The sequence below is a fragment of the Porites lutea genome, chromosome 7 (genome assembly GCF_958299795.1).
Source record: "Porites lutea chromosome 7, jaPorLute2.1, whole genome shotgun sequence".
Taxonomy (NCBI): Eukaryota; Metazoa; Cnidaria; class Anthozoa; order Scleractinia; family Poritidae; genus Porites; species Porites lutea.
This window is the reverse complement of record NC_133207.1, coordinates 17,085,315-17,223,302: the sequence shown is the minus strand read 5'-3', so window position 1 is coordinate 17,223,302 and position 137,988 is coordinate 17,085,315. Positions and strand designations below refer to the sequence as shown.

The 137,988-nt window shown below is 39.5% G+C and overlaps 6 protein-coding genes and 1 non-coding gene across 8 annotated transcripts; 6 read left to right on the top strand and 1 right to left on the bottom strand.

The window, feature by feature from the left end:
- Window positions 1–17,010: 17,010 nt before the first annotated feature.
- On the bottom strand, window positions 17,011–56,458 carry LOC140944524 (uncharacterized). Its single transcript, XM_073393649.1, has 9 exons — window positions 55,906–56,458; window positions 55,563–55,589; window positions 54,066–54,092; window positions 24,492–24,554; window positions 21,504–23,746; window positions 20,594–20,639; window positions 20,081–20,323; window positions 18,900–18,977; window positions 17,011–17,204 (listed from the first exon to the last, which is right to left on the bottom strand). Exons 1-9 carry the CDS (start codon window positions 56,456–56,458, stop codon window positions 17,011–17,013), a joined length of 3,474 nt encoding a protein of 1,157 aa, XP_073249750.1.
- Window positions 56,459–62,613: 6,155 nt separating this feature from the next.
- Window positions 62,614–65,574, top strand: LOC140943726 (uncharacterized). Its single transcript, XM_073392837.1, has 3 exons — window positions 62,614–62,842; window positions 63,202–63,981; window positions 64,326–65,574. Exons 1-3 carry the CDS (start codon window positions 62,689–62,691, stop codon window positions 65,441–65,443), a joined length of 2,052 nt encoding a protein of 683 aa, XP_073248938.1. The 5' UTR covers window positions 62,614–62,688; the 3' UTR covers window positions 65,444–65,574.
- Window positions 65,575–67,862: 2,288 nt separating this feature from the next.
- On the top strand, window positions 67,863–73,922 carry LOC140942907 (uncharacterized). The gene is made up of 5 exons (XM_073391924.1): window positions 67,863–67,982; window positions 68,064–68,107; window positions 68,201–68,278; window positions 68,645–68,699; window positions 72,742–73,922. The coding sequence occupies exons 1-5, from the start codon at window positions 67,914–67,916 to the stop codon at window positions 73,450–73,452; spliced, it is 957 nt and encodes a 318-aa protein (XP_073248025.1). The 5' UTR covers window positions 67,863–67,913; the 3' UTR covers window positions 73,453–73,922.
- A 1,131-nt stretch (window positions 73,923–75,053) lies between these two features.
- Window positions 75,054–77,217, top strand: LOC140942906 (uncharacterized). Its single transcript, XM_073391923.1, has one exon. The coding sequence runs from the start codon at window positions 75,537–75,539 to the stop codon at window positions 76,698–76,700; it is 1,164 nt and encodes a 387-aa protein (XP_073248024.1). The 5' UTR covers window positions 75,054–75,536; the 3' UTR covers window positions 76,701–77,217.
- Window positions 77,218–82,242: 5,025 nt separating this feature from the next.
- On the top strand, window positions 82,243–82,314 carry Trnag-ccc (transfer RNA glycine (anticodon CCC)). The gene has a single exon. It is a non-coding gene; the product is annotated as a tRNA-Gly (tRNA).
- A 182-nt stretch (window positions 82,315–82,496) lies between these two features.
- On the top strand, window positions 82,497–124,000 carry LOC140943841 (alpha-ketoglutarate-dependent dioxygenase alkB homolog 6-like). 2 transcript variants are annotated; one of them, XM_073392954.1, is made up of 8 exons: window positions 82,497–82,557; window positions 82,660–82,728; window positions 86,555–86,615; window positions 87,273–87,292; window positions 87,519–87,545; window positions 88,121–88,225; window positions 89,117–89,227; window positions 122,753–124,000. In XM_073392954.1, the coding sequence occupies exons 1-8, from the start codon at window positions 82,516–82,518 to the stop codon at window positions 123,026–123,028; spliced, it is 711 nt and encodes a 236-aa protein (XP_073249055.1). In that variant the 5' UTR covers window positions 82,497–82,515; the 3' UTR covers window positions 123,029–124,000. The 2 variants fall into 2 exon arrangements, with proteins under 2 accessions (XP_073249055.1, XP_073249056.1); XM_073392955.1 differs by lacking the exon at window positions 87,273–87,292.
- Window positions 124,001–127,815: 3,815 nt separating this feature from the next.
- LOC140944302 (uncharacterized) lies at window positions 127,816–132,118 on the top strand. Its single transcript, XM_073393458.1, has one exon. It carries the CDS (start codon window positions 128,048–128,050, stop codon window positions 131,264–131,266), a length of 3,219 nt encoding a protein of 1,072 aa, XP_073249559.1. The 5' UTR covers window positions 127,816–128,047; the 3' UTR covers window positions 131,267–132,118.
- The last annotated feature ends 5,870 nt before the right edge of the window (window positions 132,119–137,988 follow it).

The window sequence follows — 137,988 nt, the reverse complement described above, 5'->3', positions numbered from 1 at the left end:
GCGGTTGAAAAGTTTACTTTATAAGGTAGATGCATAGCATATGTGATGTGATGATATGTGGATAAGATGGCTTCTATAGGGTCCGCAGTATAGACACTTATAATAATGGGTTAGGGGTTCTGAAAGGCCAGCGGCATATACCCAGCCAAAATTTCAGTTTGGTAGTCAGGATTCAGAGAATGACACTAGCCCAAAAAAGTAGAGACTTCCAAGTTATGATTGACAGGACATTCATCCACCTAGTTATTTACTTAAGAACATCAGTGGCATCGCAGTGCAAATTAAACCTTCTGTGATTTAAAACAGGGAGATTTGCCAATCCTCCTCATCTACACTCAATGAAAGTATTCCTCCCATGGTAAAACCGCCCTTTTCGGTTCCACCAACTGCACGGACCAATAAGAACTGCCCTTTTTTTAAAGATAAAGACATATTCATAAATAACATATGCGTTTCAAAAGAGAGCCCTTGTTGCAGAAGTCTTAGTTTGCGACATTTCAAACTATGGTAATGTTTCGATACCACCCTTTGCTCCTTTGCGTTATTGCAAAATACGGCGTTTAACTCTTCAGTTCTTAGCTCACAAATCGCGTCCACTCAATTTACCTGACCGGCGTCAGAGGTCATTTTTGGCAAAAAAAAAGTGCACTTTACTCGAACCAAGGTTTGCGCTAACGCATAATATGGTCTGAAAATTGTGACGTATTTTGCGTTAACTCAATCTGTGTTCTATGTTTTAAAACCAAGGTTTGAGCCAAAAAAATATCGCAAACCATGGCGAACTTAGAGAGTCACATTTTGAGATAAGTCATTCCATGTCCTTCCAATAACAAGAGGCACTCAACGACTGTGTCCTCATTGAAAACACCTTTTAGGCTACGCAGAAAACTTTTAGATCTACAAAGGCTTCAGTATTATTTTCTCGAAAATTTTAGATGTAGTTTAACGTATTACGAAGGTGAGAATTTTGCTGATTCCTCTCTACATCACATTTTCGAATCCGAAAACTTTCGGTTTCCTTGCTTTTAGCTTAACCTTGGCAGTAAAATGGGAAAAATTAAACGTGAGAAAATCCGGTAGGGAATTTGTTAGACAAGCGTCGAGAATTTTACATGAATGGAACGATCATCTAGAAATTTTTAGCCGTCCTCAAGTGGTATAAAGTTCTAGGCAATGCTTCTCCGAACAGATATTTTACAGAAAACGCTCGTTGGGTGTCCCTGAATAAATTCCGTATTTTGTGACAGCGCGAAATGTGGTTTCTTTATACAGGCTTCGCTCTTCAGGCCAGGATTTGAGTTATCGTAAACTGTGGACTTTAAGAAAGGAGTCACATTTTGCGATAACTCAACCTGTGTCCTACCAAGCAATCACCGAAAGTCACAGAAAAACTAGTTATTCAACAACCAGCTACAACCGTTTCACAGTCAGCCGTCATCGGTCATATTAAAAAAAACACCAACTTTTTCCTGTGCTAATCAAGAATACAACACAAACAGCGAACTCACGCGTTTTTATGCTTAAAAGATCGGTCTACGAACGCTAGATTTCCCACAGGTAGCCCAAGCTCGAAATATGAGCATCGGCGAGCATCGGCATTGTTGCGTAACATTCAAAATATAAGGATTTGTATGGGAAAAAAAACTTTCGTTTCTGTAACCTACGAAAATGAAAGGATTTCAAAAAAAAAACAGCTTACCTTACTTAAAATGTGTGTTCAATCTCTCCTGTGTGGTCCAAGGGCCGATTTATGGCCGTTTTATGGGTTTTTATGTTAACGGTTTTCTCTCTATATAAAGGTTTACCAAGGTTGGGCACTCCAGCGAAGCGGCTCGACTGATCCACCGAAGGAAAACGGCCGTAAATTCGCTCCAACTGTTCCAATCGCCTCCAAATTCCGCCTAGGTAACACACGATAGTTCTCCTTTCCATTCGTTACCTTGCTTCAAGACGCCTTTGCACCGAGAGCGAATCAAAGGTCGCCAATCTCTGCAAACCTTCCCGATTGAAGCCATCGACAGAGGCTCGGGATGAGCTCCGCGTTACCCAAACGGTTGAAAGATAGCTTAGCGACCCGGCCTGAGATTCAAATTACTCACACTCGGGGTGGGAGACAGTCTCTTGCTCCCGTTCACATCAATACCCTTGGGCCCGACCCTCGCAAAGGCTAACTTGCACGCATTGTTCTCATTGACCAATCGGAGCTCAAACTGGCGAAATTTGAATTTCAAAACAAAGTACGGAATCGGAATCGTACAGATTCTGTAGTTTGCGAAATGAAAATCTGTAGTTTGCGAAATGAAAATACTCTGGAGAATGCCGACTTCAAATTCAGCGTGAACAACGAAGGAGAAGACGTCAACAAGAAACCGCGGAGCAGAAGAAACATCGCTTAGCACTGTTAGCACAGCAAAGGCAACGCCGACAACAAGAGGCAGATGGAGGAATAGGAGATTGGAATCAGAGGCATTATGATCGTTTTCCACTGTCGAAAACCCAGTTTTCTTAGTTTGCCGGCTTCCCCGCCGATATATAGATCAAAGTCTGCAAAGTTCCAGCTCTGTATTACGGCCCGAAGAATAATAATTTTCGGGCGAACTCCGATCCACCGGGCCATATATATTTTTTCTTTGTTTTTTTGTTTTTCTAAATCCGGACGCTAAATGCTAAATCTGCTTTTCAATACGCTGTTAACAATAACACCACATAATACGCAAAAAAGAAGAAGAAGAAAAAAAAGAACAACGTATGGACCTTTAAGACAATCTTCGCGGTGGGTCACCCATCCAGTTCGTAACCCCGACTGACAGGGCTTAACTTGAGCGCCTGAGCTTAAGTTAAACTTTTCTGGGCGAAACAGCTTTTTGGGGGGAATTTTCTGTTTAGAATATCCGAGTAGACGCAACGAGAATAGACTACGAGTAGTCTCCCATTTTTCCTACAACTACAGATTTTCATTTCGCAAACTACAGAATCTGTACGATTCCGATTCCGTACTTTGTTTTGAAATTCAAGTTTCGCCAGTTTGAGCTCCGATTGGTCAATGAGAACAATGCGTGCAAGTTAGCCTTTGCGAGGGTCGGGCCCAAGGGTATTGATGTGAACGGGAGCAAGAGACTGTCTCCCACCCCGAGTGTGAGTAATTTGAATCTCAGGCCGGGTCGCTAAGCTATCTTTCAACCGTTTGGGTAACGCGGAGCTCATCCCGAGCCTCTGTCGATGGCTTCAATCGGGAAGGTTTGCAGAGATTGGCGACCTTTGATTCGCTCTCGGTGCAAAGGCGTCTTGAAGCAAGGTAACGAATGGAAAGGAGAACTATCGTGTGTTACCTAGGCGGAATTTGGAGGCGATTGGAACAGTTGGAGCGAATTTACGGCCGTTTTCCTTCGGTGGATCAGTCGAGCCGCTTCGCTGGAGTGCCCAACCTTGGTAAACCTTTATATAGAGAGAAAACCGTTAACATAAAAACCCATAAAACGGCCATAAATCGGCCCGTGGACCACACAGGAGAGATTGAACACACATTTTAAGTAAGGTAAGCTGTTTTTTTTTTTGAAATCCTTTCATTTTCGTAGGTTACAGAAACGAAAGTTTTTTTTCCCATACAAATCCTTATATTTTGAATGTTACGCAACAATGCCGATGCTCGCCGATGCTCATATTTCGAGCTTGGGCTACCTGTGGATTTCCATAATAAACGGCAACGATCAGTCATAGACATATTTTCGTAAGCGTTTGCGTTTTATTCGAGTTCACAATATTCACAGGATGCAGAGTTGATTATGATCTATATAGAGACGTAGATAGCGAAGAGAGTTTAAACAAAGCGATTTGCCTTGTCTTCTCCGACAAGTTTTCGCTATCTTAACTGAATATGAGCTAAAATTAAGCTGATCGATACGTAAATGAGAGCCGGAGAAAAACTGCTCAATGCGTTCTTCATATTTTTATAACATGTAAAAACATTAAATTTAACATTAACGACGCACAGCCGGTCTTGTTTTTTCGAAGTTCTTATTGTACAATGCCAAAAAAGCATAAAATATACGCTCCTTCGCAGCCTTTCGGCCGCCATGTTTACTAAACCTGACAAACAGTTTACTACTGTCTCCGACCCGCTGGAATTGCAAATTTTGCTCGAAGACCAAACTGTAACGGAGATTCTTTTCCGGTCCTATGCCGCGACTACCACGATAGATCGCATGACCTGATTGGCTTGCATATCACATTACGTCAGAGGACATGTTCACAAGATAGGACATAACTACAACGGTACAGAAGCCAACCCCTTACTTAGAACACGTGGACCCTATAGTTCTCTTGAAATCGTTTTCGCGACGTCTCCGCTATCTGAGAGCCTAGGACAGACTAATACTGTAATTCCAATTCACAGTGGAACCTTTAATAACACCCATCTCGGAACAACGGCCACTGTTTATTGTCCCTGTGGACATTCCCTATTAATCTCTCTATCACTCAACTGTCACCTCTTTACATCTCTCTACAAAGCCAGCAGCCACAAAATTGCGACATCCATTGCTTCCCAACAGCCAAAATAACTTTCTCGCATTGCAATCATTTTGGTAAATTGAACGACTAACGAACTAATGTACTCAAGGAACGCGGTACTTTACTCACTTTAACGTTAACTCGCGTTAACTTTTTCTAAACTTTTGACTTTTGTTTTATTGACATACTGATCGTGTTAGGAACTAAAGCAGGAGCGTTCATAATTTATGGGGTGGTGGGGGGCTACGAGGATTTTTCAGTTTAAAAGAATAATTTATGACTGGCCCCATAAAAACGCTTTTCAGTGACCCCCTCCCCCAAAAATGTACAGGGTTTCAAGGGATAAAATGTGATGTAGTTCAGTAGATTATTTTTGAGGCTCAACATCAAACTAATTGCAACAGAATTGTTTTCAACGCCATGTAAGTAAGGGTGGTCCATCTAGCAACATACTAAAAATCCGCCAAAATCCGTTCGGTGGAACATGTCAAAATTAAGCGTTAAGAGCTTTTAACAAAAGGGCACCTACGTTAGTTGAAATTATAAGTTCAAACAAAAAATGTACAAAATGTGTTTGTTACTTTTATGGAAAAGTGAAAGAAGAAAAAACAACTGCTACCTAGTTTTCGGTGATAAAAACGAAGTGTTTCTTTTTTTCAAAAAGGATAAATATTAAACACGGTTGGCGTTTGCACAGGAAGCCCATGCTCCACTCATGGAGCCCCAAACGAGAGAGAATGAATGATCATTCTCTCTTGTCCCAAAATAACACAAAGCTTACAGGGTAATAGAGTGAACTGTTGGCTGTAAATTACAGCGAATTTAGTCGCGAAGCTTTAAATCTGAAAAATGAAAGCCGTTAATTACTTAATCATTTGCTTTTAAAATGAATCCTTTCTTAATCAGATTTCTGTTAGGCGTAAGGGTAAGAAGAATATATATCAGAGCTGGATTTTTGAATAACGTTACAGCCAAAATAGAGCTCTCCCGTCAAACAGTTTTTTTCTTTCAAAAACTATCTTCAAAGAAGTCAACATAAAAACTAGGAGTGCAGCCATTGTTCTTCTTTCTTCTCCTCGCTTCTTTCTCCTCGCTCTTTCTACTTTCCCTTTCCTTGTTCTTTTCTAGCTAGGAGGATTTTTGGGCTCATTTTGCTTTCGGCGTTTGGTCTTTTTCTCAGTCAAAAGACTGCACTTTTCGTTCTGTGCGTTTTCAAAAATTCAGCAAGATAATGCTTTGGCTTTTACGGTTACCTTTACATTAATTTTCGTTAACGTACCGACATCCTCAAGTATATGTTTCACTTTTTTTGAAGCTTGTCTTTTCTTCTTGTTAGAAGTGAATTGGAGAGGAGAAGAGGATAGTTCACTAATTCTTTACGATGCACAACAATGCAGAGTTTTTGAGCAGGTTAAGCTCCACTGCCTATGAATTTGATAAGAGGGAAATATGTTTTCATTTAAGGAAAAGTGTTGTTACCTTCGCGAAAAAAATTATAAAGGTTAACGGAACATTCATCGCATAAGAACTTTGGTTCCAGCAAACGTTTGTTTCAAGAAAACGAAATAGCATAATAGGGAAGCTGTTTTTTGAGGGAACAATTAACTCTGGGCAGCCAAAACAATGCGTATGTAAAAATATCTTGTAAGAGGCTATGGAGTAATAGAAATTCCCCACGCAGAGCATAACTCACCCAACTCAGTCAGAAGGCTAACATGCAGTAAGTTGAAGTGTTACACAACGCTCATCCGAAGAGAAACATAGGTTCCGCAAAAAGAGGTGAGCCATCAGAAGCTAAGTCAGGCAATAATGTCGTACATATCTCCAGTACTTTCGCGCCTTTAATGACCACTGCAATTATTTTCAGACGTATACGATCCCACTGATCGTTATTAAAAGAGGTCTTCATTTGCCAATGGACGAACAAAAACTGGTCAAGGTTCAGGGTTGCTCTCTCAAAAGAAATGCAAGGAGGGAATAGAAACGCCTTCAGACCACAGAGCGATTAATATACTTATTCTTCTTACCAAGAAATGAAGGGCTGCCGCAGAAAATACAAACTGAACACACAGATACACTAAACTAAATCTGAGACTCGCTACAAGAAGAAGATAAAAAAAGAACAATATACTGCGCTTGGTTTTCTGGATTTCCCTTACAACAGATTCGGCCTGGTGTAATGAAAAGCGCAAAGCTTTACGATGTAGCAAAAACCAAATAGACGGAGTCCTTAGCAGAATATTTATTCACTCACATTATAAAGTACGGAGTCATAATCCTAAAGGAGATTGCGCATGTCGCGAGAAAAAAAAAGAATCCCTTCGATCACACATATTGTGTCCAAGGTTTGAACATAACTACCTCACAAAACTCGATTACAGAAAATGGAAATAGGTTAAACAGTTTGTACTGATACAAAGCTACCGTCCGTTTCACACATTTGGTCGCACGTATCTTGCAGCATGGATGCAAATTTAGTAGCTGACTGAAGGTGAATAAATTGAAATATCAGGTCAAACTGTTCACCATCAGTCAGCTACAAATTTGAATCCATGCTGCAGCAGGATATAAAAATTACCAGCCTGTAAAACTGCCAAAATACTTACTGCATTTCTGATATTGCGCAGAAAAAAAAACGCTAATATTTTTAACCATGTTAACACAGACTGACTAATAATTTCCCTTTTTAATACCGTCATAGAAAAAAATTAAAACTTGGAAAACAGAATGTGAAGACAGACGGGTGGCTGGGTAACCTGTGCAAAGCCCTTCAAGACGAAACACTGACCCAGGTGTTTCAACCACATTAAGTCCGCGGTTTTTAAAACAAAACTACCCAAAATACATTAGCGATGTTGCATCGAAAATTGATGAGGAAAAAAAACACAATTATCAGATGTTTTGTCTGAATTTGTGAGCTTACTGAAATTGGGTTTCCTGTGGTGCAAGTTGAAATCTTTATTGACCAATTTTTCTCATGTTTCACTGAGCCGATTTTGGCGGATTTTTAGTATGTTGTTAAACAGCCATCCAACAATTAAATGGCATTGAAAAACATTCTGTTGCAATTAGTTTGATGCTAAACCACAATTTGACTGGACTAGTGCCCTTCCCCTGCTATATGTTCGCATCTGTTTCATCCTGCATTCAACGATCATTACAAAATAATAGTAACAGTAATAATAATAAAAACAACGAAACAAGCAAAAAACATATCACCTTGTGTTTTTTGTTGTGTCTTCAGTTCTCTGTGTTCTCCTCTAAAGCTATTTCAAAGACGTTTTGGCGAGTTTTAGTTACAAGATACTTATCATTGTGAGTACAACTCGAAATCTAGAATTCGCGGCTCAAAACGGATCGCTGAGGCACAGCCACGCCATTGTCGTTGGAGTAGGAGCAGAGGAAGTAAGCCGTGTGTCGTCCCCTCTACTTTTTTGAAATATAATTTGGTAAGACTTCATTTTGCAGAGACAGCGAGTCTAGGGTATTTCACGAAGGACAAGAATAGGCAAAAGAACAAACAAAACGGTCACAACCAAGAACAAGCGGACATCCTCATGAATAGTCAATTCTACATGCTGGCAACGTGGCAAACCTACTCTTAAATCAAAGGTATCATCGCTCTTCGGGTGTCCCAGATGCTCCAAGACCGTTTATCTTGCTTTTTTATACAAGATTAACGGACCAAATGTTTCACTGATACTTTAATTTTACAATTTCACGCACGTTACACCGACATGCACCTGAGGTTGCCAGCCCCATTGGCTATGACATGTGTAAGGCCCCACCTGAAATGCATGCTTTCACTGGAATTGGCATCTGAGACCTTTCAAACTGCCTCGTCCAACCTAACAATTAGTATCAGTAAATCTTTTAGCAAGACTGGTTACACTATACACAGTCCCCTATTTGTCCTTACGATCGTCGAGATCGAAGACTTTGCGTTACGAGGGCCATCTTGGATGATCGTGAGTGTCAAATCTGCTTTGGGGGCCGCCCCCTCGGTTCATATATTAGGAAACGGCAAGATGGCCGCCCAAGCCGCCAAATCGCTCAATCATGTAGTCTCCTTCGCAGCCGTAATTAGGGTCGTTATTGGGGAGGAGCGTTGCGTGACGTCCCTAATAACGGCTGCGAAGGAGACTATTAATATGACGATCTTCCAAAAAATAGGGGACTGTGAACGGCCTAAAGACTGGTGTACATCACAGGATCTCCTCACGCAGTTGGAGTCCTTTTGCCGTGCTATTTATGGCAACAAAAGCGGAATCGCAGAATTAAATCAGCGTCGAAATTTACAAATGAATGGGTCTACATTATTGAGAAGAAACAATGTTTTATCTATTGTATTGAGATTAGTAAAGATCGGGTATTTAAAAGTGATATCATCAAAGAGTTTTCTCTTTCGTGGCTATGGAGTGCCTGTCAATGCTGCGCCAAAATTACATCCTAGTCGACTAGCCAATCAAAAACGCAGACATATGTTTTTGCGACTCTGAGGGATTCAAACACGATATTTTGCACCAGATCGCAGACGCTCTATATATCATTCCTCCTGGGTATTGCAGCCGTTTCAAAGGAAATTGAAAACAATGCTTACGCAAAATTTTGGGGGGCAAAAAGGTGCATTATGGGAAATGTGCGAGTGGCGTGTTCGACCTCGGTTTAGCTTTCGCGCAGCTGTAACTCATCTTACTTTTAGAACCACAAAAGAAAAAAGACACACCAAAAAACTGCAGCTTTCTCGTACTTTACTAACCGATGAACCAGAACGCAGGCTATGTAACGAGTTTTCAGCCAACAACGCAGCGTCAAAAAAAAAAATTTTAATGAGCGAAACAACAAAACGTTTGCACGTGCATCATTCTTTTTTTTGTACATTTCTTTGCCGCTTTTGCACGACTACAACGTGAAAATGCCTAATTCGCGTTTTCTGGAGAACATAAACAAGTACCGATGAAATTTTATTTCTCTTTCTGAACGCGGATATGGTCCCTTGGAATTCAACTTCAGGAGGGTTCGCCTACATTAATTTTGACAATGTAAGTGGGTACGAATATTAGCGACAATGACTGAAAGAACGCAAGTTCTTTAAGGTCTCGGCAAAGGAAACCGAGGTGCCCACATAAAATAATTCTAGTCGCGCGAGTATTTTCGCTACAAAGGCAAGTTACACCTAATTGCAATAAGGTTGTCATAGGAAAAAGCAAAAAGCAAAAAGCAAAAAGTTAAATAGGAATGAATTAGCATCTAATTATCATAGCTTGCAACATTCACAACACAAACGCTTATAGCTGAATCACGTAATATGAGAGAAATCATTTGCGTCTGTTTCTCGGTGTCATTCTAATGCAATTCGAGGCTGATTCTTCCGGCGAATTTCAAACGTGCTCGAATTACAAAGGTAAATCGGATAGCTACTAAAGAAATAATAGCTCCATTTTTTTGATAAATATAGCCTGGGGTAAATTCCAGGAACGCGACGCGTGTTTTAGATTAGTGCTAAATAGAAAAGCCAGTCTGCGTATGGTTTGCAGTGCACAACACCATCTGATCACAATTTTCAAGCCACAAATCAGGAGCATAGGCAGGACTTCTCATCGCGGAGAGGGTAAGGCGGTCCTCCGCCAGTTCCTCACCTGAGCCACAAACCAAGCTTCGTTTGTCAGGACATAATAGATTGGCGACTGAAAGTGTGACAACTGAGACATGACATTGCTCGCGTCAATTTACCTTTTTCTTTTTCGAATTGTGCGACTTCTGTTGATGGAGAATGTTGGCTCTGAATTAAAATGACTATGGCGCCTGTCTATCATACAGCGCGGAATTACAGAATTATCTCTTGTTATTGTGAATGAATTCTTAAATAATTGTTAAATAATTAAAATACGCAAATGTAAATCACATGGCTAATTTATTCCTATTTGGCTTTTTGCTTTTTGCTTTTTTCTATGACCACATTATTGCAATTAGGTATATATATCAAATTAAAGCTAAAAGACTAAATTACCTTATAAAAGATTTTATTTCATCGAATTTCAAAAGGCGCTTAAGTTTTTTGCTCTCGAACTCAGAGGTATCGAGTTTACTGCTGAAGCTCCAGCGCCTTCGCGTTGTTAAATGTTCACTTCCTTTTTATTGCATCTGATTGACAGATAAAAGACCTAATCAAAGAAAGACTATCGTCAACTCGTGGGTACGTTGTTTAGAAAATAATCAATTAGTTACCACCTCTGGTTTTCCCACAGTGAATTTTAGGAAATGATAGAAATTCATATTATGAATATACTATCCTTGTTCGGGAAACACAATACTTTTCTTGCTGCTTATTGCACTTTAGTAACAGTTATTTAAGTATATATTTAAAAACAAAAAAAAAAAACAGCAAAACAAATAAACAAACAAGACAAAACAAAAAATAAAAAAAAAGGAAGAAGGGAAAAGATGTTCTTAGCAGGATTAGAACCCGGTACCTTCGGTGAGACCCGACGTCACATAGCCACTACGCCATTGAGGATGGTCACATGATTTGGCGAAAAGTCTCAAATTTAATGCTTTTTCCATGGAACTTCCGCCGGCAAACGACCGGGGCAAACGATCGAGCCATAAAAACGACTCGAAGCAATGGGATGAAATTAAGGCTAATTGAAACCAGGCTACCAGGCTACTGACAGTAAAAAACAATGTAAACGCATTTCATGGCAATGAAAGAACATATGCGATACAAAGCCGACACAACTCCTCCGCGAGGTAGGACGCACAACATTAGCTTGTGTTTTCTTATCTCGATTTCCGCTGTTATTTTAAAAAGGTAATGCTCAAACTCACTTCCATTTTCCCCCGTGATCTTGGGGAGTCCTTAAGAAGAAGAAGAAGAAGAAGTGCCTTTATTTACCATACATTTCACCAGTCCATATTTTATAGTCCGTATTTTATACCCAGTCCGCAGTCCGTAGTCCGCAGTCCGTGTTTTATACTGACCGCCATAAATTCATTCATACACATAACCTACTACAGTACTACAAGGTAGGAGATCAAGCCAGCGTCGTTGAAGGAGTCGAAGAGCAAATGCTCATCTTCTTGTCAAGTTTAACGCCTGGACGGGTCAAAGGCTTTTGAATCGTACTAATTTGAAAGATTCCTTCCTGTCGTAAATTCGGGAAGACCTCTATGAGGGTCTCAATGGGGTTAACCGATAGGCGTAAAAGGGCCAAAAATTTAGCCGATAGCCGTAAAAATTGAAAAATTTTAACCGTTAGCCGTAAATAGGGTAAAAAAGAGTTAACCGTAAAAGAAAGTGTTCCCTGGATTTGCTACTTTTAAGGAAGGTACTAAACTCACTTATGGTTGCGTTTTTTATTTCCCGGCTAGTGTGACTCCGTACGCACGTTAGGCGAAGCGCCTTTTAGGAGTTAACCAAGACCTCGGCTCCATTTCCGGCGCTCTCTCGGGGAACTAATTTTTTCCATAGCGAAAGTGTGGCTTCTTGCTGGGGATTAATATTTGCAATTTTCCGGAGGTCGTGCCCTTGAAACACTAGTGAAACAACAAGCACAGATGTCACTGTTTGTAAAACACGTTGCCGACAAACAACATTTCCCTGTTTTTCTCTGACGCTACGGTAGACATTGTCAAGCCTAGTCCCTGTACAGCGTCTTCCCACGCAATCTCGGTCAAGGCATTTCGGTGGCGAACTCGCTCGGACCAAGTGACCCGAAATGCATTAGCCGCGCGGAATAATGCGGCCTAAGGACAAGGCAACAGCAGACAGTCCTTCCGTACAGTCCTTCGCTATTATTAAAAACACTGGACACGGGAATTTTGTTATTGGCCGTTCAGTTTCACACTAGAGCTAGAAATGGATCATCCGTCTGAGACTAGCCTGTGTACAGTTGCGTCCTCCCCACAGACACCTCTTCTCCGATTTTTTCTGAGGGGAGGGGGCGGCTGTACACAGGCTATCTGGAAAGGATAATCCCGTCGTCAAAAGTCAGGCGGACTTTTCATTCAAAATTACTGACTATTCCATTTTCAAATTAACACGTATTACCTATCTGACGCGAATCATCAAACGGATAACCCGTCTCACACGAATAATCCTTCTCTAGTGTGAAAACTGCATTCAGTTTCTGTTATAACGAATGTCGCGCCCCGGCCTTGAGTTGGGCGTTCGCGTGTCTGCTTTTGCAGATTATTTTTAAATTGATTTGCAGATTATTTTTAAATTGACTATTGACATTTCTATGTGTAAATAATATTAAAAGTGGAATACTTTATAAAAAGTACGATCTATCAAATGTTAAAATTTTCAAAAGAAGAGCTTATTTCATGATCCCGAGATGATCCGAAGACCTTTACTCAAAAAATACAGGTTAATTAATATTTAACTTTTTCGTTAACCGTAACTGAAAAAAATTAACCGATAGCCGTAAAAGAGCCAAAATTTTAGCCGATAACCGTAAAAGCCACCACCCCATTGAGACCCTCCTCTATCCTAACCGTGCTGTAGCGCACGATGCACGCTCGCACCGAGGAATTTGATGCTACCGAACTTCGGCGAGCGCGTGCTTCTTTGGAAAAGATAGATCTTCGCGCTCTCGAGTTCGGACCCGATTAATTACGAAGTGCGTCTACTACGAGTGAGTGAGTGACTCATTTGCATATCTCAGTCCCTGCAATAACTCGTGGTACGCTCGCGCGTACCCACGAGTTAAAAAAGGGTGTGAGGAAATTTGCATATGTCTTGTATTAGCGGAATTATTGCATTTCAAAGTAAAAAGTCGAATCTCGAGTGCGGTTTACGCAAAGAAACTGGCATAAAATGAGTTACAAAGGGAAATCGGAAAATTCCTCACACCCTTTTTAGGTATTTTATCTGTCAATCAGATGCAATAAAAAGGAAGTGAACATTTAACAACGCGAAGGCGCTGGAGCTTCAGCAGTAAACTCGATACCTCTGAGTTCGAGAGCAAAAAACTTAAGCGTCTTTTGAAATTCGATGAAATAAAATCTTTTATAAGGCAATTTAGTCTTTTATCTTTAATTTGATATATAACTTGCCTTTGTAGCGAAAATACTCGGGCGACTAGAATTTTTTTCCTTTACCGAGACCTTAAGTCCCTATTATTATTCCCCGGTTAATCAACGTCAATTCACAAAACTGAGAAAAATAACATATGATTTCACACACTTTTAATGCAGATTGTTACTTTTGGTCCTATAAAACAAAGAAATCTCTTTATATTCACATTTAACCAACTCAACAGGCCATAGTTGTACGAAAGGTGGACAGCGTTATCCACAGGATAAATCGCCATATATTGGATAGCGCAATTGGTTTCCCTTAATACTTGTCCACTGGATAATGATTTATCCGCTGGATAGCGCTATTAAACCTTTGAACAAATGCGTCCAGGCCATATCGTTATGTGCTGAGTGCCTTGGCTTTGAATGGAAGGGAGTTGTCATGTTTGATCAGTTGCATGTGAAAAACAGTTTATCAAGGTTTGTGACTCAAACAAGGAGCGCTTACCATTTGTATGGAAAACCCGGAAATTCCGGAGAGAATTCAAATAGAACGGTTCATCCCGGTGGAAATTTTCCGGAAAAAAAGTAATACCTTTCGAAGTATTACCTTTTTTCCGTTTTTACCGAAATAACCGAAATTTTCTGTACCATTTGTTTGGATTACTAGTGCCAGGCTTCATGTCGAGAGAAAGCGAAAAATTTACCGGTATTTTCTAACTGGTAAGACTCAATTCCGTTCCTCTTTTCGGTGCGAACAAAAATTCCAGTTGTAGCATTTGACAAAAATTTGTCATCGAAATTTCCGTACAAATAGTAAGCGCTCCTTAAGGTCATCTCCAGCCTCGCTTCTATATTCAAAGGCCAGGGGCCCGTTTCTCGAAAGGCCTGGTAACTTTTCGGGTCCGAAGGTAGATTTTGAAATCAAAACCTGGTGAATTGTAACAAAGTTCGTAGCTCACAAACCGGTCAATTTTGCTTCGTTAACTTTTACTTTCATTGTATCAATTTCTAAATTATTATAACTTTGATCTTAAATGCCAACTCGGCAAACATAGAACAGCTTTTCGACAAACGGACCCCTGGTCATTGAGAAATGAGAAGTCTAAACAGCACAGTTTGGTAAGTTTATACACAACATTCGAAAAGCTCCTTATAAGAAGAAAATGCCTTATGACTAAAAAGGAAAAGAGAAAAATGGAAAAATATAGATATAAACTATAGATATATGATATAAAAATAAAGATTTGAATCATATTGTTGTAAAACAGCATTTTTAAAACCTATATCAAGCACACTCATATAAACATTAGTAAATATTTTTTTATAACCTCTATCAAATAGTTCTATGAATTTATCCTTTATCTAGATACAAGAACCCTTAACTGTTTGAAACTCGTTTTAACGATTTCCAAATTTGGTTAACGCTAGCTGGTACAGGGGATATAACCTTAGGCGTAGCTAACTGTACTATGCTCTATTCAGTACGCATGTGCGTACCTAGAAAAAAATGTTGAAACTAAATAGATAATAAAGTGAAATAATAAATAAAATCAAAGAAAGTGAAGGAAAGATGAACAAGAGGTAGCTATAAAATGGTGGAATTCAGCCCCCATGTCTCAGCTACAGATAATTTCTAATGAAGTGTTATCCGCGATTTTCCCACACGCGAAAGCCGCAACTCTGTGCGTACCTCTTCAAAAGTCCTAGCTACACTCCTGATAAGTAATCAATTTTTTGGATTACTGACAGACAGTTCCATTAATCTACAGCGGTTGAAAAATGAAAATCAGTTTGAAACATTATTTTTGTACCCTGGCTGCAAGAGAGTTTCATGCGGGGTTTTCGCTTTCGGTCAAATCTTTGTAGTGACCTAGGCGAAACACTGGGTACCAGGAGTTTTTTCTCGCGACTTGGCCTCTCGTGGCTTCAACCTTCGCCCGACCCCGAAACATTCTGCCGCACGCGCGTGAAAACCGCTGTTACACCGGCCGGGGTATTAGTTTTGCAGCAACCTTTAAAATTCATGTTACTATCTTTCCCGCGCTGTTCCTATGTGATTTAAAACTGACGTTAAGACTGTTTGTCGAAATTTATTTGCCATTTAGGCATTTGAGGAAAGAACACAAATGTTGTAATCTGCACTCTCTTTGTTTCATGTCGCTCTGACTTTTCTGTTATACTTCAATTGAAGGTATAGTTAATTTTTGATACGATCGAAGATCTCCTTGCGACCACTTACTTCGAACTCACTTGTAAGCGACCAGTTATGACCAGCATCGTGAAAATTCGTTTCAAAGTCGTTTGAACTTAGAGTAAAACTCTAGTAAGCGACCACCACTACTTTTGTGAATTACCGGCTGGTCTTTTCCACTGTTTTTAAGTTCTCGTTAGCGGCCACTTAGACAACACTTACTCCTTGATCAAATTTACTACTATCATTAACTTCGTGAGTGATAGTTATAAAAAATATTTAAATAATACCATTATTACAAAGCCATTTGTAACTACTAATTAACATATCAACGAGTTTCTGCTAATAGCTCGCGTAAGCAAACGCCCTCAAAAGGTTTATGACATAATCGCTTGTGACATCCCATTCTAAAAAAACCAACAACTCTAGTTGAGCTAACAAGATTTATGAATTCCCGAGGTGTTCACTTACGGAAGCTTTTACAAAACTACATCCAAAAAAATCGCCATTTTAGTTCTCTGATCTACAAGAATATAGCTTCTTTACTCAGTTTCCCACTAGTTGTCCTTTGTACATGCATTTAGACACGATCCAACTGACCGCCGGGATCAGCGTCGTATTGTCTACCATAACTGTTACCTAAAAAGGTTTTCAAGATGATATAAAAATCTATCGGAAAGTTAAGTGCGAAATAAGAAAGAAAGCGCGAAAGGGGTAAGGAAAGGGACGTCTCCTTCCGTCCTTCCCTCTCACAACTCCCCTCTCCGTTAGTTTCCCTCCCTCCCCTCCCCTCCTCTTCGACGCCTGCAACACAAGCTCATCTCTATGTATCCCGCAGGTCACGAACCGATCTATAACATATAAATTACAGGTTAAAAATAAGTACTGGCAAGGCCTGTTAATACAGACACCAAGGGTGCCATAGAAAGTGTCCGGGCGTATGAACAGGGTTGAATTAAAAGAAAAGGTAGGGGCTTTCTTTCACTAGGGACATAGCCTGCGAGCAAGCTCTTTAATTTGGGAGAGTGAAGCGAGTCTCCAACCTCGTCCCCAGGGCTTTTTCCCTTAAAAAATGGGCGATTAAGGGAAAAGCCCTGGGGACGAGGTTGGCGAGTCTCGCGAGAACGCTCGCGCGTTCTCATGAGGCTCGCTTTGCTTGCCCAAATAGGAGAGCTTGCTCGCAGGCTACCAGGGACAAAGTAAACTGTCCGTATTAAGCAGGTGTCCGTAAAGCGGGGTTTGACTTTATTTGTAAGTTGTACTTTAACTGTGTCATGTCTACCTTACAGAATGTCTGCAAAAACAGGCAGCCCACACTCGCTTATCGTGTCATAAAGCTCTCCCACAGTGATGTATCGCTGTCTAGCAATAAACGCAATAGCAGCCTCACAAGGGTTTATTACCCGGTTATCAAGGAAACGAATCTCGTGTGGAGCCAAGCCCAGTTTTGCAACAAGCTGCTTCCACTCCTGTCCTCCTACAGAAAGGAATAACACAATTTTCTCTAAAGGAATATGATAATTACCATATTAAAAGCTAAAATCGTCAAAACTGCCTGCTTTCATTTAGATTCCATTTTTCCCGCCAAGCTAATAGGGAAGTGCAGCGCTTCTAATTAACAAACTGATGCCAATTTTTTTTTATCTGTCTGCCCTCATATTAAAGATACAATAACGTCATAACATTGTCAAAGTGCATTCTACCCTCGGCTTTACATGAGGCTAGTTAGGCCTGTAGCATATACTGTTAACTAGGAGTAATCGGAGCTTAGGAGAGTGCGTTCGATATGTTTGTTGAGGCGGAAGGGTGGTTGCGATGTAGACAAATATGATTATGGCATAGTTTGAACGTAAGGGTTGCGTACAGCGAAACCTCTATTTAAACTGTGTATCATGTTAAGAACGTTTTCAAAAGATATCGTATGGTTCGGTGTCAAGTGCTTTTAATGGGAGGAGACATTGGCCAGCGTCGGACGTGTAAAGGGAACATTTTGTTTTACTGGCGCGAGTTACAGGGCGCAGTTTCTCAAAGGCCGATTAGTTCTTAACCCGGGATTCTTTTTCTTTCTTCAAAAACTTTTCTTCGGGTAATTTTCTCAGTTATTTTTAACAGCATCCAATCATCAACTTGTTGACAAAATGAATTACATTGAATTTACTGGTTTAAAAGCTTTCACATCTGAATTCAAACTTCGCACTAACCCTCAGTCAAAGCCTTCAATGGAACGTGTGTGCGGCTCACGTCAGTTACTTTTCCAGTAATTTGGTCGAGCTTGTTGATTTCAGTGACTCGCGCTCGAGAGTGGCGCTACTGTGGGCTGATTTAGTTTTTCCTAATAAATAACATAGAGTTAAAGTGTTCGTTTATCCGGTGCCGAAAATATCACAAGTCATGGTCAAATGGCGCCGCCGAGCTTCACATCTCGGTAGATTTACTTTGTGGCACAACGGCTGCCGAGCTACACAACTCGTAAATTTACTTTGTGACAAAACGGCCGCCGAGCTACACAACTCGGTAAATTTACTTTGTGGCATAACGGCCGCCGAACTAAACCCGGTTTGATGCATGCACCATTAGTCGCAGACATTTTCTAAAGACAGTGACGAACTATGCTGAAAAATATGAAGGCTTAATCCAAAGTAAAATTCAACAGCAAACTCCTGAAAGATGAACGCTTTGGACAGCAATCACAGATCGATGTAGGCTTTACGAAGATTCAGCAAACTTTTTAAAAGATGAACGCTTTACGAAGAATATAAGACCTCAGCAAACCTTTGAAAAATGAACGCCGAGGACACAAGAATCACCACATGAGTTAGCGCGTCAAAGTGAGGCAAAACTTAAGCAAGCACCTCAAAGCGAGGCAAATGTGTGTCGACGACGACGAACGAAAATGCAATCTCAAAAAAACCTCCCTTATTAATTGTACAGGTCACCTAATAATGCACAGAACACCCAACACAAATTAGGGGTTGCGTTCTCGTACCTCGAACGCAATAACCCGATAAACGTCACTCTAAGATGCAATTAAAAGATTCGAAAGATCACATACAATCTGATAGTGCATTCACTCATAGAGGTCAGTATTATTTCTCTGCGACCATTCTGAGCTGTCTTTTAATTCCAAAAATGAGGCTACTGATTAACCTGTCACAAGATAAATGACACTCACCGCTTAAATGAACTGTAAGTCTCTGTATCTGAGAAGTAGGTATATTCATAACATCAAGACAATCGGGCAACAAAGGACCTACAGGAAAAAGAGCGAGGTCAAAAAGGGTAACAAATCAGTGCAGGTCTTAAAGAAATTAAAAAAATGGATCTAAAAGAAAGAAGGAGCTGGATAGAGGAATTCACTTTAGAGACAAAAGCTGAGTGAAAAACAACTTTCGCACATTTTTTAGGGACATTATTTTTGTTTTTTTTCTTGAAATTTTTGACCCCCCCTTGTTTAGAAGGTAGATTTTTTTACACAAGGCCGGGAAAAGAAACACAGTGAAGCTATTATTGATTTAAGCAACTGCTCTGAGATACAGTCTATATCGCCAATATTGCATACGCCTCAGTCAAAAGTCCACGGACAGTAAAATATTCGGACTGTGCTATTGTTCGTACGGAAATGTTTCGGAAAATGTTTCGTCCTTGTTTTAAAAAATCACCAATACTGAGCAAACTTTACTTCACACGATGATTATCTTCCTATCCGGTGGTGTGTGGGATCTATTCCTTATCCCGCAAGCTTCATCATCGCCTCTTTTAATCCTGACCTGTGCGTTGCTCATGAATATTTCGTTAAGCAGGTCGATAGACTACCAGTAGTCCCCAAGTTTTCCTCAGGGATAGTAGAGCGAGCGAAACGGGAGCGCGCGTGAAAATCACCCCACGTGAGAAAGGCGAGACGCGTGTCGCCTTTTCTCGCGTGGGGTGATTTTCACGCGCGCTCGCGTTTCGTTCGCTCTGCTCTCCCTGAGGACAAATGGGGGACTACTCGCAGTCTAGCAGGTCGGGTGATCACGGAGCTATGGGGCTGGTGGGCTATAGCCAAACCAATAATAATTTTGCCGTTTTTAATTTTTTGGCATTTTCAAAAGTACTTCTAATCTTAAACACATTTTATTACTAAATATATGTTTGTTCAGGATTGATAGAAATAAACGAATTTCCGGTGATTTCAGAAACTCTAAATTTCAAAAATTTCCGGAGAAGCATGCCTGGACTCCCATAGATAAGCTCGCGCCTTCCGCAATCGTTGAACTTGCCCTACGCTCGAGCTTTCCCCACCAATTCCAAATATTCTCCGCGTCCGTACTTACATTAACGTTTAAATTAAAACCCCCGCAACAAACTTTATACCTGTAGTTCCAGCAGGTGTAACCTCTCTCAATTCTCTGACCACGTCAGGTCTGTTGGACTGTTTTGCTTTATTTGCAAGGCAACGAATCAATCCTTTGGTCTCAAGATCTGGATTTTCTAAGGAAACTTCATCCAGTTTCAAACGGTCTTTCAGTTGAAGTACTACCTCTCTGGAGTCACACGGCTGCGACATGAGTGTTTCTATAGCCTTGCTTGGAAGTACAAGCAATTTTTCGTCAATTCCTGCGAAAGGCAATGATTCTTTACAACTTCATGTTCGACTTTCAGCATTCAGACTTGGAAAAAAAAGCACAGGCGCTCTGTAGCGCTATCCCCGGCAGGGACAGAGTGGTTACCACATTTGCAGTATAAAGATAACTACCATGGGATGCTAGAAGTGGATTAAGATGTCTCCAAGAGACGAATATTTTTGTCGGAATGGTTTTAATTACACACAATAACTTAGTTCACTCGTGACATTATCCATCCACCCTTTCAGCGTGGCAGTCTTACCTCCTCCAGAAGCTGAAGGTCTTGACTCACTTTCTTCAGCAATAGTCTATAACAAAGAAGGAAGAGATAATTAAGAAAGGTTGATTTTAAGTGCCCTGAACGCTATCTTATGGACCGAAGTTGCCTTGTGGGCGGGCGAAGGGGAGTCATTTATAACGTTTTTATTAACTAATCTATCACGGCTATTGAAAATTTAAGGTTTGAAATATATTTCCGTCTTAGTCGAATTCAAACATACAGAATTTTTCACTTCTTACGGAGATTGTTTGCTAAACACCAAACTTTAAGTTCCTTGAGTGTTAGATTTTCAGTAGCAGGTCTAAATCACACAAAATTTGGCTTTTATTGATTTCAAAGTTTTTTGTTTGTTGTTGTCATAGTAACATCGATTTTACTGAAAACTACATTTTTACAAATTTCAATCCATAGCCAATTACTGGTGAAAATTTTATAGCGATCGGACAAGGAAAAAACCAGTTTTAAGGCGATTGAAAAATATCGGTATGGCCTCTGAAAAACTGTATCGTAACACCTTAACCAACAGGGCATTTAGAAAACGCTAAAACTGTATTAAGTGTACACCCACAGGACCATCGCTAGTGTCTGGTAGATCGAGATGTCCATTAATAAAACCAGGCTGATTTTGCAGTTAATAAGGAGAGAAAAGAGTAGGACTCAATCACGATCGTGTTCGCTTAATATTGGAATCACTTAACACGGGTTTCAATCTTTCTCATAGGTTTGTTGTCATCGCTCTCGTGAGAAAATACTGAGGTTTAACAAAGCGAGAGTGTATGATTAGAGTGTTTGTGATAACCAAAGGCTGACGCTAAAGGAATAGATAAAATATAACCGGGTTTGGTAGTAAATGTTTTAACGGAATTTACAGCAAGAGTTAGAGTCTATTCACCTGTTCATCTGAAGTTTCAAACCAAGGTGCAAACCGTTTGACGTGAACTTTATTAATTTCTGCAGAAGGACACCTGCGACACCTGATGAAGTCTTTGGCCTTGCGCAAATCAGACTCAGGTACAAAGTGCAGACATTCCTCTTGCTCACACCGCCACTGCTTGTGATGTTTGCAGCAGTAATTAGCTCTACGTTCTTGGCAACAAACGGGGCAGATCACACCTACTTTGTATTTCATATTTTTAAGCCAAAAGAATTCTTCTCGCATGCACTCAAGCATCAATGTCAGTTGTCTTCGCACAGTACGAGCACACCACTCTTCAAACCCATCATAGTTGGGAACTGCCGACAGGTTCAGCTTAGATTGAAAAGATTCTATCAGGTTTGCCCCGACATTTCCTCTGTGAACCACAACTTCAATACACGACGAATGGCATCGAAGAATTACAGAGCAGTCGTCATCTGCAGAGGTGTAAAACCGCGCAAAATTAGCGTACAACTGAGGATTCTCTGCACTCCAAACTTCGTCTTGGCCCCACTGAAAGAACTGCAGCAAGAGTCGGGGAAAAAAGCCTGGAGGAACCTGCCCAGATTCGAACCTAATATAAAAGGATGGAATTTGTGAGGAGGCTACCAACCTGATAATATCCTCTGGTGGATGAGACATCAGCATGGAGGGCACGAGATACTGCCTGCCACATGAAGCATCTGATGAAGGCCAAGGACAGAGCAAGCTAAATTTCTCCATGATTTCAAGAAGGCTCGGAAAAATTTCTTTTGGAATTAATAAAGGATCCCACACAAGTTGCAAAAGTTTATACTCCAAGATGCCCTCTGTTTGAAGCCTTCTCCACAATTCTCTTTCTTTTCCTTCATAGGGACCCGGTTTTACAGTTATCACCGACGTAAACAAGTTTACCAACCACTGAGGATCCAAGATGACCATATTATTCAAAAGTAGTGAACTGTCGAAATGAATCAAGATTCTTTGGTCATGTAGAAAGTTCAGCAAGGTTGCAAATTCTTGACCATCCTCAATGTGACACAGTTTGGACGCAATCAGCCTTGTCTCCTCCAGGAAAATCCACTTTTTCCCCTCTTTTACTTTGGTTTGAAGAGCCTTTTCGAATCTTAGCCACTTTATCGGGTAGTCTTCTTTCATCTGTGGTAGCTCTTTAGCAACAGCAAGGACTTTTTCCCACAAGCGCTTGACTTCTGAACACTCTGCTTTACTTCCTGACTTTGTGTTATCCACAACAAAAACGTCTTGATACAACTGGTTTTTGTAAGGCTTGGTCTCTAAGGAACCAAATACTTCACGTGCTAGCACAAATGGATCTGCCCCACCACAGGGTTCATCAGCATGAGTACAAACAAGGAGCACAGCGGGAATATTCATTGGTGATTGACCCAAACGTATCTGCTGGTTTTCATCTTGATTGGCTATTGAAGCAACCCATGTCATCCAGAAATCCAGATAGTCTAGGTTACTTTTACAATCGTGGTTGTCTAAAATCATGCTGTACATTCCTTGCTTCACGGTGGGATCGGCTCTGGCATGAAGACCTCGGCTGAGGTCAAAAACTAACAGGTACACTGCTCTTTGTGTGAGGAAAAGTGGATGCGTTGCATAGTATACAGGTTGTCCAGCAAAGTCCCAAACAATTGAATACACTTCCGCATCATCTCCAACTCTTTCTTTCTCAACTTCCTCTAGTAAGTTTTTTATCTTCTCTGCTACCTCATCTGGTATCTCGACTATGCAGTCTTTTTCTTCTTGGCGAGCTGCAAAAACTGCACCAGATTCCTGAACAGATTCTATTGCATTTTTTGGTGCCACACTTGATAATGCAACTTTTGCCTCATTTGATGGCAAGTCATCCTTTGAATTATTTTTTCTGTCATTAGTTAAAACTTCAACGACTAAACGAGCTATGTGGTGCTCAAAAGAGAGGGCTTCTCTGAAATTATTCTGTGCCTGATTGTCCATTGTATTCTCACTTGGAATGCAAATATCTGTTGTAACACTGAAATGTGATGGTCCAACATCTATCCCCACTGTGCTGTCCTCGTCTGGGTTGAAGGGTTTTCCCATCATCGAATTCTTAAGGCTGGTTTTTCCGGAGCGATCTTGTCCAATCACCATGACCGGCAACCTCTTGAAACGAGTTTTCCCTTCATTTAGAGCCTTGTTGTAGGCTTCCACAGCCAAGGGACCACGTAAATTAATCACTTCAGGAACGACTGTGTACGCAACAAACATAAAGTGAAATGATAGTCCAGATTTGTATATCTATTTGCCTAATCACTTACTTTTTTTGTTCTGTCAGTGTGACGAAATTATCACAGAGGGGATAAGTATTCCTAGAAACACAGTTGATACAAATTAACTCGGCATTGGAAAAAAAAAAACTGACGCGCTATTCTGTTGGAAGATAGATGGTGAACAGGCCGTATGAGTCGGAGGAGAGATTCGGCTAGCAAATTTCCGAATTACGGTATAGCATAGAATGAACCGTGATTTTTTTTAACAGATGAGAGTGTTTTCAAATCAGTTCGACCTCTAGTAAACTAAGGTCAAGTTGCAATTCGATGACGGTCTCAAGAGTCAAGTGCGTGAGAACTAGGTATCGACCTGCTTCCTCCTGCTTTGACTCTAAATGGACCTACTGAGACCTAGGGCGTTTCGATACTATTGCGGAATTTTCTAATTAGGCTTAGTTTACCATGCATGCAAGCACTTCCGTTTGAAAATTTACTCCTTCCACCTCGCGTCCAATTTCAACTTTTCTTTCTTCACACACTTGAGTCCCGCCGCTCATAAAAATTAACCCCACTAAGCTATAATTTTAACCAGGTTACATTTAGAAGAATTTTTGATTGGGTTATTAAAAATTAACCTGGTTAGTATCTTTTTGTTAAAGTTTTCAGTCTTCCCAAGCCAGGGACCGATATAGTGGCTGATAACGTAACATGCAGCAAATCTTACCTTCAGCCTGCTGTTTATACTGATCATCAAGATACATTATATTGCCAGCAAACCCTAAATGGTCTATAACATAAAACAATGTCATTTTCTTGTAAGTTTTGAAAAAGAAAAGTTATCATATATTTGAAACAAGTAAAGAGGATACGAAAAAGTCTGCAAAAACTGATATCTAATCACCACTTGATCCGAATGCCAAACATGATCGAACATCTTTGATTCTAAAAGGAACTAGAAAGAGCTAGGGCGGGTCAATGCTATGGCGGAATTTTGTAAATTTAGGCTTTACTATGGATGCAACTGCAGAGCACTTCAGTTTTGACCTTGCGTCCAAGTTCAACTTTTCTTTTTTAACACACTTGAGTCCGGGCACTCAAAAAACTAACCTTACTAAGCTGTTTTAACCAGGTTACATTTGAAAGAATTTTTGATTGGGTTATTAAAAATTAACTTGGTTAACTTGCTAAGAGCGGCTGCATGCACTCGTGAGAAGATGTTGACTTGATATGTCATAAAACTACTTCCTTTAAGGGATTTTTTTCTGACAATGGTTATGGTGCCCCATCGGACTATGAACGGTGTTACGTTTTGTCAAGTATCACCTGATCATAGTATTGGGTTAAGAGATTGCCATAAATAAGGAGCATCATGTTTTTAACCATGATATGGTTACATGAATAGAGAAGGTCAAATTTTTGTTTGCGCAGAACCTTGCAGTGCTCTTATACAAAAAACAACCCCCCAACTACCAGTATAATTTCTCTGAGTGATACGGTTTGGAGTGAGCTTTAGGGAGGTATTTTTGAAAGTTTTGTTTGGTGATAATTTAAGAGCGACTGTCTGTAAATATCGACCAAAATCGACTTTTTGTGGCACAAGCTTAAAATTCGAATTTCGCTCATTTTTGGCTCATCGATAACCCTTAATGAGTAATGAAACATGCTGTAATTAGTTTTCCCAAATAATGTATTCTTTTGTTAAAATTCGAGAAAACGCATTTTGCCCGTTCGGAGCTCAAAATCCACTTCCGGTAAAGCGAAATTTTACACAAATTCCATTGACTTGTACGTCAAACCACAACGATTTGGCAGCCTTTGTAGAACACGAATAGTTTTTATGACCCTTTCTTTCTTATAAGACGATAAATTTGTGAAAGCTGTAATAAGTTTGTGGCCAAAAAGGTATGGTTAAAAATAGGCCCTATTGACAATTTCTACCGTTCAAAATTATAGGGTTAAAATAATGTAAATTGATAGTGGATAGTGGATAGTGGATAGTGGACAGTGGACAGTGGCGTGAAATGGGGAACGGAGGAAAACAAACGTGGAAGAGAGTAAGAGGGAGAGAGTAGGAGGACCTTTCGCCCTCTCTCCCTAACCCCGCCCCTTCGCCATTTTTTCTAGCCCACTTTTCTTTGCGTTTTCCCAACTACCTGAGGGCCTGTTACAGGTTAACTACGTCCTTCATTCACAAATTTTTATGGTATATACCGTATTTATTCGATTAACCGCCCTGGGCGCTTATTAAATTTTTGGACCTTGAGAGTAGGCGCTTATTCGAGTTGGGTGCTTATTCGAGGCTGGGCGCTTATTTTTTTTTTTCGCCATTCTCAGCAAGTGTAGTATGCTAGTTTTGCAACAAAACAATAAATGGTAATAACAAAAAGCGGAGATGTAACAAAGCAAGGTTTCTGTAAAATGCTCTGAAGAAAACTCCGTCTTCGGGAGGGTCTCTTTATTACTTATTATCTCTTATTTGAGTTTGTGTGGGAGGGAGTGGGGTGGGGGTGGGCGCTTTAACTTTGCTGCCTTTAGGATGGGCGCTTATTCGAGGTGGGCGCTAATTCGAGGTTGGACGCTTATTCGAATAAATACGGTATTCAACTTGAGCAAAGACAAAGCAAAGACAGACTTGAGGACTTTCCTCATCCTCCGTAACCTTAGTCCATGAAACTTAGACGCCCAAGCAGGCCTCCAAAACCTTACCTTTGTCTTTGTCTCAAACCGAATACTAGAAGACTGAAAGCCTTAGTCTGCTTTACGTAAGTACCGTGTAGATCTCCAGACGAATTGTTTGCAGCCGGCCCTCAAAACCCCAAGAGACTTCGCCTGCTGCTGGTCAATATATAGGAAGGCTATTCCAAAGAACTGCTCCAAAAAACTATTTTTCTTAACATTTTTCTGGGGTGGAGGAATAGCGAGTTTTCTGTTGGTGTCTCTTAATAAGTAATTAGAGATATTGCAACGATCTGCCCTTGCTACGATCTATTATGCACTTAACAAGGCCCCTCAAAGTACTTAAGATATATGACGCATAGTCTGCGATACACCCGCCTCTCACTGCTCTTTGACGAAATGTCCCTGGCGGCAGATAGCAATGAGAGGAAGCTTTATCGCAGGCTCTTGGCATCAAGGCTTTTCTACTGTTTACATTGGTAAACCGGTCGCTTCACGGTTTGGGCAAATGGTGAGGAAAACTGATTCAGGACTGATTAATTTTGATTCCATTCGGTAATCGCGTTTACCATTTTCCTAAGTCAGTTTCGTTTAATGAAAAACGGCCGCGAAAGCCTGAAACTAATATTCAAAAAACGTTTGAAGACATGAAATCCGAACTTCCGCCTGGAAGTTTCCAACCAGGAAAATAAGCGATCGCCTTTTCAGACGTTCGTTTGTTTCAGGAATTTTCCACTGAAACGTAGAAAGCAACCCGAAACTGAGTTTATGGTAAGCCTGGCAAAGCACCAAAGAGTCCTCTTAGTTTCTTTTAATGGGTCATAGTCATGCAGTAGCTTCATGATTCATACACGTTGTCATACAAGTATATGCTCCTCTTGGGGCATCCACGTAGCTTTTTTTTTTCAGTTTTGAGAGCCCGCAAGGGTAAAAACTTCGAAAAGAACTATTGCACCAATACTTAGTCTAAAATATTTTTATTGTTTAAAATTGCTTCAAGGAAATTAGTTTTTATAAACCAAATGGCATTAATTGAAGATGATTTAATTCGCAAATATCTCTCAATGCAAAAATTCATTCAGTAATCAGTTTTAGGTTTTAGATTTTGTTCTGTTTATATACCATTTTTTGAGGGAAATCGCCAGTCTGAAACTGAACATGAAAAAGTGTGACGCTATCCCAGGGACCCTAAATGTTGTATCTGAAGAAAATGCTGCAATCAATGAGAATAATAGGTTTACTGGAAGATTTAATTTCGAATGACTTTTAATCTGCCTTTAAGTAACTTGTTTAAAGCATATCTATCGGTAACACTGGCGTGACGGGCCGTGTAACGCTATTTTTAACCACGGCAATGTCGCGTTTTTTTTTGCAAAATTAGGGTTGAACTCAACGTCTTGCAGGCTACTTAAAATCGTTTGCCCAGAGATTTGTTTCGATTTTCTGATAAATTGGGGCCTAGTTAAGCAGTAGAAAGTCAATTTGCGGAATTTTAAGTTATAGCGCACTGTAAAAATTTGCATTATTTTATTCCTATAATTTTGAACGGCAGAAATTGTTAATAGGGCCTATTTTTAACAATACGTTTTTGGCCAAAAAATTATTACAGCTTTTTCAAATTTATCGCCTTATAATAAAGAAAGGGTCATAAAAACTATTCGTGTTCTTCAAAGGCTGCCGAATCGTTGTGGTTTGACGTACGAGTCAATGGAATTTGTGTAAAATTTCGCTTTACCGGAAGTGGATTTTGAGCTCTGAACGGGCAAAATGCGTTTTCTCGAATTTTAACAAAAGAATACTACAGCATGTTTCATTACTCATTAAGGGTTATCGATGAGCCAAATATGAGCGAAATCAAATTTTCAACTTGTGCCGACCGTGGGTCGATATTTACGGAAAGCCACTCTTAAAATGGCATTACATGGCAGTGGGAACATGACACAGGGCTTTGCTGTGCCAGCTTTTGCATGATCAGGCGTTGATCAACGTTATTGTAGTTCGGTATGAATAGGTCGCTCCGGTAGGCCACAAAAGGGTCTCCTCTCCTGCGCATTGTTGCCCTATTAGTAAAGTACGGCCGACCCTTAGATTACAGGTTCCGGTTGCTGGAAAGATGGTTAAGTTTAACCCAAGATTAAGCCAAATTTTAAGCACGGCCGTTTTCTTGTCTAAGAACATGCAAATGCGACTCAAGTAACATAAAAGTTACAGATAAACAGTAATTACAACACAAGATGTCACACGATCTAAGCAATGCATAGGAAGGTAAATCCAAAAGCAGAGCACAATTTTATTCACAGATTAGCTTTAATCGGCCTTTCGGGAATTGGTCCCAGGAACCTACATTTCACTCAAAACTTAATGCCATGCAACAACTGTTTAAATTGCGGATAAGACCACTTTTTACATTACTTAAGTCGTAACTGAGCTGGGTCACATGCCAAAAAAGAGGAAACAAAGAGCCAGCTAGTGAGTGATCTTGAATGAAGGCATTACCCCGGAAGTGTCTGGAGGTGACTGGAGCCAAAGATATTCCCCCCAAAACGAAAACTAGTCAGTGGCCTTTACAATGAAAATAAAACAGTAAATAAGAACTCAAAGACGCAAATTTACTTGAAAAAACTGGGCTCTTAAACGTTAAACTCTAGTAGAGATGTTTTGCTTTTGAACATGAAGGTGGGTATCTGCCTTTTTAAACTGCATCATGTAAAAGTGATTTTCATAATTTAACCCGAGATGTCAACCTTTGAACCATAACCATAACCATAACCATAACCATGTAAAGACTGTTGTGGACATTTCTCATATCATCTCATAATAGATGAGACCTTTATTATGCTTGGGTCTAAATGTTATTACAGAGATGACAGTCTTTACATGGTTATCTACCTTTAAAGGCTGACATCACGGGTCATGTGACCAAACGGAGCGAGAAAATAATGAACAGGAAAAAATACCACAGAATCTAGAAATGGCTATCAGTTTAAGCTTTGGCAAATTTATAACTGGCTATGAAACGTGCTTTTTCAAAAATTCATCGCTTCAGAAGAAAGAGATATGTCATTCGCGTTCTCTTATATAAAATGTCAGACTAATTAACAGTTTTCAACCCAGTGGAATCTGTTATTATTTTTTCCCTCTGTCTTCCCATTTGTCACAGCTGAATTTTATTGACAGGATTTCATGACTGTCAGTACTTGTACTGAAAAGGAGTACCTTTAATTTAAAATTGTTCCTTATACATTAGTGAAATCTAATAAAGCAAATGCCGTTGCTAAATACAAATTATATGATTTAATAAAATTTCCAGAGTTTCCTTAAATCGATGATCGAAGGAATTAAGATAACATAGGATTTTTACCATTATAACAACAAAATCACTCTTCTAAGAGGGCAGTAAGTGCAAAATATTTACAGTTTGACAGTGACGTGAAAGCCATGAAGATAAAATTAGATGGCAGCGGTTGCTTTCTGCAGGTCACGTGATATTACACTTTTTACCTGTTATTGGCCTTAATTTGTTGCTGGTATTATTACCACCGGTGTGAGTTTAAAGGTAACGTTTACAAATACGGCCTTTATTAAACTTGGCTCCAAATGTTAATATAGATAGGACCTTTATTACGCTTGGGTGCAACATGTTACGCTTGGGTCCAAAATAATGCTATTTTAATTACAGATGGGACCCTTTTTACAATTGGGTCCAGTTAGAGCAATTTTCGTATGACCTTGAAAAATGGTTTCGGTAAGTGTTCGTTATTTGTTTTATTAGCCAATCGATGAAAAGATCAAAACATGGACTCTTCGTTTTCCCGCCAAAGAGAACCCTAATACGGAGAAGGCATTGTTCGATTAGCCAATCGTGTCGCAGTATGACGTCAAAGCGATTTCTAGAAAGTTCTTCGGGCATGAAGTTTTTTCAGCCGAGCTTTCGCTTAACCAACCAAAAGCGACGCGCGTTTGTATCCGTTCGACAAACCAATCAAATCGCTCTATTTCCCTTCGTTTGTTGTTTCTGTTTTGTTCGCACGATTTCATTTCAAGGTCATACGAAAATCGCTCTATTACACTTGTGCGTTCTACAGCTGTAGGGTTTTGTCTCAGTCTGTCTAAATGCCAGAACAGGCATGAAAATGGCATGAAAATGGCATGACATTGCAGAACAGGCGCCTGTTACCCGCCCCTTTATGCTCCTCAGAGATATTTAAAAAAAGGGCAGACTGATTGATCATTTTCTTTTAGCACTGAAGTGTATGTCCCACTGATATTCATTTTTTTTTCACACATATAAGGTGGCTTTTGAATAAAAGGTTTAGTTTCCGTTCCTCCATCCTAGTCTAATAGCGTAATTAAAAAATAAAATCTTACCTCGTCTCCTTTGCAACTGTTTAGCATAGCAAGCTGTTAGAAGATAACAGACAGAAATATATAATTATGTAATGTTAAAATGTAATTTTGTTATTTCGATAGCGAGATAGACAAAATCGTACCTGCTCCCGTCATGATCCTGGTGACTAAGGACGACACCGTCGTTTCTGCTTCAGGCGCGGATCTAGGATAAATAATGACCGATTTCCTAAACAAGCACCGAAGGTGCAAGCTTCTACGGGGTCCGGGGCAGGCTCACCTAACAAAGTTTTTGGATTTTTAACTCCTTAGTCCCCTTTCCTGGGTTTCCGAGTCATTCAGACTGGATATTGGCCAGATTTATCTTGGAAAGTGTTTATTCATTTTCTTTTTAGCACTGAAATATATGTACCGCTGCTATTCATTTTTTTTCTCACAAATAAGGTGGGTTTTTAATAAAGGGTTTAGTTTCCGTTCGTCCATCCTAGTCTAATAGCGTAATAAAAAAGTAAAATCTTACCGCTTAGGATTTCTAAAAGTCTGCCTATAGCAGGCGATAGGCGTCCTGTTAGAAGATAACAGACAGAAATATATAATTATCTAATGTTCAAATGTAATTTTGTTAGTCCGATAGCGAGATAGACAAAATCTTGCTTGCTCCCCCCGTTTTCTGGTGGCTAAGGACGACACTATCCTTTCTGCTCTAGGCGCGGATCTAGGATAAACATACTGAAAACCATTTCCTAAACGAGCGCCGAAGGTGCAAGCTTCTACGGGGTCCGGGAGCAGCCTCCCCCTAGGAAAGTTTTTGGATTTTTAACTCCCTTGTCCCCTTTCCATGGTTTGCGAGTCATTCAGACGGGATACTGGCCAGATTTATCTTGGAATGTGTTTTTCTTTATTAAAAATATATTTATTATGAAAAATCTGATCGATTTCCTTAAAACGGTTGAAGCCGGTGTGGATCCGCGCCTGTGCTTGCAGTGTTTTCAGTCGAGTTTTTTTGCAGTATTTGCAGAGTATCTACATCAGGATCTTCATCAAACAACAGTCAGAAATAAATATGTAATGCAATGTGACGTAACGTAATATGGAAGAGGACAACCGACTGTGTCCTCTGTATATTTTATGTCAGCAGTAAGCTCGCACGTAAGCATGCAAGGGCACCACTGTCTGCCACTAAGGGTGTGATTGTGAGGTAAGTGTGTGTTATGTGTGACAGTAGAAGTGATAACGGACTTACAGGGAGACCATACCATCGGGGAAACCTTCCCACTCTTTTTGCGGAATAGAAGTGTGTGTGTGTTTTTTAAGTCCCCTTCCCCGAGTTCAATGGGGTGGAAAGGATATATGAAGGAGACAAAGCAAATGGCTTATCTGCACTGCTTAATGACGTGATCATCTGAACTGAGACATGAACTTACAATGCAAAATACAATAACTTTTATTTCAACACGATGGTGATTAAAGCATTGCCGCTTATAAGGTCGTGCATATAAGCTATCAAAAACTTAAGCAATAAAAGTATATTAAATTCGTATTCATAATATAAAAAATGATCGTTATCATTGTGAGGCATTGTTTGTGAAGATTCAGCCCGAAAATCTAAATTACGTAGGTTGTCAGATTTAGGGGGCATTCTAGTGTGATTTTTAACGTTGAATGTCTTTGTAAGGTCAGGAGTAAGAAGGTCCCACACAGTAAATGCTCTGAGTGCTATTGAATTAATTTCATGAAATATGTTAAAGCGTGGCACTATTACCTTATTCTTAGTTCGTAAGTAATGCATTGGAGAAGTGTTCTTGGTTAATACATCACTGCCCCGTGGAGGGAGGGGTGCAATCATAAAAAATCTTATGTGCCAATGCTGCCCACTTAACTTTGTACATAAAGTGTACAAAAATGCCATTTGGCTTTCTTACAGTAGGCATATCTCGCGTAAGGCCGTATATTAACTTAGCAGCTCTACAGTGTAGTGATTCCAGGGCAAGGAACCCATCCTTGTTCATAAAACTTCCCCATATCGGCAACGCATAGGATACAGAGGGTAAGATTTATCAAAATATAAGTCTACGAGTATATTACGTGGTAAAAAAGAACTACGTATACGCTTTAGTAAGTTTAATTTGTTAACAAAACTTTTCTTCACTTCGAAAATATGTTGAGACCATGCAAGTTTATTATCGATAGTTACGCCTAACAATCCCGAAACAATCGTACGTGGGTCATCCATTTTATTGTGTGGTTCCACAGTGTTAAGCAGGCCAGTAAAACTACCTCGTAGTAACATCATTGCTTCACACTTTTTAGGGTGAGGTACCAGGTGGTTCGTTGAACTCCAATCTTCTAATTCCTTTAGTGCATTATTGAGCATCTTGGAGACGGAGTCCACTGACTCACCTATACAATAGATCGTCGTGTCGTCAGCGTATACATGTACAGGGCGAAAAGAGTTGGTCCCAACACGGAGCTTGATGACGCCAGAGCAGGGCGGATAAAGGTTGGGCGGTGAAACGAGCGCGTCCGAGCAAAAAGGTGTGATGCAGTGGACTGGAACTCTGCTTAGAAATGTCGCTTGTTTTCGACTTCGGTCAGGGCTTGCGATGTGGTTTGTACATTAGACATGATTAGACGTTGCCGCTGTCACTGAATTGTGGCAGCTTGATTTGTTTTCTTGCACTTCTTCCTCGTTCCTTTGTGCCGGTACGCTGTCTTCGAGAGGCAAATGTTGCTATTTTTTGCGGGAGGTTTAGTTGGAGTAGACAAACATCTTTTTCAAAGGGTTTCTTTTATTACTTCCATGACTCTACCACTGAAAATCATATTTTCGTTCTGCTACTCGCCAAAACAAAAACAACTAAGTACTGTCTAAAACACGAAGAAAAATCTCATCCACGTCATCCATGGCAAAACTAAAAGACAGCAGATCGTGTTTCATAACTAGATGACGTGGATTTTATAAATGCGTGCAGCTCGTGCAAGGTGAAATTATGCTAATTTCAAGCACCATCATCCTTCTTTTTAATTTTGAAAAAAAACATCTCATACGTCTTTCTGTTTCTTCGAAACTTCAAAATTAGTTTCCCCTCAGTTTTTATTGTTTACCTTGTTTTGTTTTAGAGAGAAAAACGGAGAAAAAACCTTACAACTAACCTCAATAAATTTTGTTTACATGCGGTTGCCGGATTTGCAACGCATTGCGCGAATTGCCATGGCGCGTTGCACCCGAGAAGCAAAGTTTGAAGAAGTACAACGCCACTATATCAATATATATCAATCTAATTTTTGTTATGTTATATAAAATTTATTCCCCTTTAACATATGTAAAAATTGAGGTTAAGAAGTGTTAAGCTTTTGCAAACGAAACGGCCAAAGACGATTAGGTGATATTTAGTGGAAGGAGGAGGCATTCAACACTTTCAAATTAAACTCAAATTTTGGCATTATACGACCAACAAGTTTGACTTATAGACGTACAGACACAAACATATAAAACTGTTTTTTGATATTGTTATGAAACAAATTTATCTATTTAACACTGTAGCCTGAAATTACAGAAAGAAAATAGGATTTCCGGTTTGCAAAAAGGAAAATTTCGCCGGCCTTCAAGCGCACCGGGAGCGGAAAGAGCGCTCGTGCCAGTCCTTCTCCGCATCATACATTAAATGAAGAACGGAGCGCTCGTTTCACCGCCCAACCTTTATCCGCCCAGCGCCAGAGGTTATGTAAGCTTGGTCTGAAAGTTCCCCATTTACAACGGTGTACTGTTTTCTTTCACTCAAATAGTCTCTTACCCAGTCAAGTAGGTTCCCCTTGATCTCGTAATTTAATGCTCAAGTTTAAGGATGAAAATTTTGTGAGAAATGATATCAAACGCTTTTTGAAGTCAATAAATAATATGACATCGACAAGGTTGGAGTCTGGGGCGTGTCTCCAGATCTCTGTTCAGGCTACTGTTAGGTATGCTTAAATAGTAAGTCAGTAAAGTGGCCCTTATGGTAGGCCCACTTGACACAGCCAGCATTATTATCAGTTTTTTAAGAATCTGGTTGTTGGTGCTACCAATGTTTGAAACTGTGAAGTCATAATCACTTTAAAGTTTCACTAATCCTCTCCCTTGCAGACCTTTTTGTTTAAACTTATTCCCGACTTCCTGGGTCTGCCAGCAAAGACTGTGCATTCCACTCTTTTTTGTGTTGGAGGCATCTCATTTAACCTTCAATCAGGTATGGTAGTAAACCTCTATAGATTCTCAGTGACTGGCTTTCGTATTTGATGGTGTATGTTCCTTATCTTATGGTTCCCACTATCTGACTTACCTTTTTACCTGGTTGTTTGGTTTAGGGAAAGGATCAGTTCTGATTAGCCTTGTCCAAATCATAGACTGGGGTTTGGGGGCTACCATGTAAAACTACTTAAGTCGAGTATGACAAACTATGTCACCCGGAGACTTTTATGTGCACATGTGTTAAAGTACCGGTAAGTACCTTGAACATAGTAGCTAGTACAGCTCCCTTTCCACCCCAACCCACTCAGGCATATCAGGTGTGTTAGTGCCTTTTTGTTTAGGCTGTGAACAGCCTCTCTATTTGGGGAAAGGGTGAAAAAATCGCGAGGAGATGGAAGGGGAAAACAGAGCTAGCCAGTTCACAGGCTACTTCTTGTTAAGTTTTCGGTCTTCCTATCCAGTGTGACAAATTTAGAGATCAGTGAATCCAGCTGCCTGTTATACTTATCAAACATACATACATACACTTTATCGCGCATCTCTAAAAAGGGCTTTTCAGCATCAATATAAAATAAATAATTAAATTAATTAATTAAATGGATGAATAAGTGAATTATATTATTAATTAATTTTAAAAAAACTATGTCCAACAATAACTAAATAGCTAGTAACTTTGTACAAACTTCAACATCTAACCTAGTTTATGTTACTATACAAATCAGTTCATTAATTAGACGTCTCTTACGAACTTAAGTATTTATGATATCCCGTACGTCTTTACTTAAATTATGTCATATTTTCACACCACGGTAATAAAAAGCGCATTGGCCAGCATTGATTCTACAAGATGGAATATTGAGATCTCTATATCTTGTCTGTCTATCATGGCCAATAGCTCGAGTTGAAAATGTATCTGACAGGTAACTGGGTGAGAGACATTTGCACATCATAACGCAGTATATTTTGACATTTAGCCATCGAAGTGATCAGTTAGACCTGCAGAGATATGGTCATATTTGCGGAGTCCCAAGATAATCCTGGCTTCAAAATTTTGAACAAGCTGAAGCTTATGGATGTTACTCGCCGTGGTAATTATCCAAACTGAGAATCAATAAAACAGCCTGCTAAAAACAAAGCTATTATAATGATTAATAAAGGTGTTTTCCTATCAAGTAAATGCTCAATTGTATTGATCTAAATCAGTTTGTTAATACAACTAGCAACAGTTTTACGTATGTGCTCATCATAGGAGAGGCACTGATCTAAAAACACTCCAAGATCCTTTGCTACAGGTGTCGATGATATTGGTTTTCCACAGAGTGTTATTGTAAAGTTAGGTAACTGTTGTAACAATTGCGGCATGCCTATCACAAGAAGTTTAGTTTTATCTGGATTCATAAGCAGTGAATTGTGGCAGCACCACCGACAAATTTCTTTAGATTAGAGTTAACTGCGGAGACTGTGTTACATAGTTCATTAGTTTTAAATTTCAAGTAAAGTTTAGAATCATAAACCTAACAAGCATTTTGACAAAGTTCAGGTACAGTTAATAAATCATTTATATAAACAGTAAACAGAACAGGGCCACGAATGGACCCTTGTGGAACTCTATAATCAACTGGGAGAGACTGCGAAACGACATCCCCAATACGAACGTAGTAATACTTTCCTTTTAGGTAACTTTAGAACAATTCTAGCGCTGATGGAGACACACCAAGGCTACGAAATTTAACTAATAACAAGTCATAGTTTATACTGTCAAAGACTTTTGACATGTCCATCAACATCAATATTGAGATTTTCGTTTCATCCATAGCTTTTAATGCGTCATCAGTGACAGACAGAAGAGCCGTTTTAGCGGAATGGTGTTTCTGATTGCCACTTTGGAATTGTGACAGCTTGTTGTTATTGTCTAAGAACGTGACAAATTGTCTGTGAGCCAACCTTTCATTGACTTTGGATAATACCGGTAGCAGTGATATGGGTCGATTGTTACATGGGTTTCTAGCATCACCATGTTTAGGAACAGAATTCTCTTCCGCAATTTTCCACACACGTGCGAACGCAATAAATTTAAAGGAATTGTCCATCAAGGATGTGATTATATGCAAGGTAGCTGGTAAACTATCCTTAAGCATTCTTGCTGGAATTTTGTCAAAGCCGGGTGCTTTATTGGAAGGCAAATTCAGGATAACATTCGCCACATCGTTCTCTGATACAGGCTGAAATTCAAACTGCTCGCTCAGCGCAGGAATGTTAGGGGTTGCATAGACGTTTGAATCTAGCCCGCGAGCAAGGTCTCCATTTGGGTGATATCGTGAAAAGTAGACGCGAGAGAGGCACTCGACAGGAAACGCGCGTTCACGCACGGCTCGCTTCGCTCGCCTAAATAGGAGAGCTTGCTCGCAGGCTAGTTTGAATCCAAAGTCCAATTTTAGTCCTTGGCTAACTGATTGGCTTTAAGAGCTAGCTGTTAAACTTCCAACCGATGCGAAATACTTATCATCAAGAGCTGCGCTAGCGCTTTTGCCAACCAACCGTAATATGTCTAAAACATAACTAGAAATACGTGTATCGCAGAAACTCGCGAAGCTCGGTTGGGCGGGGGGGGGGGGGGGGGGGGGGAGGCCTATAAAATGTCAGGGATGGAAGCGGGGAGAGAATCAGAGTAAATTGTGTAGCTTGGGAGGGCGGGTTTCAACACTGGCTCAAATATTGAAATGTGAGAAGTACTTAATCTCCTTTTGGCTAGAGTAAAATTGAGGATGTTCTGGGATGTAAATAGGGTTGGTGTTGTTAAGGAAGGGTAGCCAATGTTTCACAGGTCCCGTGTTCACCCCATTTGACCCTCCTACATGTGTAATAAATAGTCAAAAGAAAATGGGTATGATAGTGAATAACCGCACGAAAGAGAGGTGAATATGCAGCTAACCTATGCCATCTTTAATAATAAGTGTAATAATAAGTACTTGTAAAGTGTGTCATTAGTAGTGCAGTGAAAATAACAAGTAAATGCTGGTAATTGACGAAAAATATTTATTGTTAAGTGAACTAAAGCAATGGGAGTGTTTGCACTATTGTTGTAGTACATATATAGTCCAGAGATGCCAACCTCTGGAAATCTAAAATCTGGAGACTCTTTCTTTTGCATTCCCCCCTGAATATCAATGATTACCCCCCCCCCCCCATAATCACAATTCGATCAAGTCAAGAGAGGATAAAGGGGACAGAGAAGGCATCCCCCATATACACCCTATTCCATAATATAATTCGTCTCGAGTTATTTTTAAGATCACAGATCCCGAAGGGGATTAGACAAAAGCCAATCACATAGTGCGAATGTGTTCCACGTGGATGACCCACGCTCAGAGCCACGCGTCCTTCACGAATTGACGCTGAAAAAAATGGCGGTATACGCGGTGAGCGATATTGCTATTCGTTTTGTCGACGAAAACGACTAAAGAGAGATTTCTGCTAAAGCTGTGTCAGCGAAACGGAAATTAAAAAAGAATCGCCCTTCCTCTCTTGTATAGAGCTAACGGTACAACAGGGAAATCTTTTAAAATACACTGAACATTCTCTCAGGAGCATTTATAATTTAAAGTTTGAAGAGAGGAATTTCTGGCTTGATATTTATTCTTTTATTAGTCTTTTATTATTCAACAAAAATAACACTTGGCGTCCTACTTGCTTTATTGTACAAACGACCGGTTTCAATAGACCGGCGAAATTTCTCATTTTATTAAAGCTCTGAGGTTACGACAACTTCGTGAATTTCACGTGTTGTCGAAGAGTCCAGCCATTCCCTTTTCCCAGGTGAGCGGCGACTCCTTTCGCTTCAATATTCAGAAATGCTCGTGATCTTTTCACGCTTTCACTGCCTTTCGCCCGACATGTTTTGCACGGCGCTTAGTCATGCGAAACCTCCACGAAACATCTACGCAGCGCGCGAAGTAACTTTATCCCGATTCTAAAAATAACATCGAGACGAATTACCTATGGATAGGGTGTGTATGGGGGGTGCCTTCTCTATCCCCTTTATCCTCTCTTGATCCAGTCCCTAATTGGCTTGGGACATTAAATGAAGTCTTACATGAGGTACAGAGCCATCACAATTAGCTTTTATGCTTGTAATGAGGAAATAATCTTTGTTAAGTGATAAAATACGTGCGAAAATGCCCCAGAAACTGAACTTTAAATCAAAGGAAATTCGATTTTGGGAGAAAATGGGATAAATTCCAAACTAAAGCACATAAAAGCTCATAACTCGATTTAATCCGGGAGATTTGGTGACCCGTAAGGGAGGAGATTGTTGTCATATCCGGGAGAGTTGGCGTGTATGATAATCACACTTGACAACTAATTGTTTTTAACAGTAATTACACTGAAATAGAAATTAAATGTAGCATTGTCATTAAGGATGCAGTCGAGGAGAATTGTCATTATAATGATTATTGGGGTCATTATTGAATAAGCGGTACCCTCATTAGCTCTTAAGAGCCAATGTCTGTAATTTTCGAGAATCGGTTGACAGTCGTGAATTTTTGAATTTCTTCATATTTTGCCCAAATAATCTCTATAGTACACTTATTTCAAAAATCACATTAAAACTTGTAACGGCTTTTTATTTTTTCCTGAATCGGGCAAAGTTTGAAAAACGCTAAATCGGCGCTCTTTCGAGTATGAAATTAGCGAAAATTAAGCATTTTCTTGGCGCTCGTACATAAAAACGGGATGATATCTCTCAATGAAATCAAGTCACAAAGCAAACACAGACTTGTACTTTATAATTCAGCAATTATCTTCAGATAAGCTGTTTAAATGTGACTGTGTCGGCCGCAAGAAGAAACACGATTTCGGCTCTTTACGAAAATGGCAAATTTGACCTAACTTCACCATCGAAAAAACCCAATTGGTACATAGAATTTCAACATGAAACAAACACTATTTTAAAGTACATTCTTTGCCGTTTCTTGTGTTTAAAAAGTTTTGGCGGCATTACAAAAGTGCGTCGCTGAGACACCGAAACGTGCAGGGTAGTTTCGCACGTTGGAACGCTGCAACAAACTAGCCGCAAGTGTAAGCACACAAACGTTTTTGCAAACTTAACTTCTTTTACAAGGGGCACATTACGGGAAGCTCTTAAAATCTTTTGAAAAATACTTTTCAATTTGATGGTAATAAAAAACAACTAAGTAGATTAACCCTGCATTTGATTGCACGCAAGTAGCTGAAAAAGACAGCGCTGCTCTGGCTGCTAATTTCGTGTGGAGTGTAAATATTGACCTCGAGTTTCTGCACCTAAAATAAAGCCGCTAGAAACGACTTGCTAGCTCTAAATGACATACGAGATCTATAAGAATTTACTTACCAGTCGTTTTAACTGCAAGTGGCCGCAGTTTACTGAAATCTTCCGTCGTTTAGCCACGGACTAAACCCTGTGTTGCGTGATAAAAGCCCGTGTGTGATTTGAGTCTTGTCACGCAACTGTACAGACAAGGATAAATCATCGCACGAGTGTACAAGAAAAAAGAAAATGACAATTAACACTATTTTTTTTAAAATTGTTTTTATATTTTATATTCCCCAAAACAGGTCGAACTAAACTTGATTTTAGGATGCACAAGCCGAAACTCAAACAGAGAAAGAAACAAATAGAGTAAGCCGAGTCTGCAAAACGTTTCACACTAGTTTTCTTTTCATTACACTTAGCCTTCTGAGCCTTTGGTTTTTATTAACTAATCTTAACCCCGCTTGGCGTATAGACTTCTCTATCGATCACCTCAGTATGAATTGAGGGATTTAGGTACACACGTACGCCATATGCAGCATGAAGGTAGAGCAGGGAAATGGAAACGAGTAAAAAACTGGTTTAAGAAAAATTGTCCAATGCTCCGCAAAAGAACATTCCTGAAAAACCACAAATCGACAATGGACAATGGACACATTTAATGAGCGAAATACAAGTATTTAACATGTTTAAATTACTGAAAGTAGTATTGCTTTGCTCCTCTGCAGCAAGGGTATCTTCTGGCTAGACCTCAACCTGCTGTTGACGATCTGATCTCCCGCCCCTTAAAGGCCAGTCTACACATTATGGCGTTAGACCAGAATGCACGTACATGCTAGCTCCCGCCTAGCTCCTCGCAGGCTAGAAAATAAACCAATTCACTGACAAGTTCTTTTTCATAACGTCAAAATCCGTCTCCTAAATGAAAAAATGCTTTAAAATGTCTCAGCCATTTTACTTATCATCTTTTAACCAAATCAGAAAATAGCCTTTCATATCGAGTTAAAATTTCAGATGGAGAATGCCCTTTTCGCTAGGTCTGCACCAGCAGAGACTTGTGTGCTAAAACTCCTTTGTGGTGGTATCCCTCAGGCAAAAACGACTGCCTAGCAGCGAAGGGCGAGGGAAGAAGTCCGTGGACATTTTCGAAAAGAAAAAGAAGTGTAAAGACTGCACCTTCGTCGCTCAGAAAACGTCTGCGTATATCATTTTCTTCAGGCCGCACAGAGTCATTAATTAATGTGCCCTTACGGACCCCTTTTAAATGAGCAGACAGTATACCGTTCTGGAACGGTACAACGTGATTTGTGCTCCGCCACCCGAAACCAAACATTTAGCGGTGGTGAGTAAAAACTTCTATTTTCATGCGCCCATTTTGTGGATCAAACTAAGTCTGCTAGCTCTAAGTGGAGTGATAAAGACTTGAATTTTTGTATGTGTACCAACCCACCCATCTCCTCCTCTTGCCCTAGCTAAACTTAAACAAGCTAAGTAGACTTTTCATGACGTTAGCATAGTCACCTGAGACCTCTTGTAAAGTTCACTAAAATAATAGCGAGCACTTTCGTAGCCTGTTCACAGACACCCTACTTTTTCTTTAGAGATCGTCGATCTATTTTCTCTTTGATCGTCGATTTTCGCGTATGAAAATAAAAACTGCATGGGATTTATTGACTATTAGCGCAAGAAGATCTCTCTCGCGCGCTCGCTTCGCTTGCGTGCTCGTCTATTTTCGAAACGAAAAAGGAGTGTAAAAGCTGCACCTTCTTCGCTCAGAAAACGTCTGCGTAAATCATTTCCTTCAGGCCATACAGAGTCATCAATCAATGTGCCTTTATGGACCCCTCTATGAGCAGCCAGTAGCCTGATCTAGAACTGTACCACGTGATTTGTTGCACCGCCACCCGGAACCAAACATTTAGCGGTGGTGAGGAAAAACTCTTATGCTCATGCGCCAATTTCGTGGATCAGACAAAGGTCACCTAACGAAAATGCAGAAAACCTTACTTATATCATTAACATACTCACGTGACTAACAAGTCAGGAGCATACCAAGTGTCTCACGACATCTTTTCTATGATCGCAAAACATTCAGCATTACTGGGGCCACAGGCGCCACAAACCAAGTTTGAATACGTGCGAGATGCTATACGAACATACAACAAAGACTTGCACCGTAAAACACGTATACCAGCAATTTCTTTCCCGGCGCGTTACGCGTCACGCACTTCCGGAATGTTGTCTTCCCTCGTGTTGACAGATTGAAAACATACACAAAGTTAACTTTGAATCTGCCTTGATGCAGAATTTAGTTAGCGGTACTGAGACCCCGTCTAGCATTTAAGTTCAGGTAAGTAAATAACTTTTCTGATTTTAAGGTTTCAATACGATTAAAACTATAACAAGCGAGTATTTTGACAATATTCCTCTCTACGAACTTTGATTTGAACTGCGTATTCGTGTCTCTTCATTATGTTTTATCGCAAAAATCAGTTGAAAGGAATCATGTTAAACCGAACAAAAACGCCGAAATATAATCCGAAACCGTTACAACTCTGACTAGGGTTTAAATGTCGAAGTAACTTATGTTTGCAAAGTATTAATATTCCAAGCGTCGAAACTTGCTTGTTGCACGCGCTTTCCTGGTGTCAAAATACCCTTCAGGTTTTGGGTTCTCGACGGTGCGCATTTGGAATGTCGCCAGAAATATTTGAACACAAACAACAGCAAAGGATATGCTTTAATACAGTTTATGTTTCATACTGAAATTGCATGTACCAAGTGGGTTTTTACGATGGTGAAGTTAGGTCAAATTTGCCATTTTTGAAAAGTGCTGAAACCGTGTTTCTTCTTGCGGCCGGTACAGTCTCATTTAAACGGTTTATTTAAAGTTAATTGCTGAATTATAAAGTAAAAATGTGTGTCTGTTTTGTGACTTGATTACATCTAGAGATATTATTCCGTTTTTATGTACGAGCGCGAAGAAAATGCTCAATTTTCGCTAATTTCATACTCGAAAGAGCGCCGATTTAGAGTTTTTCAAACTTTACCTGATTCCTGAAAAAATAAAAAGCTGTTACAAGTTTTAAGGTGATTTTTGAAATTAGTGTACTATAGAGATTATTTGAGCAAAATATGAAGAAATTCAAAAATTCACGACTGTCAACCGATTCTGGAAAATTACAGACATTGGCTCTTAATTATCCCTGAAAAGAGTACCAAATCATTCATGAAAGTGTTCACATCTATTTGTGTACATGCGTGAGAAACAAATACCCATGCAAAAGTGAATTTGTATGAAATGTCCACATTCAAAGTCATGTTGAAGTTGATCAGTTTCTCAATTCTCAACATGCATGAGCTTGTCGAGACATGGTTGCCAGAGGCATAGTTTTTTAAATTCCCAGACTGACAGTCAAATGTACACTTTCCCTGACCAAATGAATTGACAATTTGTCCAGATATTAATGGATTCCAAATTCCACTCAAAACTTCGTGTACTGGACACAGATGACGTAAAGCAAGAGACTTCTTTGTTTTCTGTTCAGGGAAAATCTGCTTGGTATTGTTTCAAGGCTGTTGTTCTTTTGTCATGAGGATCCTCAAGACTTATAGCCTCCCACGTAGACGTTCTTAGGGGTTCGTCACGCGTTTCTGCCCCACGAACGTGACAGGAACGCGAGACGAACCCCTAAGAAAGTCTGCGTGGGAGGCCACAAGACTTAGAGATCGGCGAAGTCGGTCATTTGAAATGACCGGTTGCGTAATGTAAAACAAAAAACGTGTTGACAACTCATAGAATACGATCCTCTCTAAATCATCACCACTGAATGTTTCATTTTATTATTGACAGCTTGATCAGATTAATCAGAAATTTGATTCATTGCATTCTAACGAAACACAGAAAAAAACTCGTGGACCTGTCAAAGCAAGCCGTGACAAACGTCGAGTAAAACGCGTGCGAACAATTTGCGTGTGAGCTGCAAATACCGAGTTCAAAAACTATTTTTCTTGTGTGTCTAATATTTGGCTAAAAGCGAGGAAAACTAAATGAACGTTGTAACAATTATTCCGAAAACAAATCGTACATAGAATTGTTTAGTCAGTTTGCAAAGGTTTACGCAAAATTTTTTAGTACAATATTTATTTTGCCAACGGAAGGCCTTTTTGTTACAAGGAAAATGTATTCGTTGTCTGAACGACTATAAACTGCGAGAAGTCTATTATTTTTCTTTACAAAGTTACCCAAGGCGTAAACCATGCAGAAGAGCGGCGAAGCCGCGAACTGCTAAACGAGGGCGTCTCGACCTTCACTGATTTCACTGAAAAGCTTTGGCCGAACTCGGAAAGCGCGGGCATGGAAAGTCTCTTGCACCCAGGGTAAATTCTAAACTTAAACTAAAAATTCTAAGCTTAAAACAAATTTTAAGAGAAAAGACGGGCTGCAAACAGTCTAGAAAGATTTTCTCGTAATATTGTGAGACGTGACCTTAGAGTTTGCTTGAACAACAGGGGTTTTCCTTCTTTTCTTTGTCGCGCGTTGGGTCGCGCATGGGGCGTTTTAAAATTGTATTTTTTCCGCCGCACTGAGACTTACATTTAGCGGTCATGAAAATGGTCTATGCAAAAAAGGTGGGTTGCAAGCAGTCTAGAAAGACTCTGTCAATTGTTTGAAATAAACACGACTTATAAACTCGTTATAATGCGAAACGTGACCTTAGAGTTTGCTTGAAAACAGGGGTTTTCTTTGTCGCGCGTTGGTTACTATGCCGCGCGTGGAGAGTTCTAAACTTTTACTGAGCAAATCTTTTTTTTTCCGCACTACGACATACATTTAGAGGTCAAAAAGATGGTCCATGTATATTGGGTAATTATTTCTAAAAATAAAGATTTTAGCTTCTTTTGTTTTCACTCAAGATCATTTTTTAGGCGCTGATGCAGTCCATTAAGTTTTTGTTGGAATTTTTCTTTTTGAACTGGAGCGCCATTTTTTTCTATAGTTATTAAAGTATGAATAAAAAATGCCTGCCAAGATTATTGCAGTCACATGCCCAAAAATGGTCAAAGTTGAGAAAAAGGGTTTGCTTAATATTAGATTTCAGAAGTTTCTGCATTTTAAATCTTTATGATATGACTTTTTATATGAGTGAAAAGCTTTTAGACGCATAAACGTATAAGATTGATTTTTTGCTGTTCAAGGGCTACTGCTAGAACAAAGCCTTCTGGAGCATCTAAAGGTCAATAGTTGTTGAAAATATGATAATACTAGGTTCTGACATCATAAATACATGACTGGCAATAAAATGAGTTTCAATACTAAGGAAAACTATTACTTGTTCATTCCCCTCCAGTTTAAGGCAAAACGCAATAAAATGTTGTTTCAGATAGGACCTTTATTACGTTTGGGTTCAAAATGTTACGACTGGGACTTTTATTACGCTCGGGTCCAAAATAACGTTATTACAGATGAGACCTTTAGTACAATTCAGGGGTCCAGTTATAACACTTATGCCTTCTACAGCTGTAGGGTTTTGTTTCAGTCTGTCTGGCTGAAACTCTTACAGTTACGTAGTTTTATTAATAGACCTGAAAAGGGCAGAACAGGCGGCCTGTTACCCCCCCCCCCCCCCCCCCCTTTACGCTCCTCCGAGATTTTTCAAAAAAGAGCAGACTGATTGATCATTTTCTTTTTAGCACTGAAATGTCTTACTGATATTCATTTTCTTTCACACAAATAAGGTGGGTTTTAAATAAAGGGTTTAGTTTCCGTTCCTCCATCCTAGTGTTATAGCATAGTAAAAAAATAAAATCTTACCTCCTGCCCTTTGCCTGTCTAAATATGACGTCGACACTGTAATGACTGTTAGAAGATAACAGAGAGAAATATATAATTATGCAATGTTCAAATGTAATTTTGTTAGTCCGGTAGCGTGATAGACAAAATCATACCTGCTCCCCCCATGATCCTGGTAAGGACGACACTATCCTTTCTGCTTCAGGCGCGGATCTAGGATAAATACTGACCGATTTCCCAAACAAGCGCCGAAGGTGCAAGCTTCTACGGGGTCCGTGGGCAGCCTTCCCTAAGAAAGTTTTTGGATTTTTAACTCCTTCGTCCCCTTTCCTTGGTTTCCGAGTCATTCAGACGGGATATTGGCCAGATTTATGTTGGAAGGTTTTTTTTCATTTTCTTTTTAGCACTGAAATATATGTCCCATTGATATTCATTTTAACTGTGAAAGGTTTGAACCCAGGAGTCATTTCAAAAGTATAGGTTGAGTTTGATCGTCCGGGTGAACAGTCCTGAATAGGACCGTTGTTGTTGACAGTGACTGACGTTTCGCCAACCTGTGCGGTAGTCATCTTCAAAGGAGTCAAAGGAACTTCAAACTCTGAAGATGACTACGGCACAGGTTGTCGAAACGTCAGTCACTGTCAACAAAGTGAACAGTCCTATTCAGGACTACATTCACCCGGAAGATCAAACTCAACCTACTTTTGATATTCATTTTCTTTCACACAAATAAGGTGGGTTTTGAATTAAGGGTTTAGTTTCCGTTTGTCCATCCTAATCTAATAGCGTAATAAAAATTAAAATCGTACCTCTGACTCCTCGCCTGAGGCTGTTCAACAACCGGCGGCCTGAGTGTTCTGTTAGATAACAGACAGAAATATACAATTATGTAAGAGGGTAAGATTATCTCAAAATATAAGTCTACGAGTATATTACGTGGTAAAAAAGAACTACGCTTTAGTAAGTTTAATTTGTTAACAAAACTTTTCTTCACTTCGAAAATATGTTGAGACCATGCAAGTTTATTATCGATAGTTACGCCTAACAATCCCGAAACAATCGTGCGTGGGTCACCAATTTTATTGTGTGGTTGCACAGCGTTAAGCAGGCCAGTAAAACTACCTCGTAGTAACATCATTGCTTCACACTTTTTAGGGTGAGGTACCAGGTGGTTCGTTGAACTCCAATCTTCTAATTCCTTTAGTGCATTATTGAGCATCTTGGAGACGGAGTCCACTGACTCACCTATACAATAGATCGTCGTGTCGTCAGCGTATACATGTACAGGGCGAAAAGAGTTGGTCCCAACACGGAGCTTGATGACGCCAGAGGTTACGTAAGCTTGGTCTGAAAGTTCCCCATTTACAACGTTGTACTGTTTTCTTTCACTCAAATAGTCTCTTACCCAGTCGAGTAGGTTCCCCTTGATCTCTTAATTTAATGCTCAAGTTTAAGGATGAAAATTTTGTGAGAAATGATATCAAACGCTTTTTGAAGTCAATAAATAATATGACAACGACAAGGTTGGAGTCTGGGGCGTGTCTCCAGATCTCTGTTCAGGCTACTGTTAGGTATGCTTAAATAGTAAGTCAGTAAAGTGGCCCTTATGGTAGGCCCACTTGACACAGCCAGCATTATTATCAGTTTTTTAAGAATCTGGTTGTTGGTGCTACCAATGTTTGAAACTGTGAAGTCATAATCACTTTAAAGTTTCACTGATCCTCTCCCTTGCAGACCTTTTTGTTTAAACTTATTCCCGACTTCCTGGGTCTGCCAGCAAAGACTGTGCATTCCACTCTTTTTTGTGTTGGAGGCATCTCATTTAACCTTCAATCAGGTATGGTAGTAAACCTCTATAGATTCTCAGTGACTGGCTTTCGGATTTGATGGTGTATGTTCCTTATCTTATGGTTCCCACTATCTGACTTACCTTTTTACCTGGTTGTTTGGTTTAGGGAAAGGATCAGTTCTGATTAGCCTTGTCCAAATCATAGACTGGGGTTTGGGGGCTACCATGTAAAACTACTTAAGTCAAGTATGACAAACTATGTCACCCGGAGACTTTTATGTGCACATGTGTTAAAGTACCGGTAAGTACCTTGAACATAGTAGCTAGTACAGCTCCCTTTCCACCCCAACCCACTCAGGCATATCAGGTGTGTTAGTGCCTTTTTGTTTAGGCTGTGAACAGCCTCTCTATTTGGGGAAAGGGTGAAAAAATCGCGAGGAGATGGAAGGGAAAACAGAGCTAGCCTGTTCACAGGCTACTTCTTGTTAAGTTTTCGGTCTTCCTATCCAGTGTGACAAATTTAGAGATCAGTGAATCCAGCTGCCTGTTATACTTATCAAACATACATACATACACTTTATCGCGCATCTCTAAAAAGGGCTTTTCAGCATCAATATAAAATAAATAATTAAATAAATTAATTAAATGGATGAATAAGTGAATTAGATTATTAATTAATTTTAAAAAAACTATGTCCAACAATGACTAAATAGCTAGTAACTTTGTACAAACTTCAACATCTAACCTAGTTTATGTTACTATACAAATCAGTTCATTAATTAGACGTCTCTTAAAAACTTAAGTATTTATGATATCCGTTAAGTCTTTACTTAAATTATGTCATATTTTCACACCACGGTAATAAAAAGCGCATTGGCCAGCATTGATTCTACAAAATGGAATATTGAGACCTCTATATCTTGTCTGTCTGTCTATCATGCCCAATAGCTCGAGTTGAAAATTTATCTGACAAGTAGCAAGGTGACATACATTTATACATCATAACTGCATTATTGACCATAAGTCTTTGTTTGACATTTAGCCATCGAAGTGATAAGTTAGACCTGCAGAGATATAGTCATATTTGCGGAGTCCCAAGATAATCCTGGCTGCAAAATTTTGAACAAGCTGAAACTTATGGATGTTAGAGGGTCTCAATGGGGTTAACCGATAGGCGTAAAACGGCCAAAAATTTACTCGATAGCCGTAAAAATTGAAAAATTTTAACCGTTAGCCGTAAATAGGGTAAAAAAGAGTTAACCGTAAAAGAAATCGTTCCCTAGACTTGTTAGGGTGCTACTCTGATTTGTTAAGGTGCTACTTTGACTCCGTACGCACGTTAGGCCAAGCGCCTTTTAGTTGTGACCTTGACCTAGACTCCTTTTCCACCGCTCTCCCTGGGAACTAATTTTTTTTCATAGCGAAACTCTGGCTTCTTGCTGGTGATTAAAATTTGAGATTTTCAGGAGGTCGTGCCCTCGAAATCACAGTACTAGAGAAACAACACCCAGAGAGGACCAGAGACGTGACGGTTTGTAAAACACGTTGCCGATAAACAACAATTCCCTGTTCTTCTCTGACGCTACGGTAGATATTCTAGCCTGTTCCCCAGTTTCCTCCCGTTTTATTTCGTGTTTGAACTTTCTCAATTCAGTGGACTCGACTATCTCGGAGAGTGGAAGAGGCTATAAACATTGCCATGCTTAGTCCCTGTTCGGCGTCTTCCCACGCAATTTCGCTCAAGGCATTTCGGTGGCGTATCTGAGAAAAAGACTACCTCCGACCACGTGACTCGAAACGCATTGCAGCGCGAAATAACGAGGACTACAGACAAGACAACAAAAGACAGTTGTTCTGTAAAGTCCTTCGCTATCATTAAAAACACTGGACACAGGAATTTTTATATTGACCGTTTTCAAACTAGAGTTAGAAATGGATTATCCATCTGAGACTAGCCTGTGTACAGTCACCCCCTCCCCCACAGACACCCTTTCTCAAATGTTTTCTGAGGGGAGGGGGCGGCTGTACACAGGCTATCTGAAACGGATAATCCATCTTCAAACTGTCCGTCAAAATTGACGGATAAAGTCAGGCGGATTATTTATTAAAAATTAAAACCACTTTACTTTCAAGTTAAGACGTATTACTTACTCTGACACGAATTAACAAACGGATAACCCATCTCTCACGAATAATCCGTCCCTAGTGTGAAAAATGCCATTTCTTTCATAAATGAATGCCCCTCCCCCCCCCTCCCCCGCCTCGAGTTGGGGTTGGCGTGTCTGCTTTTGCTTTTTCACAAAGATTATTTTTAATTGACTATTGACATTTCTATGCGTAAAATAATATTAAGATCAATCAAATCTTAAAATTTTTCCAAAGAATAGCTTCATTTTATCCCGAGATGATCCTAAGGCCTTTATCTTGCTTTGAAGATACAAAAAACACAGGATTATTAATATTTAACTCTTTAGTAAAAGAAATTAATTTTTAACTTTTTTGTTAACCGTAACTGGAAAAAATTAACCGATAGCCGTAAAAGAGCCAATTTTAGCCGAGGTAACCGTAAAAGCCAGCACCCCATTGAGACCCTCATGTTAGTCGCCGAGGTAATTCTCCAAACTGAGGAGCAATAAAACAGCATGCTAAAAACAAAGCTATTATAATGATTAATAAAAGTGTTTCCTAAATATCAAGTAAATGCTTAATTATATTGATCTGAATCAGTTTGTTAATACAACTCATCATAGGAGAGGCACTGATCTAAAAACACTCCAAGATCCTTTGCTACAGGTGTCGATGGTATTGTTTTTCCACAAAGTGTTATTGAAAAGTCAGGTATATAACTGTTGTAGCAATTGCGGCATGCCTATCACAAGAAGTTTAGTTTTATCTGGATTCATAAGCAGTGAATTGTGACAGCACCACCTAGACAAATTTCATTTAGATCAGGGTTAATTGCGGAGACTACGTTACATAGCTCATTAGATTTAAATTTCAAGTAAAGTTTAGAATCAGCAACGTAACAAGCAGTTTGACCATAATTAATAGAGGGAATGGTTATGAAACCCGACAAAGTTCTTTGTTGTATGTTTTTGTTCTCTTTTTTGGCCTTGACCCTGCACAAATCACAATAGTTGTTTACTCCGTACTGAGGAACTAACCAATAGAAACGTGCTGGTTACGTAATTCATGCATAACGTATGAACGCAAAACAAAAGATTGTGCAGGGTCGTGGACCTTCTAACATAAATCTTGGCATCTTTGTTTGCTCCTTTGATGTTTGCCGGGCTTCATAACCAGTCACCTCCATTAACTATGGTTTGACAAAGTTCAGGTACAGTTAATAAATCATTTATATAAACAGTGACAGAACAGGGCCACGAATGGACCACTGTGGAACTCTATAATGCACTGGGAGAGACTGGGAAACCCCATCCCCAATACGAACGTAGTGATACCTTCCTTTTAGGTTAGAACCATTCCAGCGCTGATGGAGACACACCAAGGCTACGAAGTTTAACCAATAACAAGTCATAGTTTATACTGTCAAAGACTTTTGACATGTCCTTCAACACCAATATTGCGATTTTTTTTCATCCATAGCTTTTAATACGTCATCAGTGACAGACAGAAGAGCCGTTTCAGCGGAATGGTGTTTCTGATTGCCACTTTGGAATTGTGACAGCTTGTTGTTATTGTCTAAGAACGTGACAAATTGTCTGTGAGCCAACATTTACTTTGGATAATACCGGTAGCAGTGATATGGGTCGATTGTTACATGGGTCTCTAGCATTACCATCTTTAGGAACACAAGTCACTTCTGCAATTTTCCAGACACGTGCGAACGTATTAGATTTAAAGGAATTGTCCATCAGGGATGTGATTATATGCAAAGTAGCTGGTAAACTATCCTTAAGTATACTTGCTGGAATTTTGTCAAAGCCGGGTGCTTTATTGGAAGGCAAATTTAGGATAACATTCGCCACATCGTTCTCTGATACAGGCTGAAATTCAAACTGCTCACTCAGCGCAGGAATGTTAGGGGTTGCCTAGACGTTTAAATCTAGCCCGCGAGAAAGCTCTCCATGTGGGTGATATCGTGTAAAGTAGACGCGCGAGAGGCACGCGAAAGGAGACAAGTGTTCTCGCGCGGCTCGCTTCGCTCGAACAAATAGCTTGTTCGCAGGCTAGTTTGACTCCAAAGTCCAATTTTGGTCCTTGGCCAACTGATTGGCTTTAAGAACTGTTAAACTTGTAACCGATGCGAACTACTTATCATCAAGAGCTACGCTAGCGCTATTGCCAATTAACCGTATTAATATGTCTAAAAACAATGACATTTTCAAGTTACTTTGAAAAAGAAATGTTGTCAAATATTTCGAACAAGGAAAGAGGGTCAGAAAACACCTGCAAAAACGGATGATCTAAATCAACACTCGGCCGAATACCTGCTATTCTTTCAAGATGAAGTTGTGGCTTGAATTCATTTTCTTTTTCAAGGGGGTCACTGTTCTCTGTCTGGATTAAAATCTCCTTTAAGATTTTAAGACAGTCGATTCCAAGACAGCCTGTGAGGTTGTAGGATTATTATTACCTAAACAATTTTTTTTCGAGACACTTTCATTCAAAACAAAACAAGTTGTTTCCCTCCTTGATTGACATAATGTTTAGGCCCGATTTACGTGGAAAAAATCTGTCACCCTTCTAGGAGAGTCAACTTAATCTTTTTATCTCATTTAAACGGTTCGCCACGTTCTGTAGGAAATGTACCACCCCACTGACTAGCTCGGGTAGGAGGGTGACCTTTTTACCCAGTACAACTGTTCTCCATATTAACGCGGCCTAACGTTTACCGCTTACAAGCCATCTGGCAGGCGGTACAGGATAGCACTACATAGGGCATGAGGGAAAATCATTCAGCTTGTTTATTTTATTGTCACCTTTCGTAACCTTAGAAAGTGCAAAAAAAGTGTTTCAAGAATTGTACTTCCATAAGAGACTGAGCTCCGGGTATAACAAGGAAGCCGTTTGGCCCTGGCGTGATGAGAAACAAAGAATAACACTTTGATAGAAGGTGGTCTCTCTCTCAGAATCAGAGTTTGCTCTCTTTCACAATTTACACGTCATGGCTCCTCAGTAAGTAAGTGGAGCCGTATTATCCAATAGTCAAGAACAATTTCGATGCTTGGCTCACCAACGAACGATACATTTCTTTATTTTTTACTCCCCAAAGCCTCATTGATGTTTATTTCAGTTAATTTTTGTATTTCCTTTTTTTCAAATTCATCAGCATTCATTACCATACCCCAAAACACTAAAAAATAGAAATTAACTGAGATAAAAAATAGCTACAACACCAACAAGTATGGCAAGTATATCATAGATGGTATACCCTCCAGAGAGGCCTGCAGAAGCTTTTTTGCGTCGCAGGGAGGCTGAGGAGAGGAGAAAAATAAGCGTCCACTGCGTGCGGACTGTTTTCAATTAATTCAACTACGAGAGAATGAGCTCATCATTCCTCTCTTGTTCAATCTATTTTTATTAGAATACCCATATAGGAGGAGATGGAGAAACTACCGAGAGGTAACTTCGGGTTAAGGTTCTGAGCACTCCACTTTAATGATAATCTAATTTCGAGGGCCTTATAATTCAAAACAATACTCCTTCTCTAAATCTATTCTTCTGAGATTGAAGGGTCAAAATGATTGTTCTCTGTTTTAGGTAATTACCTGTAACAGCTGATGGAAGAGATTCAAAGGTTGCGTTTTAAGTAGTAGTCCGTAATTTTTATTAGCTGAGCAAAAATGCTGGCGCGTAGTGAAAAAACGATTTTGATTTTTTTTCTACTCATTTCTATATTATATACAATCACAGTGCTATGCTAGCAATAGGGTTGATCAGAGTACAGTAGAACGGACACACTTTAAATCTCTAACTCAACTCTAGACCTGCAAGCAAGGATACAGCAACCTCTGGAAACGCTTCACCACTCGATCAGTCCGCGCCTTTATGAATCGGATTTCGTAATTGTTGAATTGTTAAAGGGGAAACCCGTGTTGTATTTAGAATGCCTTTAGAGAAAGGATGTCTAGTAACCCCAAGTTGGTATAGACTGTCTAAGAACGTGGAAAAGTACATATGGAGCGAAACTAAATTTTTAAAAACTCTTACCTTCCGTGTTCATAGGAGCTGTTTGTGCTGAAATAAAACGTGAAAAATTGAGATACTTGAAAGACCAACTGAAGTAATATGTAGGGTACAGACAGGGCGCAGTATCGTTACATTAATTTACAATTTACAATGCAAACTGGTGCTTAGGGGAAGTATTGAAATTTGCATCTTAACGGGCATGGAGAAATGGCTCATCCTCGGTGTAAAAACCTGTGAAACTCACGAGTGACGTAGAACACTCCAGCCAACCGTATTAATAGCTGTGGTCATACTACAGACTTTTACCTAGGTAAAACCGATTTACCTAGGGCAAATTCATCAAAAATCTGCCTAGGTGAATTCATCTCGGGTTTTGTTTTACCTAGGTAAAAATTCTGGGAAGGTCACACTACTGATATCGGCTCCCAAGGTTTTCACGCCAGTTGAATTTTTTGGAGCGTAAATTCAAGAAGGCAAAATGCGCAGGGATCTCGCTGATCAAAGAGAGGTTTTTTTCTTTTATCTCGCTGTTATTTCTTTTGTTAATTCAACGTGCAAGGTGAAGAAAGGCGAAGACGTAGACGACTCGTGCTCCCAAAATTTCTTTCACAGCGTGATCTATGACCGGTTCTGTCATCAAGACCTTCGCCGATGAGCGTCTAAAAAATAGAAATTAACTGAGATAAAAATTTAGCTACAACACCAACAAGTATGGCAAGTATATCATAGATGGTATACCCTCCAAAGAGGCCTGCAGAAGCTTTTTTGCGTCGCAGGGAGGCTGAGGAGAGGAGAAAAATAAGCGTCCACTGCGTGCGGACTGTTTTCAATTAATTCAATCACGAGAGAATGAGCTCATCATTCCTCTCTTGTTCAATCTATTTTTATTAGAATACCCATATAGGAGGAGATGGAGAAACTACCGAGAGGTAACTTCGGGTTAAGGTTCTGAGCACTCCACTTTAATGATAATCTAATTTCGAGGGCCTTATAATTCAAAACAATACTCCTTCTCTAAATCTATTTTTCTGAGATTGAAGGGTCAAAATGATTGTTCTCTGTTTTAGGTAATTACCTGTAACAGCTGATGGAAGAGATTCGAAGGTTGCGTCTTAAGTAGTAGTCTGTCGTTTTTAATAGCTGAGCAAAAATGCTGGCGCGTAGTGAAAAAACGATTTTGATTTTTTTTCTACTCATTTCTATATTATATACAATCACAGTGCTATGCTAGCAATAGGGTTGATCAGAGTACAGTAGAACGGACACACTTTAAATCTCTAACTCAACTCTAGACCTGCAAGCAAGGATACAGCAACCTCTGGAAACGCTTCACCACTCGATCAGTCCGCGCCTTTATAAATCCGATTTGGTAATTGTTGAATTGTTAAAGGGGAAACCCGTGTTGTATTTAGAATGCCTTTAGAGAAAGGATGTCTAGTATCCCCGAGTTGGTATAGACTGTTTTAAGAACGTGGAAAAGTACATATGGAGCGGAACTAAATTTTTAAAAACTCTTACCTTCCTTGACCAAAGCAACTGTTTGTGCTGAAATAAAACGTACAGAATTCAGATAATTGACCAACTGAAGTAATATGTAGGGTACAGACAAGGCGCAGTATCGTTACATTAATTTACAATTTACAATGCAAACTGGTCCTTAGGGGAAGTATTGAAATTTGCATCTTAACGGGCATGGAGAAATGGCTCATCCTCGGTGTAAAAACCTGTGAAACTCACGAGTGACGTAGAACAATGAATACAAAGAAGCCACTGACAAGTCAATAGAGCCAAGGAAAATAATAGCTAGAAACCAAAGAAAAACTTCACAGGTTTTTACACCGAGCTAAACCTGGAGAAATACCTTTTTGTCTTTCAAACTCATTTTTACGACTTTTTCGTTGCTCAAACTCTTCCACTTTCTTAAGCAGATCGTTTTTTTCCGTCTGGGTCAAAATCTCCTTCACGATTTCGAGGCAGTCGATTCCAAGACAGTTTTTGCTTTCTAACTCCTTAAACAATGACCTTGCATCATGGATACTCGCTCGTCTTCCTTCTGTTATATTTCCTTTGCAAATCGAGATGATTCGTTCCAGATCATTAAGCTCGTCGAGTCCTCGTACAATCTGCTCAAGCAAGTTGTTGTATTCCTTTCTTTTGTGCTCAAACGTTTCAACCTTTTCTAGAAAAGCCAGTTCCCTGACGCCTTTTAAAATGGTCTTCAATACCGTTAGACGATCGGGACTCAGAAATCCTTTCTTTTCTAAGTCTAAAAACAACGACAAGGTAGGGATGCTTTCTTCACTACGAGCCGCCAACAATCCACTGCATATCACAAGTAATTGCTGGCCTGCATTTATGTCGTCGAGTCTTTGGCTGATTTGGCGCAATAAATTGTTATATTCGATCGCAGACATTTTTCATGTAAAACTACGCCTCCTCTTCCTCTTTTGAGTATCACATCCTAATCACATTTGTAGAGGTATTTGTGAAACAGACATGATAGATTATTCAACTTGGATGCGATCAGGCAAGTTTCACTCCAATTGTCATTCGAAATAATAATGCATTTGCATACAAATTTCGTGTCAATAACGCTAAAATAGCCTCTTCCAGACTCCAAGGCTGTAGTGTGCAAAGATCGTGAAAACTCATGCGGAAAACGCAAAGGGTCAGGCCAGAGGAAACCACTCCCTTACTTAGAACACGCGCGCTCTATGGTTCCCTTGACATCGTTTTCGCGACGTCTCCACTATCTGAGAGCCTGGGACAGACTAATACTGTAATTCCAAGTCACAGTCGAACCTTTACTAACAACCATCTCTGTACGATGGCCACTGTTTATTCCCGGGGGGGGGGGGGGGGGGTACTGCCATATATGGGCTATATAGGTATGTGCCGCTGCGCTGTGGAGGGTATGGTTTTCAAGCAGGTTACTCTAGGTGGATAGGGTATATAAATCAGAGCGTTTGGGTCTAGAATAGGGTATCATTTTTCAGGAAACTGATCAGTAGGTTGAAAATTTTATCTAGACTAGGGATTGTCGTATAAGGTTTTGTTTTGGCTAGACTGTGCTTGTGACCTAGTTTCTGGAAAACAGCTACTCTAGGATAGGGGGAATTTGGGGAATTTACTCTAGTATAGGGTAGCAAAATTCAGCTGAACTAGCTCTGGTATAGGTTAAGGGTTCCAGGGTCCCAGCGGCACATCCCCACCCAGAAATTCCTTAAGTACCCCCCCCCCGTTTGGTCATTGTCCCTGTGGACATTTCCTATTAATCTCTTTATCACTCAACTGTCACCTCTTTACATCTCTCTACAAAGACAGCAGCCACAAAATTTCTTCCCAACTGCCAAAATAACCTTGTGGCATTCCAAACAGTTTAGTAAATTGAACGATGAACGAACTAATGTACTCAAGGAAAGCTGTACTTTACTCACTTAAACGTTAACTCGCGTTAACTTCTTCGAAACTTGCGGCTTTTTGTTTCATTGACATATTGATCGTGTTAGGAACCTGAGGGAGGAGCGTTCATAATTTATGGGGTGGTGGGGGGCTACGAGAAATTTTCAGTTTAAAAGAATAATTTATGACTGACCTCATTAAAATGCTTTTGAACCTCCCCCCCCCCCCCCCCCAAAAAAAAAAGCACAGGGTTTCAAGGGATAAAATGTGGTGCCTTGCCCTGCTATTTGTTCGTATCTGTTTCATCTTGCATTCAAGAATCATTACAAAATAATAGTACTACTCACTAATAGTAATAATAATAAAAACAACGAAACAAGCAAAAAAACATATTACCTTGTGTCTTTTGATGTGTCTTCAATTGTGTGTGTTCTCCTCTAAAGCTATTTCAAAAACGTTTTGGCGAGTTTTAGATTAAAAGATACTTATCATTGTAAGTACAACTCGAAATCTAGAATTCGCGGCTCAAAACAGATCGCTAAGGCACAGCCACGTCATTGTCGTAGGAGTAGGAGCAGGGGAGGTAAGCCGTGTGTCCCCCCCTCCTTTTTGGAGAAAAGTCTAATTTATTAAGACTTCATTTTGCAGAGACAGCAAGTCTAGGGTGTTTCACGAAGGACAAGAATAGGCCAAAGAACAAACAAAACGGTCACAACCAAGAACAAGCGGACATCCTCAAGAATAGTCAATTCTACATGCTGGTAACGTGGCAAAAGTACTCTTAAAATCAAAGGTATCATCGCTCTTCAGATGGTCCAGATGCTCCATTACCGTTTATCTTGCTTTTTTATACAAGATTAACACAATTTCACGTGCGTTACACCCACATCCACCAGGTTGCCAGCCCCATTGGCTATGACATGTGTAAGGCCCTACCCGAAATGATCGTGAGTGTCAAATCTACTTTAGGGGCCGCCCCCTCGGTACATATGAAACCAAGATGGCCCCCGGACCGGTAAACGCTCAATCATGTAGTCTCCTTCGCAGCCGTTGTTAGGGTCGTTATTGGGGAGGAGCGTTGCGTGACGACGCTAATAACGGCTGCGAAGGAGACTATTAATCATGACGATCTTCCAAAAAAAAGGGGGACTGTGAACGGTCTTAAGACTGATGTTTATAACAAGATCTCCTCACGCAGTTGGAGTCCTTTTAATTTTGTCGTGCTATTTATGGCGACAAAAATGGAATCGCAGAATAAAATCAGCGTCGAAATGGTGTCTTCTACGTTTAAAAAGGAGGAAGCCGGTTCCTATCAGTTACCGCTAAGTCGAGACTGTAAAGAAAAAACTACCTAGTGACGATTTGGTAAAACACACTATCAAATCAAGATCAATCAAAGCCAGCTGGCAAGGAGCTAGTGGCTCCAGCATGATGAATGATACCATGACATTGAACATGTACAGTCAGTCTGTTCAGTTCGCCTTATATACGGGAATCCGGGAATTTTTTGCTTATGGAATCTGGAATCCTAGGTCTTGGAATCCGGAATATAGCTCAAAGAATCCGGAATCACACTAGCGATTGGAATCCAGAATCCAAGTTTCACTGACAAATAAAGAATAGAATCCATTACCTAAAATCCGGAATCCGTGACGTGGAATCCAGAATCCAAGACTTTCTTGGATTCCTTTACATGGGACGAAACAGTGTTGATACTCTTTATGTTTAAAAAAACAACAAGTTAGTTTGGGGTTTCTTGGATAAACTTTTAGAACACTATTTTTACTAAGGTAGGGCCTTACAAGTTTGGGGTTTCTTGGATAAACTTTTAGAACACTATTTTTACTAAGGTAGGGCCTTACAAGGATCAGAGGTTTGAGGCAAACTGATAAGAGAATTAAATCAGTCAAACATCAAAGAGACGAATGGCCTGACAAATGCTTCTCTCAGATTGATTTTCATGGTTTTAACAGGAAAAAAGTCTTAATGTACATTTTAGAATAATAACCTTTAGTTGAATAGGGCTATTTCCACTATTTCCACGACGATGTCTTTTGGCTACCACTTCCAGAATCCTTCAGGATTTTTCTTTCTTGTGCAAATTTAATCGATCTTTTGTTATTTAAAGCTCTCTAGGATTATAAAATTTAAATATGAACGGAAAAACGAAATGGACGCCATCATACAAATGCCATTAACTACTGCATTACAACACCAAAGGTTTGCAACAAATCAAGATAAGAAAAGCTTAAAAAATATGTAAAAATAAATATTGGATAATTCTGTTGAATTAGTATAAAGAAAATTTGCTTACAATTTTTATATACAAAGAAATCAGTTCACGGAAATTTTCATAACCAAAACATCTTTTCAGTGACTCCGCATTCTAGTTTGAGGCGGCGTCTTTAAATTCAGCGTCGGTAGTTTTATTGTGCGAAAAATGGCTGCTAGATTACCAGCAATTTCAATTCTTCATTGCATCAGTTTAAGGCAGCGGTGTAATGTTTTTGATCTTGTGGAATACTCAGGCTCGAACCGAAATGAATCCACATCTTCTAAATAAGGGATTCGGGTGCTGCTCTTCTATCCAAGGCTTTGAGATTAAACATTTGATCGCGGAGAGTCAATTTTAAACCACCTAAGCTTTTGACAATTATCAAAAGATCTTGAAACCCGAAGGCCTTTTTTGTGATTGTTCCTTCAGAATTATAGGTTAATAGTACTAATAATAACACAACAACAACAACTGACAACGAAAACAGACTATGCAAAGCTGAGTGATAAGGGAAGTTGAAAACTAACTGATACAAAAATAAGGAGAGATGTTCAAATGTCGTATGCATAGCTTTATAATATAATCACACAGAACGCATGCATTACACGCCAACTCTGTTTATTCAGCTTTGTTCAAGCATAAATGTTTTACCTTAATAATTTCATTGTTCCGTGCTGAATACGTGTTAACAAGAGGTGGATGGCTAAAGTTCTTCTACTAGAGACGTGGCTTTTATAAAATAGCACTGAAGTGCATCGATCGTTGGTCTGAGAATTCAAATGACTTTTTTAACATGCTCTACACGCACGAATTGTATAAGCTAGGAGACCAACTGTGGTCTGACTTCCGAGTGCTTGCGTCTTATTAGCTAGTTCTTGAGTAGGCCAGTGTGCGACTTTGGCGACGACTTCATGTGGGATGTCTTAGCTTGGTGACGGAATAACTAGCTTTGATTTCATCAGTAGAAAGTTATACAGTGAGTTTTCACTGATTCGGTGTGGCAAATCCTTTACAACTTTTTGTCACATATCATCTGAAGATAAGAATGGTGAACACCAAAAATGAGCAATACGTATGAAAATATATACCACAGCGAACTAAACTGACAACAGTGTTCATGTCGATGGTTTTTTTGGCATTACAGTGAAACAAAAGGTATATTCTGGTTGTTTGAAGCAACGAAGCATTGAATCGACGAAGCTGATGTCCGACGCACCATGAAGTGTTTCTCTTTGCAGTTGGTCCGCAAATTTCTCATTATTTCAGCAGCAATGATGGTCTTAATCAATCTACTTTGCATGTGGAAAGTTAGCGACCAGATAGAAAAAGAGAAAGAAAAGAAACTGGAAGCAAAGTTAACGATAAAGCTAGAAAAGGTCAACCACTCGCCTTTCATTAAACCCTGGCATTCGAAAGTAACAACCGAATCTGGTCAGCAGTCTACCTCTCGAGGACAGCTCAGTACAGACCGACGGAAACAGGAGAATAAATCACCAACAACACCTGTGTATCATACTTCATTTAGGGAAAATAAAATTTCCACTAAAAATAACAGAATAAAGCAACCTAAGGCCAGTTCTGAATGGCCGACAAAACAGGTAAGAAGATTCTACCTCGCACCATCTAGTTTATGATGGCTATAGCTGTTGAACTTGTGGATAACGTTCCAAGTGTGACCCATGCCAGGCACGGATCTTGGATAAATACTGACCGATTTCCTAAACGAACGCCGAGAGCGAAAGCTTCTAACGGGGTTCGGGGGGCATGCTCCCGCGGGAAAATTTTTTAGATTTTTAACGTCCCTAAAATCGATCACTTTCTTGGGTTTCTGAGTGATTCAGACAGGATATTTGCCAGTTCCATTCTCCTCGCGGATGGAGCCTTTCAAATCGGCGGGTTATTTCATAAAGGTCAATTTCCATATCGATCGTAGTGGATATGGGGAAAGATTTCAACTTAATGGAAAGTTGTATTCAAAGTAATTATCTTGAAAAATCTGACCGATTTCCGAAAAACGGTGGAAACCGGTGTGCATCCGCGCCTGTGACCATACATGCTTTCTTTAACTAAAGATCAAGTACTCGCTTGGCCAAGGAGAAATAACTGTCGACACGTACACTTCTCTGTAGGTACATACCCTAACGCCACTGGTAGACGACTTGCACAGAACCTTTGCGCCTCAAGAGTATATCAAAGTAAGTGGTATCTGCCGCTAATTTTAGTGGGTAGACAGTTAAAAGGTTGGTAACCATTCAGTATAAGTGCTTTCCAAACCGGTAAAATCAAATTAAGAAACACATGTAACAAGCAATGAATACCTCGTATACAAATACTATGCTACTGGTATACTGAGTAAACTATCGCCCCATCTCTGAGATAGAAAGGGGTTAAAATGAGTTACTTAGAGACTTAGTAAGTCTTTGAAAGGGCGATGGAAATGGGGGACGGGATCGGAAGTGAAGGGGAGGGACTCTCTTCACTCTTCAGTCTTCATCCGGCCTACGTCGAATTTAAGTTTGCTCAGTCCTAGGCTAGATAATACTTAATGGTTAACGGTTATACTTAATTTAATAAAATGGTTCGGGGAAAAAAGTGTTAAGCTGCGTGGCTGCAGTTCGTAAGGGAAGGCGAAAGAAGGTATTTGGGCGCGCGAGAACGCGAATAGCCTCCCTCCTTCTTCGAGCCCACGTCGCAAACACTTGCCACTCATGCTTCAAAGAAACCTGTACTTCCCACTATTTTCGCGCAAGCGGCTATTTTACAGTAATGCTATAACCAGTGACGTTCTTGAGTTTAACGAGAGTTGTTTAAAGTGGAAAGGCTTAAAACAATATCATAAGTTAGTCATTATTATTATTTAAATCAATTCTATATTTTTTACCCTAGCTAGATAATTTCAAAGCTGTTGACAAGCATGATTTTGAAGCTCCTGTATCGACACAAGCCTTTCCATCCGAGAAAGAAGCTATGATGGCCTGCCATCAGCTTGCAGAGAAAAAATGCAAAGCAATCTTTAAACCAAAGGACGATACAAACTACTTTACTTTAGGATCCGAGTTTATTCTTTTCGCAGATGACAATTCTACAATACTTGTCAAAAAGGATTTTCTTACCAGTCTTGGTAAGTATGAGTGGACGAAGTCACGCTCTACAGAAATTGCAATTTTGCGCAATTTGGAAAACGAAAGTAAAACTGTATAAATTTCGGTTTTTTCGGGGCTAGGAATTGCGTTCATTCTCTAAGCTATCAGAGTAAATAATAACTTCCAAGATTTTCTTAGCCCAGAAGAAAAAATTTTCATAACACGCAAGATGTTATATCCAATTTTAGTTTAAAAGAACACAAATTTTATTGTGGCACAGAAACAAAGAGGTCAGTGCCCAAGTAACATGCAATAGCTTAGAACTCTGGCCTTAGCCCTGCAAAGTGTTAACTGTTGTAAACTGGCAACTCTATAATTTATGGCCTGTGTTTTCTAGAATTCTATGTCAATAATCTGAAGTGCGGAACGTCAACAACGAAAGTACAAAGACCCATTTCGACTGGAGAAGTGAGCTGTCGTCTTCCGAATATAGATCCTTTTGACGCAAGTTCCATGAGGTATTTTCTACCTATAGTACCGATTGCGTGTGAACGCGACGCAACGATATTTACCAGCTACCGTGATGGTCTTCTCAAAGTCGTGGTTTATCATGACAGGGGTGCGCCTGTTACAAATCTGTCCTTTCAAACGATACATAGGCAGACGGGTGGCTCCGATTCTGGATTCCGCTTAGGAAATCGCAGACCATTGAAGTATAAAGCACCAGTGTTGAAATTAAACCACGATTTCATTCAAGTGAACGCCGAGTTCTTCAATGGAGTGAAACAAACTGATTTTCACGCACAGGTTGTCCCCAAAAGTCACGTGCTGCGGCGAGTACCGCAACAAGAGGCTGGTATACCATTAAATATTGTCATTTTAGGATTGGACCAAACCTCGCACGCAACTTTTCAGCGTCTCCTTCGCAGCTCGTACAAGTTTCTGCAGGACGAGCTACAGGCATTTATGTTCAATGGGTTCTCTTTAGTAGGTGAGGGGACCACGCCTCAGCTGACAGCGCTCTTGACCGGACGGAGTCTGGAGGAGAATTGTAAAGTTCATGAGGCGAGGACTGGCTTCAAGGGCGCCGGAACTGTGGATCCATGGCCGTTTATTTTCAAGTCGTTAAAGGAGTACGGTTACGCTACTATGTTTAGTGAAGATGCTCCACCTATAGGTAAACTAGTCACATCGACTTCTTTCCTTGAGTGCACTGATCTCTTTTATTTTCTTTGCAGTCTTAGTTAGCAGTCTTTGGGTGCACTGTGTGTCTTTCCTATAGCGAGCAATTACTGTTAGTAGGTATTTCTCCCCCCTCCAAGCTGTCGGGAACTATTTACCTCCAAATCTCACCCGGGCAGGAGTCCATGCAGCTCCTGATCTGGAACAACGAGCTGTTAGGTTGGGTTAGTATATTAGGCCGAATTTAGGTGACGCGATTTCGCAAGATGGTTCCAAGTGATAGTTATTTCTACAGCTTTTTATTGTAAGTTAAAATTATATTTTTTGTTTTGCTGTCAGGTGCTTTCAATATGAGACTCAAAGGCTTTAGTAAGCCACCTTGTGATCATTACGCGCGACCGTTTTGGTCAGCGGTGCCACACAAACTAAACGCAGGAGTACTTCATGAGAAATGCATCAATGCTCAACCTCAACATAAAATTCAGCTTGAATATCTAAAGAGCATGTTTAGAGCTTATCCCAAGACACCTAAATTCGGTTTTAGTTTTCTGAGTAGCCTCTGCCATCATAACACAATATTACCACTTGGTGCTGCAGAGAAAGACTTTTACGAGTTCTTTTTATCGATGCGGGACTTGGGATTTTTGAACGACACCATGCTTGTTGTCATGGGAGACCACGGTGCGCGCACAGGGGAGTTCCGATCGACCATGCAGGGAAAGCTGGAGGAGCGGTTACCATTGCTATCCATTGCGCTGCCAGATAACTTCCGCTTGAAACACTCAAAACTGGCAAAGAACTTCAAATCAAATACAGATATTATCATATCACCGTTGGATTTACATGCAACTTTTATGCATTTACTCAAGTATCCTTTTGATCCTTCACAGACAGAACTCACCCGTGGAATAAGTCTTTTCTCAAAACTTCCTCGAAATCGAACATGTCAAGACGCTAAGATACCAGAGTACTTTTGCCCATGTGTTCAGTGGTTGCCTCTGAACACCACCCATGCGCATGTTCGTATTGGCGCCCAGATTGCCACTGATCACATTAACAGCTTGCTCAAGAAAGACCTTAAAGTGAGCAGGCTATGTGAACGATTAACACTAGACGTTATTTTAGGCGCCTGGCAAGAACTACCACTGAGTTCTAAAGTGCAAACATTCAGTGGAATACAAGATGGTGATGGCTTAGGTCTCGGAAAACCGGAGTTTAAGAATGCAACAAAACCAACTGAATGTATCTACCAGGTTAAGTTTCGAACCATACCGAGTTTTGCAGTTTTTGAGGCGTCTGTTAAGCTTATTGAGGGTCGTTTTGAAGTGAGCGGGCACATCAGTCGCATAAATCTTTATGGATCACAACCGGATTGCATAAAAAACTCACATCCCCATTTGAGGGAATTTTGCTACTGTGGTCATGATACCTGGAAAAAGAGCGTTGAAGAGTCATGACGATTTACAATCAAACCAGCTTGATACGAACACCAAACGGACAGAGCTTTGCTTTCATGTTGAAGTAGGAATGGTATAAAGTTTGGCATATTTGAAATCAAATGAAACTCATCCTCTGAACTAGTCCGCGTTAAGAACGGGCGTCCGTATGGAAAGGTTCCATTGTAACCTTAAAAGTTGCTTTAATTGTGGAAGTACCTTTAGTTTTAGAAAAAAGATACAAATTAAATACTCAGTATTCCAAGGATTTCTAATTAAGAAGAGAGAGAGAGAGAGAGAGAGAGAGAGAGAGAGAGAGAGAGAGAGAGAGAGAGAGAGAGAGAGAGAGAGAGAGAGAGAGAGAGAGAGAGAGAGAGAGAGAGAGAGAGAGAGAGAGAGAGAGAGAGAGAGAGAAAAAAGAGATCCCGTGGATAAAGTCAAAAGGTAAAAGAGGGGCTAGTCGCTTTTCCAATATCTCATTCATACTAATTCGGGACCAAAAGCGGGATCGGTGAAAAAAAAGAAAGAGAACGAGACCAAGGGTGCACTGTCTCTCCCTTGTCCTTGCATGATTAACGGGCCATTTCCGAGTTGCCTTAAGCCTCTGTTTCAAAGCGAGGCTAAGTGTGGATCCCTTGACGTGAAAATAATTTTTTATTCACCATTTTCACATAGACCATAACGCACATTTTTTACCCCCCAAATTTTGCATAACAAGTGTTTTCAATTTCCCCTGGCTGTTCGTCTCAAGAGAAATCGAGTCAAGTTTTGGGAGTAAGAGGGGCTGTGGAAAGGGGGGGGGGGGGGGGGGGGGAGGAGTTTAAACTAGATGCATTATGGTCTATGTGAAAATGGTGAATTTTCAAACCAGCTTGATATAGACTGCGTGTGAGGCGTGGTGGCCCACAGTGGGCTATGTTTTGGACTTACTACCATTAAAGGGAATCAAGAGTTCCGGATTCCGGCCCTGTCCACAAGAGTTGTCCTTGTACGTCATAGCCTACGTAGCAGGGGCAAAGGGAGAAAAATCAAGGATGGCGCGCGCACGAGGGGAGAAAAGGAGGAGGGAGCCTTCTCCTCTCTTTTTGCATGTTCCTCTCTTGCGCTATATTAAAATTAAGCAATAACATTAACTCGAGTGCTGAATGTTGTCTCTCTGGACAGTGTTATCCTTTTGTCGCGGGTCATTGTGTTATGTTTGAGTAAGACTTGAGTAAGACACTTTTCTCTCATGGTAGCTCACTCCACCCATGGCCATGAGTATAAATGGATAAGTGAAGAATTCAGTGCTAGGGGACAACACTGCAATGGGCTTGCTTCCCTCTCTAGAGGAGAAACAGTTATGCTACTATACAGAAAACTGGGTGTGACTTGGGCGTACTTTTCTCGGATGCATACCTTTAATTTGTTTCCTCCGGTGGTCTGCAGCTAAAGTAATATTTTAGTTAGTATAGGTAATAGCATGATTTGAAGTGATATTTGGCATAAATACTCCAAGTGATATTTCGAAATTGGTATACGAAATTTCACGAGCCGTTAGGCGAGTGAAATTTGAGACAATTTTGAAATATCACTAGTGGTATTTATGCCAAATATCACGTACAAAACATGCTATTATTTGTTTATACTACTACCCGCAAAAGGTTTGTAATTTTCACATGTACGTATTTCAAATTACGCTGAAATACCACTGCTCTAAGCCAATCAAATTGCAGAAATTTCAAATAGGGTAGTATAAGGTAGTGGAATATGAAATGATAATTTTAACAAAATATCAATTACGGATTACGGTTGGCCATGGATATCATGACATTTTTTTCTCGTGGCATCTCTTTTTTTCCCTTCGGGTTGTTACCAGACGTCGTCTGGGTTGTTACTTATATATGTTCTTACGATCACGACAAAACCTTTTTTGATGGTTACAAAACTTACCTCGCGAACACCTCACATGGTTTTGTTCTTAGCTCATGTTATTTCAGTTATTTCAGTTTTTAATTTTTTCTTTTCCAAAAAAAAGACAAAACAAAACAAAACAAAAAATTAACTTTGAAACCGTGGCAATACTGAAGTTCTGCGAGCCGGAAAGCGAGTGACACCGGTTAAAATTACAGGAACCTCACTTCACCGTCAAACCAAAATTACAGCTGAGATTATAACGAAGGGCCAAGGGACTGGCAAAATTCATTCGCTATAACGAGGTTTCGTTATATCGAGGTTCATTTCCATATATTTTATTGTCATTGGGGTAAAGAAAACTGTTCGTTGAGCGGGGAAAGCGACAACTTCGCTCGGTTATTTCGTGGTTCCTCTCACATCGGGCCTCAGGGTCGGTTTTAGCTCCAATATGGAATAAAGAATTTTCCGGTTTGTCATATGACGACTTATCGAGGATCGAGTAGCACGTGTCGTCACGAAGATAAATACATTATGGGATGCGAAGATGCAAATTGCTATGAATACAAACACAATCTCTCAAACTGGACAATGAATCATGAATCGCGGTGGAAGAAACAACGGAATCTATGCGGCCGAAACGATTCTAAAGCGCAGAGTTAGAGAGGTAAGGAAGGAGTAAATTTGCCCCATATTGTGGTGAAAAAATCTTTATTAATCCAAGGGCTTTCCATGGTTTGTTTTGCAGGGAAAAATTGAATATTTCATCAAATGGAAGGGTTACTCGCAAAAGTAAGCATTGTGAATTTCACGTGCATAATTTACCAATAAATGTTTTAGATGTCCCTATACTTATTGCTGGATTTACCGATCATATCCAATTAGATACAATACTTGGGAGCCGGAAGAAAATGTGCTTGATCCTAGATTATTGAGGGCTTTTCGACAACGGCTGGCAGTAAGGTGAGAGCAGATTCACTTCTACACGATCAGACATGTTTCTTTCACTTCGCACCGAAGTTTGTTTATAGCAGTTAGCTAGCAGTCATATGTTATCTTAATATAGCGAAATATGAATTTTCGGAAAGTGAAATTACGATCAACATTCTGGTCGATCGCATAGGTGAAAATTTGTACCATCTTCTTTCGAAATTAAGCTTAATTGTTCGTGTCAATAATCTTTTGGCTTAATGAATTCACGAAAGCAATAGCATTCGAAACTTTTTTATTGTAAATATTATTGTTTTTAAAAATTATATTTTTAACGCTTTTTTATAGCTTGCAAACTAATCCCCCTTGTATTTGTTTTTCGCTTCTTTTTAAATGTAGTAAGAAGGGGAAATTCAAAGGAAAGAAAAGGCGAATGATTGTCTCTGAAGAGAGTGTGAGTATGACAAGACTTCCTCTTATTATACGGTAAAAGTGTGATTTTTTAGAGGTACTAGCTGTCAGTTTTTAATTTGACTTTCAAGAAATGAAACTTAAAATCTCATAATTTCTGTGATGGTTATATTACCAGATACGACGTATTTTATTCTGCATATTACAGTAAAATTATACAGGATTCAAATCGGGTAGAGAATACCGCAACAAGCTTATAGGCATGGAAAACTATTTTGGTTTAATTAATGAAGAGTTTTCAGATGTTCGCCAAATTATGACGTTACTTATCAGGTGTACAACTTCCTTAAGCTACTAACCTTACAACACTGTGAAAAATATTTTTGTTAACATGTATCATTTTTGGTTTGCACTGTAAAAATGACTTCCGGTTTGAACTTGTTTCTTCTTGTTTGTCAAATGGAAATTCTAAAACCTTCTTGAATTAATTAGATAAGATACTACTTTCAAATGGGTATCTAAAAACGTCCGATGTGAAAGTGATGATTTCTAGGGCTACCATTAAAATTTCTTCAAAACTTTTTACTAAGTTAATTTTTTCTTCCCTGTTGAGGCTGGAAAGGTTTGCTCTTTGTGCAGTAAATTTGTTGTTTTTTTTTTTATATATAAAATTTTGAATCCTTGGATTACATGACACAGTAAATAAGCATGTTGGCATGATTTCCTTTGCTGTACCTTGTTTACACATACAATGTACAGTCGACTCTGGATAGCACTAACCCTCTAGGGAAATTGAAAAAAATTTGAGTTATTGGTAGTTCGATCCAAGTTAATAACCACAAATAAGGAAATGGGATGAGGAAGGAATGTATAATGGATCATGCACACTTCATGATCACTTCAAGGTATTGATATTTTGAAATAGGTATACAAAGAAGATATGGTTTGTTTTGAAATAAATTCAATGTTTCCGACTGCAGTACAATTTTTTTTTACTCCAGCATACGCTTAAAACGTGGTTTGAGTTATCCAGTGTAAAATTATATGAAATAGTCTGAAGTGAAACAAAAATTACTTTGAGATAGCAGGAGGTTTGAGTAACCGAGGGTAAAATTACCATAAATGTATGGAGGAAATCAACCAGGGGAAATCGATTTTGGTTCTAGTTACCATAAGGTTGAGTTTATAGCAGGGGTTTGAGTCATTGGGAGTCGATTGCATGTAAACTTTTATCTGCCGGAAAAGTTAGGGAACACATTTTATGCTTACCGTATATAATAAACAGTTCCTCAAGAAGGTATTGCTGAGCAATTATCCCACTTCAGGATTTCATCTGCAGATTGAGAAGTGCAAACCACCATGTACCACAAAATAAACGGCACCACAGGAAAGTACTGCTCAGTGCTCAGTAGCTTTTATTTGAATGGTCACATTTCATCTTCAGACTCACGAGTCAGAACCACATTGTACAGCAAACAGTACTACAGGAAAGTAGTGCTTAGTAGCTTTCATTTGTATGGTCAGATTTAAAGATTTCACCCATGGACTCAAAACTCAGAACCACATTGTACTGCATAGTAAGCAGTACTACAGGAAAGTACTGCTCAGCAGCTTTCATTTGAATGGTCACACTTTTAAGATTTCATCCACAGACTCAAAATTCAGAACCACATCGTACAGCATAATAAACAGTACCATAGGAAAGTACTACTCAGTAGCTTTCATTTGAATAGTCAAACGTTCTAAGGAACCTTTTTGCACAGCAAAATTACCAATAACCTGCAATTAGGTGGTCCTTCTCTTTTTCTCTTTTTCTCTTTTTTTCCTTTTGCCTGTCTGCCAACTTTTTGTGCGTAGCCCAAAAAAAAAATGAAAAAAAAGAATTCTTGATTGTAGGCTAATTGATTAATAAGATATTATGCTCAGTAACTTTCAATCAAATGCCCAAAGTTAAGGATTTGTGCCCTGGGGGGACTTCCATTTATATGCAGGGCTAAGCCCTAGCAGTACCCAGTAGCCCCTTGTGTCTAACTTTTGCTCTCGGGCGACTAGGTAATCTTACGATTTTTCATAAAAATACTATGCTGGGCACCCTGGATTTCATAGGTTTGGGGCAGAGCCTTGATATGAAAGGGACAGATAGATGGCCATCGAAAAAGTAGAAGTAAACCTCAAAGGGGACCAAAATTTAGTGTGTGTGCAGACGTCGCCCTCCCCTCAGAAAGAGGGGAAGAGGACATCTGTACACAGGCTAGACCAATTTGGGCTTGGCTCAGGCTTTACGTTAGACTACGAGTAGTCCCCCATTTTTCCTCAGGGATAGTAGAGCGAGTGAAATGCGAGCATGCGTGAAAATCACCCCATGCGAGAAAAGGTGACATGCGGCGGGGAGAGAGAAAAATTTTTTTCCGTGTTGTGCTCGTTCTACTATCCCTGAGGAAAAATGGGGGACTACTTGTAGTCTAGCTTCACTTGACCATACTAAAGAAGACAACCAAATAACAGGCTTAGTTACTTTAACTGCTCCATGCAAAGATGTTGGCATTAAGTGCAGTGTGGTGTGACATCTTGAACAATTTTGTCTTTTTCATGGTGGTCCCCCTTCCCTGGAATTTTGCCCCCACACAAGTCAGACTTAAACAGTATCACCTGGTAAATAAAATTTGAAATAACCCAGATAACAGCGGAGTGCTTATACAATCAGTAGCCCAGTTAAAATAAGAGTTATTGTGCTTATTTTGGTCAAAGCAGAAGCATAAAGCCGCCAGTGAATGATAAGAAAAATGATTGAGCTACAAAAGGTCATACTGACTTATATTTACCAACAGGGATAATCTTGTGCCCTTGCCTAATCCCTCTGGGGTCAATTTATTTCATGTAGCCAAGAGTTTTCGGGTGCGTAGTCTGGGTGAGTGACTACGTCATAGAAATGCATTGACCGCGAATGCTTGAGAAGATCCATTACAGCATACAGTAGGCAACTTTTGCCCTACATTGTCCTACTCCAGTCTGCTTTTTGTGTAACAGTACCGCACCCTGTTGGTCACTGGTACTTAGGCACATGCATAGATCACATTTTGCATCTCTCATTACTAATCTTATGTGTCCGTTGTTTAACTGTTTTAGTCCTTATAGTGGCCTATGAAAAAATTTCCAGAGAAAATTAGAATTTCTCCTTCTATAATCGTAAGACATTTTTAATACTATGCAACAGATCTACCAAGTTCCATTATCTCACTTAAACTTGGTCTAGAAGTGAGAACTATAGCTGCTGAACGCTTGTGTGAACATAAACAGCGGAAAACCTTTTTTGGACATGTTCAGATCTGTAATAAATCATTTTTCTTTTAGGCTGGGCTAAAATGTTATGATAATAAGCCAGCCCTATAACTGAACTTGGAGCTTCTCATTTCTAAGACATTTGCCATCATGAAGATGCTCAGTGTGACGATAATTCTTGTATGGGTTACTGCACATTGTTTTCCTGTGAGGCACAGTTTACTTTGCAGTCAAGGATGTTCTTACTTTTGAATGCACAAAAGAGAGAGAAAATCCCAAAATTTCTTAAGTGTGACCATACCAGTCAAAACTACCGAGCACTACTTTCCTTTGGTGCTGTTTATTGTGCTGTACAAGGTGATTCTAACTTTTGAGTCTTGTGGATGAAATTCTTTAAGTGTGATAAGCCAACGAGTAGTAGGCAAAAGGCTGATGTACTCAGGCTTTTGAAACCCAGCCTTGTCCTCAGTCGTTTGTTTTAAACGCCGATACCTAGGAGCGCGAGAGGACTTAGGACGAGTTAAGTCACAGCGATAACCTCACAAACTACTTACAATTTGTTTTGTTACCAGCGGACGACGCTGTCTTAGTCTTTCCTATTTCTTTTGATCTTGTATGTGTACCGAAAAGAAATACAAAGACGTAGGAGGCGAATTAACCAAGTAGGAAAGGGAATTGAAATGCGTCTAGGCGAAATCATGGACTGTAAATCACTTGAGGATTCTGGATATTCGATTGATTCCAAGTGCAAATTGCATGCTTAAATTTTAATTTTTTTTTTTATTTCTCTGTTCTTAAATATCTAGCCAGCCGAAGTTGGCGAGCCTTCAGTGGACATTGAACATGTCAGTGATCGCGGGGGTGACTGCGAAATGGATGGTCCATCGCAAGAAGTCCTCCCGCCGCCTGTGAAACGAAAGCGTCGTCGGAGAAAGCGAACAGTTCCGAAGGTGGACGAGAGTGTCAATGAGAATGCGCCAGAGCCCTCAACTGAATCTGAGGTAGCTCTCGGTACGGATGAGCCAGGAGTAGTGAAGGAAAGTGTTGAAGTACCTGCATCGGTTGAGATGAAGAGTGAAAGCGACCACGATGTCCCTGTTGCAGCGGATAACGTTGATACGGAAGTAGAGATATCTGCTTCAGCTACTGCAGAAGAAACAAAGATCAGCATACCCGCTATTTCAGCTCAGTTCCTAAATACGAACAAATGTGACTTGGAGGGACCACATGCCAGCGAAAAAAATGCGACAAACGACATTGATAAGCAGACGAAAACAAGCACTGACAATCTTCCTTCAGGTTCGATGAACCTCCCGACCTATTCAAGACAAGATACTCCGATCGGAGCCCCCGCAGAAGTAAAAAAGAGTCCGTTGATATCGCGTTATTCCCGGTTCGAATTCTTGGCTAACAGCATGATAATCACCGATGTGACTACAGAGAGAGGAACTGTAACCGTGAAGGAGTGTTCGGCGTATGAAGGGTTTTATGGCCCCGAACCGGACAAATCTAGTTGATACGGATAGAACAACCGACGCAAAACGCGTTTTCATTCGTATTTTAACAGATTTGCGCATGCGTAATTGTCACTTCACACTTCCTGACGAAGATAGCCCAACATAGATTAGTTGTCAACTGAACTGAGCTTTTACGTAGAGGAAAAATATTAAAAAACAACGAGAAAAAATTAATACTTACTAGAGATACCTTACAAGAAATGTAGAGAGGTTTCAGAGACAAACTATTTACATTATTTATTCGCTTAACATAAACGCTCTATTTACAATGGAAGATAAATTTGGTAAATACAGTTTTACGAAATGTTGTTGTAGTAGTTAGGACAAGAAGAAAGACTCGCGAAAAGTATGGTTAGATTTACCTGTAATTTATAAAGACATTTTGGAACAGGATGGTTAGACAAAATACGCGAGAAAAATGAAAACAATTGATTTGTAACTTGTGCTCATTAAATTATCTCTTTAGCACACTGATGGTGGACATAGTTAAGTCTGGCGTAAAATAAGTTAAAATCAGTGCTTCACACGATTAACAACTGTGGCGCATTGCCGGGACAAAACAATTGATAATGTAAACCCAGGTTTGTGAGCCAACGAGAATGAGCGCTCGTACCAAACCCATGTTTTAATACTTAAGTGTTGTACGGGGACGTATAATGTAGCGTCATTTATTGTACCATTGACCACACACACACTACAAACCCAATGGTGGATTTCACTTCCCACTTACCTCAACCTCGTTCTCAGGTCCTCTCCTTTTTCTCCCCCGGAGCGAGAGGAGAAGAAGAGGGCCCTGGGAAGGAGGTTTCACATATCATATCTCGCGACATGTTTGCCACTCGAAGCGACGACCGGAAATACGTCTGCGGTTCGCAGTTTATGTGATAAATAGCTAGCGCCCGAGAGGTGAGCTATTGAGGAGGAGTCGCTTTTATCAAGTCAGTTGACAAAACCAAGGAAGAATCACTCCCACACCTTACCCATCATGCACTTTTTAGAGATCTACTGATCCTAAGGCAAATGTTGCTTTTATTCGTTCATGCCTTGAAAGATTTCAGTTTTTCTTTGTTTCTATTATTTATGATTAAGACTTTGATTTGCTTACATTTCCTTTTTCAGGTACATGATTCAAAAAATGATTCACTGAAAATGCACTATTTTTAAACTACAAATTCATTTTTGTATAGTTGGTTATCTGAAGTAAGCTGCCAGTAACGGTTTCATTTCTTAAAGAAAGCAGTGTTTCGGATTCCAATCATGGTTGCTCCTTTTCGGTTTCGCTGCGTAACAGTTCCTTAATTCTTCTTGATGGCGTCGATGACGTTGGCCTAGCCTGCCAAAATTAAACAGCCATCTCTGAGCAGAAACGACTGTTTTGTCAGGCCAAAGTTGACCATTTAAATCAAATTTTGCTTATCTCGCCCACTCCAATGCGGGGTCATGAAGGAAATAAAAGACATAAATATTTACCTTGAAAAATTAAGGAAACGGTAAATATTACTTCTTTACTGTATAAACATGGATGGAAGTTAATCAAGTTTCGTTTAGTCAGTTAACATTCTGATCACAAATGACACTAAATTGAATTGTAGGTCATCGCAAATGCTCGGAGTCCTAAACACTACTAGTGGAGTCACAAATGATAATTGTGCGTATAAATCTCTTCGTTCGTGACACTAAACCTTCTAAAACTGTTGTTTTATTTCATTATGCAGTGCTTTTTTTTCTTAAAGCGGCCATTCAGAAAGACCCCAATCTGTAATAACTTGGCACTCATTATCATGGTAATGAAACGGAGTCAGTTTATTTGATTTAATTTCTTTGTGAAGACAAGTGGAGCCCAAATGTTAATTGTTCTTACTGTCAATGCGTTGAAATAAGGGATTAAAGTAAATACTATGAGACGCATTGATTGTCTAATATAAGTACACTAGTGTTAGGACAGTGTTTGCATTACAAAAATTGTACGCGCTCTAACATAAACCCAACAGTAAACCTTCATACAGATCAGGTAGATCTTTGAGGGTGGTGTCGTATGGCAGTGATTATGAGTGTCCAATGATAGTACAGTGTCTTCCCAGAAAATGAGTTTTGCTTTTTTCCGAGGAGAGGACGTATTTCCCAAAGGCCAGTTTCGGGTGCCGCCGTATCTACGGAATTATGCTAAACCGGCCTTTCGTCACCCCGAAGATGATAACAATACTAACACAGATAGCCAACAATTGAGTGCAGTATTGGACGATACGATAAAAGTGCGTTCTATAGGAAAAACCGACAGCCTGTCTTCTACACGCAATCCTGCCAACAATAAGCTGTATGTAGAGCAAGGGAACGCTAAGACAAAACAAACAACGACAGCAGCAACAGAGAAGCTTGAAAAGCCAATCGGAGTCAGTGCCGAGATGAACAAAAACCAATTGGTTGATTTGCACCGGTCAATACAAACTCGATTAACCAGCACGGGACTGGAAGCTGTTGATCTGTATCCCCTAGCTGGCATGCGATGTACGGGACAAAGAATGAGTTTGGCTGAATCGCAGCAAAATCCGTCGAAACGTGGAAGCATACAAGAGGAAGTATCCAAAGAAAACTTGACTCGCGACGAGCAGCAGGTCGTTAGCAACAGAGCAACAATTTCGGGCACTGCAAATAGTTCGCACGCAGTTTCTTTAAACAAACTGTATTCTTGCTTAAAGAAAATGAAAGGCCGACGGAACGAGATAGGAAAGTACGAAGATCTAGCTACAATTTCTATGAACGGACGAGAGCCCGGGTTCAGCAGGAGCTATTTTCATAGAGTTCTCGCAGCAAACAATAGCAAACATTCGCAAACACGTGGAGAACAAGAGGAAATCTTTTTGCTTCTTGGCGGCAAATCTAAGCCGGTACGCTTTCAAATAAACCCCGAAGGACTTAACTTGTTGGAGAAAGAGTGGCGGGTGGAACTTAAGTCTAGAGATTCTATATTTTGTAATTCCGACGAGGAAGGCTTGCAGCTTTTACAAAAGTTTCGCGCGAGATTTAGATTGGGAAACCAAAGTACAATTCTGGACAGAAAAACGCCAAGCTTGCCAATACCATGGGCTCGACATGTTGTTCACAAGGGCCGCTGCCAAAGCCCAGAAGAAAAAGACCAGTTGGGAGAGGACGAGAGTGGTCGAAAGCTTTCAATACATGTTTATCTTCCTAATGCTGGCTGGGACGAACAAAGCGTACCAGGAACACCAATGCTTTCGCGATCAAGATAAGCTTGACAACAGACTGCAGTCGTTGCATTCAGTGCAACTAATTAGATAACTTGATCGGACTGTGGGGCCAATAAAGTGTAGTGTCTTTCTATGCAGGACAGCAACTATAGTGTGAGGAGCCAGCTAGTAATTTTATGCGTATGCATAACGACCAATGGTACCGTGGAATTTAAATAGAACTAACACAAATTTAGCTAAATTTGTCAAAACACAAGAAAAAATAGCTGAAGTAATCTATGTTTTTGACGATTGCCTTTACGTCTACCTCCGCTTTCCTTTTCCAATCAAATTTCTATGTGGCTATAGTGTTAACGTCCTGTTTACTTATTGTGTCGAAGGTGATATGCAAATTCGCCAATTTTTGCATCCGATATCAAAGTAGAAAAGACACAAGAACTATTCTAGAAGCCGGTTGTGGGAATTATGATTAGTGCGTGCTACGCTCAAATCACGCATCTTAACTTAATAATTGAATAAAGTGCGAAAAATGTTTGTACAATTTAAATAAAAATTATTTATAAAATCTCTATGCATTCATGTTAATTTATAGCACACGCGCGTGCGCGCAGTTATTGAGCGCATGTTGGCGCTTATTGGCGCACACGGGATAAGAATTCGTGATGACGGAACGGCGCTTGCAGAGAAGAAAACGTGCTGCCGACAGGCTATTGCGTACACTAAGAAAAAACAGCGAGATATCATATACTATGTGAAGATATTTTGAACTGACAGGTCTAGTTTTGTCTTTACAGCGATCATATTTGAAAAAAGACCAATTTATTTATTTATTTAGCTTCGCCTAACTAGAATACAATGTTTATACGTGAATACATAAAAATTATTAGGCAGGTAGACCGCTACCGGCCTAACCAATTACAGTGGATCGCCTCGTAATAATAATAATAATAATAATAATAATAATAATAATAATAATAATAATAATAATAATAATAATAATAATGAAAATAAAAATAATAATAATAATAATGATGATAATAATAACAAAAAAAAATAAAGGAAACAAAACAGAAGTTCAAATTGCTAGAAGCAGGCGTCGTCGGGCACAGGAGAGTCCTCGCTATGTTGCACCCGGGACCGATTGTTCTCCAGGTTCTGATGTCGTCTATGTCCTACGGGTCCAGAGCCTTATAGTAATAATATTGAAATAGTGAACGCTTAAATGAGGCTAGAGAGATGTGACCTGTGCGTAACTCAGCGGGCAGAACATTCCATTTAGTGTGCATCATTTCGCAGGCTAATCGGCGCTTTCGCCCAATGATCCACGAGAGAAAAGGTTCATAGGTTACGTTTTTACGTTTTGTCGCTATCTGAATTACCCGGGGGTAGAAACTCCTGGGAATTCATGGTAGGGGTGTGCCGCCCGGTTCTTCAGCTCCTGACCCTATTTCAGATCAAAAAAAATTTAATTTCCAAACCCGTTTTCAGTATTACGCAGCATTACATGTTTACATAAACCAGAAATCATGTCATCATGTCAGATTAATACCGCAACAAAACGATTTCTTAAAATCCATTTCGAATTCGCATATTACTCTCTCTTTCTTATTTATTTGGCATTGATACACACTGGCCGCAGTTCCTTCGTAAACCACACCCAATTCCAGACCAAAATGGGCAAAATCTATACTCGTTTTCAGATCAAAACGGCACAAAAACCAGTTTGGGGCGGCAGATACCTATATGATGGGCTCCTGCTATCATCAGTGACTTATATTATATAAGGGAGTACCCCCCCCCCCCCCCCCCCCCCCCCCCCCTCCCCTCCCCCACGGCCCCCCCCCCCCCCCCCCCCCCCCCCTGAGCTGAATCATTACGTGCAACTCAGCCCCCACCCAAATAAAGCATTGTGTGTCATAACAATAGCGAAAATGCAACAGTTCGATGTTCATTTTGAAGTTTGTTGAGCGCTCCCTGCAGTTAATAAATCATTTTGAATAGGAGTCTGTTTTGACGTAATGAGCTAGTTTCCAGATTTTGACGTTCGTGTGACCTTAAGTGCCAGAAATTTCTTTATAGTTGTGTTCTTTTTCCCAGTCCTGTAATTAAGGACCTGGGAACAACTACGAGAGCAAGCGCGGAGTTACAGGAAGTGATTGATATAAGACGGTTTAGTCCTTCCGGTCGTACCCTGTGCCGCTTTTTTGGGGCGGCCTACCCTAGAGCAACTAAGTTCATTAAGGGAGGAGACATTAATGTCTTTGACATTATAATTAGAAAAGCGAAACCGGAAAATGTCTTTGTCTTCTGATTTCAATCTCTTTAAACCTCGCAATGTGGCTGAAGACGTCAAGGCAGCACGTGGCATTGGCTTCAGTGTTCTAGTCATTGAAGGCGGAAGTTTTTCGTTCATGGTTTCCTCTGGTTTTTCTAACATTCTGGAAACTATATCATAATTTTTTGGTTCTTTGTCCAATTCTGTTGTCCTTGTTTCAATTTTAGGCAGATGTCTTGGAAGAACTCTAGACGTTTTTTCTTTCGCGACAGGAGCAAATTGATTGACTTGCTTCGAAGTTTGCCCTGAAAGCGCACTTGTCTCCAATGGCGGCAACAACAGAGGTCGCTCTCTCACCAAAAACTGCCTCTCTTTATCACTTTCAAACCTGTCTTTATCGCGGTGGTAGCTGTAAAAACTCTCTGCCTCCTTCTGGTTTTTGCGGAAAGAGGAATACACATTGTAAATATTTTGCGCTTTAAGTCGAAGTTCATCCTTTTGCAAATCCGTTGTCCTCATGATTTCGGCTGAAACCTTATCCAGTACCAGAACAATTTCATGTTGAAGAGTTTTTCAGGCCCTCTAGAAGAAAAACAGTTGTCATAAGTTTTCAGTTATTATTTTGCCATCAGTTATTGCTGACAAACTCAAGATCCGTCGGACTTTCTTTTTCTTTTCGAGTCTCGAGTTTCACTGTCATATTTTGACTTCTTTTTTTTTGTAATTAAGCGGCAACTAAGGCAGCAGATGTTTAAGTCATATTCAATGTTTGCTTTTTGAACAAACAGTAACGCGCACTTTTATGGAATTAATGACAGTTCACTGCTCCTTTAAACAACTAGAAGTCGTTCAAAAGAAGTCCTTCCTCTGTACTGCCGGATTTTACACTTTAAAGAGTTATCTATAAACGAAACTCAAAGAGTTTTGTCTATGAAGTCTGTGAATGTTAGTAATAGCTCAAGAGACTTCTTGATGTCGACAAAAAGTCATTGAACAAAACTTGTCATGGCTTGTCTATTGAAAGAATACTTATGACGTAGCATTGCGCAGAGTACCAATGACTTCTTTCAATTCAGGAAGTTCAATTTTGATAGTACTAGACAAAGATTTCGGGCCCCTAACAATGAATATCAACAATTTCTGGCTCATTATTATTCTTACGCAGTTGTAAGTGCATAAACTGCGCACAAACTGTTAGCTTTTTTCACGCTCTCAGGAATGAAAAATAATGTAGCGTATCCGCCGTCCTTTATAAAAAAACAAACTGAAAACTGAATTACTTCTGCTTTGGTCTTGATGTAAACTATCTTTTGCCGCTTTTCTTGCTTAGGAATACCTTAATTTATTTTCTCATTTGTTTTAACAAAATTAAGAACAAAAAGTTTAAATTTGTTTTACGGTAACAAGAAGACTCCATGTATAAACATCATTATTTGTTTGTTTTTGTTTTAGTGTGTAACCTCGTAAAAACTGCTTTACCTCTCGTATGCTTGCGATCGCTGCCACGCCAGGGAATTCTTGTTTTCTTCCTCGAGGAGATCGAAAATTTCTGAGCCAGAACGAAGCAAACAAAAACAAAACAAAACTAACAAAATCCTGACCGACACCATAGCTTTTTTAGATCGACGTTTTACACCACTCTCGGCAGGGACTATTTGAACAAGCTGACTTTTGGCTCATGCAGAGTTTCTTCTTTATCTGACACGAATATGTTATGAGATATTTCGATACACTTCAACGTACTTTAGACAGTGAATATTACTTTAAAAAAAGACGAGAGTGATACAAAAAGCTGACATAATCAGCAACATTAAACGACAGCTCTCGTAAATGCAATATGACTTCAACGTTTTTGCTAGACATTCAAAATTCTGAACGACTCGATTGAGTTTGTTGCCATAACAAAAAATGTTTCGAACAGTAAAACTCCTGTTCTGAAAAGTACTAATAAGACGTATTTAAAACTCCTTCTCGTCTTAATAATATTACATGCATGTGTTTGATGAAGATTTATTCAGCGTGAGCTTTCCAAATGTTTCTTGCAAAATGGTGGCAAAAGCGATAGAGGATAATCAAAACTTCGGCTACCTTTGCCTATTTTTACCGTTGCCGCTTGCGTGTTGACAAATCTACACGCACGCGATAAGTATGTTGATTACTCTTCAGCCAAATGGTTATACTTACCGGCGACTGCGGGTCAACTGTTTCTTAGGTTTGCTTCGAAATTAGTTTTAAACTTGAGTAAAATCTGTCCACCACTGAAGTACTCCGTAAACTCTTTGATGATTGAGGAATTCATAATTCTACTGTTCTGGTTTCACCGCATTTGAAGAGATTGTCGCAAATCGTCCTCGCTGATTGGCTAACAACAATTGGGTAAGTGTTTAGGTCTTATTCACATAAAGCCGCTTGTTGAGAGCGGTCAAATGTGGTTTTCTAATTTATCAGATTGAAAACCGCGAAATAATATTTTAATAGGATTCGGTAAGGACTGGAGAAGCAAACTGGTGTTGTTGATATTGACACGGCAGTCGAAGGATGGGGGTAGGGCGGGGCGGGGGTAGGGTGGGGGGCGGAGTGTGGCTGGGAAAGAGGGATGATGAGATAAGTATCACTACCTTCCGGGGGCAGGAACCGATCGATTTCCCGAAGGAGGGGGAAGCTGAAAGATTAAAATCTCTTGCCAAAATATGTTAAACAGACAGTACTTTTTAGAATGGCCTCTTGAACTTGAAGTAAACTTTTAAGGGAACGGGAAAACAGAGGTAGATGAAAGAAAACAAGTAGTTCGCGAGGGTTATTGCGAAATACCTATTTCTAGTTTATGTATCAGATTACTACCAACAAAAAAATTTCAAATACCGTAGGGACTTCACGTCCAGTTGAGAACTTAAAATTTTGTAGCTCGCTCGTTTTACAGCGTTCCCGAACATCATCTAGACCTGGGGCGCGATCCATTCAACCAAAATTCAGACCGGTCCGACCGGGAAAAGAGGACCACCTCAAAAGGTGGACCCGTTTTTTCGAAACTTTTCCGGTTGGACCGAACCGATCCATTGAGTTTTGGACTGAAATTTCCGGAAATTTTGGTTGAATGGATCGCGTCCCTGGAGACTGATGAGTCCGTAGCTTTTAGGACGTTCGGGTGACTGCGCCGAATGGAAACATTTAAAGAGTGTAAGGAGGTCTATACACTGACACTATCTTCTCCTACGATTTCTGGAAAAAAAATCTATACAGTAGAAAAACGGTCTACCCAGTGGCATGAGCAATTTGATTAGTAAAATTTCACATGCGATTAGGGCGTGGGCGCTAGTGGTGTAACGGTTATCATGGCGGCTTCCCAAGCCGTTGATCCGGGTTCGACTCCCGGCTGGCGCACACTTTTTTCCAATCTCTTTCTTTCTTTTAATTCCCTCTATCATTGGTGTCGTTGATATTGTTTTTCTTGTAGGTTTGGTTAGCTTTAGGACATCAATAACAAAGAAAAAATAATTTTCCGGATAATTCATAAACATAATCACATGACTTGACCGAGATTTACACATTTTGTCGAAAGACTGGAACTGAAATAAAACCAATATGGCCGACGAAGTTGATTTGGAAAAATTTATTATCAAAAAGGTAAATTGTTTCTGATACAGCTGATTACTATTATTATTATTATTATTATTATTATTCCATTTCATGGCCTGTGACATTCACTTAAATGCATATTTTTTTCAGGCTCCACCGAAAGCGTTCTACATTCCCGATTTCATTTCAGTCGAAGAAGAAAGTTATCTCCTAGATCACGTATGTAAGCTCAATCTCTGAGGTCATTTGTTTGCGTTTGTTTGTTTGTTTAGATTGTTTGCTTTTTGTTTTTGCTTTTTTTAATTGACTGAATTGGGGAACCATTCATAGTTAGACGTAATCAGGCCTATGATTCACTAGAAATGATAATAAAAATGCAGGGTTTGAGCTAGGATTTGACTACTTTGGGTCAATTTTTGAGGCACATTTTTCATTTCAGAGGGTCGTTAAACCATAGAGAAAATTTCAAAGTGAACTGTAATTTTAGACATTTAATGAAATAGTGATAGCAACAAGTTACAACCAGCAGCTGATCATGACCACTCTATAAGAAAGTGACTATTTATGCAAAAGAGCAAGACCAACAAATTTGTTATGCCATTATCAATTTATAATATTTGCTCTTGTTGCAACATTTCATTGCAGATCACCAAGTAGTAACTGTTAACAATTCAGTTTTGATCATTATATATTTAGTTGCTGACATGCTTCAAGCAAAAATTCCAGTGGAAACTTTGATAATTTGGCCGCAATTTTCCACATTTTGCAGGTTTTGTTTTGAACAATTTGTGCTCTGCTTGTTATGAACAATTCACTGTGCTGAAAATTTTCTAATTTTTTCAGGTCTTTTTCTAAACGCTGGAGGGGACAAAATGACCCCTCAGTCATTTTCACACCCATCTTCGGAAACCCAGGGGCAGATAGTGGGGGCGAGGGAAAGTCTAAACGGCAGAAAAATATGGCACGAAGAAAAGTAAAGAACAGCAAGAAGAGCCACTGGGGACAATGTCTTACCAGACCAGTTCCAAATGGTCGCTGCCATTCTGCCTTCTGATTGGGCGGAAAAACACAAAAGTTTTCTGGCACCAATCAGAAGTCAGAACGGCGGCGACCGTTTGGAACTGGTCTGGTAAGACATTGTCCCCAGGGCTCTTCTCGCCGTTTCCCTCGTCCCCACCATCTGCCCCTGGGTCTCCGAGGATGTTTCGAACCCTGAAAATGTATTTAAATAAGCTTGATTAACAATTATTGAATGAATATAACAGCCTCGGCAGATAACACCCTCTGAGATCTCCATAATTCTTCAGATGATATGAAAGCCGAATTCAATAATTCTTTTTATTATTCATTCAAAATAATCCCTAGGTTAAAAACAAGCTAAAACATCCTTGCCTCCATTGATGTTATAAAGTTCATCTTCAGTAGTGCATGGTTATCGGCAAGTTGATAGCTCAGTCAATGGCAAGCATGTCCATCCCCGCCCCCCCCCTTCCCAGGCATTTTTCAGGTCCTAATGCGACAGGGAATTTGTCAGAAAACCTCTGCCCAGGGGTGGGGCATTTGTCAATTCTTCTGGAAGTGGTTAAAGGGACACATGCAGTCAGCTCATGCGCACATATGCATTTCATACCATTTCTTAGCTGGTTTGGCTGATTTGCATATCACAAGACAAGCGCGTGAAACAGATGGTGAGAAGGGTATCCGGAATATCTAAACAAACCTCGTGGAGTTGAACTATACTTACAGGCCGAAATTGTGGTTATAGACCCTAAGCCATAGCAGAGCACTCATTTTTTATATACTATAGAAAATTTACCATTGGATTTGTCCAGGGAAAGCCACTAACATCGACAAATACTTCTGAATTCTGTCATCAGTGGAGGTGAGAAATAACATGGAGTCTGCATAAATCATTGTCGAAGGAAGGTTGATTTTCCAAACATACGTAACCTTTTCCATCGATTTTCCAATATATATAACAATTATAATATTATTTGCTCGCCAGTGTTATTGATTCATTTCTTTTGTTATTTTGGCAAACGAAGGCGATTCTTTCCTCCCAGTGCCTACGCGTTTCTCACCTCATCTGTTCATGTTTCTTTGGATACTGTTTTTAACCAAATATGATAAAATAATGTCATAGGATGAGTTAATGTTTGCTCAAAAAGAGGTTTTCTGTAAAAGATCAAGGATCGAATGAAACACTAGGCAAGATTGCAGCAGATTTCGAGATGTATTGAATGTGTACATTTGATTTTGGGTTGAGGTAAACACTTTTCAAACTGGCAAAAGTCATGTCCAGGTCAGCACGGTCCCGTAGCTGTCTGTGTCCCTTTGACATTGTTCCTTTTTCAATATTTTACTTAAAAATATGCCTATTTAGATAGCTTTAGATATTTCTATTAAGAATATTTTTGTAGCCTGTAAACAGACGTCGTTGTACCTTTCTTTTTGTTCTTTTCAAAAACATCGGCAAGCAAAGAGAGCGCGCGAGAACAAGCGTGGGGGGCGAGAAAGAAACATAAAGAACGTCTGTAGACATCTTTGGGAAAAACGAGGTTTATTAAGTCCCTCCCCCATGTCAACGCCTCATCATTATCTTCTCCACGTTGGCAGTGGGAAGAACTGTCTCAACATCCTTTTGCTCCAGTAAACCCAAAACAACCTGGCGCTCCTCTTCTTTTTCTTTGCTTGAAAATTGTGCCAAACAGTCGTCATAGTCTACACTCCGATACAAATTATGGTCAATATGGTCAATGCAACACAAGCTTGTAGTATGACTCCATCCTAAGTTCACAAGTCAGCGGCACTTTCAATGTGAATTACAATAGAAAGTGTCGCAGTTAGCGCTTCTGGACAATGACAAATGCTTCTACTCGCATGACGCGAGCATGATGAGTCATTGACATGATGATGACAGGATAATCACCATTCAGCCAATGGTAATTTGCTTTTCTTGGGAAAAGCAAGTTTCGGTTGCTCCCAAATATGTACCTACAGACCGTCTATTTTCTTCTTCCCCCACAACTACCCCCTTGCACTGGTGGTCAATAAATCCCCTGCAGTTTATACTTTATCACTCCCGCTCGACGAACTTTGAAGAGAAAATAGAGTGTCTGTGAACTACTCAACAGGCTAATATTTTTAATAATTATGCTTTAAAGAGATATGTGTGGTTTTCACTCCATCGCTTTGCCCTATGACTATCCCACAGTATTTTTTGCATCTGTCTAAGAAATTGCTCCCCACTATTGTGATCAGTTCGCACATGAAGGAAAAACAATCAATGTATCGTTTTTAGAGTTTAAAGGAAAAGACATTTTCTTTTCGCGTGAATGGTTGAGGCAGAAAGGCCTTGAAAAACTTAGCAAGATATTTGAAAGCTAACTTAACTTTGTGTATTGTATGATAAATGCAAAAATTATTATGCTGACAAATTAATGATTCCATCGTGATGAGAAAATAGTCATGTTAAGCTGATCCGTTGTTTGTTTATCATCCACTATTTTAAACGTCTTCGAAAATCTTAAAGAAAGGTATTATTAAAATTCTAGTTTATAGTTCTCTCATTGATATGTGATCTTTTTTGCAATAATCGTTATTACTGGTGATTGGTGATTATAACTGGTGGCTGAGCAATTTGCATAGGGTGCTTCATGTATTTTGATCAGATTATTACTGACATATCGCAAGAATATGGTATTTGCAGCTTATTTACTGGAAAACCCATTTTGGTGTTGTCCCAGGGTGGGGCATTTGCACCCTATTTTTAAGCCCCACCGCGGGGTTTTTGTATGAATGCCTGGCCCGAGAACGTGTGACATGAAGAATCCTCAGCTTTTGTCTAGACTGCATCTTGCCTGGGAATTGTTGCCTTTTTATATACAAGATTAATTAAAATGTGACAAAAATTTGTTTTAAAGATTATATCATTAAAAAAATTAATGATAAATGGCTATTAAGTTATATAATACTGTGTGGTATAATTTCTATTTATGTTGGTAATAAATCAGTGTTTAATAATTTTTCTCTGTGTCAAAATTAGGTTTATGGAGCTCCTAAACCAAAGTGGACAAAACTTTCAGGAAGGCGACTTCAAAATTGGGGTAAATTACAAACAAACAGAAAAGTTACTATACCAATGAACATATCAAAATACTGTAAACTGACTCTTATAATCCGTGGGCTTATACATCTTGTAAGTGGTTTTAGGAGGGCTTATGAACTGAGGGGTTTATATTTGGGGGGGGGGGGGGGGGGGGCTTATAACTGGAAATTAAAAAATGGCATCGAAACAAGCTGTAGACGTGTGGATTTTGCATTTACTATTTTTTAATAAAGCTGCATAATGTCTAGTCTCCCTCGCAGCCATTTTTTAGATGTCACAGGAGCATTGCGTGACATCCAAAAAACAGCTGCGAGGGAGACTACATAATGTCATAATAAAAAGCCCCCACCCCATGCCCCGCACCCCCTGCATTTAAGCCGCCCTCTAGCTTGTATTAAACTAAATCAAAATTCATTTTAATACAAGCTATAGGGGGGCTTATATCCGGGGGCTTTTTATAATCGAAAGGTTTTTTTGTTTGCTGGTAGGTAGATAAGCCTATAACTGGGAGAGCTTATAGGACAGTGGGGGCTTATAAGGGGCTGTTTATGGTATGTAACTCAGATCAGTAGTGTTGCTAATTTTTAGTTGTGTGAAACACTACAATGTACGAATTGAGTCTAATGTCATTTTTCTTCAATTTTATCTTATTTAGGTGGCTTACCACATCCTAAGGTAAACAACATATATGTAGATTTTTAACATTTTAAAAGAAAGTATTAAACTAAAAGTAATTATTTCCTGATTGGTAGAAAGGTGAGGGTCAACTTAAAACAACATAATTTGTATTGGAAAGGTGTGCGAATATTTTCAGGAACAACACAGTTGTACTATTAACACAAAATGACTATTTCCATAAATTAACAATTAAGTCATATAATTTTATTCTTTTTCCTCTTAGGGAATGGTTCTTGAAAAACTTCCACCGGTAAGTAATAATAATTATGACATGTTTGTCTAAATTTCTTAATATGAGATGATTTGGATGATTTACCCCATTTCAATCCTAATAGTAGCCATTAGGCAAAAACTTCGCCATAAATTCAATTCTTCTTTCGTAAAATCCTAAAAAATGAATAGTATTAGGCAAAGTTATGTCAAAGGTGATTCGTTTAAGAAATTGTATCATAGGATTTTGTCCACCAATTAAAAGTTAGTGTGACAAATCTTTGTACTATAATTAAATAAATTGGACTTGGAGGAGAAGCAGTGTGCAAAGAAAGTAATGTCGCATAGCCCGGGGCTAGTGGATTTTGCTAATATTGGGCTAGTGAATTCTGTTGTTAACTTGCCTGAAGGGCAAGTGATGTTTTTTGAGCAATTCGAATAACAGAAGAACTATAAAATCAATTCTGCTCGTCAAAAAGTGTCTGGGGCTAGTTGAAATGACATCAGGGCTAGTAAATGCTAGCTTCAGCTTGCCTGAATGGCAAGCTGTAAAAATGATTTTCTTTGCACCCTGAGAAGGGCAAAAATCATGACATAAAATCTTTTGTTTTTCAGTGGCTACAGAAATACTCTGCCAAGGTTGGGGCTCTTTCAGTATTCAGCGATGTTGCTCCAAATCATGTATTAGTAAATGAGTATGAACCGGGTCAAGGAATAATGGTGAGAAGAAACACTTCTGTTGAAAAAAGTGTATATGTGTGCTTTTTTAAAATCTTCACCTCCCCATGGGCAAGGGTTTTATGGAATTTACCTGTCATCTGTGCCGGTTTTTCATTAGCCTGAGTAGCATGGCGGTTTTTTTTGCACACTACTGAGCGGCGAAGCCTCAAAAGTGCGCGCAAAGTGCGCGCGAACGAGTGGGGGCCACAGTCTTCACACAGTTTCACTGCCCCCAGCTTGCCTTGTTTGCACGTCTAGCCAAAACCGCCATGCTAAGCAGGCTAGTTTTTCATCCTAAATATTTATGCACCCCAACACAAAATATTACATTAAAACAACAACAACAAAAAAGAAACCTTATTGCACTTCAACTGGGTTGACCCTTTGCGATACTGTTACAGAGGATTCACTTTGTCAGTCACAACATTAGTTTTCTTTCATAGAAACAGTAGCAGAACTTCATTACAGACGACTCTCTCTTAACGGACACCTCTATAAGACAAACACCTCTGTAAAACGGACACCTAGAGTTGGTCCCTGCCTTTGTTTATTCCCTTTATAATTTGACTCTTTATAAGATGGACATCTCTCTAAGACGGACACTTACTAGTGCCGGTCCCAAAGGTGTCCGTCTTGAAGAGAGTTGACTGTACATCTATCCTGTACAACTGACTCTGGGACTACCGGGTATGAAAAAATAAGTACTGCGGTCCTGGTATAATTAAAACCAAGAGAATTGAATTCTGTCAGTCTAATATAGAAAAATTATAATAACGTAGTTTGTACAATTCTTTGAATAAGTGCTATATTTGAGGCGTGAAAAATCTAATAAGCGCCGTGGCGCTTCTTTGAGTAAATACGGCAATCCTTCAGATCCTTTGTTATTTTCAGCCTCATACAGATGGACCATTATTTTATCCAGTGGTTTCCACCATTAATCTTGGTTCTCACACCTTTCTGGACTTCTACCATCCTTTAACCAAGACAGGTCATGACTCCAAGGTAAGAGTTTCTTTTTTTATAACTTGGGAAACTCCAACCCAGGACTGGACCAGTACGGTTAAAAAAATGAAGCAAAAAAACAAAAACAAAACAAAACTCAACAAAAACCCTCAATATATAAAACGGTAATAATAGGCATCCTGTCAAGGGCGTAGCCAGGATTTTTCAGAGGTACGAACAATTCTCCGAAACTTAAGAGTTTTTTCTGCATATATGAAATGACATTAGCAACTTGTAAAATACTTTGTCGCGTGTTGGGGTCCATTGACTGATGCACGTCAATCATCTGTCTTACATGCAATTTAAGACTACGTACTTTTCTTGGTAATTTTGTTACTGGGTTCGTTTTGTCGTTTTTGATTAGATGCAGTGGGTAATAACGAATTGAAAAGGTGTCTCTATAGATTTTGAATCCGAAATCTAAAGTGAATCTGATGTCTTGTAAATTCGCCATGTTTTATAGTGTAAACAGTTTGTCCAACGAATGCGGATACTTTTCCGTCTTTGATCGTACGAGGTTGCAGTAAACCAAAATGGAACTGTCAATTTCATGAATAAAGGGTGCCTTAGCAACAACGACGGAGAGGGCAACGAAAACGTCCCTAGCTATCAAAATGAATGCACGGGTTTTTTCTTTTTTAACTTTTTCGCGTTTATTTCATCTCTCTCCAAATGGCAAATGTAGGTGAACTTCCCTATGAAGTCTTGGGGACCGCACCCAAGTGCGGACTCAGGGAAGAAATTGAATTTGCCCCTGTGTTTGTCCTCAAAACAACGTTGCAAAAGAAAATTTAGCGTCCTCTTCGTACAGGTTGTAACGAAAAGCGCGCTGCACGTATAAAATTTGTTGTTTTTCTGTTACTTTATATTGGGCTCGTTCCGTTTGACGTTATCATTGCCTTCGCCGTCGCCTTTGTCGTTGCTCCCAGGATTTATCGATGTGCGTAAACGGTTAGGAATCCAAACACGTCTTAAGTAAAAATGCCTGCCCTCTTTTCACTTGTTCCCGGTATCATCCCAGTCATGTGCTTCTCGTTTGTCTCTTTCGCGCTTCTTGCTTGTTCCCTGCTTCCCATTAAGCTTGGGGACTTTAAAGCCTGTGGAGAAGGCAGTCCAACTGGTGTCGCAACTGGTGCCATGTGTAGACCTAAGCTTGTTCTGTCATAGGTCTCATCGTTTCTTAGTATACTCTGAAAAGTGAGATCTCCTTTCCCTTGGCTTTGGGAGATCTGGATACGAGATTAGCATGCACACTGGCGGAGAATAGAGCTAGAAACTTGTGACTGTTCAATCCTTCACCATCCTGGGATGAGATCCAGGGGCAGTCAGTCTTGTCGGGAGAAAAGGTTCGACGAAAGTTTTCAAGCATAAAACCTTCACTCTCCATTCGCGTTTTTAACAGGTTTACAGTTACACACGCGAAAGCCCTAGTGCCAACGGCGAGTGTTTGTATTCAGAGTTAATTTTGCCTCACTAAAACGCAGTCAAAAATGCATTCAACTCTGACTTGCGAACACTTCGCTACGCATTCTGAGTTGCTAACTTCCCCATATTTAGGCTATGTTTATACTATATCGGATAGCTTTTGCGCCGCCACGAGAATCATCTCGGATTAAGCTTCTGTTCAGACATAAAAACCGTTTTAGCGGCGCAATTTCTGTGACGAAACGAAGCTACGCCGCGCCGATCTCTAAAGTGGTGAGTCACATATCGGATAGGTGTGTTCACACTATAACGGATAGCTTTTCGTGGCGCCAAGAAAAGCTATCCGTTATAGTGTGAACACAGCCTTAAATTAAAGAGGTTTGATTGCAAAAATCTTCAGTTATAAACGGTTGCCGCCATTACGAGTTTACAGGTACCACTTTCCGCACTGATATCAAGGTCATTGTTACAACTCTCATTTTTTGAAGAACAATACCGTGATTTAAAAAAAGATCGAGAAAAGAAAGTCAGAGGAGCGTTAGACGCGAAATTGAAATATGTGTCTGATTCATAAGTTGTTTTGTGTACTCGGAAGCTACTGTTTGGTAGTCACTCAAGCAGATCATTGCAGTGAGTTTCGTCGGACCAACTGCTTAATTCCCAATTCCCAATTCCCAAGCTGGGTATTTAAAACTGAATTAAACTGTCTTGGGTTCAATATAAGCTTGAAATCTCTTAGGTTCACCCACATCATATTTACTCGAATAAGCGCCTCCCCGATTAGCCGGAAAGATCCACCCCAAATAAGCACCACCTTCAAATAAGCGCTGCATTTGAGGGGTGAAAAATTTAATAAGCACAGCGTCGCTTATTCCAGTACCCTGGGTCTCCTTGGTCACCGCGCCTTGTTCTCGGACGTGGAAAATTCTTATAAAAGAAAATAATCAGTTGAACAGTGTCAAACAGTTAATAGATAAGTTTATTTTTCACTTTACATACATGCATACATACATAATTTGTTCAAGCTGCATTAAAATATATACAAGGTTTAAAAGTTGAAAAACGACATCTTGAATGGGAAGTTAGGAGGTTATCGCTACGTTAAAACTCCCCAAAATAATAAGTGAATAAATAAAAAGATAAAAATATCATAATAACAACTACCATAATAGTAAAAGGTAATTCTTTGTTAAACATTGAGATTTAGTTTTAGCTTAGATTTAAATAATTGAAGACTATCAGCTACAACTATGTCTTTGGGTAAATCACTCCATAGTTGACTACTCTAATGAAAAATGGAATGTTTATGACAATTTAGTCTTGTTGATTTGACATAAAGTTTATAAGAATGATTGCCCCTGTAGATTAAGGAGTAGTGAATTAAAAAAAATGTTCAAAGTTAAGATGATAATAAGCAAAGACAATCTTGTAACATTCGACTAAAGATAAACAAGTTCTGCGATAAGATAAAGTAAGCCACTTACGCCGCTGGCATCGCTCCTCTAAGACATCTCTCGTTTACGTTGGTTTGGGGTCATTCGCAACGCTTCTCTGTACACATTCGAGTAAATGGATGTCTTTCGCCAGATAAGGGCTCCAGACTGGTGCTGCATATTCTAAGATTGGCCTTACGAGAGATTTGTGGAGCATAGAAAGTATATTTACATTTGCAGTCCTCACGGAACATTTTGTAACGCCGAGTACTTTGTGTGAGTTATTGGCAATCATAATCACTGTACAACTATTTAAACGATATTGCGACCTCTTATCTTTAAACGAGGTTGATTTACATGGCACAACTTTAACGCATGACCCAGGCTAGTTCAGAAAAATGTAATGAGAAAAGAGAAGATATAAACATTGTATGCCACCTGAATGTTTCGTTTTCTGAACCAATACTTTGAATTGCCTGTTATAATTAAGTTATGGGTAGTTGCAATATTTTGCACTAAATAAGCTCATTCTTCTACAATATATCAGCTGCAGTTCTTTAACACTGAAAGTTCTAAATTAAAACTTTTTATCAGTTTAATACTATGTATCTTTACCTCGCCGCTGACAGGGTAAGCCGCATGGCAACCATGTGCTCCCCGGCTATTCTACATTAGGATTAATTTGAGCATTTCCAGCACCCTTGCCGCAAAAATGTTTCAGTAAAAATACACGGAAATCCTTCATCTGAACCAGATATGTGATGAAGTTTATAGCACTGCCGGAAAAAACTAGCACCCGACTAATATGTCTTATCACAAAATCGTCCTGGAAATCTAGCGATGGGTTAGCTACCGCAACAAAGGCTGTGTAATACAGTATTGTCGAATAAGAAAGAACGGAAGCTATGGTGACAATTATAATTAAACTAGTTTTTTTGATTTGGTGTGATCTCATCTTCGCCCTAATGGCGTTATCTCGTTGTATATCGATCCTTCTTTTGCTTCCTTTCCATATCCTTCTGGCTATGATGATGTTCATACAAATCAAAGCAATGCTTGGTATGACGATCTGTATCAGTACGAAGCCTACCATAATTACTCTGGTAGGTAGATAACTGGTATCGGATTTACAGACAATTGTGTAATGTGTAGCATTAATATCGTATCTTGCACCATTTACTGTTGTTGCTGGAAACAATCCCATTAAAAACCCTGAAAGCCACGCTGTATACACTAATTTACGGACAGTGGAACCACTGAACGTTTTAGGAACATCACGGGTTGAAAGAAACCTCTCGGTGCTTATAACAATTAAATTATTCGCTCTTATAACGTAAAACGTACCGCTGATATATCGACGTATTTTACAAGGCCAGCCATTTTGGAATGCATCATACATTAGTTCTATACCAACTAAAACACCTCCAATGGAAATTACGAGTAACTCTGAAAGAGCTAAACTCTTCATGTAAAGATTGAAGTTTCTTAGGAAAGGAGAAGACTGCAGAAAAGGAACTGACTTTTTCTTGGAAAGAAAATAAAGAATTAGGATGTTGCCCACCAATCCGATGACTCCAAAAATTACTAAAAGTACAACAAGAACGAGTTTTATGCTGAAATCTGCCGGCGCGAATACGTAAACTAAAGAAGTAATGGCTACAGCTGTGCTGTTGATAAGGGAGGACTGATTATCAATGGAATTCGGGTTGGACAAAAGTTGCGAAGAAGGTTCCATCTGCAAGTAAAATTAGAAATAAAGATGAATTTCTAAACATTTTTGGTTAATGGTGTTTCCTATAGGCTTCTTCGAATTTTATTAATAAATCAATGTAACCAATTTGTCAGGGGCACCCAGCGAGAATATAGTTAAAACCACTTAAACATAGTATTGTTAAACGTATTTTAGTATTTAAACGGTAGATATAGGCCTATTTTTATTCCCTAGAAATTTTTCATCTGTTCGTTTTTCCAAGCTGAAAGTCTAGTGGTCCGAAAATTATAGGGATCAAAACTTACCTTTTCGAAAATTTCAGCCAGAAAAAAGGCTCCCGAAAATTCTAGGTGATCTTTTTAGTGTAAAAATCCGTTCAAAATGGGCAATTATACCATTTTTTGATGTTCGAAAATCCTAGGAGAGGTAGGCAAGCAAGAAATTTTACAAGTGTTCCGAAAATTCTAGATCTCAAATCGTCTTCCAAACAGATATTTTCCGAAAATTGACGTTGGGTGCCCCTGATTTGTCCCTGGACGTTTTGTCGCAAAGCGCCATTTGAAGTTAGTCAAGCCGTTTTCTGGTCAGTTCCCTTCTCCGGCTTTAGGGGGTTTTAGCATCGACGACGGCTACGGCAGCGAAAACGTCACTTTTAAAATGAATTAGCGTTTTGTCCCGTTTATTCCAATTTGCTGAAAATGTCTAATGTAGGCCAATTTCACTGGAGTTGATTTCTTAGGGACCGCACTCAAGTTTAGAAAGAGAAAGAAAAGTTTGTCGTCGCTTGTTTACGTCCTCCATAAAACGTGAAATTGGGCATTTTAACGTCGTAGTCGTGTAGTAATGGCAAGGAAGTGTACAAAACAGCGTGATGCACGTGCAAGCGTGTTGTTTTGCTTAATAAACCTATTGCTGTTTTGACGTTCTCGTTGCCGTTGCCGTCGCCGTCGTCTTAGCAAAAACTGCCTTTTTTCTGAGGGGAGGGGACTGCTGTAGACAGACTAGTCAATGGTAGTCTTTACACTAGAGCGTAAATAAGCTAAGAAATATTTCAAGACAAGTAAATTTTAATTACTTCAAGTAAAGTAAAGATTCACACGAAACCGATTCTTGTTTACTTCAGGTTAACTTAAGGCTATTTTCCCACGCAACATAATTACGATTGATTGACGTGTTTCGCCTTTCTCAAATCTCAAGAAACCGCAAGTAACCGCAAGTGAGCTAAGTCGGTTTTAAGGATGGTTTTCAAGTCGCTTGAAACTTTCTTGAATCGTTTCAACTTTCCGACTTTAATGAGATGCAAAGTAAAGTTACTTGCCTTTGAGAGTTTACTTAGGCCTTCACACACGAATTTTCGGTGAAGTAAAACTTAGCAGCTCTTAAGTCTTACTTAACAGCCTAGTGTAAAGACAGCCAATATCTGGTTAAAAAGAACTAAAACTGGTATGGACTGGTATGGACTATCGTCCGGTGAAAACGGTCCCATATTTTCCGGCAAAAATTCTCTCCAGAGTGGAGATGCTGTACTCGTTTGAATGAATGAAAACAGAGGTTTTCAAACCGATTTTGTCACAGTGTTGGATACAAGTAAACGCGCATGTACCATCAAAGATAGTACCGTTCTTTTTTTGCGTAAACGAGCAAAATGGTTTCAAAAACTCAACTTGTAAACGCTTAGTTTTGGAGACGGAGAAAAGAATTTAGAAATGCAGGCACTAGAAGTCGCTCATTGTGTCTCAAAGCAATTCGTCGTCGAAATTGAAAAACAATTTCACAGTTACCGTCTTTACTTCATCGATTTTTCTCAAATTTTTTTGGCATACCAAGAAAGCATATATAATAGTATGAATACTTATTTAAAGCAGATACCAGACATTTCAGCCAAAATATCTGCAAATTTTCACTAGACGCTATTTTCGTCGAAAAATACGGTCCACTTACAGCGCTAATTTCTCAAAAAATATTTATGACCAGTAAAATCAAATTGTTCCATATTCTTGCCGGATGATAGGTGTAAGTGTTCTCGAAGTTCTGCAGGGACAAGCTTTCCTATCCGATTCCGAGAAATTCGACCACTCTAAAATAGATCATGATAACATTATGACGCCATGTACAGCTGTGGAGGCCGTTTTCCAGATTTGTTCGTGAATAGCAATGCAGCAAATTCTCTGACTTTGTGAGGCACTACCACCAATTAAAAACTGGAAAAATCCACTCAAGCGACCGTAAGCCCCATTTTTTGTTCTAAGAATGTTTTCCAAAGTCTGATTTCACTCACATTTTAGGTTTGATTATCATGAGTATTGCATTTTTGGTTAATTTAAATGGGGTTTTCAAAAAGCAAGTGCCTACTATACCTTTCTTGTCAATAAAAGTGAAGCACTCGTCGGTTATGCCAGATCACTGAACTTTCCACTTTGCGGTCAGCAAAAAACGGACTGTGTGACAAGAAACAGATTATTAGCTAACTAGCTAAATGTGAAAGATCAAATTTTTTAAAGTTAAATTGTGTATTCATAGAATATATTGTTCATAATCATTTTATTTTGACTATACTAACCTTAGTCTTAATGCACAAATCTCTGAAAGACCCCCGCCTTAAAAACTCTTCACTGCCGCAAATGAGCGGAACGCTGAGGCGGAAAAAAGACAAAACAAGATTGGTATTATTTTTTCACCGAGTGCAGATAGAAAATACATTGAAATCAATAAAAGCAGTTAAAGAATTGGAACTTACCGATCTTAATGTTAGCAAGTCTCTTCTCAGTTCAAACCGTACCTACATACTGCTGCTACCACAAGAATGCTCGCATTCACGGCCAGTGATGTGAACACAGGCTGTAAGACCGTTCTGCTGAAAATGCTGTTGTCAGGAATGAGTTTGGTAATTTCTACTGCATAAGTTACATTTTCTATTGTATGTTCATCTCAAGGATTTTTTCATTGTAACTCAGTTTCCTGCCGCCAAAATTGAAAGCCAGATTGAACAAAACCGTGAATGGTCTAGTTTTGTTACATCCCAGAGAAATAACGAACAATGTAACATACGGTATGTTTTATGGTATCCGGCAGTAGTTTCATGTGATAGCTGTTTTAACGTTTGTGCGTACCTAGTCTCCAACTTTTTAGCAGGGTCATACTTGTTTTTTTTTTTTCATTGCAACAACAACAACAACAACAACAACAACAGCAATGTATCTATTAACAGAACTATAAAATTTACAATACTTTATGTCCCGCAAATAGCTACTGTGCTGATCTAGGCAGGACGACTGATTTTAGAAACAGATAATACGGAAAGAAACACCTTACATGTAAATTCAAGTACAGGGATTTTGTTTTTTCTAAGAAGACTAAAATTACAACTGAAAGTGTATACAACTAATTACGTACATTGCATCAGGTTGAAAGCGTAAATTATGAAAATTGATCGGTATAAAATTCTGGGAAACCGCCAGCCCTCCTACTCGTATCTCCAGGTTATGTCTAAAAACTAAGGCCATTATTCAATGTTCAATTTTCAATTTTAAAAGCGTTGCGGTGTCTCACTGGATAAACTTTCTAGGGAAATTACAAACAAAGTAACAGGTGATCACTTTTGTTTATATTTTCCGGCAGTCTTAGCTTTTTGCCAATTTTTAACTTCTTTCTATGTGTATATGACACAAAATTTTTAAAACTGGTTTTGGTTCTTAGATAAGTTTGATTAACAGTTCTGAACTGTGAAAATGTGTCTCCCCCCCAAAAAAAAATTCATGAATTTTGGCCGTCCAAAAACTGCTTTTTCCCCTTGAGAAATGTCCTAGAGACTCGGAACGAGTAAAAAAGGTCTTATGAGGCCTTCGCTTCTGATTCTGGTCATTGTTTTGCATTTTGTGGAATAAAGCGGTGTATTTGACTGTAAGAAGAGTGTAGCGAAGCAAATGAGGATTCTAAAGATGATTGGGGAGTTCTCGACAACGACAACCTTTCGTATTTGCCGCCATCAAGTTACTGATTATTTTACATTCTTGCTAATCATTCTGTGTCATACTTGTCAATTTGGCTGCGTGATAGGGCGGACATTTGCGTTAAAGACGAAAAAGGACATAAAAATTCAACGCAAAATATTTTTACATAATGATCATGGTTAATTGCCAAAGAGGCAACCGAGCTAAAAAGCGAGGCTACCTCGGCGGCAGATTCGTAATCTGCGCAATGTTAGGAAAATTTCTCAAATTCTGCGTAGCCCTATTCTTTGCTATATTTGGGCAACGTCATGGTCTTGTTTTTACTACTAGTGCTTCGAGATTGGGTAATCCAGTATGAAACCAATCGGTGTCTGTTCCTGAGGACCTAAAAGCTGAGCAAGCTTTCATGCGAGTTCTTGTTTGAAAGGGCTATTAATAAGCTATTAATAATTCATTGACGGAGTTTTCAACGAACAAATCATCTCCAGTAAGCAAGACGCAAACAATTTCTTCACACTTCCGTTGTTGAATTGGCTACGATTGGTCGCTTAGTAAGGCAGAGTATAATCATGAAAACCAGGGGCTTAGCCAGGATTGTTTAAGACGTACACACGCTTCTCCAACTCACCCCCCCCCCTCCCCCTCCTCGCCCCCCCTTTATTTTTAGCTTGATTTAAGATTTGGTTACGTTGAAAAGCTTAGAGTTTTTTTTTCTACATATGAAGTCCAATTAGCAAATTGTAAAATACTTTGTCGCGTGTTTCGGTCCATTGACTGATGCACGTCAATCATCTGTCTTACATATAGACAATTTTGTTACTGGGTTCGTTTTGTCGTTTTGAAGCAGATGCAGCGCATGAATACAAATTGAAAAGGTGCCGATTGGTCAAGTCTCTATAGATTTTGAATCCGAAATCTAGAGTAAATGCGATGCCTTGTAAATTCGCGATGTTTTGTAGTGTAAACAGTTTGTCCAACGAATCCGGATGCTTTTGCGACTTTGATTATACAAGTTTGGGTAAACCAAAATGGAACTGTCAATTTCATGAATATAGGGCGCCTTAGCAACGACGGCGGCGAGGGCAAAATAAATGCACGGGTGTTTTTCTTTTTTAACTTTTTCGCGTTTATTTCATCTCTCTCCAAACAGCAAATGTAGGTTAACTTCCCTATAAAGTCTTGGAGACCGCACCCAAGTTCGGACTCAGAGAAGAAATAGAATTGGTCCCTGTGTTTACGTCCTCACAACAATGTCGCAAAAGGAAATTTAACGTCATGTTGGTACAACCTCGTTCCCAGGGTTCTCTCCTACCCGCCCTACGGAGCGAGAGAGAGAGAGACCCTGGAAAACGCTGGTCACGTGTCTCCCAGAATCTGGGAAAATACAAACCAACGATTTGGGGGAGGGGCAGGTAAGTGTGAGAATTGTCTGTACAGAGCGTAGACAGGTCAGTGCAGCCGTGAAGCTGTGTACCTGACCTGATCTTGAACGGCGAAATAATGCACAAAATCCTTTGACAGCGAAAGCGTAACTTCCTGCAGAATATCTGGATGTTAATGGGATGTTTATCAGCGATGCTTTCATTTGACACATGCAACGGAAATCGCGGAGGATTCACCGTTTGTGCAGTCAAAAATAATTCAGGTATCCTGGTCTGCCTGGTAGTAGTATTCATACCGAAACGCACTAGATTTGAACTGCCGTATCTATCTTGTGGAGACCACTTTAGAAAACAAATGTACAGTATCTGTATGTGTTTTCAAGACTACTGATTACGCAGGTTATGTTGTCTGTTTTGTCTCTGTTTATACTATTTCCTGTTGTCTTCCACGTCGCGTTGGTATATCATTATTTTTATCTTTGATCTATTTACCACCTTTCTATTGCTGCATCATAACAAAGGTTAGGGCCTGGAAAATGATGACATTTTAGGCTATAGCTTTCGGTGAAGTCACTAGATCTAAAATATTACTTGATCGTAAATGTATTAACTGAATTCCTTACTCTCAATGTAACTCTCTCGCTCCGTAGGGCGGGTAGGAGAGAACCCTGGGAACGAGGTTGATGTTCGTACAGGTTGTAACGAAAAGCGCGCTGCACGTGCAAAATTTGTTGTTTTTCAATTACTTATTGGGCTCGCTCCGTTTGACGTTCCCATTGCCTTCGCCGTCAACTTTGTCGTTGCTCCCAGGATTTATCGATGTGCGTAAACGGTTAGGAATCCAACCACGTTTTAAGTAAAAATGCCTGCCCTCTTTTCACTTGTTCCCGGTATCATCCCAGTCATGCGCTTCTCGTTTGTCTCCAGCTCTCGCGCTTGTCGCTTGTTCCCTGCTCCCCATTAAGCCTTTGGAAAGCCTGTGGAGAAAGCACTACAACTAGTGTCGCAACTGGTGCCATGTGTAGACCTAAGCTTGTTCTGTCATAGGTCTCATTATTTCTTAGTTTACTCTGAAAAGTGAGATCTCCCTTCCCTTGGCTTTGGGAGATCTGGATACGAGATTAGCGCGGATGCTGGCTAAGAATAGAGCTAGAAACATGTGACTGTCCAAACCTTCACCGTCTTAGGATGAGATCCAGGGGCAGTCAGTTTGGTCGGGAGAAAAGGCGCGGCGAAAGTTTTCAAGCATAAAGCGTTCACTCGCTATTTGCGTTTTTAACGGATTACAGTAACCCACGGTTCCACCAAAAGGTATCCGATATAGTGTGAACACAGCCTTAAATTAAAGAGGTTTGATTGCAAAAATCTGCAGCTATAAACGGTTGCCGCCATTACGAGTTTACGGGCACCTCTTTCGGCACTGATATCAAAGGTCATTGTTCTAACTCTCATTTTTTGAAAAACAATACCGTGATTTAAAAAAAGATCATGAAAAGAAAGTCAGAGGAGCGTTAGACGCGAAATTGAAAGAGGTGTCTGATTCATGAGTTGTTTTGCGTACTGGGAAGCTGCTGTTTGATAGTCACTCAAGCAAATCATTGCAGTGAGTTTCGTCAGACCAACTGCTTTATTCCCAATTCCCAGTTCCCAATTCCCCGAAAAAGCTATGTATGCTACCCATTTTTTATCATTATTCTGTTATTTCTTTTAAATTCAAAAAGTCATCCGAATTTTTTTATAGCCAATCAGAGCTGGATATTTAAAACTGAATTAAACTGTCTTGGGTTCAATATAAGCTTGAAATCTCATAGGTTCACCCATATCATATTTACTCGAGTAAGCGCCTCCCCGATTACCAGGAAAGATCCATCCCGAATTAGCGCCACCTTTAAATAAGTGCTGCATTTAAGGGTTCAAAATTTAATAAGCACAGCGTCTCTTATTCCAGTACCCTGGGTCTCCTTGGTCACCGCGCCTTGTTCTCGAACATGTGTAAAATTCTTATAAAACAAAATAATTTGAACAGAGTCAAACAGTTAATAGATAAGTTTATTGATTATTTTTCACTGCATATTCTAAGATTGGCCGTACGAGAGATTTGTGCAGCATAGAAAATATATTTACATTTGCAGTTCTCACGGAACATTTAGTAACGCCTAATACTTTGTTTGAGTTATTGGCAATCATAATCACTGTACAACTATTTAAATGATATTGCGACATCTTATCTTTAAATAAGGTTGATTTATATGGGACAACTTTAACGCATGACCCAGGCTAGTTCAGAAATATGTAATGAGAAAAGAGAAGACATAAACAGTGCATGCCACCTGAATTTTTCGTTTTCTGAACCAATACTTTGAATTGCCTGTTAAAATTAAGTTATATGTAGTTGCAATATTTTGCACTGAATAAGCTCAGTCTTCTTCAATATAACAGCTGCAGTTCTTTAACACTGAAAGTTGTAAATTAAAACTTTTCATCAGTTTAATACCTTTACCTCGCCGCTGACAGGGTAAGCCGCATGGCAACCATGTGCTCCCCGGCTATTCTACATTAGGATTAATTTGAGCATCTCAAATGTTTCAGTAAAAATACACGGAAATCCTTCATCTGAACCAGATATATGATGAAGTTTGTAGCACTGACGGAAAAAACTAGCGCCCGACTAAAATGTCTTATCACAAAATCTTCCTGGAAATCTAGCGATGCTTCAGCTACCGCAACAAAGGCTGTGTAATACAGTATTGTCGAATAAGGAAGAACGGAAGCTATGGTGACAATTATAATTAAACTAGTTTTTTTGATTTGGTGTGATCTCATCCTCGCCTTAATAGCGTTATCTCGTTGTATATCGATCCTTCTTTTACTTCCTTTCCATATCCTTCTGGCTATGATGATGTTCATACAAATCAAAGCAATGCTTGGTATGACGACCTGTATCAGTACAAAGCCTACTACAATTGCTCTGTTGGGTAGATAACTGGTATCGGGTTTACAGACAATTGTGTAATGTGTAGCATTAATATCGTATCTTACACCATTTGTTGTTGCTGCTGGAAACAACCCCATAAAAAAACCTGAAAGCCACGCTGTATACACTAATTTACGGACAGTGGAACCACTGAACGTTTTAGGAACATCACGGGTTGAAAGAAACCTCTCGGTGCTTATAACAATTAAATTATTCGCTCTTATAACGGAAAACGTACCGCTGATATATCGACGTATTTTACAAGGCCAGCCATTTTGGAATACATCGTACATTAGTTCTATACAAATTAAAACACCTCCAATGGAAGTTACGAGTATCTCTGAAAGAGCTAAACTCTTCATGTAAAGATTGAAGTTTCTTAGGAAAGGAGAAGACTGCAGGAAAGGAACTGACTTTTTCTTGGAAAGAAAATAAAGAATTAGGATGTTGCCCACCAATCCGATGACTCCAAAAATTGCAAACAGTACAACAAAAACGAGTTTTATGCTGAAATCTGCTGGCGCGAACACGTAACCTAAAGAAGTAATGGCTACAGCTGTGCTGTTGGTAACGGAGGACTGATTATCAGTGGAATTCGGGTTGGAGAAAAGTTGCGAAGCAGGTTCCATCTGCAAGTAAAATTAGAATTTTTAAAATGAATTTCTAAAAATTTTAGGTTTATGGTGTCATCGAATATCATAATTTAAGTCAATTTAACCAATGTGCCCCTGGCCCTTTTGTCGGAAAACGCCATTTGAAGTTAGTCAAGCCGTTTTCTGGTCAGTTCCCGTTTCCGACTTTCATTTTTTAAAATGAATTAGCGTTTTGTCCAGCATGCTATAGTCGTTTGAATGAATGAAAACAGACGTTTTCAAACCGATTTTGTCACAGTGTTGGATACAGGTAAACGGGCATGTACCATCAAAGATAGTACCGTTTTTTTTGCGTAAAACGAGCAAAATGGTTTCAAAAACTCAACTTGTAAACGCTTCTTTTTGGAGACGGAGAAAAGAAACTAAAAATGCAGGCACTAGAAGTCGCTCATTGTGTCTCAAAGCAATTCGTCGTCGAAATTGAAAAACAATTTCACAGTTACCGTCTTTTGCTCTATCGATTTTCCGAAAAATGTTTTGGCATACCAAGAAAGCATAATATTATGAATACTTATTTAAAGCAGATACGAGACATTTCAGCCAAAATATCTGCAAAATTTTCACTAGACGCGATTTTCGTCGAAAAATACGGTCCACTTACAGCGCTAATTTCTTACAAAATATCAGGAAAAATATTTATGACCAGTAAAATCAAATTGTTTCATATTCTTGACGAATGATAGCTGTAAGTGTTCTCGAAGTTCTACGGGGACAAGCTTTCGTATTCGATTCCGAGAAATATAGATCATGATAACATTATGACGCCATGACAACTATGAAGTCAATAAAACACTGATCATAACAAATCAAATTCATCTTTCTCTAATACAACTGTGGAGACCGTTTGCCAGATTTGTGCGTGAATAGCAATGCAGCTAATTTTCAGACTTTGTGAGGCACTACCACCAATTGAAAACTGTGAAAATCCACGCAAGCCACCTTAAACCCCATTTTTGTTGTATAAGAATGTTTTCCAAAGTCTTATTTCACCCAGATTTTGGGTTTGATTATCAGGAGTATTGCAATTTTGGTTAATTTAAATGAGGTTTTCAAAAAGCAAGTGCCTACTATACCCTTCTTGTCAATAAAAATGAAACACTCGTTGGTTATGCCAGATCACTGAACTTTTTACTTTGCGGTCAGCATAAAACGACAAGAAACAAACGATATCCTTTTCCTTTCTAAGAAGCTAAATGTGCAAAGATCAAATTATTTTTAAATTAATTGTGTATTCAAAGAATTTATTGTTCATAGCCTTTTTATTTTGACTGTACTAACCTTAGTTGCAAAAGTCGTTCTTCGATTTCTAAAAGACCCCCGTCTTTTAAACTCTTCACTGAAGCAAATGAGCGGAACGCTGAGGCGGAAAAAAGACAAAACAAGATTGGTATTATTATTTCACCGAGGGAAAATAAAAAAAATGCATTGAAATCAACAAATTTAAGCAGTTAAAGAATTGGAACTTACCGATCGTAAGGTTAGCAAGTCTCTTCTCAGTTCAAACTGTACCTACATACTGTTACGTGTATGCTGCTCCCACAAGAATGCTCGGATTTACATGTGAACACAGGCTGTTCGACCGTTTTACTGAAAATGTTATTGTCAGGAATGCGCTTGGCAATTTAATACTGCAGAAGTTACATTTTCTATTGTATGTTCACCTCAAGGATTTTTTCATTCTAGCTTAGTTTCCTGCCGCCAAAATAGGCCATTATCACGATGACGTCTTTTACTACTAAGACCAGAATTCATTTCGTTTTTTCTTTGATATTTAAATTTGTTAATCCCGTTGAGGTTTAAATAACAAAAGTCCTAATTTGCACAAGAAAGCGAAACCCTGAAATATTCTGGTAGTAGTAGTAAAATGACGTCATCGTGCAAATGGCCTATTGAAAGCCAGATATGCATAACTGTTTGTTGAACAAAACCGTGATGAATCTAGTTTGTTACATCCCAGAGAAATAACGAACAATGTAACATTTGGTATATTTTACTTTATTCGGCTGTACTTTCATAGCTGTTTGTACGTACCTAGTCTCCAACTTTTTAGCGGGATCGAACTTGGTTTTTTTTTTTCATTGCAACAACAACAACAAGGTATCTGTTAACAGAACTAATGTATAGATTTAGCCAGGGGTAAAAGCGAAGCTCCCGTTAATAAATTTATAATTTAAATCAAACAATAAACTTGTAATCCACAAATCAGTTAACTTTAGGGCACATTCATGTGATTTTTGAGGAAAAGGCTAAGTGATTTAAGAGAAAAAGAATTTGCAAACAGTTTAAGGGTTAAACAAATTTTGCATCGAGCTAATAGTCTTTATGTACACCATAGCAATCATCTTCGATGACAGTAGATTAGGCCTGGAAAACAAATTCTTCCTAAACAAAAAAACCCAGTCGCCCACCTGCGACCACCTTTATTTTATAAGGTTTGATAACTGGACAGCCCCGAATATAATTTTATGCTATAAACGCCGATTATAAGACACGAGAGTCCTCGGTGGCAGCCAATTTACGCGTTGCAGTTCAGTTCTAGGTTGCATTCCTTTGTCTAAAATAAAAAATCCGGCCGGAGTTTTGTGTTCGACAACTCTACTTTACTCAGTCTTGCCGACAAGTCTGGTGGCGTGTAAACGAGCCTTTGAAACTTTTTATACATCACATCTTTTATACAGACCTCGGACAGATTTTGCTCTTTTTTGCCCTATTTAAACCTACACTTTTGCAGTTTTTCACAATTTTGCTAGACAAGTTGAACTCATTCAATATCCAGGACGATCGAAGCACGCGCTTCCTTTGCACAAAAAATATAGAATTGAATTGACTACATTATAAAACGTTTTCACGAAGACTGTTCCGTCAGAACAATCTGCTCCTATGTGGTATGCAGGGTAATAACGCGCTTTTAGCGAAAACGTTAAACATGCGTTGAAAAAATCCAAAATCAACTATACAGCCAGCCAGTTCTTACTTTTGATAAGCTCCAAATAAGCAGTGCGAGCTGTTGGTGTTTGAACTATTGAACCTCAATAGAGTTACGCTGCAACATAATGAAGAATTTATTATGTTTATTTCTTATTTATGGTTTTGTTAAGCTTAAGTGTAATCTTATAGGCGTTTGATACGTGCGGGATTTTGAGTATACTTCTGCATGCGATGCTCATGTACGACTAAAAACAAACGGCACAGCGATTAAAATTGCGAAAGAGACTACTAAAGATCAGTAAAAGAAATATAATTCGGTGAAACATTTACAGAGACAACAAATTTCATTCACGAAGACAAGTACTGAGAGTAAAGTGTCTCTGAAACTCCTGAGTTTTTAAGCACATATAAGCTTAAAGGGACGGGTTCAAGGTTCAGCGCATATGCTCATCTATCAAAATGCCGTTTTTGTGCTGCCGGGACATGCTGTATCGTCTATGCAAGCAATATGATCATGTCATAATGTTGTCAAAGAACCAATCTGCACACTCCCCTGGCAGTCACTTGCACTTGATCAACTTAAATATTTGCAAATAGCTGTAAATTAATCAACCATGGAATAAAACCTTCGGGTCAACAATAAATTCAACGTTGGTAGTGTTGGCATAATCCACTAATTTTTTCTGCGATTTTAGTACTCCTCCATCCTACTTCAGGTTACTCTGAAACACACTTCTACTTTGAAATACACTCTGAGATCGCTGAGATACATGTGAGTGGGATTATTAACCGATAGAATCAATAATAAATTGGAAAGAAGTAACTTAATTAATGAGCATGCGCTTAACCGTGAACCTGTCCCTTTAAAACCTTGCAGATTTAAGCTTAATATGTTTTAACCCGACTTCCTGGTATTTGCTATTTTTTAAAGATGAACGCGAGTCAAAAAAATCGCTCAAAGCCTTCTTTTTACAGCCAAAATTAAAACTAAATATTCTTGGGAACGTTTTCTTTCTATTTGCGGTCAGAAAATGTCTAAAGGCTTTTTTTAAAGTTCTGTAAGCTTAAATCAAACCTGATCAAATCTTACAAACGCGCATAAAGCCGCATAAACTACGCTCGATTTCATGAAAAATAGTAATAATAAAAAACATCAAATACAGGAATGACTCAGGCTTATCAGTCGAGATGCAGGTCCTGAAAGCCATCAAATAAGGCAAGAACTTTTCAACTTTCTTACGCATCAAGCAAGGTGAAGTGAGTAAGCTCATTTTTTGAAAACGATGCTTTCCGAAATCGGATTTCCGACGAGCGGCGCATTTCTGAACCAAAAACGCAATAAACAAACCAGCCATGAATAACAAAATATTCTTGGTAGCAGCTGTGTCTCATTTTGTATATCCAGTGGAAAAAGACAGTTAAAAACCACCACAAGATGACACAAAACTCTGTCAGCTTCAAGTTTCCAGATGCTGCATATAATTTCCGCATGAACTCACCTGTCAAACTTTGACCAATCAGAGCATACTATAATATAGATTTAGCCAGAGCTAAAAGCGAAGCTCTCGTTAGTCAAATATATATAGTTTACTCAAATAAAATGGAAAATCGTATAATTAATGCTTAGCAGCGGAGCAACGAAAAGCCACAAAAAAAAATCAGTGGGTCTAATAAGCAAAAAAACAACTTTGCAAGTGCAGCACACTTTTTTGTACATTTCTTTGCCGTTTTTTTGCACGACTTCAACAAGAAACTTCCAGAAACATCCTAGTTACACGTTTTATGTGTTCCTGTCCACTTTTTTTTTCGCTGCCGCCCATTTTCACCTTGGTGGCCGCTAGCATTTCCCCATGTTTCTCACCGCCACTATAAAATTTTCATGTTTTTCTTTCAACGAAATTGGTCTCCTTTGTTTTTTGTCTCTCGCTCTCGCTCTCTCTCCGTTATCCACGTCAATGTAGATATTAAAATCAAGTCGAAAGAAAGAGTCGGCTTTGTTGTTGTTGTTTTTATCTCTAAAAGCCCGGGAAGCTATGCGATTTACCGCCGAAACGCGCAGGTGCTTGAAATGCAAAATTTCATCCCGGCTTAAATGTAGGGGTGGACGTACGTGCGTACTCCGTACGGACGATTTTCTCAGAACCAAAATTTCTTGGATGCATAGGTTACGAAATTTTCTTACCCATGGTGCTCTGCTGCGCCCGCGAGACCGTGCGAGAGCTCCCCTATAAAGTTTACGATACTTTATGTCCCGCAAATAGCTATTATGCTAATCTAGGCTGGACAAATTTTACATAAAGGCGATATTAAATTACATAAGAAAAAAGGAAAAGAAAAGAAATACAATAAGATAAAGAAAGAAACACCTTACATGTAAATTCAAGCACAGGGATTTTGTTATTTCAAAGAAGACTAAAATTACACTGAAGGTATATATAACTAATTACACACAATGCGTCAGGGTGAAAGCGTAAATTGTGAAAATGGATCTGTATAAAATTCTGGGAAACTGCTGGCCCTCCTACCCGTATCTGCAGGTTATCCCTAAAAACTGAGGCCATTATTCAGTGTTCAATTTTCAGTTTTAAAAGCGGCCGTTGCGGTGTCTCACTGGATAAGCCCTCTAGGGAAATTACAAACAAAATAAAAGGGGATCCCTTTTGTTTATGTTTTCCTCCAGTCGTAGCGTTTTGCCAATGTTTAACTCGTCTCTAAGTGTATATGACAAAAAGTTTTTAAAACTGATTTTGGTTCTAAGATAAGTTTGATTAACAATTCTGAACTGTAAAAACGCGTCTCCCCCCCAAAATTCGTGAATTTTGGCCATCCGAAAACTGCTTTTTTCCCTCGAGAAATGTCCTAGAGACTCGAATCGAGTAAAAAGTCTAATGAAGCCCTCGCTTTTGATTCTGGTCATTGTTTTGCCTTTTGAGGAATAAAGCGGTGTATTTGACGGTAAGAAGAGTGTAACGAAGCAAATGAGGATTCTGTAGATGATTGAGGAGTTTTCGACAACGAAAATCTTTCGTATTTGCCTCCATCATGTTAATTATTCTACATTCTTGCTAATCATCCTTTGTCACACTTGTCAATTTGGCTGCGCGATAGGGCAGACATTTGCGTTAAAGACGAAAAAGGACATAAAAATTCATCGCAAAATATTTAAATAATGATCATGGTTAATTGCCAAAGAGGCAACCGAACTTAGAAACGAGACTGCCTCGGCAGCAGATTCATAATGCCGCGCAAATTTGCGGACTATTTGTTTCAGAGACTATCATTATGCCTTTCAAAAGACTCTTTGTCCTGTGATACTTGCTCATTAGATCTTTGTATTTTGTTCAAGTTTATGTTTTTATACTTGTCATACATACCTCGCTCCATTTTTTACATTTTTCACTCATTGTGATTTACACCAATTTATTCATATGTATACACGCGGAATATATTTCTTATCCCTGATAATATACTTTAAAAGGCGAATTTAATTTTCATTTTAATAACAGCAGTTAAAAGCCTTACTCGAACAATATTTTACTTGCTGACGTTTATAGTTTTGATACAATGGAATTTTCCATAAAACATACCAACAAAGCTTCAGGCTATGTCGTTATTGTTTAATAAAAGTGAAAGCCTGGAATGTACCGAAGTCGTTGTTTTAAACGTAGATGAAATTAACTAGCCATCCTTTTTCCATGAAATCAATTCTAAAGCTCTAAAATTATGTAAAAATCGCGAAGAAGCAATAGACATTCCACAAAAGAAAAACGAATTCGTCTCGTTAGCATTTGCCGGAAGGTACTCCTAGTTTATACTATAATGTTAAAACAAACAAAAAAAATGAATATAATATATAAAGTAAAAAGCAAGGGAAATCAAAATAATTTACTGTAACGTATTACGAGAAGTTTCAATTTGAAACTGAGTGTTGGCGAGGGGGAAAAAGGCTATTAGGATTAGAGGAAAGGTACGCAGAAAATTTGGTCAGTTCAACAGTCCCGGGGTGGTCTTCTTTATTTAAAGATGGGCGTGTTTGGAGGGAGATATGGACAAAGAACTTGACAAACCATTGTTTGCTTTTAGCTGTACGGCAGTAATTCATTGACGGAGTTTTCAATGAACAAATCATCTCCATGAAGTTAGACGCAAACAATTTCTTCACACTTCCGTTGTTGAATTGGCCACGAAGGCAGACATAATCATGAAAAACCGGGGCTTAGCAAGGATTTTTTCAGACGTAGGCACAATTCTCCAAATTGCTTTAATTTTGTCTCACTAAAAAGCAGTCAAAAACGTATTTAACTCTCGACTCGCGGAAACTTTGCTACGCAAACTGAGTAGTTAAATTCCCAATATTTAGGCCATGTTCGCACTGTACCGGATAGCTTTTGCGCCGCCACGAAAATTATATTGGATATAAAATAATGTAAATATTTTGTGCGCTATGTAATATATATCTTTTATATGTCCTTTATTTATTTATTTATTTATTTTGGTACTTATCAATTCAGTTGATATACAGAAGGTTCACATTAGCATTTCGCTGCCATTTTAACAAACCTGCTTTATCAAATAAATTGTGTATACGTATGTATAGGGCTTTTGTTCACACATAGAAACTGTTGTGGCGGCGCGATTTCTGAGACGGAGCAAAAATGCGCCGCGCTGATGTCTAAAGTGGAGAGTGAAATATCGAAGAGGTGTTCATGCTGTACCAGATAGCTCTTCGTGGTGCCAAGAAAATCATATCAGATTGAGCTTCTGTTCACACATAAAAACTGTTGTGGCGGCGCGATTTCTGTGACGGAGCAAAGCTGCGCCGCACCGATCTCTAAAGTGGAGAGTCACATATCGAAGAGGTGTTCACACTATATCGGATAGCTTTTGTGGCGCCAAGAAAATCATATCGGATTGGGCTTCTGTTCACACATAAAAACTGTTGTGGCGGCGCGTTTTCTGTGACGGAGCAAAGCTGCACCGCGTCGATCTCTAAAGTGGAGAGTCAAATATCGGATCTAGTCTGAACATACCGTTAAACTAAAGAGGTTTGATTGCAAACAATCTGCGGTCATAAACGGTTCCCGCCATTACGAATTTCTTCTTTCTGCCCTGAGATCGAATGTCATTGTTCTAACTCTCATTTGTTTAAGAACAATACCGCGATTTACACTTGAAAAATATCGAGAAAAGGAAGTCAGAGGAGCGTTAGACGTACTGCTTAATTCCCAATTCCCAATAGCTTGAAAAGGCTATATGCTACCCATTTTTTATCATTATTTTGACATTTCTTTTGAATTTAAAGCGTCATCCGAATATTTTTCTAGCCAATCCGGGCGGGGAATTTAAAACTGAATTAAACTGTCTTGGCTTCAATATTAGCTTGAAATCCCACAGGTTCACCCATATCATATGAACTCGAATAAGCGCTACCCCCGATTTCCCGGAAAGATCCACCCCGAATTAGCGCCGCCCTCAAATAAGAGACGCATTTGAGGCGTGAAAAATTTAATAAGCACTGCGCCTCTTATTCCAGTAAATTTACGATAAGCTACCTTGAGTCTCCTTGGTCACTGCACCCTTTTCTCGGACATGTGAAAAATTCAAAATAATTTGAACAGAGTCAGACAGTTAAAATGCTAAGTTTATTGATTATGTTTCACTTTACATACATACAAACATAATTTGTTCAAGGTGCATTAAAATATATACAAGGTTTAAAAGTTAAAAAACGACATCTTAAAAGGAAAGTTATGAGGTTATTGCTATGTTAAAAGTCCCCAAAATAATAAGTAAATAGATAAAAAGATAAGAATATCATGATAACAGCTACAATACTAGAAAAAGATAATTGTTAGTTAAACATTGAGATAAAGTTTTACCCTTGGATTTAAATAAATGAAGACTATCAGCTTCAACTATGTCTTTGGGTAAATCGTTCCAAAGCTTGGCTATTCTAGTGAAAAAAGAATGTTTTTAACAATTTAGTCTTGTTGATTTGACATAAAGTTTATAAGTATGATTTGCTGTTGTTGATTTAGTAGTAGTGAATTCAATAAAATCTTCAAAGTCAAGATAATTATAACCAAAGACAATCTTGTAACATTCGACCGAAGATAAATAGGTTCTACGGATCAGGTAAAGTAGGCCACTTAAACCTAGGCTGGGGTGGCATCGCTCCTTGTAAGACATCTCTCCTTTGCGTTGGTTTAGGGTCATTCTCGACGCTTCTCTATACAAATTCAAGTAAATGGACGTCCTTCGCCAGATAAGGGCTCCAGACTGGTGCTACATATTCTAAGATTGGCCATGCGGGAGATTTGTATACCACAGAAAATATGTTTACATTTGTAGTTCGAACGGAACGTTTAATACAACCTAATACTTTGTTTGATTTATTGGCAATCATAATCACTGTACAACTATTTACACAATATTGCGACCTCTTATTGCTAAACGAGGTCGATTTATCAGGCACAAGTTTTACACATGACCAAGGCTAATGCAGAAAAACCAGCAATTAATGGAAAAAAAATTATCGCCCGATTCATTGGACCGCTTTACAAGCGAACAAGAATTCGGGGTTTTACTACCATATTATTATTTGGGCGTCGCCCAAATAGGGTAATCGAGTTCGCTTGTTTTGATTCAAAGTTGCAATAGGCACGCAATACGTGCGGACTTTAACGAGCTAAGTAAACAAGTCAAGCCGCGCGCTGTGTCACAACACAGCATTTATCATCGGTACATACGTCCCACAGATAACGCACGGCAAACAAATCGGCAATAGAAAACAAACTTTTTTGGAAAAACAAGTTACACTGAGTGAAACAAACTATGAAATAATTTAATTTTTTCCTTTGGAAAGTAATCGTCCTCGCAGCACACGGTGTGAATGGTTTGGCTTATTGCCAAGAGTTTGACAATATTTTTGCTCTCACTTGTCGAGCGCCAAAGAATATGTCACGCAAAATTCCAGGATCTCGTGCATGAGACAATCAAGGGTAACATTGAATGATGCATAGTTTCATTGCATATTTTCGGAAAGGAGGTGATTTCTTAAAATCTTATCGAGCGAAATGACCTCGTAAAGAAGTTACATTCTTTCACGGTAGAAACCGCAAAAGGGGCAGAGTCCAACATCTTACGTGCAAACCGCGTTCTATTTTTAAAACCTTTGGGTTAATTAGATTAAGTCGTATTCTCTCGTACACGAACCAACACGAACCACGAAAGCGGCAAATTCCAAAGCTTTCACGTGTAAGCTGCGTGACAATACAACTCACAGTAAGGGTGTGATCACATGAGGCGGGGAAGCAATGCGCATGAACAGAGTGTGACCCGCTGTCCTGTTTTTCGCTTGGTTCATTCGCCGGGCCGCCCGGCAAGTGTGATTACTTGGAAAATTTCTACCCGGGATCCCGGCATCACAAAACTGGGATCCCAGCTAACCGGGCTGGCTCGGTTGTCATGTAATCGCAAAGTTGATCTTTGTTGCGTTTAACTAAGGTGACGGGTTTTCTGCCAAGCAAGCCGGCACGGCTCATGTAATCAGGCCCTTAGTTCTATAGCCAGAGTTTACGCCCTCCCCTTGACCTCACCGATTTTTCAAAGCCCCCGAGCGCGAGCACACGCACAAAATTTCAACCCCGCTCTTCAACATCTTCATACCCCCTCTTTATATTAAATGAACGTTTTTTTTTTCTAAACAGAAAGCCTAACAACGTTAAAAATAAGTGCAAGTATGTTTTCGACTATTGTTAAAAATTTTTACATAGGCACCACTTCATTTCAACACACTGTAACAACACTATTCTTCATAACAAGAATAGCACTTCCACAACTACCTCACTGCAAACTTAAAATCACTTTTACCTCTTAAAATAATAATTTTTTGTTACTTCATGTTAAATTCTACGAGAAACAAGTTTCACGGATTAACAAACTACAGCCATTATCTTACCAATTCACGTACAATATAACTAAACGCCTTCCACTTCACCCATCTTAACGAACCCTTAAAATATGCAACGCTACTGCACTACTCGCACATTCCTAATACACGTAAAAAACTTCACACACGCCTAGTGCATCGACGCCCAAATGTACGCTCCACAAAATTGTATTGAAAATCGTATGTTCTCACGCGAACAGTGGGGAGAAAGTAATACAGTAGATATTTTTTGTAGGTTGTGAAAACATTACTACCGCGAGAAACAGTAGTATTGATAAAAAGGAAAATCGACATAGAATAATGACTTTTCCTGGAAGAAGTTTAAGCTTCACGTATACGGCAAACGTCAGATTTAAGTTGAGAATTTCTCAAAATATAGAAAATAATCGGATAAAAACAATCTTATGGATAAAAAATTGCGTGAAACAACTAATTTATGGGTAGAAATTATCGGAACAGTAACTGATAAGTAATGGGTATACTTGGTCACGTGGTACAAATTGACGTTAACGTGATGCTTTACCTCTGATTTTTCGTTGGGTCCTAAGGACACACCTATCAATACTTAAAGCGGCTGCAGTGTCACCGTTGTCTTGTTGTCTTTTGTTATTATTGCCATTTTTCGCCTCCTTATTTGCAACGAAACTTAACGTTAACGAAAAAAATCCCTTGTAAACGACAAAATCACAGCTTATTGACAAACAAATTTACTTCCCAAGCATGGTATCAAACGTTACTAACAACAAAATGAACTTTGAAAAACTGTAGGCTAAATAGTTTTTCAAAACCTACAGTTTCAGTCTGTTTTAAACTACTTCAAGTTTATCCATCCGTGCCTACTTTTGTATTTGTTGTGTTATCACTAGTACGTTGTTTTGATGTGTTGAGGGAATGTTTTTGTGTTTCACTCAATTTGGCTGCAGTTCCGCGAACGCCGTCGTAAAAGAAAAAGCCATGACAACAGTGGCGGATCCAGGGGAGGGGCCCGGGGGGGCCGCCCCCCCCCTTACTTTTAGACCAAAATGAAGCGCCGAAAAAAAATTTTTTCGAGGCCGGCCCCCCCCCTTCCCCCTTATCTCAGGATCTGGATGACCGCCCCTCCCCCCCCCTTATCTGAATGTGCTCGCCACCCATTATTCTACATTAGGATTAATTTGAGCATTTCCAACACCTTTCCCGCAAAAATGTTTGAGTAAAAATACACGGAAATGCTTCATCTGAACCAGATATACGAAGAAGTTTATAGCACTGCTAAAAAAAACTAGCAGAAAACAAAAATTTGTTATCACAAAATCTTCCTGGAAATCTAGCGAAGGCTTAGCTACTGCAACAAAGGCTGCGTAATACAATATTAATGAATAAGGAATAACGAAAGCTATTGTGACAGTTATAAGTAAACTTGTTTTTTTGATTATTTGTGATCTCATCTTCGCCCTAATGGCGTTATCTCATTGTATATCGATCCTTTTTTTGCTTCCTTTCCATACCCTTCTGGCTATGATGATGTTCATACAAATCAAAGCAATGCTTGGTATGACATGCTGTATCAGTGCAAAGCCTACTATAATTACTATGGTAGTTAAATAACTGGTGTCGGCTTGACACACCATTGTGTGATTTGTAGCATTAATGTCGTATCTTACACCATTTGTTGTAGCTGCTGGAAACAATCCCATTAAAAACCCTGAAAGCCACGCTGCATACACTAATTTACGCACAGTGGAACTGCTGAACGTTTTAGGAACATCACGGGTTGAAAGAAACTTTTCGGTGCTTATAACAATTAAATTGTTCGCTGTTATATAGTAAAACATACCACTAATACATCGAGTTATTTTACAAGGCCAGCCATTTTGGAATACATCACACATTAGTTCTATACAACATACAACACCTTTAATTAAAGAAGAGAGTATCTCTGAAAGAGCTAAACTCTTCATGTAAAGATTGAAGTTTCTTAGGAAAGGAGAAAACTGCAGGAAAGGAACTGACTTTTTCTTGCAAAGAAAATACAGAATTAGGATGTTGCCCACCAATCCGATGACTCCAAAAATTGCAAACAGTACAATAAAAACGAGTTTTATGCTGAAATCTGCTGGCGCGAACACGTAAACTAAGGAAGTAATGGCTACAGCTGTGCTGTTGGTAACGGAGGACTGATTATCAATGGAATTCGGGTTGGACAAAAGTTGCAAAGACCGTTCCATCTGCAAGTAAAATTAGAAATAAAAATGAATTTCTAAAAAAATTTTGCTTAATGGTGTTTCCTTTAGGCTTCTTCGACTTCTTCGAATATCATAATTTTAGTCAATTTAACCAATGTGCCCTCCACATTTTGTCGCCAAACGCCATTTAAAGTAAGTCAAGCCGTTTTCTGGTCAGGCTTCTTCTACGACTTTTTCTGAGGGGAAGGGATGGGGCGGCTGTAGACAGGCTAGTCAATATTTGGTCAGAAAGAACTAGAACTGCCTAAGGTTTGGTTTCAAAAACGCAACGTGTAAACGCATATTTTTGGAAACGGAGAAAAATCTGGAAATTCAAACAGTAGAAGTCGCTCATTCTGTCACAGAGCAATTCTTCGTCGAAAATTTACCGTCACCGTCTTTTTCTCCATCGGTTTTTCTGAAATTTTTTTAGGCCCCACTTAGAGAGATCTCTTGTGCATACGAATTTAAAGCAGATACCAGACATTTCAGCCAAAAACATCTGCAAAATTTTCACGAGACGCGATTTAAAGTTCGGTCAACTTACAGCGCTAATTTCGAAAAAATATTTATGACCAGTAACTCAAATTATTCCATATTATTGCCGAATGGTAGCTGTAAGTCTTCTTGAAGTTTCCCGGCTATCCCGATTAAAAAACGAAAAGAAAAGGTATGACATAAAGTTCGTCATAACTCATTAACCCTAACGCCTGTATTTGTGATGGCGGAGCCACCTTAAAAATACAGATATACTCAAAACCCGTTATTAAAATTTATGCTATTGAGCTTGCTATCTTAATAAAGGAATGTTTGAAAAAAAAAACAAGATCTCGACCTTCTGAACTCACCCTTTCTTCAAGTAACCACGCCACGCTTAAGTTGAAAGGTGACGTCGCTACCCATTCAATTTGGTTATATTGGTTAGACCTCAATGCATGTTGATTAAATACGTCTATCTCGCATATCGAGTAAAGTTATCCCCATGAACTTTTCACACTCGTTTTCAGGTAGAATGAAAGCACTTCGTTTTCTTCACAAAATTTCTCAGTTTTTACTGTTATATTTCTAACTGTTAAAAATTCATCTTAAAATATCCCGATAACTCTTGCAAAAAATTTTGTCAAACTTGAGGAACATCGATGCGGCTTCTACGGGGAGAAGCTTTCGTGTCCGATTCCAAGAAATACGACCGCACTAAAATAGATCATAATACCATTATGTTTTTATGACAACTATGATGTAAATCAAACACTGGTCATAACAAATCAAAGTCATCTTTCTCTAATACAGCTGTGGACACAGTTTGCCAGATTTTTTCTGAACGGCGATGCACCTAATTCTCAGACTTAGTGAGGCACTGCCACCAATTGAAACCTGTGAAAATCCACTCAAGCCACCTTAAACCCCAATTTGGTATTACGAATATTTTCATTAGTCTTATTTACCCAGATTTTAGGTTTGATTATCACGAGTATTGCAATTTTGGTTAATTTAAATGGGGTTGTCAAAAAACAAGTGCCTACTGTACCTTTCTTGTCAATAAAAGTGAAGCACGCGTTGGTTATGCCTGATCAACTCTGCACTTTGCGGTCAGCAAAAAACGGACTGTGTGATAAAAACAAATTATTAGCTAACTAGCTAAATGTGCAAAGATCAAATTATTTTCAAATGTTCATAACCATTTTATTTTTACTCTACTGACCTTAGTTGCAAGTGTGAAAAAGTCGTTCTTAATGCGCAAATTTCTAAATGACCCCGTCTTTTAAACTCGTCACTGCCACAAATGAGGGGAACGCTGAGGCGGAAAAAAGACAAAACAAGATTGGTATTATTTCCTCACCAAGTGAAGATAGAAAATGCACTGAAATCAATAAAGACGGTAACAGTATTGGAACTTACCGATCGTAATGTTAGCAAGTCTCTTCTAAGCTCAAACTGTACCTACATACTGTTACTTGTATGCTGCTCCCCCAAGAATGCTCGCATCTACAGCCAGTGATGTGAACACAGGCTGCTGTTGGCAATTTCTACTGCATAACTTACATTTTCTATTGTATGTTCACCTCGAGGAGTTTTCATTGTAACTTAGTTTCCTGCCGCAAAAATAGAAAGCCAGATATGCATAACTGTTTGTTGCACAAAACCGTGATGAATCTATTTTTGTTACATCCCAGAGAAACACCGAACAATGTAACATATGATTTGTTTTATGTTATCCGGCAGTACTTTCATAGCTGTTTTAGTCACGAAGCGTTTGTGCGTACTTTTTCAGTGGGGTCATACTTGGTTTTTTATTTCCATTGAAAGCGTAAATTATGAAATTAGATCTGTTATATAAAAATTCTGGGAAACTACCGGACCTCCCTTCTACCTCGTTTCTGCAGGGAATGTCTAAAAAGAGTCCATTCTTCAGTTTTTAATTTTAAAAGCGTTGTGTCTCACTGAATAAACTTTCTGGGGAAATAACAAACAAAGTAACAGGTGATCACTTTTGTTAATGTTTTCCTGCAGTCGTAGCGTTTTGCCACCTTTTAATTTTACTGTGTATATAACATGAAACATTTTAGTTCTAAGATAAGTTTGATTAACAGTTCTGAACTGTGTAAATGCGTCTTCCATATAATTTCATGAATTGTGGCCGTCCAAGAACTGCTTTTTCCCCTTAAGAAATGTCCTAGAGACTCGGAACTAGTGAAAGAAAGTCTGATGACGTAGTTTGACGTCAAAGCTTTTGCTTCCAATTCTGGTCATTGTTTTGCCTTTTGTGGAATAAACGGTGTATTTGACGGTAAGAAGAGTGTAGCGAGGCAAATGACGATTCGGAAGACGATTGGGGAGTTTTCGACAACGACCATCTTTCGTACTTCCCACAATCATTTCAATTATTCTACATTCTCGCTAATCATCCTTTGTCATACTTGTCAATTTGGCTGCGCGATAGGGCGGACATTTGCGTTAAAGAGAAAAAAGGACATAAAAATTCAACGCACGAAAAATATTTACATAGTAATCATGGTTAATCTATACTGTTATGTTTAAACAAAAGAAAAAAAATACAATATAAAAAGCAAAAAGCAAGGAAAATCAAAATAATTTACAGTAACGTATTACTAGAAGTTTTAATTTGAAAGTGAGCGCTGGCGAGGGGCGAAAGAAGTTATTGGTATAGAGGAGAGGTACGCAGAAAATTTGGTCAGTTTAAGAGTCTCGGGGTAGTCTCCTTTATTAAAAGGACGGGGATATTTGGAGGTGACTGATCGCAACTGTGTGGACAAACAACTCGACATACCGTTGTTTGCTGTTAGACGGAATTTTCAATGAACAAATCATCTCCATGAAGTAAAACGCTAACAATTTCGTCCGGCACCTCTATTGGTGAATTGGCCACGACTGGTCGCTTAGTAAGGCAGACAAAATCATGAAAAGTTGCCTGGACAACGGTGACACCAATGAAAATGTGGCTGAAAATTAGACTTTGCAGCCTTTCCAAACCTTTTCATGATTATTCCAAGTTGCCCAGTTGCTTAAAAGGGAAAGTAGGTTGGGGCTGAAGAGAGAGGACCATCACCGAGTTCAGACAGAGATTGTAAATTTACCGAAGTTGCTGTTCCCATTTCTCAAGCAGAAAGCAGTTGTAAAACTTAGTATTCAGTCATTTAACGTTGTAGTTTGGCAACGATGGCCAAAGAAATTTATAAAAAAAGCATGGTGCATGTGCAACGTTGTTGTTTTGCTCATTAACCCTTTAAGCTCTAAGAGTGATTAGCATCAAAATTCTCCTTGTAATATCAATGCTTTGTAAAACAGAGTGGTCAAGAGAATTGCGAACATAGCCTGAGTATCAGGCGTTTCTGGGGGAAAGGGGAAAGATGGAAGCGAAAAGGGAGAGAGCTGAAAGAGAGAAACGCCTGACGCAGATGCTTTTAATTTTCGGAGGGAGAGAAGCGACGACCGGAAATACGTCTGCGCTTCGCAGGCCAGCCCCACACACCATGATTCGATACCATCCAATCAAAATCACTTCCGGTCATTGGGTTGTCAGCTTCACGTGTCAAAAAGCTCGCCTGAAATAAATCTCACCTTACGGTCTGGCCGAGCTTCGGTGCTTGTGTTGCTACGGTTTCGCTTTTTTCTGAAACCTCCAATGAGGAGTTTTTGAATACTTGTAATGGAAAACCTGCGGTTTTTGAGGAATTATAACATGTTTTAGGAATTGTGCTAGTGTAAGATCGCCAACGCTCTGTTTGTAAATAAACGTGTGCCCGGAAATTGTAAATTGCTTCTCCCCCCTTTCCCCCTCCCCCATCTAAAATCTCCTCTCTCCTAGTCCCTTAGAAAGGCCTGATACTCAGGCTATTGCGAAAATGATCACATAAGATGAATTTGCTTGATATTTCGTCAACTTCTCCCCACTACTTCTATAGTAAATGAATAGGGGCAATAAATGAGAATTCAAATTTTGATTCTAGGGTTTAAAGGGTAAGAAAGGGTGTCTGACTGGAATTTATGTGTATTGTCCTCAGTCTTAAACAAGGTTTACAAAATATGGCGTGTTATCTAAATTGGCTGCACAAATGCAAAGACTTTCTTTAAACAGTTCCGCCATCCCATCCACCCCATCCAGGTTTCTTTTAAGTCGCCCCACACCCATCCCCCCAAAAAAGACACCCAAAAGCCAGTAAAATTGTTGTTTTTTTTTTTTGAGGAGGCATTCGTATTAACATGATGATGATGATGATGATGATGATGATGATGATGATGAATTTTATTCATGTATCGATGTATTTAGCTGACGCTAATTGGGGACACAACATAAAGATAAAATAAATAATGAATAATATGATAAATAATAGATAAGAAATAAAAAAGCTATAAAAATAGCTATAGTATAATCCTATATATATTATATATACATTTACAATATGCTAAAATAATCAAAACGATTCTAGGAACACGGGCAGAACTTAAGAGGTACAAATTACGCACGCGGAACATCTAATATGAAACTTAAACCTAGATAGGCTGCTCGTTTCAGTGCTGTTTTTATCCAGCTTGTTCCATAAAAAGGGTCCAAGATATCTAAGAGAGTGTTTACCATAAAATACAGAATTAAATCTAGGAATATCAAAATTTTGGTTTCTAAAATTATATTTACAAGACTTAGTACTGAAAATGTCACAAATGAAATCAGGAACCAGCCTATATTTAACCTTGTACATGAGTATAACTATGTCTTGTAATCTCCTATTAAGAAGGCTTGGTAGTTTAGCACGATCTAATAAGGTCATATACGTTTCTGAATCTGAGTTATAAACTATCCGTAGTGCCCGCTCTTGAATTCTTTCAACCTTTCTTGTATCCGACGCCTTACAGAAATGCCATGTGAGATGACAATAGGTGAGATATGGCATGATAGCAGTTTTATAAAGTAATAATTTAGTCTTCGTAGTAATTAAGTTTCTTAACCTGGCGAGAACGCCCACCCTTTGACTGGCCTTTTTGCATAATTCGCTAATATGTTGGCTAAAAATTAGATTTCCGTCGAAGTTCACACCCAGTTGCTTGATATTATCTGTTGTCTTAATCGCTTGATCACCGATCTTGATGTTAATCTGTTCAGTTTCATTACGTTGTTTAATCCCTATGGCGTTAAGTTTTTCTGGGTTGGACAGTAAATAGTTGTCCTTATACCATTTAAGGGCAGAATCTCCTTCCTTTTCCATATTAGTACACATAATGGACATATCGCTGCCAACTATATACATCTGATGGTCATCAGCATACATATTTAAATTTGCAATCTCATTTATGTGATACGATAGATCATTTTGGTCAAGTTCCACAGTGTTGGACCAAAGGAGGATCCTTGAGGGCATCCACGTTTCATCACATTCCAGTCACTAGTAGCTTTGCCAACTTTCACCCTGTTGAGCTGGTCTTTAAAATATGAACGCATTAATTGCAATGATTTGTCATTAAAACCGTAAGCGCCTAGTTTGGCCACAGTTAATCACATAGTCTGAGTTGCTCAAAGCATGGTTAGCTTTAACCATTGGTTAAGCAGTATCAAAACCAATACGTTGTCAAGGTATTAAACGCTGGTTAACGCTAACCATGCTTCGAGCAACCGGACCATGCTCAAAGCATGGTTAGCTTTAACCATTGGTTAAGCAGTATCAAAACCAATACGTTGTCAAGGTATTAAACGCTGGTTAACGCTAACCATGCTTCGAGCAACCGGACCATGATCATTAACATGGTTTTCGGACGACAAAATCACGGAGTGAAAAACTGTGGTTGTCACGAGCAGTTGTTGTTCATAGTCGGGCGTCCTCTAGTCATCATATTAAGTGCAAGCTGCTCAGACAGACCATAAAAAAAACAAAGCAAAATAAAACAATTTTTAAGGAGGAAAAAAATCTGTCGTATTTATTTCGCAACTCTTTAATAGATGAAAAACAAACATTGTTTAAAATAAAGCAAGCGTGTGTAAATAAAGGTGTCTCCCTTATGGCTAAACATCTTTCCCGGCTCAAGATGCAGTGAAATGTACTTTTTAGAGCCCCAAAGGTGAACATTTTCCCTCGGGAAGTCCCCTCACTCATCCAATGAAATGGAGAATCCCCTCTCCATACCTCCCCCCGCATACGAACACCTTTCAAGCTAATCTATTGCCGCCAACCTAATGTTTTATCCTCCTTCTTTAAATTTTCTGGAGAACCCTGAAAAACGGCGAAAAGGTTGTCAGGCAGAGTTCTCGACCCCATTGGAAAAGTAGCAGCTCAGAAGGTTCATTTAAACTATCACAATTTATCAGAAATTTTGGTAACGATATCAAACCTAGACTTGCAGTTCATGACTAACTTTTAGACTGATTTTACGCTGAAATCTCTAAAAGTTCTTTCTACTTTCAGGACAATTCGGAAGTATCAGCGTTGAGTTTGGAGGATCGTTATTTCATGTCTGCGCTACTGGAACCCAGAAGTTTGTTCCTCTTAACAGAAGATCTTTATCATAATTTCTTGCACGGTATCGCCGAGAGGACTAGTGATGAAGTAACTGATCGCGTGGCAAATCTGGACACTTGTCACGCTTCGGTAGGTGACATATTGCATCGAAAGACAAGGATTTCGCTCACTATCAGAAATGTGCCAAAGATTCTGAAGTTTAAGCTTAATCTGGGAAGATAAGGCGGATTATGGAATTTAAATTTACCTTCATTGAAAAGTCACAGCCTTCTTGCTACAATGGGTACCCCGTGAGCAGCGAGAGTTCATCTAAGTGATGTATACAATGGAACGCCTCTCTCCTCCAAAGAGACTCCCGCTACGTATTCCAGCGAGAATAGAAATAATTGAAAAACAATAAGGGCGGGGTCCGTCTATTTTCTCTTCCCATCAACCCTTGCGCGTTTTTTGTTTCCTCTCCCCAACCTCCCTACGAAGGCTACGACACAAAGAGGCCTGTGCGGAGGATAGAAATGGAACCCTCAACGCCAATAGTCCTTCCTGTTACAGGAAAGTAGGTTGATAAGGTCTGATATACAGTGTCACGATGGAACTCCAACTAAGTGTTAATCAAAGAAATGGTCACACATAAAAGGAGAAGAGATCTAGATCTGTGATAACAGCCTGTTCTATAACCAGGCGTTCAGCTGGTGGGAGAGTCGAATACCGTGCTAACGCAGACGTATTTCCGGTGGTTGACGACCCGAAATACGTCTGCTTTCGCAGCGTTAGAGTCGCGTAATGCGAAGAAAAAGATGACTATTTTTTTTCATCGCGCCGCTTAACTTTGCGCTGCTACGCCGCTGTGTCAACGCTTAGAACAAGGTAAATAATATATTCTCTCTTGAGGGCGTAGAATGGTTTAAGATCTGGTGAAATGCCCACTTAGAAGTAAGTTGAGCTAAGTACATACCGAAGTCGAAACGTCGCGATCTTTTAGTGAGTAAATGAAAAATTTAGTTTCTTTATCAGTCGTCAGTACGCTCTAGTCATGGAGTTTGAAAGCGTCGGTGTAGAGGGAAAAAACCGAGAAAACAGGAATAAAACCAACAACAAAGAGTGCTTTCGCCTCTTAAACTAGATTGTGATTTGCCGTTTATACTATTTTTTTGTCTGTATTATTTCCAATTTTAACTTTCTCGCGCTCGACTAAAAAAAAGTAACTAAAAGAAACTCTAATTAAAACCAAGGTAAAATGCTTGGCTCGTCCATTGTCCTGTACGGCCCCCAGATAAAACAGAATTTTTCAGCATCTTTTCCTTTACTTTGTTTACTTGTTTATTTGTTTGTTTATTAACCAATAACGTACCGTCAAAATCAAGTTGTTGTCAACCACGACACTGCATGATTAAGTATTAAGTAGTAAGCCCGCTAACCCACTTTCAAACTGAAATTTCCTTATGGTAATTTTAGTTCATGTGTATTTGGCGTAGACGAATTGCTTTCATTTTCGAGTTTTCGAGCCATTATAAGGACACTAATCGTTTTCAGTTATTAGTCACTTCAACAACAGCAGCCTACAAAGCAACATTTCGCCACCTCGGGTAAAGTTAGTCCATGGCGGCTTGTTGGTTTGTCGTCGTATCTCATCTTTTTCTTCTGTTGAGCGTAAAAACAGGTTAGTCAGCGGTTAAACGTATCTCAGCATAGCTTAAGCACATTGTAACGTCGCTAGCCCTTTGTCAGGGCGAATCCGCTCTGACCTCTGCTTTCGAATCTCCTTGCGGTGGCCACTTTATACTAGTCTGCGCTGTGTAGCACACTAACTTTATACTCACTCGTTCAAATCAAACCCATTTGTTTTTGTGTGTGTGTGTTTTTTTTTTTCAAAACCAGAGAGCGTAGTTCAATTTCATTGCTCGCATTATGTGTAGAATGATAACTATGTTGGCACGATTTGAGCTCTGGAAGTAAACCATCGAGGCACTCAAATTCGAAATATTTTTCGAAACCACAATTATTTGCAGTCGGATATAATTACAATTTTCGTCTTAGTTGTGGCAGCTTGAACCCGAACCTTCAGCAGTAGACTCTTGCGAGGAAACTAATATTCTACACATTGTATGGATAAATGTAAATTGAACTGTGCTGTTTAAAGGACACTGAAAAGTCTGGTTTTATTTAATGAGTTAATAGAGACCTTTAGATTCGAGGACGAGATTTAACTTGAAGTTTTTTTCGTATATTCAAAAAAAATAGACATCCCAGGAAGCTTCATTTTATTCTTTTCACAAGAAAAGTTAACAAGCTTATTTTTATTGAAGGAAGTTAAGCCTTCTCAAGATCACAAAGTGAAAAAAGTTCCATGACATTTAATAACTTGTCTCCGCCATTACGACATTTTCGCTAAAATCTGTCGTACAATGACGGAGCTTCAGCAAAGGCATTTTTGAACAACGCAATTCCACAGATAGTGGACTTTTTGCATTATTGGCGAATGGTTTTTGTCGAAATGTTTGGGCAAATGGTCTCTAACTTAGCAATACAGATTTGTTAGCGTCAAGGCATACCGTAAAATTCCGAAAATAAGCCCCGGGGTTTATTTTTTTCAAAGGCCCTTTTTTAGGGGCTTATATTCGGAGGGGCTTATCTACGGAGTGTAATTTGCGTTTCGAAACCGATTGGGCTAGCCTTATAGTTGGAAGTTAATTTACCATTTTTGCTTTGTTTTAGTTTGCATTCGAGGGCAATTTTCCAAGTACAAGCCCCCGGGGGGCTTATATTTGGATGGGCGATTTAACGGAGGGTTTTTTGCGTTACCGGTTTGTGGGGCTTATATTTGGAGGGGCTTATACACGGAAGGACTTATTTTAGGAATTTTACGGTATTAAAAGAGGGAAAAGGCCTCACTTCCGGTTGATATGCGTCGCTCCAAAAACGCCTTTTGCACTACTTAGTATTGAGAAAATTTCGTTCCCGTAGTCGTCTTCGTCTTAGAATCTAAAGCTCTTTATTAACTCACTATTAAAAAAGCCAACTTTTTTTTGCGCTGGACTCTTCCATCATAGATTCGTCCCTTTTATTCATTTGTTGTTTAGAGGGACATTAATGCTAAGTTTCTTTTTCGAATTATAAAAGAAAAGGAAAGAAAATTACATTTTTTCTTAATTCTTCTCTTGAGGGACTTACCCTTCATAGTTCTGGTGGTGGTTAAACTCAAATTAAACGAAACCGAAAATTTTATATTGTCAAATTTTGAAGGCAAATAATTAACTGAGGTGGTGTTCTCTGTTTTCACTGTCGCGCTCTCAAAAATAAAAAGTAAACCATTCAATACAGAAAGTCCAGAACCTGGGAAATGAGAGAAGATGAATACCCGAAAAGCCTCGCCAAGAATCAGGTCTGTGCGATAATTCAAATGCGAGATATTTGGAAAAATGTCCAGTTTCACCCAAATATATAACGCTAGACGCCATGTTTGTGTCCCTTTGAGGATCACACAGTATGTCCGCCGGAAACCAGCAGAAATATCTTTCTTTGAGTTTTTGTACAAATGTGTGAATTCATCACTTGAGGAACTCATAAAGATTAAGGTGATATTCATTCTGAGACAAGGAATGTTAGATACCAAAATTTCCAAAAATCGGTAACGTTTTTAATCCACACAGTAACTTTCCCGGCCGCTAGCTAAATGCCGCTTCACTCAAAAGCATGGAAATTGTGTCCTCAATCGCAAAACGAAGAACATTTTAGAACCGAAAATTTGTATGAAGAAGGGTGGTTAGCTGCTGTAATACCTTATAAAAGTAGAAAATCAAAAGAATCCTTAATTCCCTAAGTTTGAATTGTGATGACGTTGTGTGAAACCCGAGATTTGGATTTTGATACTGATGACGCGTGACTTCTTAGATCTGGGAAGTGCGCTTCTGATCGGATGAAGCAAATTTTTAACCAGTCAGAAGCACTACCCAGATCTGGGTAGTGACACATCATCAGTATGGAATTTCTGCGCTTGTTCCTTAAACATCATTTTGCGGGAAAACCGGTGGTGGCGTCGCGAAATGTCGGTTGTTTTCTCAGGCTACACCACAGGTAGCCCAAGCTGGAAATATGAGCATCGGCGAGCATCGGCATTGTTGCGTAACATTCAAAATATAAGGCCGGATTTATATGGGAAAAAAACCTATCGTTTCTGTAACCTACGAAAATGAAAGGATTTCAATAAAAAAACAGCTTACCTTACTTAAAATGTGTGTTGCGTCTCTCCTGTGTGGTCCACGGGCCGATTTATGGCCGTTTTATGGGTTTTTATGTAAACGGTTTTCTCCCATAAAACGGCCATAAATCGGCCCGTGGACCACACAGGAGAGACGTAATACACATTTTAAGTAAGGTAAGCTGTTTTTATTGAAATCCTTTCATTTTCGTAGCTTACAGAAACGATAGGCATTTTTCCCATACAAATCCTTATATTTTGAATGTTACGCAACAATGCCGATGCTCGCCGATGCTCATATTTCGAGCTTGGGCTACCTGTGGCTTTACATTTGACTGTCTTTGCATTTAATAGGATGCCTCGAGTATCAAAGCATTGTCCACGTTTCTTTACGCGGAAACGACACCAGACGTTGTGGCTCCACTAAAAAGCCTTGTCGCACGATAACAAAGGCTGTTACCCGCGTGTCCTGGGACGGGATGGTTATCCTGGACGGAAGTGGTACAGCAAAGCAACCATATGACTGCGAGCAGTTAACCACGCAGGCGCATCATCCGGGAATCTGGGTAACAAGAAGCGTCACAATGACCAGCTTAGGATCAACAGAAGCCCACGTGACCTGTCCAAAAGGGTTTCATTTTCATGGATCAAACGAGTTTTTGCGTATATCGTTAAGCAGCTTATCGTTCTCTAAGACGACTTTAAACTTTACTGACTGTAGCTACGTGGAGATCATCAACTGTACTGTTCGAGAAAGGCACAGCGATAAAACCGCAAGGGAATCAGCTGTTGTTATTCGTGTGCAAAACATTTCGGAAGTAAATGTAACTATTCAAGACTCTGTCTTTCAAAACAATTCCTTGTGTGTTAGAATCCACTTTGAACAACGATCTCTCAAGAAAGACAGACTGTTTTCATTAAATGTGACCAACACAAAGTTTTTGGAAAATGGCTTCCACACACAGTCTCCTGAAAGGGGTGCTATAGTTTTTTCAACGAATAAAACACCGAAGAAATTCTCTCAAACTATTTATCTGCAAATAAAGATGAATGAGGTTCTTTGCGTTGGGGGCAGAGGTCATTTCTTGGATGTTGAATTGCCCGCTGCTGTTACAAAAGAAGCGTACCATAACATTAATCTTGAACGCAATCATTTTATGACTTCCCGCAGCCTTTACTATTCCAAAGTGAGGATGGCCACGATCGCTTTTGTTGGTTTGCAGTGTGTAAATAACTCTGCAGTAAGATGTATCACAGTTCGTAGCTTTACAAACGCAAATAGAACAATCGACTTAAAAGTTAATGGGTCCCGCTTCTACGATAATAAAACGAATCGAAAAGTACTGGCCGCTACATTGCAAGTGACGGGAACTACAACTCAGTCTGGAACAATTAACATCTTCAACACATCGTTTGTTCAAAGCTCCGAAGTTGCAGTTAGCTTAACACCGAATTTCAATGTTTGGCTTGAAGGTGTAACTGTGAGGTCCTCGTTATATGGTGTCCAGATGGTTGCGTATGACACGGTTGTTATGAACGACAGCAAACTTTATTTATTTGCAAACATTCACAACTGTACCTTTCGAAATAACTTGATGGACGTGTACGGTTTGCTAAACAATAGCGTCCGCGTTGATGTTCGAGTGACCAACACAGTTTTTGATGGCAAAGAAATACAAGAAAAAAACTGGAAGAACGCTACATTTGGTATTCGCATCATCATCCCCCTTCTAGACAAACAGACAACTTCGAAAGTAAACGTTGAAATAGAAAATGCAACCTTTGCAGGTCGACCAACTAATGCCTTTGTGTTTGTTGCCAAGGGAAACAAGACAATCACTCTGCGGGGTTGCAAGTTCCTTGACAGTTTCAGTCTAGAAATGAACGAGTGGATAGTGGAGAAATATAAAAACTTGCCAGGGTATATGACTGGCCAGGGAGCGTTTCTTTTTCTTTTCGACTCCGATAAGCTGGTAGACAGAGGATGTGTTAAAGGAGGGGAGAGAAACGACACCCATGCCCAGTGGATTTACAACAGTCGTGTTCTTGTTGAAAACACGCTATTTCAAAACAACTTTGGGTATGCGGCGGGTGCGATTCAAATTATTAACGGTTATGTTAAGTTTCGAAGATGCAATTTCACAAATAATTTTGCCTTGAGCAACACAGGTCATGTATATGCTGCATACGGCAGTGCGAAGGTTGAGTTCCAGAACTGTGCTTTCAAGCGCACAGAAAAAAAAGGAACTTTCAAAGGCATTTCTTTTGCAGTTGGCAGATTTCTGCACTCGGAAAGCGGAGGAGCAATCAAGATAAAGAGCACCTCTTTTGAAGAAAATTTCTCTGAAAGGCGAGCTCGTCAACGGCATATTCTCAGAATATCTTACGGTGGCTATTTCGATATCGACTCGAACTCTACCATTCAATGCCCAGTGGGAAGTTCGCTTCATTTTTACAATTTTACTCACTTCCACTATGATGGTGGGCAGGACGATACATTTTGTCGTATTAACGTTACAACTGAGATATTTATTTGCCTTATGTGCCCTTCAAAAATGTACAGTCTTCAAAGTGGATTTTCCAGAGGATTGGCCGTTCGCAAAGGCTTCAGTTGTCTTGAGTGCCCATTTGGAGCCCACTGCGACGCAACCAACAACATTGTCGCCAAACGAGATTTTTGGGGTTACGAAATAACAAACTCGAGCAATTTTTCGTCACTAACATTTGTGACTTGTCCTGAGAAGTATTGCCGCCGTCAAAATTACTACATATACCACCAGGACTTCAACCGTTGCTATGGTTACCGGCAAGGTGTTCTTTGCGGAAGATGTGCTCCTGGTTTTACTGAATCACTGTTTTCAACCAAATGTCGAAAAGCTGAAGAATGTAGATGCAATTTTCAATTGTGGCTTTTCATGGCAATATATACCATCGTTTTGACTTTCTATTTGTTGAAGAAACCTCCTCTTGTTCGTTTTCTGAAAGATCAAATTTTCTGGTTTAAAAGGGATCGTCGTCAACAGAACTTGCAAAGAGACTCGGTTCTCGTGAAAGAAGAAACCGAGAACGGCTATGTCAGAATTACGTTCTATTTCTACCAAGTATTCGACTTGCTAAGCACCACATCTGTGGAGACAATGATGGGAAAAGTTCCGTACATTTCCACGATGGTCGCTGCTTTTAACTTTGAAGTCCGAATCCTGGACGAGGAAATTGGCTGCCCCTTTGCTGGACTGACAGCCGTCACTAAGGAAATGTTCCTCTCCGCGCTGGTATTTGTTGCCATAGGTCATGTGTTTACGATCTACTGTCTTAATTTGGTGGTTTACCGAATATTGAAGAAACACAAGCCTGTGCTGGTTCATTACGTGGCTGTTGCCATGGAAATCCTCTTGCTTGGTTACGAGCGTCTTGCAGAAACGTCGCTCAAGTTAATGCACTGCGTACCGATAGGATCTGAACTGCGTCTTTACTACGATGGTAACGTTGTTTGCTGGCAATGGTGGCAGCACTGTCTTCTGGCTTTTAATGTTATTTTCGTCGTTCCATTCGTCGGGGTTCTGTACCTGGGTTCCGGAAAGCTGTATAACAAGACCATATCATGGAAACAGTTTATTGGTGCGTGTATTGTTCCCCTACCGTTTCTCGTTTACTGGCTTGTTAAACGTTCATACACCAAACAGAGGGGAAAACCAGTCTCTCAAAATAGATACACCCGCCTTTCGTCGCTTCTTGACGATGGAAATTCCTCACATGATAGCCAAGAATGCACCAACGAAATTTCCAATATTTTGCTTGGCCCTTTCCGTACACCTAGTGCGCATGATCAAGGGACGCTCTACTGGGAAAGCGTTCTGATTGGTCGAAGGCTTGTGCTTCTCATATTTCGCGCCTTTATTCCCAATTCTATGGTTTGTTTTTTGTGCATATTAGTTGCCTGTGTTCTGATGGCAGTTCATCATTTAATCAAGAAGCCATTCCGGGACCGCACAGCAGATAGAATGGAAACTTTTTCTCTGATAACTTTGTCTTGTATCGCGATCATAAACGTGACAACAGCTACTCTCGCGTCCTCTGCAGTTCGCCCACAAGGTCCAAACAAAAGCATCATTGTCGTCTTACGGTGGATCCAAGTGGCTCTTCTCAGTTTTCCTTTTGCGCTGTTTGCGTTGTTGATCCTATTCGCATTCTTGTCGCAACTTGTTCGTTTTGTCATCTTGCTGAAGCGAAAAATCTGGAAGGCAGCACACCGAATGGGCATTTAAATGACAGGACTTACTTACTTCGCATGTGAGTTGAGAAGCTCAATAATACATAAAGGCGAGAATAACTTTAACTAAACAAATCAAGGACAATTCAGTTAAAGGAGCGAAATTTCGTTAGGAGTTCAGTGCTGAAATGTAATAAGAACCTTTGGCTCAAATTTCGTCACTGTAGAGATTTTAGCTAATTCATGCTAGATAGACATGAAGGGTCCAATTAGTGAAAAACGGCAAATTTGGTCAATTAGGTGACGATGAGAATTGTACAAAAGTTTTCCTAAGTCAGGGGTTTTGAAATCCACGCAGATCGAAGGCAGTCTAGTACTGAATCGGGAATATCTAAGGGCGATTGCTATAAATACTGTAAACAATACCCCTTTTCCTTTAGTTTCCCTGATATATCTTTACGATGAGATTTATAGATATAACGAATTTGATGCTAAATTTTCGGGGTGTGGGGATGGGGGGTGGTAAGTTAATGCAACAGGAAAGTTTATTATGTGTATTAGGGATGGCGGCTCCGGGCTGGCCCGGTTCATGTAATACCGGGATAAAACTCATCTCGGTAGAGCTAGCCAGCTCGGCTCATGTAATCAGGCCCTCGCTATGACTTGTATTGCCCCGCATTTTGCGCGTGTATGAGAGCATACGACTTTATAATCTACTTAACCCCAGGGTTTTAAAACTAACTGTCACGCACGCCGTTTGCAAGTGAAGATGTTGTACTTTGCCCGTTTTACGGTTCGAACGTGAAAGAATGCAACTTGTTTACGACATCGTTTTGTTCAATAAGATTTTGAGAAATCACCTCCTTTCCGAACATCAGCAGTGAAATTATGCATCGTTCAAAGTTAAGATTAGTTAGTTATAACAAAATTATCAAACTGCAGAAATACTTTATATGTGGCCACTCATCGCATGTCATTCCCCTCATTGAAACAATCCCTTATTTATCTCATGCACGATCACGGAATTTTGAGTGACATCTTTGGCTCTTGACTACTGAGGGCAAAAACCAAACCCGTTAATTCCAATTATTTTTGACAGATTTACATTCAAATTTCTGAAAAAGCGCTTCTAGTTAAGATAAAAATACCGTAAGCTTAAGACTTATAAGTCTATCTTTTCCGAGCGAAAAATCGTCCTCTAAGAGGACATGTGCTTACTGGCAATGAATATTCTGTACAATGAAAAAGGGCAATGACCGCTACCTATGGTCCGGAGGCGTTGCTTTAACATGTTCATCGCTTTTAAATTCGTCGTCCCTGCACTGTTAGGAATTGTGTCAGTCTTTGTTGCAAGGTTTTTGAGATCGTAAAAGTGGGATCAAGTACCTTGCTAGCAAAGCTTCTCTCTGGCATGCCTTTCACTTTGTACGAGTCGTTGGCGTGGCAGACATTTGCGTCGCTTGGCTTGTTTACTTGACTTGTTAACGTTCGCACATATTGCGTGCCTATTGCAACTTTGAATCAAAACAAGCGATCTCGAAAACCCTATTTAGCTTTAGAAGAAAATTCTTTCATGCATATTGAGCGTTGCATGTAAATGATGGATTTGAAGTTTACCAAATCAAGTTGATATCTATAATGACAACAGATGACCAAGACATAATAAGGTTTAGATGATCTGAAATTTGAGGCATAAAGTCCCTTGCATGACTAAGGGTAACTTTTTAAAAACATTTATTTACATACTTGTTGCTCGTTTTAGCAAATTAAAGTAAAAATTATTTTTTATTTTTGAAATTTATGACTTAAAAAGCATTTATTGTATGAGCGTTTAACTACCTTAATTTGTATTAAGGTTGAGGCCTACGACCTGGAACCCACTTTAACACTGCACTTCTCTCATCGATTCTGTACACTTGTGCCTGTATCTTTGGCGTGGGAAAACACTGGTGTTATACCTTTTTAAGGGTATAATATCGTCTAATAGATAAGCTTTATGCTTTTTAAAGTATTATACTGGTTTTAGACCCTACAAAGTACGTACCCGTACTCTGTACAGTGGAACCCCGTTAATACGGTCACTAACCGGCCAAAAAAATTTGGTCGTATTACTGGGGCAGGCTCAAATTTCATGACTTGAGGGCCGTAATGACACAAATACACGGTATATCGCATTCATCGTCCTGTACTCATTAATAAACAACCGGAATGGAGATATCGTGTAAAGTAATTGAAAAAACTACTTAAAATTTTCCTTCAGTACATTAAACTCTTTTAAAATTCGGCTATAAATCGCCACAAGTGCATTTTATGTGTACTGTAGTCTAAACAGTACAAGAATAAGCTCAGATTACTGGGTTAATAAAATTGACAGATCACAGGCATTTTAATTTTCTAAATGTCGAACGAGTGGCCTTGTTAACGGGGTGAAATTTTAAGAGATTCTACTGTTTGGGATTTTAAAATGTGGCCGTTGACGGTATTAACGGGTGACCGCATTAACGGCGGTTTTTTGTAAGGAAATGTATGGTCGTATTGCAGGACCGAAAAAAACTGGCCGTAATAACGAGGTGACCGTATTATCTAGGTGGCCGTAAGGCGAGGTTCCACTGTACTAGTGTAGCGGAGCTCATTTCTCACTTATGATCAAGTTTACTAAACTTGAGTTAGGTTTGGATTATTTTGGAAAAGGAAATGATGCATCGAATTATAACAGAAAATATGGATAAGGCGTTTTATTAGTGCCTGGATTTTACATCTATTTGCTTTGCCAAAATATAAGGAAAAATAAGGTTATTACACAAATAAAAAGGGTGTTTAATAAACCTGATCAGTTTTCAAGTGTTTTATTACTGATTCGAGTCAGCCTTGCTTCGCCTAGCCGCCTGAGAAAACAGCCGACATTTCGCAAGGCCACCACGTCTGAGAAACGAGTGCAGAAATTCCATATTGATGACGTGTTACTACCCTTCCCTGGGTAGTGAAGTATCATCAGTATGGAATTTCTTTCCTTGCGTACGTTTCCCATACGTCATTTCACGGGGAAACCAGTGGCAGTGTCGCGAAATGTCGGCTGTTTTCTCAGGCTTCGCCTTTCGCAATTAACCGTGATTTAAAAAGTCTTTACAAAAGTTCCAGTTAAATAATAATGATGATGAAAAAAATAATAATAATAAAAAGTAACTAAACGTATGCTGAATAAGTGTCACCTTTAAATTTGTGAACACGGATTATCCCTGAGTGAAGAAAAATCTATCTATCGGAACGTTTACGACTCTCCGCCCATGCGTATGAGTTTCCAATCTAATCAATTTAATAAAAACCACAAGGTTACATCTATTGTTTTTAAAACACTACTCCCAGTGTTTTTGCTGCAGAGCGAGCGCAGCGAGCTAGCAGCAACATAATCTGGATTCAAGAATAAGATTATAATTAATTCTCGAATTCATCACTTTTTACTAGTATGCATTGCAATTAACCAGACTGTACTGCGCCACGAACAACTCAAATAAAACACAAGGACGTACCTAGTAGTCAAAGTTCCTTTTCGCATGGATTTCGTGAAAACGGTGGGTGTGTTGTGTGGCGGTGATTCAGCGCACGAATTTCACATCCCCGTTTACGTTCCAAATCCGGTATGCGAACGTTTTCTGAATCCGGACAGATTAATTTTTAAGTTACATCATTCGCTTCTTTCCCGCAGGCAATTCTGCTGAGTTCTGACTTCTGAACAAAAAGGTGAGTGCTGTCGTCTTGCTTTCTCCTTTACATCAGGTGGTATTGATTGTAGACGAATTTCACATCCCCCGTTTACGTTCCAAATCCAGTATACGAAAACAGTTTGTGAATCTGGACAGATTTTAATGCACCAATCAATGATTTGCCCTAGGCTAGGATGGGCGGGTGATAAGTGGTCCGCCATCTTAGAAAGTACCTAGTAGTCATTAGGATGCGTTTCCCGCGTTTCGACGCGTTCTTTCCCTCGTGAAGGATGGCAGAATGAAAGTTACGAGTATCTTGTTGCTTTTTAAGCACAAAATCAGTGATCCATATTTGAAGTTTTATGACAAAAGTGTTTTGTCACCCAGCTTTGAGAAGAAATATTCATACAAAACCTCATATCAAAATAGGCTTTCTACTTACATGTTTTCACTAGATGCCGCCCTTCCTCAAGGTTTTTTCGATATATATTGAAAGATAAAAGAAATCATATGTACAGACATGAAATAGTCCCGGAATTCTGTGTTGGATTTGCTATCATACTCCAAATGTCCAATTAAATAAAATACTGGACCTGATCAATTACAAACATCAACCCCTCTTGGTGATGACATGTTGTGGTATTGTACATTTTGTATTGCCGTAAACGCAATGTAAAACAATTCACAGGTACTTTCGGAAGTATAGAATGTGTGTTAAATTGCCAACCTCTATCAGAAATGTGCCAAAGATTCTGAAGTTTAAGCTTAATCTGGGAAGATAAGGGGAATGGAATTTAAATTTGCCTACATTGAAAAGTCACGGCATTCTTGCTACATTGGGTACTCGGTGAGCAGCGAGAGTTCATCTGAGGCTATGTTCACACAATATCGGATAGCTTTCCGTGGCGCCAAGGGGAGCTAGAGAGGTGTTCCATTGTATCCATCACTTAGGCTTCTGTTCGCGCTATACTGGATAGCTGTTGCCCCGCCACAAAAATCATATCGGATATGGGTTCTATTCACAAGCAAGAGCAGCTGTGGCCGTGCGATTTCTGTGACGCAGCGAGGGTGTGCCGCGCCAATCTCGAAAGTGGAGCGTCACATATCGGATAGGTTTTGCGGCATACTTTGGTGCAGTGTGAACACCCATTCGGCCCGTCACTAAAGTAAATAAGTAGTAGCGAGGCCTGGAACCCTGTGAGGAGGAAGTAAATAATAAAGAGTGAGGACTGGAATTTAGTGCGCCAAAACCTATCGGCCAACCACGCCGGCGCGATGTTCGCCGCGTGTGAACGACTTTCCGCCGCCAAGGGTAGTTGCTGCTCATACTATACCAAGTAGCTTTTCGTGGCGCTATGTGTGAACATAGCCTTAGATGAACTCTCGCTGCTCACCGAGTACCCAATGTAGCAAGAAGACTGTGACTTTTCAATGTAGACAAATTTAAATTCCACTAATATTTGCCTTATCTTCCTAGACTGAGTTTAAACTTCAGAAGCTTTGCCTGACATTTCTGATAGGTATTTAGCGTGGTTGGCAATTTAACACACATTCATTCAGGGGTCTAGAGTCTATAGTCTAGTAAAGCGAAGAGAAAAAAAGGGCATTTATTCATCGCGCCGCTTAACTTTGCACTGCTTATACCCCGTTGTGTGTACGCTCACAACAGGACATGATAGTGGTGAGGGCCTTAAATAGGGTTTCCAAATCCCGCTTCCTACCACTATTAATGTTTTTCATCCCGCTATCCCGCTTGCTTCGGACGTGTCATCCCGATACCGCTTTCAGAATTCTGTGTTTGCATGACAGTCGAAGTCCTTTTAGCCTGCGTTTGGAAAACTATTGCCAAGCAGTCTAAAGCTCTTTTTCCACAAGAGACGCGGTTTTCGCGGGTTAGGGGTGGGGTTAGTTCTAGTATTAGTTCAATGTAAACAGCAGCAGTGAGTTTAGTTTGGTAAATTTGTCCTCTTTTGGATAATCATTTAGGAATCAAAGAAAAGTTTTCTTTTACCGGAGAACAGCACGTGGAACAATGCGAAGGCTCTCCTTCATACACCAAACTGAAAAACAGGGAGTTGTCAACACAAACAAGCAAAATTGGAAAATGTATCTACGCCAAGATTTATTTAGATGTGTCGTCCTTACATACGACCTTCTATAGGAGTGAATAAATATTTACAAACTCGCGCTTGAATAAATATGTACAACGTTTGCCGGCTAACAGTGGAAACGATTGTAGTATGTCTTAAACAGATGCTGTTAGACAGTTAAACTATTATTCCAGCATTTTTTCCTGATACCTACACTAGAGGACAATACAATGAAATGGTAGAAATATTAAACGCGTGTTTTAAAAGCCTCTTAGGGCGCCGGCCAAACCGCGATGTCACACCCACCAAAAAGTTGACGATTGACTAATGACTGAGCTGAAACAGGTTGTCACTTTCTTCTGCAGGAAGATTTTCTTCAGGCACTTCCTCGTCACTACTCGCTTCGTTCATCTGACTATAATGTCAGGTTCAGCAGGTTCAGGGGTAAGAAGAAACATCGCCCGCTAGGTGCCGGCTAATCACAAAGAAATTGCGATGATGCAAAAGCGGGAAGGCCTATAGTGCCTTAGTGAGGTAGAGAAGCATAAGGCCAGAGACAACAAGGAGATGCAGCCAGTGAGTGAAAAGCCAACGCCGGAGTCGACATGTACATGAGCAGGAATGTCGAAGAGGCCGCACGACCGTTCAGGAAGCGGATACTATGTTCCTTGACCATGTTATGCGCCGATTCCTATTTTTCTTTCGCCAGCGGTCTTTGCCATTTTTTAACGGTCTATACCACCATTGGTAACCAAGCCTTTAGTCATGATAGACCATCCGACCAACTGTAGACGTCATATATTCCTTGGATTAAGTTACTCTAAGGCAAATAAGACGTTTTTCAAAAGCTTTAGAAAGAAGGACGTTGAAGCCCAAGTTGATTTTTCGTTAAAAGTTAATTACGAAAAGGGCTAGGGTCACCTGTTATTGATGTAACAGTTAAGAAGGACACTTTGCTAGTGTATGTACTTGAATTTTTCGGAATT

What these genes read in the sequence shown, in the direction of transcription:
- LOC140944524 (XM_073393649.1), bottom strand. Translation starts at nt 56,458, where the DNA reads ATGTCTGCGATCGAATATAACAATTTATTGCGCCAAATCAGCCAAAGA. An exon ending in TGAGTTTGAAAGACAAAAAG is followed by an intron (nt 55,590 to 55,905) that starts GTATTTCTCCAG and finishes GTTTTATTTCAG; the next exon opens with CACAAACAGTTGCTTTGGTC. An exon ending in ACCTTCAGCTTCTGGAGGAG is followed by an intron (nt 20,324 to 20,593) that starts GTAAGACTGCCA and finishes TGCCTTTCGCAG; the next exon opens with GAATTGACGAAAAATTGCTT.
- LOC140943726 (XM_073392837.1), top strand. Translation starts at nt 62,689, where the DNA reads ATGATGGCCTGCCATCAGCTTGCAGAGAAAAAATGCAAAGCAATCTTT. An exon ending in GGATTTTCTTACCAGTCTTG is followed by an intron (nt 62,843 to 63,201) that starts GTAAGTATGAGT and finishes TGTGTTTTCTAG; the next exon opens with AATTCTATGTCAATAATCTG. An exon ending in TGAAGATGCTCCACCTATAG is followed by an intron (nt 63,982 to 64,325) that starts GTAAACTAGTCA and finishes TTTTGCTGTCAG; the next exon opens with GTGCTTTCAATATGAGACTC.
- LOC140942907 (XM_073391924.1), top strand. Translation starts at nt 67,914, where the DNA reads ATGAATCGCGGTGGAAGAAACAACGGAATCTATGCGGCCGAAACGATT. An exon ending in TGGAAGGGTTACTCGCAAAA is followed by an intron (nt 68,108 to 68,200) that starts GTAAGCATTGTG and finishes ATATCCAATTAG; the next exon opens with ATACAATACTTGGGAGCCGG. An exon ending in TGATTGTCTCTGAAGAGAGT is followed by an intron (nt 68,700 to 72,741) that starts GTGAGTATGACA and finishes TTAAATATCTAG; the next exon opens with CCAGCCGAAGTTGGCGAGCC.
- LOC140942906 (XM_073391923.1), top strand. Translation starts at nt 75,537, where the DNA reads ATGAGTTTTGCTTTTTTCCGAGGAGAGGACGTATTTCCCAAAGGCCAG.
- LOC140943841 (XM_073392954.1), top strand. Translation starts at nt 82,516, where the DNA reads ATGGCCGACGAAGTTGATTTGGAAAAATTTATTATCAAAAAG. An exon ending in AAAAATTTATTATCAAAAAG is followed by an intron (nt 82,558 to 82,659) that starts GTAAATTGTTTC and finishes TATTTTTTTCAG; the next exon opens with GCTCCACCGAAAGCGTTCTA. An exon ending in TTCTTGAAAAACTTCCACCG is followed by an intron (nt 87,546 to 88,120) that starts GTAAGTAATAAT and finishes TTTGTTTTTCAG; the next exon opens with TGGCTACAGAAATACTCTGC.
- LOC140944302 (XM_073393458.1), top strand. Translation starts at nt 128,048, where the DNA reads ATGAATGAGGTTCTTTGCGTTGGGGGCAGAGGTCATTTCTTGGATGTT.